Source organism: Notolabrus celidotus, chromosome 21 (genome assembly GCF_009762535.1).
Source record: "Notolabrus celidotus isolate fNotCel1 chromosome 21, fNotCel1.pri, whole genome shotgun sequence".
NCBI classification, from domain to species: domain Eukaryota; kingdom Metazoa; phylum Chordata; class Actinopteri; order Labriformes; family Labridae; genus Notolabrus; species Notolabrus celidotus.
In genome coordinates, this window is record NC_048292.1 from 16,012,948 (window position 1) to 16,135,455 (window position 122,508).

The following is a 122,508-nucleotide window of genomic DNA, read 5'->3' on the forward strand; positions in this document are numbered from 1 at the left end:
AGTGTTGTTGCCGTACCTGTACATAGAACTTCTCCATGGTTGAACACAGAGCAAACATCACTCAGATCAGGTAGTTCATTTAGTAATGGTGGTGGTAATGATGGCATCAGCAGAGAAGGATGACGCTGCTCCACTTGGACACCCATCATCACATCGTCAACCCATGTTTTTCAGCTTTTTAAAATGAAGAATGATTCGTATCATTTAAAATGCTTACTCTGTTTAACGCTCTATACAAACTTTATCACAGCCTAGACAAATTTACTATCCAACCTAAGAAAGCATGTCAAGGTATGAAGCTAACAGTGGTTTTATTCCAGATTAACATTTTAAACTCAGTTGTCTACGCTTCTAGTGACTTAGTTGCAGCTTTTATTCTATGGTTGGTTGCTCCTTTTATTGTTCCTTTTACTTTGGAGTTGCAAATCTGGAAATCTATAGCATGTCAGTTATTTTTTTTCATATTTTTCTCTAAATAAACATAACATGAAATAAATAAATGAATAAATAAACAATTTATTGACATTCTTTTCAAATTACTTTGAACAGAGGGACTTGAGATTGATAGTCATCATTTCACTGGAAGCCTTAAACGAAAGAACGGAACAGTGATTTTAGCCTGTGATTTTAAAATTATTTTATTTGTGAATTAGTTCCACCTTTTAAATGTTTGAATCGTTTTTACTTATTATCTGTAAATCTGCTTTATACAGTGTATTATTTATTTTGACGTGTTTTTGCTGACCTCTTGGCCAGGTCACCTTTGTGAAAGAGGTTTTGATCTCAATGGGGTTTCTCTGGTTGAATAAAGGTTAAATAAACATTTGAATATTTCTAGACAAGTAATAATATGAGTGTGCAACTTTCACTTGTATCTGAGTAATATTTGTTCAGGTGTATCTCTACTTTGACTTGAGTAATTAAGTTAAGTACTTAGTCAACTACTGAGAAACAGACAGTACAAATTAGTATTTTTTTTTCCACCAGCAGGGGGCAGACTGACGTCATACAAGTCCTGAGCAAACACATGACGTCAGAGAGCTATCGAGGGATAGACAATTAAAAAACACAATAAGACATAAAATCAAACAGAGTTCATGGATGAGTGAAGAGCTGGAGGAAGATTTCAGATCATTTACTGATTAATTTTATTTTCTATCATCAGATTTTTATTCCTCATGTGAAAGCAGGATTTTCCCTGTGGGAGCTCATCTGGAACTATTTTGTGTAGAAATGTGATCACTTATTTTTATTCAGGATCAGTCTGCTGAGTGTTTTTGTCACAGAGTTTCTGTGTTGATATTTAAGTTGGAAAAAAAGTTTCATTTAATTTTTAAGGTAAATTATAAAAGTGTAATGTTTTCCAAATGTGGTGAAAATCTGACTTCACCTAAATGGAGTAATTTATTTTTAGCCCTGGACTGCATCATTATTTTAATTGTTTTAATCATTATTATTTTAATCATTATTTAACATTTATTTTCTTATCTAATTATTTATTTATCTCTTTATTTCTTGTATTCTTCTGATCTTGTTAACACTACCTTATTTTTAACTTTTCTTTCCACCATTACTTTTTTAAATTAATTTTAATGTATCTATTTTATTTTTAAGTATTTTATTTATAATCATGCCTTTTATAATTTCACCATTGCTGTTTTCTGACTGTTATTCTGTGAAGCACTTTGGGCTGGATGTTTTTATGTATGAAAGATGCTATATAAATAAAGTTGAGTTGAATTGAGGTCCTGACACTTTGTTAGAGAGGGAGAGAAAACTGTGTTTTAATGAGGTTTAATGGCATGTTGCTTTCCATCAATATGCAGTGGTGGACAGTAACAAAGTCAATTTACTTTGGAGTATCTGTACTTTACTTTAGTATTATTTTTTGGGGGGAAACATTACTTTTTACTCCTCTACATTTCTCTCAATGCTCTAGTTACTCACTACTTTAGCTTTGAAGTCAGCTCATGAATTTCCTTCTCTTTTCTGAAATCTGATCCCTAAGACAGTAAAATGTGTTTGTGTAGTTCTGTTTGTCTCAGTGGTTTAGTCATACCTGTATATCATGCGTCTCCACGGTTGAAAGTGCAGCAAACAGAGCAGATTTCACTCAGATCTGGCAGTTCATTTAGAGGTGGTAATGATGGCTATAATTCTCCAAATGAGCACTCACGGCCATATCTTCAGAGTTCAGCCCGTGTTAGAGGTTTTTGAAATAAAGAATGATACCTATCGTTTGAAATGTTCTCCCTGTTTCCCACTCTGTCCAAAGATACAAACATTCACTGTCCAACCTGAGAAAGCGTGTTGAGCTATGTAACATTTGTTTCATTCCAGATTACCAAGTCAAACTAAGTTGTCTGTGCTTGGAGTATCTTAGTTTCTGTTTTTATTCCATGGTATAGTTTTTAGAGATTTCAAGTAATGGTTTCTAGACAAACATAATGTAACAGAATGTACTCCTCGGTATTCTTGACTGCATTTGTGTATTGTGAAAATACAACGTTTTGAGATTTTTTAGGAAGTACTTTGAATACTTAAGTATTTTTAAAAGCAAGTACTTCAGGACTTTAACTCAAGTAATAATCTGACAGAGCAACTTTCACTTGTATTGGAGTAATATTAGACCAGGAGGATCTATACTTTGACTTAAGTAATGAAGACGTGTACTTTGTCCACCACTGTCAATATGCGAGATGATGAGGGGGAGGATGTGGGTAAAGAAAGGGGGAGCAGAAGGGTGAGGATGAAGAAGAGGAGGAGGAGGAGGAGGAGGAGGAGAAGGAGGAGGGGGAGGACCTGTGTGTCTCCATGCAGCCTCCGGAGCGCAGGGCGGGGCGACGCCGCGCAGCAGCAGCTTCATCCCGCTGACCGACACCGACCTCCTGCTCGTCTCCAGGCCGCGGCATGGACGCCGGAGCCCGGCCTGATTCCTCTCAAACACACCGCGGGTCCGGTTCGAGCGGCGCTGTGCACTGAACAACATGAAAGCAGAGATAATGCTGATGAAGATGATGATGATGATGGTGTGCAGTTAGAGCTGCGAAGCGGAAACAAGCCGCAGACTGAATCCCTGTGTGGAGCTGGAGCAGCGCGCTCCGATGCAGCAGAAAAATCGCCATTGTTTGGATGCTCAGCAGACTGAGAGAAGAAACCCGGACTGTACAGAGACTGTTTGACAGACACACACCATGCTTTCGCCGCTGATCCCCACAGTGTGTCTGCTCTGCTTTGCCCAGGTAAGGAAGCTTTTATTCGGGTAAATACTGCGCGTTAGAGCTGATGCTGCTGCCGCCTGTCTGGATGCGATAAAGCAGCGCGCAGGCTTTGTTTGGAGAAACAGCAGATAACACGGATTGAGGTTCATGTTGAAGAAGTGTGAGTGCTGGTTAATGAGAGTGTGAGTGTGTGCCGGGTGTTGGACCGGGAGATGGACGCGTTGTGGCACCGCAGGTCGGTTTGTGCGGCAGCCAGCAGCTCGTGCGGCCCCGCGGAAAGTGGGTCAGTCGGCTGCAGCCTCAGAGAGTCCCTGCATGTCTGTCAGCATCACTGAGGATCATACACACACACTGACACACACATATACACACTTACATACACACACAGAGAGAGCAGAGAATCCTCCTCTGTCTGAGAAAAACAGGGTTCGTCATCCACAGCTGCTGCTCAAGACTCTTTACCTGCACAGGTGTGAAGCTTATGGGGTCAGCAGCATCCCCCTACTATGGATACTCTAGAGGCAGCACTTTTTTTTTTTTTTTTTTGCTTCCTTGAACTCCTCCCTTTGACTGCCAATAGCTTGGTCTAAAAATGTAAATAATCAAAGTGTCATTGTTGCGTATGATGTCACTCTCACTGTTGTCTTATTGTGTTTGTGGCTCAGATGTGTCAGAGGAAACTGCTGCCATTTAATCTGACAACTGGTTAGATCAGGGGTGTCAAACTCATTTCAGTTCAGGGTCCACATACAGCCCAATTTGATCTGAAGTGGCCCTGACCAGTAAAATCATAACATAATAACCTTTGAATAATAACAAGAACTCTACATTTTCCCTTTGTTTTAGTGCAAAAAGTACAAGTACATTCTGAAAATGTTCACATTTAATGAACTATCTTTCTACAAAACTTTGGTTGTATTTTTTTGCCATGATGAGTCTCATAGTGGGGCCGAATATTTTACTCTTTAAGCCCTGAAACCTGCTGCGAACACAGCAAACACACAAGTTACCCATTCACCTGACACACAGAGTGTAATGTTTACAGCAAAAGAACAGATTATAATAATGAAGAAGGTAAAGTTGATTATTTTGGACCCCTCAGCTCCAGCAGGAACAGTTTGCTTGCTGTACAGTGTTGTATGCAGGGGTGTAGTGCTAGTGTTAGTGGTTAGTGGATCATCTTATAGTGCTCTAAAAAGTCTTTATGAATCTCAACCAGATTATGCAAACAGCAAGTCATTTTTCACTTTTCAAAGTCGCTCCATGGGCCGGATTGGAACCTCTGGCGGGCCGGTTTTGGCCCGCGGGCCGCATGTTTGACACTCCTGCTGTAGAGGTAGTACTAGCTTTTTTTGCTTCCTTGAACTCCCCCCTTTGACTGCCAATAGCCTGTCCTAAAAAAGTAAATAATCAAAGTGTCATAATTGTTGCGTATGATGTCACTCTTACTGTTGCTTCATTGTTTTTGTGGCTCAGATGTGACAGAGGAAAATGCTGCCATTTAATCTGACAACTGGTTAGAGTCTAAACACTATCCCAACATAAAGGTTTAGACCCTTCACTGGTTTACTTGAGACCCAGAACTGAAACACTGACCACAGATCACCTTTTAAGTACGGGATAATGTATGGTTAGCAGGTAGTTATGGGAAATAGAATCCTGACAGGGTGAGACAAGACCACGATGCGAAGCAGGGGGTCTATTCCATCCTAAAGGGTTTGAGTTTTATGAATCTGTACCACCAATAAATGAGTGATTGCACAAACTGGCGAATTTGACGAAACTGAATCCCGCATTCTGGGCTGTGAAGTCATTCTTTGAACAGCTCTGCCGATTAAATATAGTGTGTATTATATTAGTTATTGTATTAAGTTCCTTTAAAGCAAGGTAACAGACATACATGGCTTAAAATGGACCTCCCCTATCCTCTGAGAGAACTAGAACATGAGACATCTGGATCTGGATGGCTTTCTTTTTTCACATTTGACACTCACAGAGCAAATATTTTTGTTCTAAGTAGTGCCATTTTTCTTTTTCTATCTCTCAGCGTCCGTCATTCACTGCACACACTCGGATTGTGACACCACGGTGTGTTCAGTTTTATCTGATGCTTTCAGTTTCCAATTTCCTCCTTTTTTTATGTCAACACAGTGATGATTCATATCAGAGTATTATTCTGCTGCCTGCTCCTCTGTGTCATTGAACACAAAACCTGAAAGAATAATGACTTCTTTTCTGCTGTTTGGGCTTCTGGATCACTGAGTCATAAAACTGTGTTAGTATTTGTAATGAGAACAAAGCCTGTTTGTTTTTTTTATCTGAATCACATCTGAATCGAGTCTTGACATTGAAAAGTGGCTTTTATGGGATATACATTAAGGAAATATTCAGGCGCTTAGATGTAAACATTGCATTTACTCTTCGCTGCTGCTGTGGAGTTATATCTTATAATCAGGCAAATATCCCATTTCTCTTCTCACTGCTGAGTGATGAAATGCTGGCCACTTTTTCATCAGCTTATAGTCACTGCACATTAACATTTTCCCATAATCCTGCTATGTTTAATGCTTGATTCTGATTGGTCCAAACCGCCTAACAACAGTATATTCTGAACAGCAAGAGAGATGCCAGAAACAACCTGATCACACACATTGTAATAAATCAATCCATGGAAAGGACCTCTGCTTGTTGACACTGTGGCAAAAATGTTAACTTATGATAGCATCAGTAGACAATATAGAGAATGTCTTTTTTGTTACTCTTAATTTATTTGGAGAGCATAAAAGTTTAGATTGGTGGTTGATGGCTGACCAGTCACCAGCAGAGAAAAGGAGAATAGAGGAAGAAGACAGCGCTGGAATTAGTGAGGGATGCTAAAACACACAAAGAGCTGAGTGAAAGTGACATGGACCAAAGTGGAAAGAAAAAAAACATGAGGCAACCACAAATCACGACGTAGCATGGGCTTTGGCTGACTAAGAGAAGAGTTAATGCCTACAGAAAAGTTACAGGGTAGAGGACCTCATACAGGGGCTTCTGTCATTTTCCACACCTGTTATGAGTAACAATAGGAAAATGCTAATATTTATACGTCACTGTGATGAAAATGTTAAGTTAATGTTAATTTGACCCACAAGTTGGCTGCTAACAATACTTTGTCACTATCAGATCTGAGGGACTAATATTTAGTCCATCCATCCATCCATCTTCTTCCGCTTATCCGGGTCCGGGTCGCGGGGGCAGCAGTCTCAGCAGGGAAGCCCAGACACTCCTCTCCCCGGCCACTTCCACCAGCTCTTCTGGGAGGATACCGAGGCGCTCCCAGGCCAGCTGAGAGACATAGTCTCGCCAGCGTGTCCTGGGCCTTCCCCGTGGCCTCCTCCCAGTCGGACATGCCCGAAACACCTCCCCAGGGAGATGCCCGGGAGGCATCCTAACCAGATGCCCGAACCACCTCATCTGGCTCCTCTCGATCCGGAGGAGCAGCGGCTCTACTTTGAGCCTCTCCCGGATGTCTGAGCTCCTGACCCTATCTCTAAGGCTGAGCCCAGCCACCCTGCGGAGAAAGCTCATTTCAGCCGCTTGTATTCCCAATCTCGGTCTTTCGGTCACTACCCACAGCTCGTGACCATAGGTGAGGGTCGGAACGTAGATTGACCGGTAAATTGAGAGCTTTGCCTTCTGGCTCAGCTCTCTCTTCACCACGACAGACCGGTACAGCGCCCGCATCACTGCAGACGCCGCCCCGATCCGTCTGTCAATCTCCCGCTCCCTTTTCCCCTCACTCGTGAACAAGACCCCGAGATACTTGAACTCCTCCGCCTGGGGCAAAGACTAATATTTAGTGGTATGATGAAATCAGATTTCTATCAATACTCTGTGTCAACTTGTTTGTATCTATAGCTGGTAGTCGGGTATTTCCATAGCATCGTCACACAGTGTATTTTAAACTCTTAACGTATTTTGTACAAACTAACCTTTCTTGTCAAGTCAGTGTTTCATTTTTTAATGTAAAGCTTGATGATGTAATGTTACATTAGCGAGAGTAAAGTAAGCTAACTTAATATTTAATTTTACAGATGCTGATGAATTGTTAGCTAAGTCACATTAGCCACACATTTACGGTCTTTTATGGCTTGATCACACAACTTTTTTTGTATTTTTGTAAAATCCCCTCTGGTTTTTAGCTAGAGTTAACTTTTCTGATGTAGTGTTTGATCATTTTATGTTAGCTAATGTAAGGAGCTCTGATCCGTCTAGCACTTTTGAACTACAGCTCCATAAAGGCTCGACCCATTTTATTGTATTTTAATCTATATGCCTCCTGGTCCAACTGGACAGTTTTTATCTGAGTTCACGGTCATTTTAACTTCTATTATTGAGCTGGACAGTTATTTTAGCTGGGGATTTTAACTTGCATATTTATGATGTCACAAATTGTGTAGCAGCTGATTTTCTTAGTATTACTGAGTCTTTTCACCTTAGGCAACATCTGCCCACGCTCATGGTCACACCTTTATTTCCCTGGGGCTAGATCTTAACCATGTCTGATGTGAAGATTTACTAATCTGCGATCACACATGTATTTTTTTATCTATGTGTTAATGCTGATCCTCCTTGTCCTAAAAGAAAAACCCAGTATGCCCACATCATTACAACAAATACAGCCAATCAATTCTCAACTCATTATGGCTGTGATCCTAACTCTTATCTTAATAATGTTGACCTTTCCCTCCAATCTTTTAATAGTCAATGCCCTCTGACTCTAGATAAAGTAGCACCTTTAAAGATTAGAGCTGAGGCTGTATGTAACACCTCCCTGTGGGTGACACGCTGTCCACAGCCTGAGACAGAAGTGTTGCAAATCTGAAGGTCTGTGGGAAGCCAGCGGTTTAGAGGTGCATCACCTCGACCTCAAAGACCTTTCACTTCCTTTAAATAAAACGGTCGCTTACTTTGTTAATGTGACAAGCGGCCTGATAACTGATTTTACCTTAGTTTGGGCTTGATCTTTTTGGGTTCAAAATTTAGTGCACGGAGGATGTAGTGAAGGGATGTTTTTTGTGTCATGGCCAGTGATTGAAGTTGTGAAATTTGTCTGCAGAATCTATCATTTTGTGATTTGAAAAGATCTGTAGATTAACTTGTGGTTGAAGACTACATTTCTTTTGTTCTTCTTACTTGAAATTCAACTTCTGTAATCTCTGATGTTCAGATTTGCTCCAAATATGAACCACCCTGTCGGAAACCTTGACTTTAAAGTGGATGGACAGCAAGAGAGTCCAACTTAGGTGAAGCTATGGTAGCGTATGCTCGTGAGTCATCATGCAGGTTTTATCAAAGCTCTGAGTAAAGAGTGTAAACTAAACCTGAAAACTAGAAAATCACCTCTGAAGATTCTGCTAATTCAGAAAAACCTTCACACTATTTATTCCTTCATTATGCAGACATTGACATGTGATGTGCAGCGGTCGTGATGCTCTGAAATCCTGGTAGAACCACAATAAATGGATTGTCCCCGTGATCCCTCATGCTGCTTGTTGTCATGGTGATAAGCGTGATAATGATCTGAAAGCCACATGTGAGCTCATTTATGTGCTCATCATGCTGCTGCGGGGTAACACACTTCTCAATGTGGAAACTAAAACATCATCCAACACCAGATATCAGATAGTGAGATAATTAGTGTTATATATCTAAACACAGTTAATGTTAGCTACAAATGTGACCTGCAGGGTTTGGGTAAACATTCAGTTATGGAGCATTTGTGACAACTTTTATAATAATGTGTTCACATTCATGACTTAAATGACCAAAAATGAGTATCAGTACCAGGTAGGAAAATCTAGCTATTTGAACCAATGCTGTATACCAGGATCAGCTTGATGCATCCCTTACTTAACCCCTAAAAGGATCTGCAAATTTTCAAAGTGGGCAGCATGTGTGAACGCAAGTGGCCTACATTTTTCTCACAGACTGTTTCCTCCCAGTCCTCTAGTGAAATTTCTGCATGAAATTGGGATGTGAGTTGATGTGAGAACAAAGCAGTTAAAAGTCAGGAAAATTCACAGTGAGCGAGCTAGCAGGGTGATGATGTTTATATCATGTGACCAGTGTGATCTTTGAGCGCCTACAGATACTGCTTCAATCTCTTTTCTGCTCCCAGTATGTTCTTTTTCCACTCATTCACTGGTACTGTGAACACGCTCAGTTTCACGTAGCATTGATAGAAAGACATAAACTTCCTCATGGCCCTGCCCTCTGAGGAACCAAGCGGCAACCTCCGACCGCCAGAATTGAAGCCAATGCGGAAGTGTTAAAAAGTGCAGTTCATCGAGTGTCTGCTTGAGGCTGGCTCTGGAAGTACCGGAAACCACATACACACCAATTCAAAAAAGCCGATCTTTACAGCCGAAATAAACATGTTTACAGTCTGGTACAAAAAACGAGTGTAGTCTGGATAGCTCATTTCTTGATCAGCACACACTGTACGGGGGTTGAATTTTTTCATAACGTGGCAATTTCAAAGATATTAAGATTACGAGTTTTCCAATCAGAGGCACAGCTGACTTGATGGACAGGACAGAGTCCTGAGGAAATGCTGAATTCAAATTCATACTAGTTTTCCATGACTACCGACCCTAGCTTTAATACGAGCATAATATCAACTTAACTGCAGGATTTTTCTGAGGAAGGTTTTTATATCTGTAGGTATAATGTCCATTTTCATGTCCACACCCTGGTTAATTTGTCATGACTTTAATAGCTCAACATAAGCTCATAACGTGTCACATGAAGTTGAAAAATGTCTTTACGTTTTTTTTTCCTCTTAATATGTGATCAGAAACAGTGTCAAAATTCTGACTGTTAAAATATTCACTGTAGTAAGTGAAAACAGTTTTTGTGAGAAGCAGAAAGGATGGATGTAATTCATAACAATTTTGTTTCACAAGATCAAAACATGCCACGATTTAACCCTTTTCATAGTTTCATACGAACGTTTTAAACCTACTGTGGAAGTACTTCAAAATGTACAAAGTTTTTAAAAGATTTTAGTTTTTAAGGCTCAAACTTTTAAATTCTTTGGAAAAGTTCAACTTTGCTTCTTCAGTTGCTCAACCAGTCTGTACAGAATCACGAAAACATTTGTTATTTCAGATGCTGCTGGTGAAAGCAGTTCTACTGTGCGTGATTGAAAAACCTACAAAAATGATAACGATATGAATGAGATTTAAAATCTTTATAAACCTTTGAATCCGGATTTCAGCTTATGTCTGAGTTCCTTGTTTCATCTGGAGCCAGAGAGCCTCACGGCTAACGATGCTAACGGAGGACGAGCAGCTGCCAACTCTGGTGTTCTGCCATGTTGGAGACCTTCAGTCCTTTCTGTGTTTGCCAGGCGGGATAATGAGCCCAAACAGGTCATTAAGCAGAAATGCATCAGTGACCAAACACTTTATGTACCACAAGACAAGAGAGGGGAGGAGAAAAAAAGAAGTAAATCCGTGTGTGAAAGCAGATCAGGATCCTCTGCTTGGAGCTTCTTCCTGTTTCTGAACCCAGAGATCAGAAAAAAAACAGTTTACACCAAAAGCTGCCAGAACCTGAAGCTGTGAGATAACAGGCTTTACACCCGAGCTGTCATAACACATTTAGAGCAGAACTTCATACCAACATGATGCTAAAACAAGCTGACTGACGAGCTGCTGAGGATTTCATCTAAAACCTTCAAATATTCAGTAACTGACCCAGAAACCGTTTAAAGGTATTTTCACAGCGTCCAAGATTCACTTGGGAGAGCTTCATTTGAAAACGAGGTGTTTTTGAAGTCTGCTTCTTCTTTTTTTGTTCCAGAAAACCAAAAGACAGAACAGTGTTTGATAGTATAATCATCACTTCGTTTCATCTTTCTTTCACAGCCGATATGAGCACTATGCTCTCGAGAGCTGTCTATGGAATTATAAGATTGAGGGAGAGTTAACAGATAGAGTTTGATTTCTTATCCAATCATCATCATGTTGAAGGTTTATGTTGATCACAGTTTAGTCTCCTCAAAAATCTTGAATATGTTGAAGTTAATACACTGGTAAATGATATGACGCTGACAGAGTTCTGTCTGATCATTTGGGAAAAAGACTTAACGTGATTCCACTGCATACATGAAATCTTTGATCCATGTTAATGGCAACACGACTATAACTAATAACTTTGTAGGTTACAGCACAACAAAGAAGACATAATTATTATGTCAATAACAGGTGGACAAACTAATACAAGGAGACATAACTACTTGTATAAGTATTTTTATTTCAGATTTAACATTGCTAAAACATACCTACACATTACCCAAGTAAATGACCTAATGGTCGTAACACTTTTAAGACCATAGACCTCTCACTCGCTCGCTCGCCCCCCTCCCCTCTCTTTGCGCAATGCACTGAGTGAGTGCTGAGCAAGACTTGTGCGAGCAATTAAAGGTCCCGACTCTTGTCCCTAATATAGGCAGGCTTCATTCAGTGATTGAAGCAAATATTATTAACATTAATTGAAGTTAAAGTTAAAAACGAAAAAGTAGTCCACTTACATTCTTGGCGCTTGTATAAAAAAAAGAGGAAAAACTTCATTTTATCCCAGTGTCACTGATTGTCGGGCTCTTCTAGTCCACTGTCAATGTAGGGTCTTAGGCCTGACAGGTTATTTGCCAAAAACACAAGACCACATGTGAAGAGACCAGTGCCGATCTCTTTTTATTCACTATATTCCCAGCGGAGGAAAAGACGCGTTCAGAGCGCACTGAGGATCCGGGGACGGAAAGATTTCTCTCTGCCATCTGCTTCACGCTGTGCATGTGTGACTCCTGTGACCTGTCCCTGACCCGTCATGCAGTGAGCCCACTCTTAAAGCAGCCGCCGATGTGTTCTTTTTCCACAGTCGAATATTAATTTTCACAATCGAATCTCCTTTTTTGTTTTTAATGTTTGAATATATATTCTAATTTAGAATATTCGTTGACAGACCTAATAACTAATAAACTAGAGATGCACCGATCCGATCCTGGTATCGGATATCAGCTAGATCGGACTCAAAAAGCTAGATCGGATATCGGCGACAAGGGCCCGATATATAGTGCCGATCAATATGGCAGATCTATTCATCTCAGTTCTATGCTTTTCTGTGTTTACAACAGCCGTGTGCGTGTCCTACGTCATCAGTGCCGGCCGGTCTGTGCATTTTTACCCGGCGGAGCATGATAGAGGATAACTACAGAGGCTCTGCAGTTTAGGTGCATGCTTCTTTTGCTAACAACTCCAACGGAAACTTGCAACGTGCAGCGGTAATGTTTCAACGGATGGCAGTCGCGCTGAAAAATATAATTGAAGCCCAAAGGAGGAAATTTATGTCAGCTGTAGCGTACTGCAAAGAAGCAAGAAACCTTCTATTAGTGGATTCAAAGTGTGAAAAAACGGACAGGTTATTGGATTTAGTTGTTCCGGATAACTTCTACAGAACATTTGATTCCTCTTATCCACTGCTGAGGTTTACAGTTGAATTGTAATATCTATTGGTTATGAAGATTAACTCACCAAACTGCTGGTACATATTTATAATCTCTTGAATAATGATACTGTCAGTTTAAAAATGTTTATTTTATTTTGGTTTTCAAAGTCAGATAAGCCTGAAGTTGCCAAAACATGATTCTATTCTCACATTAAGGAATAGGGATTGTTAAATCAATACCAGGATCGGATCGGCTAGTATCAGTATCGGCAGATACCAAAGCCCAGGTATCGATATCGGTACCTAAAAAGTAGGATCGGTGCATCCCTATACTAAACACACTTAAACCTGAGAAAAGTAACCTTTAGTTACATAACGGTCACCCATTGTTGAAGCACAAAAATCACACAATATCAAGAGTGAACAGCAAATCAACCTTGGCATTGTAACCTGTTGTTATCTGTTCTGATTAGACGATGCCTGCTGAAAGAGACTAACTCACTTTAATTTACTTTAAATCACACCAGACAATTCTGCTGATCGCTTGTTATTTTGTTAAATTCAAGAGGCTTTTCAAACAATCCAGCAATCCACAAGATTATTTTCACTGAATTTTAGTATCAGCATTTTCTTTGTCTACATGATTATGACATAATAAGGGAAAAAGCTGTTAAATAGCGGCGCCGCCAGCTGGGTTCGCGTAGCCTGGTGTTCCAACAAGCTTTGAGTAGTGAATGGGATGGTTGCAACACACAATGAATTTTCAACCTCCACTGTTTTCTTTCAGTGGGCACACACTTTCAGACACTTTTCCAGCGGGGGTGTACGTGCCTTTGCATGGACATAACTGTGGCACAGACAGAACACAGAGCTCAGGTGTGCTGTGGAATCAAGAAGCGAGGCTAAAACTAACAGGTCCCACGTGGTCATGTTCTGTGGAGGAACTGAGGATAAAGCTTTAGGAAACAAAGTCTTAATATCATGCTGAAAGACTAGGGCTTGAACTAAAAGGTTTCTGCTGATGATATTAAGGTAACGAATCCCAGGTGGTGATTTCATGCCAACACAAAGAGGCTCAAATTATTGGTCATTGTGTTTTCCTACATTCTGCACCTTTTTAAATTACTAATAAATATGAATGATTTAAATGAAATTACATGATTTTAATGCAATTAACTTTGCTTAACCCAAAACTGCAAAATGTTATGTCTCTACATTAAACTTTCTTCTGAACTTCCTTGAGAACAAATTAAAGAAAAATGTACATCCAATGTTGCTCTACTTGGCAGGTACAAGGACATCATTACCAAGCTAGGTTTAGGTCAAAGCAAATACTCTAGTTACTACTCTGGTTAATACTAATGCCAATAGGTCATAGGTTATGTTGTAAGATCAGAATGGTGTTGTAAGCAAGCGGCAACTTCCATCCACAAGAATTGAAGCCAATGTGGGAGTGTTCAAAACTGTAGTTTCTATAGTGTCCACTTGAGGCTGGCCCTGGAAGTACCTGAAACCCTATACAAACCAGTTAAAAAAAGACGATCTTTACAGCAAAAATAAACATGTTTACAGCCCACTACTAAAAAATAGTTCAGTCTGGATAGCTCATTTCTCTATTGGCACACTGTACGCAGATGAATTCTTTCTTAACGGGGCAGTTTTGATGGTATTAGGAATACAAGTTTTCCAGGAGGCTCAAAGCCCTCCTCTTTACCTCCCACTGGCTCGACAGAAGTTAGGTCGAGTTCAGCAGTGTTGCCACCTATATTTAGAGAGTTTTCAGACCCCTCTAGCGACTTATTTTTACAAAAGCGACTAGTGACAAATCTAGCGACTTTTTCTGGTGTTGAAAGGAGACTTTTGGAGCCTGACGTGAAGGCATGTATCGCTCTGACTCTATTCAACGAGCAGTGGATGCTGCTGTGAGTCCCTCCTAGCTGCATTCAGAGCAGGAGGCGTTCATCCCTCAGCATCCAGACTGCAAATGTAACACGCATGTACAAAGACACCGCTGGCTGATCCCACCTACTGTCTCTTCTTGGTCCAGTTAGATAGTTAATGTAGATTGTAAACAAGAAACATCTTGAAAATGTTCTGGTTGAAAAATGTAATGTTTTACTTTGATTTGTTGTAGGCTCCTAAGTGTAGTTGTAAACATATTTAGGTTTTTTTTCACTCTCTTTTTGTCTCTCCCTCAAGGTTACACGTCTCTTCGACAGCATCTATTACAATTTACATTACTTCTAGTGACTTCAAGGACAGCCAATAGCTACTTTCCTCACTTAAGGAACACTGGTTCAGCATTTCTAATATGGCACCCGCCAACAATAGGCTTCAAAACAGATGGGTGACGTCACAGATACTACGTTAATTTACTCCACAGTCTATGGTTGTAAGCTTATTTTTTGGTTTTAACATATGTAGCACTGATTCCCTCTCTTGTGTTTACTCAACAGGGTTTAAATCTTATCCGTCGCCCCTTAAGATAATGTCATTCCTAAAATATGCACTAACTTGGTGAACAAGCTTTTGTCTTTTAAGTTTTGTTGGTGCTAATTAGTAACTGTGATAATGGAGGTAACGTAACAACGTTAGCATGTGGGTTTTAAATGAACACTGACTCTCACTTCACTTCTGGTTTGGTGAGAATGTACTTTATGGCGGTTGTAAAGACAACATGAGTCTAATTGTTATCAGTGTGATCAGGAACTTAACTTGAAAACACATTCTGCCATGTATGTGAATCAGTGTGGAGCAGAAGTTATTCGTTAGCTTGTGGTTTCCTGTGGAGGTTGTTCTAATGGCGTTTTAAAGGTCTGTCTCCTGTCCCCTCTCTGCTGGAGCCTCAGGTCCTGGTTTAAAGGGGGGATTTAGAAGCAGCCATTGTTGCTGGCCTCATTGAGTCGGTGTGCAGGCGGGTGGGCTCCTCAGTGAAGACTTTTTGTTTTGGGTTTGAAAGGAAGGAGCTGCTGTCAACACTGAGCACAGACCGCTGCTCACTCCTCCACGTTTACTTTGATTAAAGGACAGAGGAGGAAAGGAGGGATCCTCATTGCAGCTTCTTTTCTTAAGTTGCCTTCCTGTTTTCATTCATTAGATCTGTGTGTGTGCTGAGGAGGAGTGTGTTTGTCTGAAAAGGTGACAAAATGCGGCGCCAACACATTAAAAAAAAACAACCTTTTGTGTTCTGTCTGCAGAGATATATTCAGGATTAGAACAATGCTCTAAACTCGCTGTTTAGACTTGAACCACTTCACTAGCATCAAAGTTTAATGAGGTAAACTCAATTTACCGTTTGGCTTCTTCCCTGAGATTAAGTTTGATAAGAGAATTGGACTCATTCCGGACTGATAAGATGAAATTGTATTAACTGCATCTCTTCGAGGCAGCGGTATCAGCAAGGAAGGTATGTTGGACAGAGTCTCCTGTGGGTCCACTCCGTCTACAGAGTGACTCTGATTTCAAACCCATTGACTTATCAAAACCTGTGTGCAACAGATGCTACAAAATGGTGTCATACAAGAGAGGAAACACTTAGAACCTCGCTAAGCACCTCAGTGACACATAGACCTCTACAAAGAGTAAAAAGCATAGACTGTATAAATAATGGACGTAGTATCCGTGGCGTCACCCATCTGTTCCTGAGCGCTGTTTTGAAGCCGATCAACGACGGCAGCCATATTGGAAATGCGGAACTCAACCGGACATAGTGTGACATAAAGGGTTTGAGTTTGAGCCTCCTAGCCAACAGCTTTGTGTTCCCGTCCGGGAGTCAAGTCAGTCATTTTCTTTGTTTGGGCAAAATCTTCTGAAACGCCGTGTTAGAAAAAAATTCACCCTCCGTACAGTGTGTGCCGATAGAGAAATTAGCTACGTAGAGCCAAGCCGTTTTTTGAAGCAGGCTGTAAACATGTTTATTAATGCTGTAAAGATTGTCTTTTTTGAATTGGTGTCTATGTGGTTTCCAGTGTTTCTGCAGCCAGCCTCAAGCAGATTCTCTATGAATTGCAGTTTTTAACACTTCTGCTTGGGCTTCATAGTTTGAGACCAGAGGTTGCTGCTTGGTAAAAACCTAATAGGTTAACGTATAAGCTAGCCCACTAATAGGATGTTACTGAGCTGTTTAAATGTATCATAAGTGATTCAACTCCCGAAGCACCATGCTGCTTCAGCGGAACACCGGACCACACAACAAAGGTTCCTACCTGAAATAGGAAATAAGATAAGATACTCCTTTATTCGTCCCACAACGGGGAAATTCATGGAGTTACAGCAGCAAACAAGAAGGTGTACAGTACAAGAAATTCAACAAGAATATATATAGGAGAAATGTCCATCAGAGACGACAGCTTGGCCATAATTCTCCTGTCAGCCACCACCTCCACAGGGTCCAGGACTGAGCTGGCCTTCTTCACCAGTTAGTTCAGTCTTGCTCTCCTGTATCCTGTCCGCCCACAGCAGGTTTAATCCTTCCAATGTGGTGTTCATGTCCGGTGTTAGCTCTGTTAGCATGATGCTACTCTGCCAGTGTTACTACCGCCAATAACCCTGTACGACCTTAAATACGGATACAGGTCACATACACATATTAAAATCTGCCTTTACAGTGGCTCTTTAGCATCGGAGGATGTGAACAAAGCACACGTCCATGTATATTTTGTGACCACAATAACACCCATAGTGAACATAATGTTAGGTTCACAATGCACAAAATATCTGATTGGGTTGCTTATCTTGTACAGTAGCTTAATTTGACCAGAGGAATGTAGAAGATTCGTGAGGCTACATTCTTAACCATTGAAACTGCAGTTATGTGTTAATAGTGACAAGGAAATTTTGGGCAATGCTGATTCTTCTTCTAACTTGACAAGTTTGGAACTTTCCCAGTAATTTCATAGTGTTCAAATATTAATAAACTATGAAATTCTAACTTGACCAGCCCTAATCATCCTGCTTCTGATCCATTCAGTTGAATATTGAACCAGTTTTCAGTTTCAGAAGCATCGTTTCAGTTTCAATCATCCTTTCAGTATCCAGTGTGGTGATTCTAAACTTGGTATTGGTTTCAAATCATAATTTTGGCATCCTGACAACACTAGAGCTCTCATATCATCAAACTATCTTATAACCATTTACAAGCTGATAGTTTTGTAGTCTTTATCCTGCAGTTTTAGTGCTAATCTAGTTTAAACAAATACTCCACCAGTCTCTCATAGAAAGACAGTTTGCTTGTGTAACTCTTTGTTATTCTGCTCATCTCTGAGTGAATCAGTGAGTTTGGCTGTCATCGTCTCTGTGTGCATTTCCGTTTGTTTTTCGGTGTGTGCTCTTCGTGTGTTTTGGTGAATGTGTGTGTTGGTCTCCAGGCAGCAGTTTGAATCAGGAAGAATAACCTCAGTGTTTTCCTCTGCGTGTCTAATTCACTCTGATTAAACTCTGGCTCTCATGCGAGCGTTGGACCTAATCGGAGGCTCTCTGGGACCGTCTCCTCCGTCTGTTAACTCAGCAGACCTCATTGATTATCTCCTCAGATTATTAGTGCACTTTCACATGTGGGATTAACCCTGACAGCGATGATACAAACAGCATTTAAACTGTTTGTTTACCTCTCTGAGGTATCAGATACGTTACAATGCAGCGTGTTGTTAAATCAGCTCGTCTGGACGTCTTAAACCCTCCACAGAAAAAGAAAAGCTTTTAGTCAGACAGATTTTGTACTTTTGTACCATAAAGCTGCTGAATTACAGTGAACAGTGGTGTTAAGAGGCTTAGTGAGGGATTAAGGATATTAGTGCCTTTACATTACAGATGTTTATTGTTTGGGTTCAGTCTGTGGAACAAAAGACAAAAAAACAGAACTTTAGGAGTGATGTAATTTATTGATTTCCTCACTCTGAGCACACAGAAGTTACATTTATGAGTAATTCTTCAACTGTGGTTAATTTTGGTGTGAAAACTTCTTGATCTAAAATAAAGTGAGAGAAATGGATCGATGTTTCTCCATTCTGTAAACAAATGGGGCGCTGTTGGCCTAGTGGTCTATGCGTGCACCCCATATACAGATAGGTTTGATTCCAGCCTCAACCATTCACTGCATGTCCTCCCAAACTCTCTGCCCCTACATTTCCTGTCTCTCTTCAGCTGTCCTGTCCATTAAAGGCAAAAATGTCCCAAAACCCATCCCGCCCAAAACCCCACATTTGTTTTTCAAAATACAACGCCTTTTTTTGTCAATTTATTCTGACAACTTCAAAGGAAATTGTAATTTTGTGACACAAAAAAATGTTGGATTTAAAAAAAAAAAAATTTAACAAATTGCTAGATACAGATATTCACAAATCTACAAATGAAGAGTTCATTTGCAAAAACAGTTATCTCCGTTTTTATAAATTTTCAATAAACATATTTCCTTTTAATGTACATTTTTAATAAAGTTACATTTTTAAGATACTGCTAATTAGTAATGTCATTTTGACTTAGTAAAAGCCACCCAACTTCAATTGATTGATAATACCTAAAGCTAGTAATAGAAAAAATATGTTTTTTGAAACATTTTTTAAATTTTTTAAAAGTGAGTCATAAACTTCCTTGATTTTAAGGCTTTTTTTTAGTATGAAGAATATAAATAGTTACACTCTTTTCTAAAGTCTTTCAAACTATTTCTTTCACAGTAAAATCCCAAGCTTTTAATCCTGTAATTTATTTTTAACCAAAATTGCACAACTATTTCATCATAGCTCCACAGTATCATTATTGTGATTTTACTTTGGATTATGTGTTGTGAAAGAGCTTCAACATAAATCATTGCATCAGAATGTTGTTTTTATAGTCAGCATGCTCAGCTCATTCATCCCGTCATGGCAGCTGTCAATCACCTGCAGTAAAGTCTAATGAACTCAGACCAAACCTCATTGAGAAAACCAGCTATTTAAGCTGCGGTGCTGTGTGTCTTTAAATCCCATCAGTGCGGACCCTGCAGCTCTTATTCAAAGTCTAATGAACTCCCGGCGTCCCCGTCCTCTCCATGTGGGAGCTGTCAAAGGTCCGTCCTCTCCTCGGCCCCCCCCCCGACCTCCGCCGGCCCCTTTCCTCGGAGGAAAACAAAACCCTGCAGGTTTGCATGATAATGTTGGCAGCTGCCTGAGGGCGACGCCTCCTGACCCCCCCTCGATCTGCTCTCATTCACAGGGTCAGATCCTCCATTCATTCAAAGCTCTGCAGCCTCACTGTGTGTTTGTTCGTGTGTGTGAAATGTGTGTTCGTGTAAGGAGTACGTTCTCATGAGGATGTGGTGATGTGATGTTGGTTTTTGTACTCCTTGGTGGACGCGAGGACAAAGTTGGTGGAGCAGAAGCTTTACTGAAGTTTATCCAGTTAGAGCTGGTTCAGCTCCCTTTATTCATGCAGCAGCTGGGCTTTCTTTGTGCTTTTTGCAACAGTTTCTGACTTCCAACACACACATATGATTCACTTGTGTAGCATTTTTATAGATAAGGCTCATAAACCCTCACAGGTGCTCTTAAATTTAGTTGAACCAATCAGGTTGAAGCCCTGCAGGGATTTTTGCGAGGTCATCATTTGCTCTAAAGAAGAAAATGTACAACTGAATTTTATAATCAAGTATGGATAAGATTTTAAATCTCTGCACTTTTAAGAACCTTAACTTTTAAATTCTTTAGCTACTTTTACTTTTTGTGAATGTAACACACTGTTCAAACTTTCACTCAAAGAGACGCCGTAACTCTCTCAGATTACTTAAAGTTCCTCTCACTAACGCTATGTGATCAAATATATAAATGTCAGTCTGACTTAGTTGTACATTCTCTAGTGGTCGCCACAGTTTTACAGGTCGTCTCCTAGCAACACTGGCTCTAAGCTGTCAATCATGTGTTCCCACGGGAGACGGCGGTAATGGAGGAAGTACTCAGATCTTTAACTTTTAGTCAAAGTGTCAATAAAACTCTTTAAAACACTCCAAAGGAAGTAAAAGTCACACTAAACGTCTCATTCAAGTAATTGTAACTATCAAAATGTGTTTGATAGAAGTAGCATCACAGAAAGTGAAATTATTATTTATTTCTCAGTATTTCAATGTTTTTAGTGAAGGTTTTTCTTATAATAATAATAATCATAATAATCATATATTTACGTTAAATCTGTCAGAGGTAGATACATTTTTGAGTCAATGATGGAAATGTATCAGTAGTTTGATAATGTCATCTGTTACAGACTTCCCAGAGTAGAGGTATGAATGCAAACTAAAAGCCCTAACATGAAAAGTGATATTAAACGAGAACGAAGGGGATGACTGGTTCTGAGTAAACTGGAAAAGGATCAGCTCACCTGCGCGCCGGTCCGCCGTGATATACTGGTTGGCGTGGGATCTGTGGGGCGAGCCCCAAACTTCTTCGAGGAGTTCAATAGTTATTTTTGGTTACTTGGACAAGTTTTAAAAGCGTTGATGGTTCTTCATGGGTTTTCGGACGTCTCTCTGGTTGTGTCTCGTGTTAATCTGTTGTCGTCCTCTTCGCTTCCCAGCTGCAGCTCATCACCTCAATTAGGTGACCTCATACAAACAAGACCAAGCCCCTTTCACGGGTGGCACCTCAGTTACAGGATGCGTTTAACATTGTCGAACAAAAGCAGTTACAACCAAACCCAATCCCAATTTCCCACATGAGAACCAGTCAACACAAAATACAGAAGAGAAAAGAAGAGAAGGTTTACGGTGCCTCTTTTTTGTCCATGTAAAGTTCAATATTTGAAAGTATGATTATTAAATGTAAAAATATTCCCCCGTCATTTAATATTGTTGATACTCTCTATATTTCTTCACCTGGTCCTGGTGAATCACCTGAGATCAGCTCACACAAACCTGAGGACAAACAGCCCATGAGTGTTAGACGTTAGAAGGAAGAGGAGAGCATTAGCATTAGCATTAGCATACAGACCCTGCAGCGCTGTGTCTGTGGTAATCCCGGAGTCAGACAGACATAATGAGCATCCTCTCCTTTCATCTCTGTTGCCATGGCGACTGCAGAGCTGCAATGAATTGAATGAATTGGTATGGCTCTTCTTTCTTTTCTCTTTTTTTTTCTCTCCTCTCTCCCTGAGCCGACCCCCCTCAGGACAGAGGGACGTCTCAGAGTTCCTCATGTAAAGACAACTAACAACTTGATGCAGCTTCACTGAGAGTGTTTACATTTTTATAAGATGTCCGTCCTTCACCTCCGACCCTCTCTGACTGAGAAATACTCGCTTTTATTGTTGTCTTTATGGTGATGGAGCTACCTTACAGCATACTGCTGTCATAAATACACACTATGACAAACATGCTTTACCCGCTGCTGAAAATAGCCCCCATACATAGAGTTATATACTTCAGTTTGTGTCCAGAAACCTCCAGAGAAAATGGTTTTCCCATCAGCCTTAGCTGTTTTTTTGTATTTGATGCTAATTAGCAGTTGGTTGGAAGCTTAAATATTGAACTAAGATGATGACTGAGAACACATTAGTGTTACAGAGTCCTGTATGTGTAATTATATTTCGTTGTCTTGTAGTTATTATCACACAAAGTTTACTTGTAGGGAGTTTATGTGACTGTAGGGCTCTCCAAATTTCAGAGCCCCTGTCTCTGTGTTTCTTCTTCTGTGGTAATTTCTATACTTCCCCCCACCCTGGTATGAATTCACCCCTAGGACAGAGGATCGTCCATTGTGTTGTGTATTGATCCAATTACTCCCAGAACTCTTCCGACGCATAATTCCCCAAGCATAGTAGCAAGTAGCTAGCTAATTTGTCTGTGTTTTTGCAGGTTCAAGCTTCTTCCCTCTACTATTTACATCCCTTAATATAAACAAAACATTGAATATCTAATTTTGTTAAAGGATACTTTAAGAATACTGAAATTAATAAGGTTAATCTGAAGATATAATTATATATCATCAGCAGAGAAAATAACTCATTTTGGGACCAAAATAAGAATGGTAACTCAGTAAATGTATTTTGTAGTGAGTCTGGTTCTGTTGGAAGTTTCTGCCTGTTAAAGGAAGTCTAAGGATGGATTAATGTTGGGTCTCTGTAAATGATCTATTAAAGAGTGTGCTCTAAACATGCTCTTTATGTGTACTCAGATAATTTTTTGTTGATATTAGCTGTCACAAAATACAAAATGGATTGATTGAATTAAAGAAAATAATGGGACCCAGAATTGAGCCCTGAGGTACACCATGTCTAAAGCTTTTTTGTTGATATTGGTCTATTTCTTTATTTCTTTATTGGCAATGATATGTTTTAAATATTTTCAGACTTTATTTTTGAAGTGAATGGTTTAAGATAGGGAAGTCAACAATTAATTGAGTATCAATTCATTGATTATTAACAACTTATTCAAACACATTTTTTTGTTTCGCTTTCTATCATGTGGAACAAACATCATGGTCTTATATTTCGTTCAGCTATCAGGGAGGTGTTTTAAGTTTAAAGCATGTTTTGATGTGAATCAGCTGACTAAAGGTGTTGCGCATAGCAGAGCTGCTCAGCTGGGGGCTGCGGCTGAGTGACAGGTCTCCACAAGCACTTTTTTCCTCCACCGCCGGACTGATTATGACCCGGTTGCACTCCTGGCTGACACCTGTCACCACCTACACATGCTTATTTTTCTCAATAAGAACGAGTAGACAGAAAACTGGACACTGAGTCTAAAATATGTTTCTGTTCAGTCCTCTTGTTGAAGTCTGAGGCTTCACTTTTAGGACTGTGTGTCCGTGGAGATTATGAGCCTGCTCCACATGTTTATATTCAGCGTGTTTAACATTTTGAACACCTCAATGCGATCCGTAGATATCCAATACTGTCAGTTATATACATTGTGTTGTGAAGGAAAATTTGATTCAGTGGAAAAAAATGCATTTGGCATTGTTTTTGACATGGAAAACTTTTACGTTTTTTTTAATGATTAATCGATAGTTGATCCTTAACATTTCAAAAGAGTGATCACAGAAAATACATGAAATTTACATCCCTAGTTTATGAACAACAAAGATAAGTCTAAGAGCTGAGTGCAGCGTTCTCCATACAAATAAAATGAACAGTTCAGTTCTCCAGTTAACTCTAACACTGTCATGTACTAACTTTGAGATAGTGAATCTGTCGGCACAGACTATGTTTTCCTCGTCACCGCCTCCCCTCATCTCACTTCACGTCTCAGGACCTGCTCTCTCTCTCCAAATACCAGCGCTCAGTAATTAAACCAGAGCGGCATCTCGACATTTTAAAAGGCCAACAGAGGAGAGAGAGGACTTTATGAGGGTGAATCACCCACGTTTACAGAGAGAGAGAGGAAGAGACAGACTAAGAGAGAGTGAGATTTTATTGTAAAACCCCCTCACAGGCAGAGAGAGGTTTTTCATTGCCTGGAAAGCAAACCATTTAAAATCAAATATGGAGGCATGTGGTTGAGCTAGGTGGGGCTTGCAGTGTAACATGACCTCTGATGGTACATATTATATATATACAAATACAGATATAAACAGGTAGATGACTAGGTCGCTGTTGTTCATAGGAGCAATACATCAACACAGCCGCCATATGGAGAGGGGTAGGTGTGCTTCCTAATGAATGTACGTCTATGACAGCAGGTGACAAGGTTTATCCACTGCTAAAATATGGATTCTGTAAGCTGTTTCCTCTTTTCAAAAGTGTCAGACCTGAATTTATGATCCAGGATATGTTGTTAAATTAAAAAAGCGGCTGTCTGTTTTAATAAAATCCTACTTCTGCCGTCAGCCATCTTCACTCTGACACTTAAACTACACACACACAGACTCCTGACAGTTTTCATCCAACAGGGTTTTATTTTCATCTTGACATCCTTGTTGCAACTAAATAGTGAAATCTCCCAGCATGCATCAGTGCAGCTCATGTTTAGGGACTATGTGCTTCACTTTGAGACTGTCAGATTAGAGAAGTGGGTCAGAATCTGCTGGATTATCTGCTGAGCTGCAGAGAGTTAGTGTAAACTCTGTGTTTGGTTTGTTTCCGTTATTGATATTAGAAACACTTTAATCCACTCATAAAGATCCCCGCTGAGACTAATGCTGCTGTTCATGGTCAGTACAAACCCTCGAATCACGGTGACAGAGAACAGACATGAAGCTGGATGCAGTTTTTTTGTAAATACAAAGGGATTAAATGGTTAAATAAGTCAGCTTTTCCTTCTTGTAACAATGGACGATGAACATTAAGTCACAATTTATGATTCAGGACTTTGAGAAATATCTGAAAACATGAAATTGTACGTAATATTTGATATCGTACACATATGTGATATTGTTCTCAGCTGACTCTATGTCCTCTCCTCCTCTCTCATCTTTTCGCTCGGAGACAATCGCTCCTCTTTATCTCTCCTCCAATCAGGATCCAGATTTCATGTTGTCACCTCCACCCTGTCAGAGCGGTGACGCTCGGCGAGGAGCCGGCTCTCCTGCTGACAGGTTTAATGAAACAACACCTGATACCATCTATCACCTGAACCGGCAGGAAATCAGTTCTGACACGCTCCCATCAGCTGATCCCAGAAAACTTTAATATTCATCTTCAGTAGACATCCAGAGACCAGTTTAGTGATTCTGATGTTCATTGAATATGGAGTAATTAAACTGCACATGTTATATTTAGTATTATTCATTATATCAGCACTAAGTAAGGAGCTGGAGGGGAGGAATCCCAGCACTTACACAGAGCTGCGTGATGCTTCCTGGAGTTGTGTAATCTCAACTCCTTAAATTTGTTTAGTTAATGGAGAGCAAAGGAGGTTTGGAATAGATCCTCATTTCATTACATACCCAGAGCCATTAAGCTGTTCCTGGGAAGTGATGAGTATTTCCAGTAAATACACAAAACCATTGATTGGTTCAAAATGACTATAAACATTGAGTATTTTTCATTAAATACACAGAGCCCGTGGGTACTTAAGAGAATGTAGTTTGATGACTCATGTCAGTGAATACACTGAGCCAGTCATGATTCCAGGTACAGGAAGGCTATCTTTATCTCCAGCAAATACACAGAGCCAATGGTTGGTTCAAGAAGGCTGTAAGTGGAGGAGGAGAACGATGAGGAGATGGATGAGGAACAAGTAGGAGGAACGAGGAGGAGGAGTGTGACTTTATTTCTAAGTATTAACCAGGATTGATGGATGTGACCTTTGAGGCGGTGCAGTCTATTTAAAGGATCTGAATGATTCATGAGTCAAGCTGCAGGGGGAATAAATGACAGAAATATAGTTTAGCATATTTAACATAATCATCGGCGCAGCATGATTTTAATGACTGGAATATTGATTAACATTTCTGAAATAGAAACCATTTGAAGTGTAAACAGTTGATTCACGAATTGGCGCAAAAGGAATTTGTCACATCTCGATGATTGTTTTTGTAGTTCAGCTTTTCTATTTGCAAGTTTGAACCGATTCTCGTCAGATTTTGACATTTGAGAAGTCAGATCAAGGGATGCTGTGAAGCAGAGTCTGTGAGGAAACAATTTCAAATTGGTTTGCAGAGTGTGGCTACCATTAGCAGAGGTAGCACCCCCAGCTTTCAGTCCTCCTTGCAGGTTTACATCCACATGGATACGCTGGTTACACACGGCTCCAACTTTACAACTCTATCACCAGATCTAAATACTGACAAACTGCGCCATGCTACGAGATGGATGGATGTGTCTGTTAGCTCTGCTTGTTTACATCCGGGTAGTAGAGCATTATAGCATTATGGCAGTAGACATTAACCAGAACTACAGACTGGGTAGCTGTGCTAGAGTCCAATATATCTGCCCAAATAAATGTTGTAAATCATCTGATTGTTCTTTGTTAAGTTTTAAATTTAGATTTTCAGTTAAATACATCTGTTTTTTTGTTTTTTTGACGTTTGAAGATGTATGATGGGTGTTTTAATACGCTTTCCTGACATTCTATAGGTCAGAAATATATTAAAAACAATGAGAAAATGCCTGTCAGATAAATCAACGATGAAATAAATAGCCCTATGTTGTCCACCTTAAAGCTAGGGTTGGTAGTCACTCTGAACCGGACTACAGTCCTGAGCAAAGCACCTCATCGGGTCAGAGGGGACAGGCCCAAGGTCAAGCGAGAAGGGCAGTAAATAGAGGCAGGGGAAGCAGGACGCGCAGGAGGCGGGCAGAACAGCGTGGACGGGATTTGAATGGTTTTATAAATTGGACCCTGAAGGCGGGGATTCGTTGGTGTTTTCCCAGGTTTCCTCCGGCTATAGATAGCAGCTTTTTTGGCTCTTTTTTTAAGAACACATTATGTATTGATTGCCATCAGGACATAAAGATCATTTTAACCAGTATAACAAAAAGTGTATCTAAATCTGACTACCAACCCCAGCTTTAAATAAAAGTATCTGTTTGTATCACCTGTGTGTTCTAACCTGGACTCCGTTCCTCCCTCAGAGCGTGCTGGCGTTCCAGGCGTCGGTGAACGAGGATGGCCTGATCACGGCGACCCTTGAGCCCTCGGACCTGCAGGAGAACGTGACGGCGTACGGAGCTCAGATCTCCGGAGAACCCCGACCCGTTCTGGTCCAGTTTGTGAACACGAGCGAGCCGGTTCTGTTCAACACCTCCTTCCACGGTCTCTGCTACACAGTGGGACTGCTGGTTAGACAGGGACAGACCTGGTCCAGACCCATAAAGACCCTACCTGTACTCACAAGTAAGATACTGGAATCACTCAAATCCATCTAGTTCAAGTGTTTTCATTTTAAAACATCTGATGCAAGAAAAATGTCAAAGTTCAAAGTCTGACCTCTCGTTATTTGTGTCCTTGTTGTTTTTATCTTCCTTGTGTTTGTCCTTGTTTGTGTCCTTGTCGTGTGTCCTTGTCTTGTGTCCTCAGAGCCCCTCCCAGTCCGCAGCGCACACATAGCTGACTTTAAGGAGTCTCCGGAGACGGGGGTTGTGTTTCAGATCGACCCTCCGCCTGGAAATGTCTTCAGCAGAGTCAACATCAGCTTCACAGAGGGACACGACAGACGATACATGCTTTATAAAGGTACAGATGCTGTTCACACACATATCCCAATGCTTATAATTATGTAATAGTCAGTTAATGTACATGTAATAACAGGTTTATAACACTTTTTATTACTTTTATTATTATCTTTATACAGTCTTTTCTAATAACCATTAACCTGTCTTCGCGTGTGTGTAGATTTCTACCGGGGGAAGACGGTGTTCAAACACTGGTTACCCGGAGTTTGTTACAGAAACATCACCTTCCAGCTGATCTCTGAAGTCACTGCCTACCAGAGCGCCATGATCACACACAGTGACATCACACACACACCTGTGCACCACAGGACCGGTGAGACTCACTCACACACACAGTGACATTCATTATGCTGCATTATCTTATTATAACATTAGTGTCCCCCCTCTGAGTCTCTTCATTATTAATGAAAACAGCTGATGAGGATTAACGAGTCGTGTTTCTAAAAATACTTCTCACTCTGACACCTGAACGTGACGATGGGTGTGAAATGTTGTGTTTCCTGCAGAGACTCACTGAGTCAGGTGTTCAAACTGAGAGTGAAAATTATGTCAAATATTTAATGACCTGTTGTTTCTTATGTTAGTGTGTTACAGACTGTCAACAAAGTAAATATTACAATACTGTTATGTAACAGTTGTTAGTATTGTAACAGTAACAGTATCAGTCTCATACATTATCACTGTTTATGATATAAAGTCACGTATGAAGAAAAACAGTGTGACTGTTTTTAAAATATCTATTGAACTTTTGAATGCAGAACAGTTATCCATAAGGAGATACATACAGAAACAACATAGACTTTCACATCACTTTTTTTTGCCATTTTGCTTAAGTTCTCAGCTTTCTCACCTGGACTTTTGAGATAATTTTTCTATTTATCATTTAAATGAAATATTTATTGTATTCATGTGATTATACACTGAGTTCAATATTTTAATGAATATTAAGTTCCATTTCTAAAAAGTCTGTTCTGCTCAATACTACACATTGTACCTTTAAAATGCTCAAATTGTGTTAATGAGGCTTTATTTTTAAGATGTCTCAGATCAGAAATTTCACTTGAAGGCTCAGAAAGTTTAAATTAAATAATTACATAAAAGTAATTTTGTAGGATTATATATTGTATATATTTTATCTATTTATTTATTTATTTGTTTATTTAGTTATTTATTTATTTAGTTAGTTAGTTAGTTAGTTAGTTAGTTAGTTAGGTAGTTAGTTAGTTGGTTAGTTAGTTAGTTAGTTAGTTAGTTAGTTAGTTAGTTAGTTAGTTAGTTAGTTAGTTAGTTAGTTAGTTAGTTAGTTAGTTAGGTAGTTAGTTAGTTGGTTAGTTAGTTAGTTAGGTAGTTAGTTAGTTAGTTAGTTAGTTAGTTAGTTAGTTAGTTAGGTAGTTAGTTAGTTGGTTAGTTATTATTTAAGCGTCTTTGAGTAGCCAGAAAGCACTATATAAGTTGTATCAATTATTTTTATTATTGTTATCATTAGTATTTAAAAAAGTTAAATTTTCTTGGTCCTGATAAATGTATTCCTTTATCCTCTTCTTAAATTATCCTAAAACAACTACAGCTATCTTAACATTTCTGAAACTGAAAGATTAAACTTAAAACAATTTCATGTAGACAACTTTTAAATATTGTCACTGTCAGGCTGAAACCTTGTATCTCCAAAACCACTAATTTCCAGGAAGTAAAAAATGTTAGTAAGTGATATGTTTTTCACATTACAAACACTAAATGAGATTCAACCACAAGCTATTAAAAATACTTTCATCTGTTATATTTTAGAAAGAAGATCAATAGCATTGATTTATTGAAAACAAAATGATTAAATGTGGAGATACGAGGTTTCTGTCTGACAGTGATGATACATTTTTCATTTATATTTCACTGCTTTTTTCACCTCACAGATGTTTCTATGAATAAAAACCCAGTAAGTTGACAGGTTAAGGTTTTTAATCGTCCTCCTATCCTGCTCTGTTGTCCCCCTTCAGTCCCCTTCCCTCCCCTCAACATTTCCCGGAAGATCGTCCACCTGAACCAGAGGACGGCGCCAAGTGACGCCTCCAGCATCATCCTCCCTGAAGAGGACGAGGAGAGCCCTCACACCTCCCGCCAAGCCCGTGAGGTCCCTATGCTGGAGGAGGAGCAGGAAAAGGATCAGGAGGTGAACCCGTCTGAGGAGGCAGCGAGGGCGACCACTCAGCTGCCCTTTGTCCCAACACATAACCTGACAGGGAGTAATCAGACTGTAGAGGCGGAGACTCAGAGCTACTGGCCTGACCCTCCTGATCCGTCCCCCTCTGACCGAGATGATGAGTTTGTGAACGCTGTCGTGCCCGAGTACGAGGACTCCAATGAGCCGGGGTCTGCCATGGGGCTGCCTGTTGAGACCGCCATCCTGCCCACGAAACTGCCCCCCATCCTGCTGGAGCTCCGTTGGCTGCCCCCCCGCGCCCCCACCAGCTACGACGGCTTCAACGTCTACATCTACAGAGACGGTACAACAGAGAACACGGATACTTATCTGAAAAATATAATAAACACTTCATTCGTCTGAAAAGTGTCTGACTCATACTCACCTGTCCTCTTGTGTGTTTCAGGTAACTCCACAGAAACAGCCACTGTGGATGAAAACACTCACGAGTTCTTCACAGAGTTAACAGAGCCAGGAACGTACCGAGTCCAGGTCACCACACTGAGCGGATCCGGAGAGTGTGAGGCGAGAGAGAGCGCCGCCAACACCGGCTTCACCTTCTACCTCAGTATGTACACATGGATGTGAATACTAGTGTTTAGTGCTTTTTAAAGGGATATTCCAACAAAACTGTCAACAACATGCATTTAATCCAGTTTTACTCTAATGTGGCTGTTGTGGTCTCATTATCATGACTCCCTCTCTGTGCACTCTCAGGTCCGAGTGGAGAGCTGTTGGAGGAGCTCCGTGAGCGTCCTCAGGCTGTCAGCGTCAGACTCCTGGACTCTAGCACTGCCGCCGTCTCTTGGGCGCCGGCCTCTGAGAGCCACAACGGCAGCATGGTGTCCGTGGTCTCTATGACTTGTCTGAGACCGAGTCTGAGCCAGAGGATGGAGAACACCTACTGCAGTGAGGTAACGTGATGCAGCCAGGTATTGTTTTGTGTCAAATGTTAATGAAGGAAAAGGAAACTCATTCATTCTGCAGCTCTTGATGTTGATTTATTTCTGGGTGAAGTGCAGATTTCTCCGCTGACTCTGTGATTCAGACCGAACAGGTCTTCATTGAAGTTGAAATGATTCAGACTCGCTGAATGAGTTTAATGAATGAGACTCGGCTGAACTCTGGAGATTATTCGGGCTCTGAAGTGTGATCTGACTCAGTTTTCACTCTGAAGTGTGAAAACACAAACGTGATGAGGAACACTCAGAGGCTGTGACTGTTTTCATTCACTAACTGGACTCATTTATTTAAAGAGATCTGCTGATTCACTGTATGAATCCTACAAGCTAAACAAAACACAAGTCATCGTACTCTGCTTAAGAAATCATAATATTAGGAGAAGTGCATCATATGATTACAGTTATTAACCCTATTGTCTCATCTTTTTTTTCATTCTAACTAACATTTCTCTTTTCTGAAATTTGTAAATTTAATTCTCCGAATATTTTTTGATTTTTAAAATATTATTTTTGTCATGCAATACTAAGATTTAATAGTTTTAAAGTATAGGAAGAGTTAAAACTTTATTTTTACCTAATCTTAATGTAGATTGTATTTGCTACCAACCTCATAACAACACTATTTATCTATGTATTATTATTTTTCTATTTATTATATGTTTCTTTATATATTTATTATTGTTTTTCTATGTATTTATATATTTATTATTACTTTTCTATTTATTATTTTTCTATTTATTATTATTTTTATTATTTTTTGGCCCAAATTCAAACTAGTAACTGTCTTTATTTTGTTCGTTTTTTTAAATCAAGAAATAACAACTTTATATTTTGAATATTTCAATTTCTTTGAAAATATTTGTACTTTAGTCTACAAATATGACGGCAGTCGCAGTTTAACAGAGAAGTGTTTTCAATTGAAATTATTTTATTTACTTAAATCTTTACTTTGAATACAACATTTCACAACATTGTAAAAGAAAAAGCCTAAACAGTTTACATCTTGTAGCTCTACATACTTTTTAAATTGAAATTCAAAAATGTGCAGTCTTTTTTTGAACTTCATTGGCCTGCTTGTAAAAGTAAAAAAAATTGCATAAATTTCAAATTATTATTTTTTTTTTCATCTTTCTTTAATGTTTTCATATTTTTGTCTTACTTTTTTTTCTTTAAATATTTCAGCATGAGTCTTATTATCAGGACACTTTAAACACCTGCTTTGTTTTGAGGTCCAGATCATTGAAGAAATGCCTGCTCAGGATCCCTTTTGCCTTAGATTTATAAATACTGGGGCGCTGGTGGTCTAGCAGTCTAAGCGCCACATACAGAGGCTACAGTCCTCGCCGCAGGGGTCGCCGATTCGATTCCCGGCCAGTCGACCATTTCCTGCATGTCTTTCCCCACTCTCTACTCCCCACATTTCCTGTCTCTCTTCAGCTGTCCTATAAAATAAAGGCAAAAGGGCCAAAAATATAACTTAAAAAAAAAGATTTATTAATATCAAGTTAATCTTTAAATAACGCTGATAATTTATTTCTTTACAGGAGAACTCTACGAGCGACATCGTCACTAACCTGACCCCCGGTGCTCAGTACAGAGTGGTCGTCTATCACACCAACGGACCGCTGTTCAGTCCTCCGTCTGAGCCTGTCATCATCGATATCGGTGAGAAACATGTCAACAACTACATCAGCATTGGGATTCATGATGTCATGCTGCATTTCAATGTTGCAGAGACCAACTTCTCTCTAAATGTGTGTTTGTTCCTGCATCAGAGCCCACAGGTGTGCGTGAGCTGGCCGTGTATCCTCTCAGCCCGACGGCGGTCATCCTCAGCTGGCAGCGTTCGTACCACGTGGCGTTCAGGAAGTATGTCCTCCAAACGTTCTTCTTTAACCCCGTCACCCTCGTGTCAGAGTGGACCACGTACTACGAAATCGCTGCCACCGCCTCCGTCATCGCCTCTGTGGTACGAACACACACAGCGACACACACACAGAGACACTGATGAATGTTACTGGCTGATATGAACAAAGCACAGTCACACTTGTTTTTGTTTGTTTGTGCTTGTTGACATCTGAAGAAATGTCAGATATGAGTCAAGAAATGTTTCATGGTGTTGAATTTTTTTGTTTGTTTTCTTGTAGCCAAATGTTTGTGATGGTTTTGTCCTAAAAAGTCCACCATACATTAGATGTAACTCTCCTTAAATCTAGACCCAGAGCACCGGACCATCTACAGAGCTATGACTGCCCTGTAATCCTTCAAATCTGGTCCTGATTTTGAGCTGGTGGATAAAAATAAAAATAATAAGAGCCCGAATACAAAAAAATAAATCCATATTTCCTCCCTTGTCCTCAAATTCTTGTACATCATGTGACTCAGCTCTCCCTCTCTCTCTATTTCTCCACAGAGGGTGACTGACCTGCTGCCGGCCTGGTATTATAATTTCCGTGTTTCCATGGTGACGTGGGGCGACCCGTTGCTCAGCTGTTGTGAGAGCTCCACAGTCAGCTTCGTCACAGGTACACACACACACACACACACACACACACACACACACACACACACACACACACACACACACACACACAGGACTCTCTCACACTCGGGTCCAGAGGAATCATGGTCTTTATGTGTCAGACAGTTTGATGGACCTGCTGCTGAGTCCTACCTGAAACTGAACATATATCATCTTATGTATGTTTCACTGCTGACATCAAAACCAACATCCAATCCATCTGTTATTTTAACTATACTATAAAACTGAAAGTTTCAACATCCCTCAAATTACTTCTGCTACTTAAGCTCGGCCAAAATGTTATGGTCAGGGAAATGCTTGCTGTGTAGCCTCGCACACGGGTACCATCTGGCCGCTTCATGAGCGTAACTGTAATTATACTTGACTGTACACTTATGCATGTTATTGGAGGATACCTCAAGAGGGCGCACCATAAAGCTCAGGTCGTTGGATGTGTGGGATGCAAAAAACAGTCATGGTGACACTCAAGGTTTCCTCTATGTACACGCTGAGATCAAGGTAGAAAACGAACAGCGGCAGCAACATAGGTGGTACGTATCATCATATTGAGTCTAAACAAAAAACTGTAGGTGAAGTTGGGTTTCTTTTAAAGTATACACTAACAGTCAAAAGTTTGTACACACCTTCTCATTCAATGTTTCTTTATTTATTTTAATTATTTTCAACATTGTTCAAAGTTCAAAGTCTTCTTTATTGTCAAAAACTGCAGTATGCACCAGACATACAGAGGATTTGATATTACGTTTCTCTCTCAGACCCTAACAATGACAACAACAGATAAACATAGGAAAAAGATAAGAAGTCAGCTAATAAAAATATAAAATACAATTTACAACAGTGCAAAAACTTTGCTATAGTGCAATTTAAAATCAAAGTGAGTGTGTGTGTTTCAGTCCTGAGGATGGCAGACCTCAGCGTTTATTTGGGGGGGGTCAGTGACCGGGTTAAGTCAGTGAAGGGGGCACTATGGGAAGAGGGGGCAAAACAGGGAGAGAGTTCAGCATCCTGACTGCCTGGTGGATAAAACTGTCCCTCATTCTGCTGATTGTAGATTTATACTGAAGACATCAAAACTATGAAATAATCTGGTTTTGCCATAAAAGGATTACAACAGTAGTCAAATAGGGCTATCCATGGTGTACTAACCCTACCTCTGATCAACTGATGGTCTCAAACACATTAAGAAGGCAAGTCATTCTACAAAGGAACTCTTGACAAGGCTCATGTTAATTAGAAACCATTCCAGGAGACCACTTCATGAAGCAGACTGAGAGAATACCAAGAGTGTGCAAAGCTGTCATGAAGGAAAAAGGGGGCTACTTTACAGAATCTAAAATATAAAACAGATTCTGGTTTGTTTAACACTTTTTTGTTAATTAAATAATTCCATATATGTTCTTTCATAGTTTTGATGGCTTTGATATTAATCTACAGTGTTTCAATTAATTCAAATAAATACAAACTCTTGAATGAGAAGGTGTTTCCAAACTTTTGACTAGTGTGTATATAGTCTTCCTTACATAACAGAAGAATAGAGCATTGTTATATATTTCTTTATAAGACAATAGTACATGATCTACCGTCTTATTTATGGTCTTTATTGACTCCTAAAGTCGTCAGCGTCTGTATTATTCGGTCCCATGGAGGAATTCTGTTGTTCCTTGGACTCGCTTTGTTTTTGGTAAAAGTGCTTTTAATGTTTTTGTTCCCTTTTGAGCTTCAAGGTCACCTAAAAGTGGATTATTTTATGAGATTGGAGGATTTTAAAACTAGGTTAAAGGATTATCTGATCAGCTTGTGTGCATGTTTCACTGCTACTTTATTACTTGGGGTAATAGTTATTTGTTATTGAATTTTCTTTTGTGTTTTTCTGGATGTGAAACATTTAATGCTGCTGTCTTGGACTCCCTTGTAAAAGAGATTGTGTATCTCAAAATAAAGGTAAAAAAAAATTAAAGGAAATCCAGACTGACGGAACAAAGACGAGTGTGTGTTGCTCATGCTGCCAACTCTTTTAGATTTGCTCAGCCTCCACACTGCCCCTGCTGGTTATAGACATACTGCACCTCACGTTGGTTTTGTGTCATTTTTTAAGGCCATGCACAGCTGAAGATATACCAAAGCTGGAGATGCTTGGTAGCCATCATGTCTTTGCATAGGGGAATTAAAAGCAAGAACATCCCAGGTTTAAGAGTAATTTTCAAAAACAAACACTGTGACTGTGATAGGGCTGGGTGACAATTTGATAAGGATAATTATCCCGATTTCATTTTCCTCAAAATAAATATAAAAAATGTTTGATATATCTAAACCTGTAATTACACCCGCCTACTGGAAAGGGAGGGGGCGGTGATGTGCCTTAGACGTTAGTTGCCACCTAATGTTAGACAGATTGAAAAATTAGGGGTTCAAGAAGCTTATCAGAGAACTAAATTCCAGACATAAGTTAACAAACTGTCTTCAACTTTCTGTCAGGAGCAAAAATCGGACTTTAAATTTAAACGGAATAATGATTCAATATTTATCATGGCCATGGTTACATTATGTTTTTTAATTCTGAATTAATTATTCAGAATTAAATAATTCGGAATTAAAGTATTCTCCTCCGTGTTTACATGGAAATAGTAATTCCGAATTGAGGTTTACATGGAAAACACGTTTAACCGTCTTTATTCAATGCATCTAGGGAATAAACAGGAATAAAACAGGAATTTACCAATTTGAATGTTGGCTCTTAATAAGGAACTTAAACATAGTAGGGGGAAATATATTTTGGCATAATCCTGACTAAAACAATCAGATTTCATGCAAGTACAGTTGAACATCTATGCCATTCCTCAATCACATGCACATAGCACACTGCTTACTGCAGGGCTATTGAGACCACGCCCCCTACATGCACTGTGCATTCCTCCATCACATGAAGCAGAGATGATTTCTAGAATCCTGGACCACTTTTGAGCCCAGAGCACAAGACTATTGAAGCCACACATTTGAGCCTGTGGACTATACAAAGTGAAGTATGTTTTGATGATATTATGTGGTAAAATATTCAACAAATTTGATGTATGGTACTAATGTTTAACTTACAAATATCAATGGGTTGGGTCAGGGGGATGAGTAATATTTAACTCAACATTCATGTTTTTGTTCTTCAATGAAAGAATTGATTGTTCAATAATATATTTAACACTTGGTAAAGTTCTACTTGCAAATAAATCTGTTTTAATTGTATTATTTTGGATGGATGTCTGCTTATAACAAAACATATTTATGCTTGGATATGATACATTTCCATTAAATTACCCTCAATTCCCATTAAGTCCCATAATTCCCATGGAAAGTTTCCAATTTGGAGTATTTCCCAAATTCCCCAGCTTAACTTCCCATGGAAATTTACTGGAAACTTTTTGGAAATTTGCTGGTAATTTTCCACCCATTTGCAACCCTAATATTGACTGATATGAAAAATGTTATTGTGATAACATCTTTTTCAATATCGCCCAACTCTAGACGGTGACTTTTTGTGGTGTTGAGTTAGAGTGCGACTTTGTTTTGCAGTTTTTAAACCCTCTGCACCTTCATGATGTGTGTACAACCACCCCTCCTTAACCTCAGTTTAGTGTGTAGTTACTCTTTTTAGTGACAGTAGATGTGAGAACAGATTCAGATTCACAAAAAGAAACAAAATAAAGATGCGACCTCACTAAGAAACATCCATAAAAGTAAACGTTGGAACATCACAGTGATGCACGTCCACATGTCTCACCCTCTCTGTCGATGTCTTTTTGTCTGCAGCTCCCGAGGCTCCTCACATCTCCTCTGTGGATTACTCTCACGGCGTCCTCTACGTTCGGTGGACGTACGGCGAGCTCTTCATCGACCTCTCTCACTCCAGGATGCTGCACTGGCAGGTCGTCGCTGTGGGGAAGAAAGGACCGGAGAGGAGCTACTCCGTCGATGTGAGTGTTGACTACTGCTCCTAAATTTCAATAAAGCAAAGACTGAGGGTGTTGGATCGGGATGCAGGATATGGATTCTTTTGAGCCAGTACCTATAACCAGTAATGAGCTGCTCCTGGTGGCTGATACTAATAAGATTACACATATCCATACTTATCTTTTCTAACAGATGTCACTGTTGTTAACACAAAACCCCAAACTTCTGACTCTTCAGCTGTCATTTTTTTTTCCTCACTCAACTATACCTCCCCAAAGTGATGTTACTTCACTAAAGATCTGTGTGTCCTCACACTGCCGCCTGCTGATGAAACTTTGTACACGTTTTGATCTTTTTTCTAACCTCTGCCTTCGTTAAATGCACACACACTCGTTCAAACCATCCAACCGATAATGACAAAAATGTTCAATTCCAGTCTGATCTTTGCTCCTGTTCAACTCTCTGCCATGTGTTTGGATCCATTTGAAGGATTTTATCGGCTCAGATTGTGCAGCAGCAGCTTGTTATTTCGGGGTCGGGATGAGCCGCTGTTGATTTTCTCCTCTGGGTCCATTCCACGGTCTAATTATGAGCAGAGAGACGAGCGGCTGTCTGCACCGCCTCGTCTCCAGCTCACCTTCTCCTCCATGAAGCCGATTATGATCCCGGCAGACTCAGACCTGACTCACATAATGAACTGTTGCGGAGCCGGGAGAGGGGATGTTTCAGGTTTAATTGGCCTGAATGATAGAGAGAGAGAGCTCTGACACAGACGCAGCATCGACTGAGATGGATGTCTGTTGGAAAGTGGAGGAGACGGCAGCTGAACCAATGTGACAAAATCTAATACAGAAGCTCCTAATGTGTCTAACAGTTCATAAGAGGTGCAGCTTTCGACTGATCCCTCTTTCTCATGTATGATTCAGGGACGGCTTCATGAAGAAAAAGAAGAATGAAACATGTCGATCACTAAAGTCTGAACGTTGGTTGTCTCGTTTTGCGAGCTGGTAGCTTATGGAACAGAAACAGGTGCTCTCTCAGCGTAGTACAGCTGATTTCTTTGTGGTTTATTTATTTATTCATTTTTAAAGTTAAATTTTGGGGTTTTTGGCCTTTATTGGATAGGACAGGTGAAGAGAGACAGGAAATGTGGGGAGTAGAGAGTGGGGGATGACATGCAAGAAATGGTCGACCAGCCGGGAGTTGAACCGGCGACCTCTACAACGAGGACTATAGCCTCTATTCGTGTGACACTTAGACCGCTAGGCCACCAGCGCCTCGCAGTTTATTTTCAAGGTGTTTATTCACAGATTCATATGGATGCTGCGTCACTAATAGATGGTTATTATGGCGTTTCTGACTGATCCTGACGTCTATGTACTTCCTCGAAAAATAATTCAGTGTGTGACCAACGCTGAACGAGCTAACAGTCCAGGAATTGTAGCACAGATACAAATAGCTGCTAATCAGTGCTGACATATTAATAAATAATGCTAGAAAGAGTGTAAAAACTGTGTGTGTCAGACTTATGTTAGTCCGATAAAGTGCACAGATGAGTGAGGCAGATTATTTGTTTGATGTTTAAATGAATAAATCTCTAAAAGGTTCCAACACCACAAACACAGCCCAGAGGTTCAAGTTCAGTGACTGAATTAGCTGAGGTTACACCGAGCAGACAGCTAGCAGCTCACACCTGTCACTCAGAGAGGCTACGCACCCAAATTATGCATTAATCGAGAAATGAGCTATAAAGACCAAAACATTTTTGTACCAGTCCTTAAACATGTTTATTTCTGCTGTAATAAGAATTTTACATTTTAAAATGGGGCTCTATGGGGACTGAATCACTTTTGGAGACATCCTCTAGTGTACACTCCAGGAAATGCGTTTTTTGGGACTTTCGCATTGGATCTATTTTTAATTTTTTATGTTGGTCTGGGTTACTTTTGTGTTTATAAATGGTATTAGTATAATCTGGGCTTTCCTAGTGATATTGTTTTGATCATTTTGAAGTAGTTCAAGGGGGTGAGGTCTGCCTAAAGGTTTGGTTTGTGTCATGTAGATGATATCAATTTTAACCAGGCTGTGTTAAATACTTGATTCTGAATGGCCCAAACTTTACACTGTGATACAAATTATTATGCAAGTTGCATTTCTGTGAATATTTTTAAAAACTATGTTATCGGTCGTTATCAAACTTGTTAAGAGGTAGATTTTTACACCGTCCTAAACCTCTTGGGCCTTTCTGGGTTCCGTACACTGTAAAAATGTCCTTCCATGGAGGAAAGACATGCAGCTAAAGTGAAAAAGATGCTAGTGTTCATGCATGAGCACAATGCAACATCACATGCCTCACGTTATTCCCAGGACAGGATGGCATCTCAGGGCTTTAAAGAGGATCGCCTCATGAACTGGCCTGCCTGCTCACCTGATCTTAACCTGATTGAGAACTTGTGGTTAATAATGAATAAGATAATTCACAGTGATGGCAAGAAATACAGCTCAAAGAGCATCTTTGGAAAGCCATACAAGGTACAGCATACAGAGTCAGCAGAGAAGTCATCAGAAAACTCACTAAATCTGTGGCTAAAATGTTAAAACTTACATGAGTTTATCATTCAGCTTTCTAGTGTTTATTAATTTGTGATCTGATATTTTGGAAAAAAAAACATGTAGATCTGTTGCTCTGATGCTGGTGACTCAGCAATGTCACTAACTTGATGAGGATTTAGGATTTCAGCTTCCTTTAGTTTTGTCTTTCACGTGTCATGACATGTCATTTTTATTCTAAAATCAGAATTAAAGGTACAGTGTTTTATTAGGAATATTTAGCAATATCTAGCTAGCTAGCTGTCACATTCTAGATTAAAGCACTCCCTTGCTCACCCCTCCTTTAGGTGAAGTGACGTTGGCCTTCAAGGACAAAAAGCTGGTGTGATGCATGATGACAATGATCCTCCATTTGTGAGGTTTTAACCATCAAATTTGTTTACGAACAACGACAACCACTCTCTTCTTTGTCTTCCGACTGATGCATTTTGCAGTCGCTCACTAAAAAAAATTGTACATTACTAGTTTGACCATTCTGTGCTACTTAATAATAAATACTGCATACTGTACCTTTAACTATCACACTGAACTGCAGGAAAAGCTGCAGACCCACATGTTTGTGTTTGGTAGACTGTGCCTGTGTGTGTGTGGTATGGATATTACTGTGCTAAAGAAACAAGAGAAGAAGAAGGGGTGAAATTAAAACAGTAAATTAGGATGAATTTAATTGATCCTGTGGGAAATTAGATTTTAACAGGACACACTCGGAGACGAGGCGATATTAAAGCAATAAAACCAGCTCTGCATTTCACCGCTGTGTGATGTCACCCTCTGCTGCACTGACTGTTCATGTTCTAACACTGGATGTATCAGAGTTTTTGTGAATTGACATGAAGTTTAATTCTGTGTTTATTTGTGTGTGTTTGCAGGTGACTCGTAACGTGATGCGTGCAAGTCTCCCTCTTCCTCCGGGTGACATCTACAACCTGACAGTGACAGCATGCACGGAGCGAAGCAGGAACACCTCCATGCCCAACATCATCAAACTGGGTCAGTACACACACAGACACACACTCACACAAATCTATGGGAGAATCCAACCACTAAGCATCTGCCAAACATCTGCACATATCCAGGTCAGAGGAATCAACAGGGATACTTGAAAAGCTCTGATGACATCATCACAACTAGAGGGGTTAAAAGATCCTTTAAAATGAGGCAAATTCAGGGATTCAGTCATTTTCTGATAAGAATAAAAGATAATGTTTTGTGATTTAAAATAATGTATTACCAGATTATCATGGACTAACTGAGATTTTTACTCAGAGGCAAAAAGACTTTAAGTTCACCTTATTGTGCCCCAATAATTTAATAATGGATATAATTCAGACCATTCCTTTTATAACCTCATTACCTATTATTTCATAAATTATGTTTTATTCATATATTGATTTATGTATTTTGATTTTTATATATTTTTTATTTATTTATTTATTTATTTATTTATTTATTTATTTATGTTTGTATTTATTAATTTACAAAGATAGAAAAAGACTTTAAGTTCTCCTTATGGCATAAAACCATCCTGTAAGTGTCCCGGTATTGTAATTAAGATTTAATTCAGACCATCCCTTTTTAACCTAAAGGCATATTGCTTAACTTTATTTAATTTAATTTAATTTAATTTAATTTAATTTAAAAAATATATAAAAAATAATTATTTTAATTCGATTCAAATTCAATTCAAAAAACTTTATTTGTCCCCGGGGGGGGGGGGGCAATTTAAGGTATGTATGAGCAGCATTGAATACAAGAATACAAGAAACAGACACTTAAATTATAAGGATTGTAAAAAAGAAAGAAAATAGTTTTACAAAAAACAAAAAACAAATATTTTTTATGCATTTAAAAAAAAATGTATTTATATATTTTTTATTATTATTCAATGTTTATATATATATCTTCTTTTTTTTTTTTTTTTTTTTAAATTCATTTATTATTTAACAGAAAAATATGAATACAAAAACACAGAACAATTACAGTATTTCTCAATTGCTAAAACACATTTCTGGACATCTACCACGCTTTTCTCCACACTATATGCACAAAACCCAAAACTACATTCACCAAACCTCTGACTCTTCCTGCAAAACCAAAAAATGTATAAATTAATGTAGCTCCTGTATCCAGTACAAATAAAGTAAAAACCAATATAAATAAGAGGAACATGGTCTATCAGAAGCTCAGATTTCATCAGAAGTTACTTTTCTTTGTCTTTCTCGATTTCACTCCCATCCTCTTCCTCCTCGACCACCTCTTACACTCTCCTCCTCTACCCCTCAGATTATTTCTGTCCATTGTTCAACCTTCAACAGCCAGTGCTCTCTGAACTGGCTTATACTGGTGTCCTCACATCATTAGCTACAAGTGTGATCAGTTTGAGTGGTTGTGTTTAAGCTGTGATACCTGTGCTTCAAATGTGTTGAACTTTTTCTGCCTGTGCTTACAATTATGCAACACAACTGCATCACAGTGCAAAATGTGTTGTAGTGAGTGAGAATGTGTTTGCAGGTTGCATCTAACAGGTGAAAAGTGCTTATGGTTTTGCTAAAAGAGTGACTGATTCAACACATGGGTTCATGCCGCTAAGGAATTTGGTTCAGACAGTAAGGTTTAGTGTTTTAGCTATTGAGAAATACTGTAAAGAGCTGTTGTGTGGGTAATAATCTGTAAATAGCTTCTCTAAATCACACTGATAAGATAAAATCAAGATAACACAAAACCACAAAAACAACCTAATTATCGGTTTTGAAATAAACAGGGAAAAAGTCATTTAAAGAGGATTAATACAGAATCATAATTCACCCTCAACTGCTGCGTTTCTGCCTGAAAGTGAATATGAAACTTCACGTTTCCTACTTCCTCTTCTCAATTATAAGTACTCTCACCCTCACAGTCACAGAGTGTGCCACTCGGCTCCACTCTGTTCTGATCAGCCTCTCAACAAACCAACATTTTGGGGTTTCGTTTTTACGTCTTGGGGTGTGTTTGTCACAGAGCCGGCTCCTCCTCGTTCTCTGTTCGCTGTGAACGCCACACACTCGTCTGTGACTCTGCTGTGGACCGAGGAGGGGGTGGTCGACTACTACCAGGTCCTCTGCAGACCCAACAAACCCACCAAGGAGCTCAAGGTAAAATGATGACTTGTGTATTTAATCAAGGGGAAATTTTTCTGCTGCAATTTTTAAACCTATGTTAAGTGAGTGAGTGTTTTAGAAACGTGACACTGGAAAGGGAGAACAAGACGACCTTACAAAACCTCAGCTTGTAGATTTGTCTGTTTTTTTTCCTTCTGATGAAACAGACAAAAATGAACTTTGTGTGTTTGAGCTTTAGAACCATCAGGAGTCTTTCATTGCCTACTGCAGTGGTTCAAGCTTTGGTTCAGGCCCCTCAGTGGTCACAGATCTGTATCTCTAACTGCTGAATGTTTAACACAAACTTACAAGTCATAAAATGAAACCGCTTTAGAAAGAGGAAGTTTTTCTGTCACATTTTTTCTGACTTTTTGGTGTCCGTCAGTCTGGTGGTTTTTCAGAGAATACAGTTTTTGTTACTCTGCAAGATTTCTATTTAGTTTTCACTTCTGTCTTTTGACGCTGAACACTGACTTTGCTCAGTCCTACAAAACATTCAGTAACTTTTAAAGAAAGGGACGATTGCTTTAATTTACTCAATTATAATCACATTTTATTATCAATTTGTAATTATTATGAATCATAAAATGAGTGTGAGTGTCCAGGTTTAACTTTGGTGTACTTACTACTAAACAGAACACTGGAGAGTTAAAACAGAGAAACTGTAGGACAACAGTTTTATCTACACCAGACTTATATATGCTGATTTATTTATAGATCAAAGTTAAGGTAGTTTGATGGAAATAAACATTAACAAACTTTAACATTGTTAAAAATGTGAAGTATCAAGAATTAAACTGAGAATGAACCTTTGTCCATGATGGCTCCAGTTTTTGAATGTGTTACATTTGTGTGAGTAGTGCTGAAAAAGATTTCTGAGTTAACGTAGGTTGTTGTAGTTTTAGTGGGATATGCAGGTATCTTGGAGTATGAGTAGAATTTTTTTTTTCAGGGTTTTTTAGGAGTATTAGCAGGTAATTAAAGTATAAGCAGGTTTTTCTCAAACATCAGCAGCTATTAGAGTACCAGCACCTTTTTACAGTGTCAGCAAAATTTTGAATGTGAGCAGGGTGTTACATGGGACTTCCACCAGATCCGTGTCCGGTCCATCTCCGATCCGCTGCGGTCTGGCTCCGTGCTCTCTCGTCCGTCAACACCCACTGGTTGCGTTTTCGGAACGCAGCACAGAGCAGGACCGCCGGACAGCTGGAGTCATGTGACCGAGGTTTTCCCACGGCAATCACCGAATCAAGGATTCTCCTCCTCCTCTCCTCATCCACGCTGTCTTTATGGACCTCTGAAAACCTCTGACTTGATGACTCCAGGCCTGCCTCCACTCTAAATGACATTTTGTTGTCATAGTTAAGATAAGATGATCTAACGATAACAGAGTGTTTTATTCTGAAAATTAACCGGTTGTTTTAACTTTGTTTTGGTGCCTGACTTCCTGTCCTGCTCCATCTGCTCTGTGCTGAATTGATGTGTCGTGCTCTGGCATCCGGCAAAAATAGAGCCTTTCGTATCTGATCCGTTGCATTCCGACCTGCCGGATCAGAGACAGCCAGAAGGCAACGAGGCGGATCCAGTGGGAGTTAACACATTGACTAGAACAGAAACCTATAAGATCCGGTGCCATGACGGATCGGAGACGGACTGGAGACGGATCTGGTTGAATTTGGCCTTAAGTGCTGTCAGGCTGCTGAAGCATTTGCAGATTTGTTGAGTATTAGCAGGTTTTTACAGTGTTGGCAGGTGTTTCAGAGTATCGGCAGGTATTCTGGAGTACTAGCAGGTTAGAAGTTTTTGAAGTATCAACAGTTCTTTCAAGTATGAGGAACTTTTCGAAGCATCAGTAGGTTTTTATTTCTGCAGCAGATGAAGTTAAACTTAATTTGTTATTTATTTGTTCTTTTCTTTGTCGTATCTTTCAGGCCCGGGAGCCTCAGACATCCAACTCTCACGTTCTGACAGTGTCGGGTTTGATTCCCTCATCCACCTACAATTGCACCGTCGTCAGCTTCAGCTACAGCACTCCCAGCAAGCCCGCACACATCACCATCCGCACCGTCGGTGGGTGGCGCTGTTTCACATACTGATGTATCATGTGCATTTGATGTCCTCATAATACCCTGACTACATCATTACTTTCAGTTTCATAGTGCTCCAATATGATGTCCTTTAAGATTTTTACAGGCTTTTATTGTTAAAAATTAAAGGGGGGGAGCTATAGAATAGACAATATAGGGAGAACATGTAGACATCAGGTAAGCATGGAGGAATTTCATCAAGAGCAGGTGAATTATTTATGACGTTTCTGAGTGGCATGCAATATATTGTTTAACATGAACTGCATGTGCGTGCTTCTGCGTGTGTGTGCTTCTGCCTGCCTGTGTGTGTGTGTGTGTGTGTGTGTGTGTGTGTGTGTGTGTGTGTGTGTGTTCTTTCAGCTAAAGAGATGAACCCAAGCATCGGAGCCATCTCGGCTCTGGCCGTCCTCAGCATCCTGCTCATCAGCATGCTCGTCCTGTTTCTGCTCGTCCTCCGTAAGAAACACCTTCAGATGACGAGGTAAGAAAACCTCAGAACATTACAACTAAATAACCTTTACAATAATATGACTCAAACTTGTACCATTAACAGTATTTCTTTCCCTAAGCTGAGGTTTTTACAGCTGTGTCGTTGTAGGAAATCATAACAGCTGGGCTTAGCTCTTGATCTGATATTAGCATGGGAATTAGCAGAAGTGGGTTTTTTGTTCTGCAGCTCACAGCCTCTTAACAACCTGGTTTTATGAGTGACAAAAATAATGCCACATATATTCTTAAAAGAAGGAAATCCGCAGTTTTACAGAACTTCTTCCTCTTTAAAACAAAATGTGTCAAACACAGAGACTTTAAAAGTCATGTAACGAGAGACTAAGAAAAATCTGAGACATTAAGTTGCCTTGTAGCAAGAAATCACAGTTTACATAATGTTACAATGTTACAATGTTATAATGTCATTTAGCAGATGCTTTTATCCAAAGCGACGTACATACGAGAACAAGAACAACACAAGCAAAGATCTAGACAAGAGGAAACAAGATCAGTAAGAGTAACAAAGTGCTTCAAGTCAATTTGGGTGCAGGTAATGCCAAGCAGTGTAAAGGCAATGCACAAAGTAAATAAGGATTTTTTTGTTTGTTTGTTTTTTTGTAAAATAAGAAACATCTACAATGAAGCAACCAAACAATTTAAGACCTTCCATTATCATCATCAACAATTAACTTGTCATCACCACAGTAATTACCAAAGTACCAAGTGCTGGGTCACTCCAGAGCTGAACACAGATTCCCAGAGTAGAGCAGGACAGTGCGAGTCAACTGTAGCTGGACGACATGATCTGCCCCTGGGGACAACAGTGGAGAAGAGTCTAGCTAAGTGCATAGTGCTTCCTAAAGAGCTGGGTCTTTAGCTGTCTTTTGAAAGTAGAGAGGGACTCTGCAGATCGAATGGAGTTGACCAATTCATTCCACCATTTAGGGGCAACAGAAGAGAAGAGTCGAGCTAGTGATATAAGTGTTTTCATTTAGTAGTCAACACATTTTCACTTATCTCTATTTTTTTTTTGTCTTTTTTTTCTAATTCAAATAATCTTCTTTAGATATGTTTTAACTTTTTTTTCATGTATTTAAATACATGAAAAAAAAGTTATTCCATTTTCGTGTATGATTATGATGCTTTACAAGTTTTCAATCAAGTCTTTAATTTTCTCGTATTTTTGAGGTCAGGATTTTGTCATAAGGAATACAATTTAAGTTTGGGTTTAAAAGTTGCCTTGATTTTAGTAATTAGTAGATGCTTTGATAAACATTTATTTTAAAGTCAAACATTTTTCTTTTAACTTTTTCATTTTTTACTTTCAGTTTTGTAGCGTATTAAATTGCACATCACATTTACCCACTAAATCCTTCTACAACAAAAAGTCGATCATTGAGTAAATTGCTTTTTGGGGACTCTAACAGTAAACTGTGAAATATACTAATCATATTCAGTGTTCAGTTTTTGCTATTTGATTATTTTTACCCTCACACGTTCCCGCTCACTTCCTCCTTTTACTGATTAGTCATCAAAAGTTCCTGACTTCCTCAAAGTGCTCTCATATGCTCTCATCCTTTTTTCCATACGTGTGTTTAACATGTTTGTTGTGGTTTTTTTTCTTATTTCAGAGAGTGTGGCGCAGAAACTTTCGTCAATTTCGCTTCCTTTGAAAGAGACGGGAAGCTTCCTTATAACTGGTACGATCTTTTTCACTTTCTTTTTAATCTCTTAATCACAATAAGAAAACAACATCTTTAAATCTCTTTAAAATGATAGAAGCTCTTTGCAGTCTGAGACCTGAGTGGATGATTTTTAGCAGATTTTGAGGGTAATCACACATCCTCAGTTTGGATGTCAAAGCCTCTCGCTGCTAACACCCTCAAAGACCCAATCAGAGGCAGATTATCGGCCCGGCTGGGGATTGAAGCGGCAGATTAGGGATTTGAACATGTAGCTACAGATTTTAGCTTGTCTTAGCAGCGTGAGGCGATGATGGTGAAAGCAGCCCCCCTGCCTGCTTTGTTTGGAGCAGCTGAATCCGGGTGTTTTTGGATGATGAAAGCTCAGGATTTCTCTTAATCTCAGATTAAAGGTTCTAAATGTTGGTTTCGGAGTAGAATTAAATTCTACAAAACAAGAAACGACATTTGACAGTTCTTTAAAATTTGAGTGTCTTCAAGCAAGAGGCTTAAATGTCTCTCATGTCCTGGCTGATGGATCACGTTCGGTCCAACACATGTTATTGATTTGGAGATTAGAGATTAATATAACAGCTGAAAGACGGTCAGTTAAGGCAGAACCTTGGCTTCCATCTGCTGTTGTATTTGACCTTCCATCACTAAATGCACATGTTCATCCGAGTGTGTTTCTAATGTGACGGTGGTGTTGTTTCTGCTTTGACCGTGCATGTTAGCACACCTCAACGTTTGATATGATGAAGAGGTGACGACCACGCTGATGCAGATCAATGTGTCAAAAGATCTTTAAAATAGGAAACTCGCTGCAAAGAGAAAGCTGTGTTTTAATCTGAAAATGTCAGGTATCAAAATTAAGCACAACTTCTGTGTTTGCCAGTTTATCAAACTTGTTTATGAAGCACCGTCCAATAATGGGTCCCTTTATTTATCTTCACTTAAGTAGCATGCATGTCATATCTTAAATCGTTGATAAAACAGATTGCTATGGTTTGAAAATAATTTAAAGTTTAGGATTAATTGAGAATAAGACAACATTTCAAAGATATATTATATATATCATATCAAATCCATCCATCCTTTTTCTTTCGCTTATCCGGGGGTAGCAGTCCAAGCAAATCGACCCAGACATCCCTCTCCCCAACAACACTTTCCAGCTCCTCCTGGGGAATCATGAGGCATTCCCAGACCAGGCGGGAGATATAATCCCTCCACTGTGTACGTGGTCTACCCCGGGGCCTTCTCCCACATATCAAATATTGAAACTGAATTATATTGTTTTATGACAGATATATGCTCATTTTAAGTTTCAAAGCATTAGAAACAGGGTCATATTCACGATGATATTGCATCACCTCTTCTTTTAAGAACACTGTGTAAGTGTTTGGGAACCCAGGAGGCCAGTACCTGCAGTTTGGAAAGTGAAATGTTCTCCCATTCTTACATGATATAGGATTTCTACTGCTCAACAGTCCAGGGTCTCCTTTGTCGTATTCTTTGTGTCTTGATGCTTAGACCCCTATACCATCACACATTCTGGCCTCTGAACCATGTGCTAATAACAAGCCGGAGGGTCCCTCCCCTCTTTAGAGCCGAGGATGCTGTGTCCATGATTTCCAAAAAGAATGTCAGTTTTCCACTTTGCCTCAGTCCAACTAAAACAGTGAGAATGTTTACCTCCAGACTCGGTGATCCCATGTTTAGCAATCTGAAATCAACTGTGGAACCATCAAGGACACAGAATACTATAACTTTTTTTTTTTTTCATTGTATATTGTAAAAAGTTGGAGGATTTATAAGACGATCTTTTGAAAGTCTTCACTGACAGTACCAGCAATGAGGTCTTGTATGTATCTGCATCAGCGGGGTCATGACCCAAGCAGCACATTGTTAAAGAGATCATCAGGTTCATTAAGGTGGCCGTCACACGGCTTGACGTCACCATCGACTGACAAAATGTAGGCTGTTTTATACATAATGAGGCTGAGTGTTGCATTGTGGGACGGGCTGGGAGGACTCAGTGATGTCACAGACTCGGGCTGGAGGTTGTTAAAATCAGACAGAGCGGCCATTGACGTCCGGCAGCAGACAGACTCCTGTTGTCCTCCAGAGAGACAACGGGACACTTTCTGAAGGGCTGCATGATGCATTAACTCTGTGTTCAGCACTAATGTGAAGCTCTCGACGCTCTGTGCCTCTTTACTAATGGAGCACCATGTTCTGTCCCCAAACTATCGCCCCCTGGTGTCTGTTTTTCTTTATTTTTTATTGTGTGTGTTTTTATTTGATTTTTTATTTGAACCCCCTTCAGGCGAAGAAGCCTCTTTGCCTTCCTTACCCTACTGCCATCCTGCCTTTGGACTGACTATCTTTTGGCTTTTTATATTAATCCTTGGTAAGTAAGCACTTGCAGGCAAAAATAATGCACCACAGGGGCATGTCTTAGTAGAGCCACAGCCCACAGTATTGATCCTAGACATTGTTTTACTTCCTTCTTGAGCGAACAGCGCCACCAGATTTGTTCTTGTTGTCAATGAATCCCATGAAAAGACCAAACCAACAATGCATTTACAGGTGTGGTGTACCTCAAGGCTCCATTCTGGGTCCTCTGCTCTTTTCTCTTTTCACTGCTTCTTCTTAATCAGTAGACAAACTATACGTTTTTACATTTTGCAGATGATTCACTAATACACTGCCCAGTCACTTTTAGTGATACTGGTAGTGTTATTTCCTTTAGACACTGTTTATTGAATAAAGGTCAGTGTTAAATGTCGAGTAGTTTTTTTCTCAGACAGGATGAGATGATTGTGTTAGAGCCACTATCACATTCATATTCTACTTTGCAGCTTGACTCTGGGTCATCTATATTTAAGTTTCACATTTACTTCTTGGTAAGAGAATTGGTAGTTGCAATAGATGGCTGTCTTTCTGCAGAGATGATTTGTTATTTTATCTTTCTATCAACCCCAGTAAAATTAGCGGTATGGTCACTTCCAAGTGGACATAAACTACTAATCTAACTGCTCATCTAATCCTTATTATGCTACAAGTTCGTAGTAGTTAGCTCAATTATTTTTATGCTTTTAAATAGTCACCAGAAGGTACCAAAAACAAAATAAAGTAACTAAACCCTAAATACAGTCAATGGAAAAACATGACATGAGAACTCTCTGCTATCTCGAGGTGCAAGTTTTTCTTGAGCTATCAATCAACTACTCTACAAACCTCAAAACATGAATCTGCCCTTTACCATCCCCATGGGGAAATTTGTCTTGGGCTTCATGATTCGCTAACGTCATCTGACTTCCACCTTTGCCCATGACCAGCTGCAGTAATAACTGCAGTGGTTGCTGTGCGGTTGGTAAAACAGATGTGCAACGTGCGATGTGAAATGAAAAATCTTTCAAGTTTTCAGTTTTCGTTTTTCTGTTTTGGAAGCTGGTATGGTCGACTTAAATACTACTTTAGTAGCTACATAGTTTAGTTTTAGTTTGTTAGATGGAGTTGAATGTTCCTTCAAGTTTAGTTTGCTCTCCGGCTTTCTTTGGGATGACCTATCATAGACCCAACTCAGGTCCTCTGAAAGTCCAGTTTGATCCCCAATAATGGACAGTTTTATATCTTTATAATGCAATTTATACATGTAGTCTGCAAATACTGTTTTAGATGCAATTTATAGGCATGACATTTTTTATTTTTTTAAGTTATATTTTTGGCCTTTTTGCCTTTTATTTGATAGGACAGTTGAAGAGAAACAGGAAATGTGGGGAGTAGAGAGCGGGGGAAGACTGGCAGGAGATGGTCCACCGGCCGGGAATCGTACGGGCGCCCCCTGCGACGAGGACTGTAGCCTCTGTATGTGGGGCGCTTAGATCGCTAAGCCACTAGCGCCCCATGAAATTGTTTATTGATGTAAAACAACAAAGGCCCTAAAATGGACCCTTGGGGAACACCAGGTTAAAAAAAGAAGCTTGGTTAATTTCTTGGTTTTTAACTTAAATTTAATCTAATTTAATTTAGTTTTAAGAGCATGGTATTCTGTATGATATCTGTTGGTTGAGTCTGCACATGGGATTGTTGGCTATAAATATAAAACTATAAATAATATCATCATAAATCCAGAATAAAATGTTTTAAAGTCCAGTTTGATTGACGGGGAAACAGGAAGTCAACAGCTGACTTTCTGACATGTAGAACTTTGTCTTCCAATTCTGTGTCTGTGGTTTAACTCTCAGAGTTGCACTGAGTGTGTTTTTTACTAATGTGTTGGATGTAGCATGATGCTAACTGTTGATGCTAACTACAGCTTTGCTCCATGTTTGCATGATGTGTGTCTTTCTCTTTCTGTTTACTTTAGATTTAGACTTGCTGTATGCAGTGCTGCTTGTAGGGTAGTTGTCTCTTGTGTAGTTTGTTAGTTAGAGATGTTTTAGTGCATGTTGCTGGTTAAACACTTGCTTGCCGTGTTAAAGAAAGCCCAAAATCTAAAACACGCCATCAGCCCTGAGCTGAGGGAGCATGTTTAAGAGTTTTGGGACTCTGTGACACAATCAATTTTTTTTTAAAGAAACTGATCTGACTCAAGAATGCAAAAACAGAAGCATGAAATATTAAATATACCAGAAAAAAAATCTGCATGTTTGATTATCAGGTGCGTGCATTAGACATGCAACAGTTTGTTTGAGCTCAACAGATCTCTCAGCATGATGTTGTTACTCTGATGTGAAAGGGTTAAATAATGTAAAGATCTGTTGTTAAGGTTTGACCAACTAATTAGGCTCAATACTCACATTTCATGGAAGTCTAAAGCTGCAAATAATCAATAAAATAACTGTTGATAATTTATTTAAAAGCACTTGATAGCTTACAAAACTAAAATCTTCATTAAATTCATCATTGTAGTCTTTAAAATGGGCAGCTACTCCAAAGTACAACTATACCTAACCACCATGATATTTACATAAAATTAAAATAAAAAATGAACATATGTTTAAATTTGTATGCAATTTGAATTAGCAAACACAAAAACTCATTCCTCATTAATTAAATACATTTTAAATAAATTTGTTTTATATATTTTTATTTTATATCTTCTGTCAGTTCTTTTTTTAGGTAAATTAATTCCTTTTATTCAATTTTCTTTTTTTATTGAAAATACTTAAAATGTTCTCTTTTTATTTGAAAATGTTAAACATTGGCTTAATAACAAATTAAATCACCTGCAAAAATACAGTTTATTCCGAAATTAAATCAAAATTATTTTTAATAATCTGAAGTTGAAGTTTATGAAAAATACAAACAGAACTGATATCTGACATTTCATTTTAATCAGGGTGGTCATTTTTAACATTGACAGCTGTAGACTTCCTTATTTTAAACTCATTAGAACTTGAAACCCGCAGTAAGGGTGTTGATCTTCCTTGTCTGGAAATAAACCCTTAAAATTATGTTTGTAAATTCCCATTTGACACTCTATGATTGTATAAGAACATTTTCAAAAGCTGTTTTATTAAAAAAAAATTGACGCATTTACAAATACACTTTGATTGAATCATTTTATTTCAGCATTTAGAACAACAGAACATTCAACAACCTAATTGAAAATACTTAATTTGTATTAAACCTTCAATATATCGCCATGAATAAACACTTTAAAAACCCTACATTGGTCAAACCCTAACATGCGCAGATCTGGAGAGTGTGAACAGATCAGATTAGAATAAAACCAGTGTAATGTAACCAGTTATCAATATGAGGAACTCTACATGTTTGTATTTTATAGGAGCAAGACAGCTCTAAAGAAACGGAAGCTTACAAGGTAACAAGACTAAACAACAACATGTGGCCCTCAGTCTGTGCTTTTCTCTTTTATTTTGTGTGTTTTGTGTGTATTTGTATGTGTGTGTGCTGCCATCGCACTAATAACAGCCTTCAGCCAGAAACAGAGAACATCCAAACTGTTAAATCCAGCAGATTAAAGTGAAACTGAACCAGTGGCCCAGTTTTTAACTCTGACGCAGGATGAACCTCGGCTTTAGACATAATTTTCACAGCTATCTTTCTAAGTGTGAAACTGTGATAATTTGTGGAAGTTCAAGAAAGTTTATCATGTTGTAAAAACTTCAGTTATTTCATAAAAATCTGAAAGTCCCTAGATTTTGATCTTTGTGCTTACAAGTGGCATTTCTTTGATATTGTATACCTTGTGTTGTTTAATGACAGCTTCACCTTATTGATGGTGTTATGTGTTTGGTTGAATATAAACTGTAGGAATTAATATTTATATTCTCTGACACAATGGTTTATTATTGCAGCCCCGTCCAACTGGACGACTTTGATGCATACTTCAAAGAAATGAGCAAAGACTCAGCGTACAAGTTCTCCCTACAGTTTGAGGTATGACTTCATTACATAGATGTTACGTGCATACATACCTATAGAAATACATACAAACATACATACATACATACCTATAGAAATACATACATACATACATACATACATACATACCTATAGAAATACATACATACATACATACATACATGCATACATACATACATGAATACATACATACATACATACCTATAGAAATACATACAAACATACATACATACATACCTATAGAAATACATACAAACATACATACATACATACATACATACATACATGCATACATACATGAATACATACATACATACAAAAAGCTACCATGTTCGAACACATACATACATACATACATACATACATACATACATACATACATACATACATACATACATACATACATACAGTACAAATATATACATACATACATACAGTACATATATACATATATACTGTACATACATAAATACATACATATATACAGTACATACATTCATTCCTATAAAAATACATACAAACATGTATACATACATACATACATACATACATACATACATACATACATATAAATATACATACCCATGTTAGAACATACATAAATACTTACATACATACATGCATACATACATACATACATACATACATACATACATGCATACCCATGTTAGAGCATACATACATACATACAGTACATATACACATACATACCTATAAAAATACAAACAGACATGTACGAAAATACATGCATGCATATTTACATACTGAATGTGCATACATACATACATATATGTTTTATGTATGCACATATGTACAAACAGACATACGTACACAAATACATACAAACACATACATAAGTATATATGAAAATACTGTATATACATACCTACATACAAACATGCATACATACGTACATATGAACATTCATGCATAAATACATACATATAAAAGTATAAACATACATATATACCTTCATTGATAAAATTGTACCGTTATAAATATTTTTATAAGGACTCTTTCTTACTTGCACTACATCTAATTATTCTTTACATTTTCACATAGAGACATACATAGACACATGAAAATGTGCTTATGATGTATGTAATCATGTTTCTGTTCTTCAGGAGCTGAAGAGTGTCGGTCTGGATCTTTCCCATGATGCAGCAGACATGCCCGTCAACAGACCCAAGAACAGATACACAAACATCCTGCCCTGTGAGTCCCAGACTGCAAAGCATTATGGAAAAAAATGACACACACGGATGCTCTCAAAAATAGAGACTTGTTTATAAATGAACCTTTAACGACTTTATGTTGTTGTAGACATCTTGAACAAACATCATGAGTTCCTCTCAGCTGATCAGCTGATTACACTCTGACTGATTGGACTGTTTTTATGTCTTGACCACAGACGACTTCAGTCGAGTGAAGCTGATGTCGATGCACAACGATGAAGGTTTAGACTACATCAATGCCAACTACATACCTGTGAGTTATTCCTCTTCATCATCCTCTTTAATAAATTACCTAGAAGAAAACATCAGATTCTAGAAAAACAGCTTATATTACACACGTTTGTAGAATACATTGACCACTACCTTTATGAAACCAGTGGGCTGTATTTCCTTGTTTGTTTCCTGTGGTGTACATTTCTGAAACTTCATGTAAATCAGTCTGTGTTTCATTTACAGCTGTTAATATTTATGTTTAATGTGTTTCTTTGTGATATTCAGGGCTACAAACACACTAAAGAGTACATCGCCACTCAGGGTCCGCTCCCTGAAACTCGTAATGATTTCTGGAAGATGGTTCTGCAGGAGAAGTCTCCGATCATCGTCATGCTCACACAGTGCAACGAGCGACGCAGGGTCAGTCTCATCTCTTACACGAACACATTTCATTAATAATTAATGACTTAATGGAGGTATGAAGACCCGACTGTTTAACAACTGCAGCTGAAACAATAGTGAATTGTGTGCATGTGTGTTTGTGTGTGTTTCAGGTGAAGTGCGATCACTACTGGCCGTTCACCGATGAGCCTGTGATGTACGGAGAGATCAGTGCAGAGATGCTCTCTGAAACAGAGTCTCCAGAGTGGACCATCAGAAAGATCAGACTGGGATATGTGAGAACCAGCTCCTCCCCTCCAAACATTGCTCCATGTGTGTGTATTTAAGTCCCTTAATATCACTCTCTGTCTCCCCCTGCAGGCGGATGAGTCCCTGGACGTCCTCCACCTGAATTACACCTCGTGGCCCGACCACGGAGTCCCCACTGTCAACGCCATCGAGAGCATCCTGCAGTTTGTGCACATCGTCCGCCAGCAGGCCAACAGGACCAAAGACCCCATCATCGTCCACTGCAGGTCAGGGTCACGCTCGCATGGTCTGAAACCTCTGTTTTATACAAAGAGAAGATGTTATCCTGAGGTGGTAGACTTATGAGTTTTGAGAACAAAATGGAAGATTCTTCATTTTTATTTCATTTGTTTCAGACTAAAGGAGCACAAACAGATCAACAATAAATATGAATTAAATAATGAAAGGACATTCTTCAAAAAGCCTAATATACTGATGATTTTTGGCTTTAAATTAAAATGTATTTAAAGACAGATGGGTGGTGTAAATAATACTTTGATAGGTTCCTTTCTTCATAACTCAAAATGCTTACATTCGTACATTCAAACACACTCGTCACCCAGACCATCATCACCTCCTAAAGGTGGCTCTAGAGCTCTGACCATGCTGTTTCCTTAATCTAAAAGATTAATCATCCGTACAGTGTTGTTTTAGGACGAGTCACGATCAAGCTTGGGTTCCACTTTGTAAACTTCCTCAGGGAAACTAGTCTGAAGCTAAAGCAGATCCTCTGTATTACACAGTTTTTACACAACATATAAAGATCAAGTTTCTTTAACGTCTCTCGATTTGATCTCAGACTTGGAACACTGAAAAAAATGTGAATGATTACAGGGCAGATTTTTCAGTCAGGACCACTCTCATCAAAAGAATTAAGTATTTGCATGCAATAAGTTTTATTTGGCAGTATGGTTCTGTTCTGTGAGCTCCCTGCCCTTCCATGTGCTTACGTGGAATACCAAAGCCTTTTGGGGGGGCTTTTTTCTCCCCAGGTTTGAACTTTCATTTTTCCTAATTCCCCAAATCACAAAATTCCTGTTTCCTGTCTCAACAATCTTGAAGTTTCTAAACATTAAAATTAACTTTGTAAATTAACGAAAAACACCAAAGTTCCAAATGTATCTTACATCACTCATTACTACTGACATGCTATCAGCTACCTTCAAGTGTAGATCCTGTTAGCGTTGCTGTTGTTGTTTGTCTTGTGCTGTGTGTAACTTTGGTCACTGTCTTCTTGCTTATTTGTTTGACATGCAAAAATCCCTAATTAAAAAAAAAGAAAACGGGATGCCAAAGCCCGAGGCAGGGAGAGCACACCTCCCCTCTCTTTGTGCATACATGAAAATTCAAGGCAGGGAGAGCAGCAGCAAAGACCACTGGAGTCCAGAACAGAGCAGGTATCAGTGACAATACATAAGATACCAGTGATTCAGACATAGCATAAAAGGAGGAGCTGGGGTGGAGGTGGGTTGCAAAGTGGGGGAGCAGCAAGAGAAGGCAGGGAGAGCAGTTTAAACAGAACTCACATTTTGCTGTTTGTAAATTGGATGCGTAGATGTAATCAGAGGAGCTGTCAGATTTAAGTGGACACACTTTGATCCATCAAGGTTTATGCTGCAGCCATTACAGCCTGTTTTCCCGCTGCAGGATCATTTGGATCCCAAAATATGTGAAAACAGGACCCAGCTTTAATCACACACATTTTCCTTTTCTAACTTGAAGCAGTTCTGATGTCCAGAGGTCTGATTTGTAAGATGAATGTTTAATGACTCCACTAACTCGTCTCATCTTTGTTTCATTTCACTATAAGAAACTTTAATACCCCAATCAGAGACACTGAGTCACATCCTGACAGTTAAAACCATTAAAAGGCTATTAGACGGATGATGTAATGTCCATTAAATCCTCCATTTCCTCTGATTGTGGCTGGTAACACTGTGTGGTTCTGGTGTGTGTGTGTGTGTGCGTGTGTGTGGTTTTGCAGTGCTGGAGTCGGCAGGACGGGGACCTTCATCGCTCTGGATCGCCTGATGCAGCACATCAGAGAGCACGAGTTCGTGGACATCCTGGGCATGGTGTCTGAGATGAGATCACACCGTCTGTCCATGGTGCAGACCGAGGTCAGGACGCAGGATCTGTGTCACAGGGGAGAAGTTACAAATCTTTAAAAGTTGAAGCAATCATAACCGTCTCTCTTTTTCTCTCTGTGTACAGGAGCAGTACGTGTTCATCCATCAGTGCGTCCTGCTCATGTGGCAGAAGAAGAAGCAGCAGTCCATCACCTCTGACGTCATCTACGAGAACGCCAGCAAAACATAATGACCGAGGCTCCAACACACGTGAGTCACAACACACAACAGCTCAATAAAACAACTCATAAACCATCAGAGCTGTAAATTACAATTAATATTTGGCCTTTGAAGTAGTCATGACCTCATCCCTGTTGTTTGTCTCACAGGCTGCGAACACACTGGCCTCCTGTGCTTCAGGCATCCATTCTCTGCAGAAGAAGATCCGCTTCATCATCAGTATCAAAAAACAAAACAGCCGAACATCTCGATGACTCAAGAGGAAAAAAATAACCCAGTATTTAATTTGAATTGGTGTTAAAGCATGGATGGAGATTTGCCTTAAGGAGCTGAACTGACAAACATGAACAAAAAAAACCCTGAACCCTCTGAGCCGGACTGTGGGGGGTGGGAGGAGTCAGGGGAGTGTTAACGAGCTCCGTCCTGTGATTGGATGTCTACACTGTGTCCGTCTTCGTTCAGGTGACGCGAGGCGACGAGTCAGTGGTCGAGTCAGCAGTTTTTTCATTTAGTTTCTTTTTTTATTTTAATCTCAGGAGTAGCTGAAAAACCAGCAAGCACACCGGCCTCTTCCTCCGCTTCAAACACATTCGTTTTAGTTTTAGGTTTTAGCATGGTTGAATTAATCATCCCTCCGCAGTGAGCAGCTGTCCTGGCAGGTGGAGATGTCGGAATCGAAGGGGGGGGTCCATCGCAAAGTTACACTGCCAAACCCTAAAAAAGACCCACTGCTAACATGCTAGTGAACTGCCAGGACTGCTGCACAGATTACATTCACTGAAAAACCCAGCAAGCATTCAACACGGGATGATGCTCCAGAGAATTAGCACAAATTTTACAGTTGTGGGATGTTGGAGCTGATTTTTATTCTGATCAAACACTAAATTGAGATGTTTCCGAATGTAAAGATAGTGTGCTGGTAGAAGAAGCCTTTTCTGTCAAACTTTAGGGGACAAAAAAATTCAGGGTTTTGTCAACGTGTTTAAAAAAAATGGTAAATATCTGCTGCATTTGGAGTGTTCCACATATCAGCTTCACAAAGTTTTATCAGGAAGTGTTATGGTAATGATTTCACTAAATGCTGCTCCTCAAGACACAAAACTTTTCGTATGTACGCTGAATCAACAGCTAAGCATCTGAATGTTTGCTGGGTGTGTACAAAAAACTAAAAGGCACAAAGACAGTAGAAGGGAACAGACGCCTTCCGTGGAAACACGAACGCCTCGTGCTGCCGTCGGGACGCAGATGGACGTGTTAGAGGCCAGTTTAGACGCTAGAGACTGTCATAGAGCTGTAGTTTGTATTTGCACTGAGGCCTGGGAGCTAACTGACCTGCTGACACAAGAAGGGAAGAGTTTCTGCTGCTGCTGCTGCTTCTGACTGTGGAGGACTGACTGTACAGCCGTGTTGCTCGGTGTTCGTCCGTCCTGCGCACTGTGGGCTCTTTCTCTCCCGGAGGATCTGAAGACGTAGATTAACTGTAGGGAAGTGAGACGTTTGTGATCTCATCGGCTGCAACAATCTTGTGTGAGGACAAAAGCAGAGAAATGGATCATGTATCAGAGAGTATCTGAAGAAAGAAGAGAGGCTGATACTCTGATGGATGAACTGCCAAGACCACCAAGAAAATGATATCAAGACCTGATGAGGGTTTATGTTGCTGAATTAGGGAATGGATGAAACATATCTGCTCAGCATATCCCCAGAGTCAGCCCGAGTCTGTTTGCAGTTTAGTGAGACAGATTTTAAATTCAACAATTGATAAATAATTATTCTACAAATTTCAAATGTCAAAGCATGCACAAAAAATAGTTTTCCTTCAACATGTATTACCTGCTTTTGTTTCAGTGCCCAAACAGACCAAGCACGAAATGTTAGTAAAGCCAAATTTCTATTTTTGTTTTGAAGCTAACCCTTTTAAAAAAACTCCACATTCATTTTTCTTTTTTCTCTGTAAGTGCTGGAAAGCCTGGGTTCAAATCAGATATCCCAAATTTAATTTTCCAAACTGACGTCTCATTGCCTCAATTTAAAAAAATACCAACAGTAACTCTTTGATTTATGTCGTCAAAATTTGATACTGTAGCGCCAATTGTACCTCAGCCCTAAAGTTTTATTCAGTGGCCACAAATACCAAAATGTAAAATATGATGTAGCCAGAAGCCATTATGACAGATAACTTCCTTAGTATTGGAATTATACATATTTTAAATAATAGAATTAAAAGTTAGAAAACTTTTATTGCCCGTCCCAAATTTATATAATGCCATTAAAGACTTTAAAGCTGTTGTTGGTAGGAATGGTGTAAAAAAAACTATACTTATTTTTCCTGCTGGGTTTGGAGAAAAGGTCATAATACTCATCTGTACTCATTGGTAAGTGAAGTAATTTGAAATTATGGCGAAGTCTCTGTGTTTTCCAATGCCTTTGAATCAAGCAATGTTATTATTCCCCTCATTCCCGTTATCATGGACCGATCAGAGCTACTCTCCAATCCTCTGTCTTGATTGGTCGAGTGGCGGCCCCACTACATCGCCTTGATTGGCTTGGAAGCCACTACTTCCACATAGAACGTGCACAACGATCTTTTGTGGGCGGGGTTACAACAGCAGAGAGGGGAGGGGTAGTGTTGACATTCGAAACCTCTCTCAGAACTGAAGTTTATATCACGAGTACCAACAGCAGCTTTCAGTAGAACAACCTTAAAATTTTGGTTAAAATCCCCCAATTACATACGTACCACTACATTTAGTGTCAATATTAATATTTGGTGTTGCACTTTCAATTTTGCCAACTCCAATGAAATTTAGCACCCGACAAAACCAATGTCACCCAAGGCTCCCCAGTTTTTTTTCTGTAACACTTTGTTAAAAAAGTAGTCCAATACAATTTTAACAAAAATGCCAAAATTTTAAAAAGACTATAGATACTGAAATGTTAAAATTGACATATGAATAAGGAAGATATATTTCTTTGTATCTGTTTTTTTTGTACTCTTACATTAATTTCTTATTTTTTATGCTCCTATTAAATGTTTACAAACCCAAAATTTCTGCCACAATGCCAGAATTTTTTAAAAGATTTTTTAGGTCCTAAAGAAATTTTTGTTTGAATTTCAAGAAAAGTTAGTCTAATGACTGATGATTTTTACATTTTTTTTTTCACAAAATTGTAGAACATCAAATGTGGTCGAGCACATTTTTGGTTGATAAATACAAAGATGTTTGTATTTCATGTGTGTAAACAATTCAAATTTGTTCCAATATTTGACTCAGTTATGGGGACACAATCAAAATATTTGGATGTTATTGAAAAATGTGGGCACTGCAACAAAATCATTGGGTGTTGAAATATATAACATAAATTTAAAAATGAAATAATGAAACATGGCTCGGGCTGACCACATCTCACTTGAACACGCGACTACTGTACAGGAAATAGTTAAAGCCATTTTCTGAAGCATCAGTGTCAGCTAGTTTTCAGCTCAACTCATTTACGATAAATTAGTTAGTTCATTTTACATCTTTCTACTGAACGTTTACTTGAAGGGTAAAAGAAATCTTCATATTTCTCACTTTTTTTTTGACTGTAGAGAATGTCTTCTGAACAGATGAGAGCGGGTGACCTCTTTCAAAGTTTAATTCAGGAAGTACAAGGTGTCGTCAAAATAAAAGCAAAGTATGGAGAGGCAGAAGGTAAAAGTGAGAAGTTGTTGAAATTGAAGTCATGTCCTTTCCACTTTTATAGGACTGTGAATTCGAAGAAATTAGTTCATAATCAGTTCATGATAAGCCTGAGAAGAGGTTAGGGTTAGGGTTAGGGTTAGGGGTTGTGGTTAGGGTTAGGCTGTTTTCGAAACTGCCTACTATACTAGCAGTATGTACTGATTTGGCCAAAATTCAGTATGTAGTAAGTAGTATGTGAACAAGAGCAAAATCTGCAGTATGTCAAACCCCCCCGGATGTCTACTGATTCAGGAAAATTTCACAGTATGCATCAGACCAGTCTACCTCGCGTACTGTTTCCCACAATGCACAGCTCTCGTTCCGCTTTTTGGTAGATGGTAAATGGTGAATGGACTTCTACTTATATAGTGCTATACTAGTCTATCTAACCACTCAAAGCGCTTTTACACTACTCGACACATTCACCCATTCATACCCATTCACTCACTGATGGTAGAGGCTGCTATCTAGTAAGGGACCATCAGTTTTAGCTGATCTCATTCGTTCGCATTCATACATCGCTGAACAACAGAGGGAGCAATTCGGGGTTCAGTGTCTTGCACAAGGACACTTCAGCATGTGACTGCCGGAGCTGAGATCGAACCGCCATCCTTCCGATTGATAGACGACCGACTCTACCCACTGAGTCACAGCCGCCCCAGATTTGTCTTTTCTCTATTTTTTTTGACGGGGGGAACTCAGTTTTTAGGTGCTGTGAAAATTATTAAATTCCATATAAACAACTTCCTAACTTTTTAAATCATAAGTAATCTTAAAGAAGCAGTTTCTCTATCAGCTTGGCAGTTGTTTACTTCCGCTTTCCGAAACTGGAAGTTCAGTGACGTCTGGCCCAGCGTACTGCAACACAGATCAAACAGAACAGTCTTACTACATACTAAATTCAAACGCAGTATGTAGTAGGCAGTACCTACTGTCTACTACATTAGTAGGTAGTATGTAGCAGGTCGTTTCGAAAACAGACTTCTTCTTCCTCTAATATTTTTAAAGCCACTTGGATTGGATGTATCTAAAAGCCTCCTCTGATTTCTGTTGCTTTTATTTTGACGACACCTAAAATAAAACTTAAAAAAAAAGAAAATAAATCAATGAATGTGTTTTAAAGGCCGCTGGATACTTATTTACAAAATGATTCGTCATTGTGGCCTTGTGGTTCAAACACCTTAAGTCTTTACCTGTTACCTGGTCGCCGCTCCATCTGAAATAGGTTACATTTCACTATTAGAAATCAAATGTACTGTACATACTACTACTGCTTAACTATTCTGTTTCTACTCGTCATTACTAAGTAATTCTTGTGGAAATGTTGCTTTAGAGGTTTGTTTTTTAAAAGTTGTTGTATATGTGATAAATCATCGTTACCTGAGCCAGAAGTTCTCTCATCACGAGGACGGGTTCACTTTCTGGACATTTTGGAGACTCACGTGGACTTGGGAGAACTCGTCTGTGGCCAGAGAGATGCACTTTGGTACGACTGTCAAAAAAGATTTACAAAATATAAACTGACAGAAAAACCTGCAGACAAACGTGTGAAAGCTCAGCACTGTACACTCTTCTACAATTCTTTCTCTTGCTTCATGTGTGTCCAGTCAAACTTGTACGTCATTGGTGCCATTTTGTGCATTGTGTCACTTATATTTGAGGGATGATCGCAAACTCAGATCATTGTCACAGAATTTTAATGTGTGTGTGTGCGTGTGTGCGTTGAACAAATAAACTGTTGCAATTACATTTGTCTTCTTTTTACTTGAAAGAAATTGGAATTAGGGTTAGGGTTACGATTAGGGTTAGGGTTAAGGCCTAAACCTTAATCGTAACCCTAACCCTAACCGTAACCCTGAACCTAACCCTAATTGTAACCTTAACCCTAACCCTAATTGTAACCTTAACCCTAACCCTAATCGTAACCCTAACTCTCACCATAACCCTAATCCTAACCCTAACCCTAATTGCAACCTTAACCCTATCATCACCCTAATCCTAACCCTAACCCCAACTCCAAACCCTAATCGCAACCCTACTCCTAACCCTAACCCTAATTGTAACCCTAATCGTAACCCTAACCCTAATCCTTACCCTAATCATAACCCTAACCCTAACCCTAATCCTTACCCTAACCCTACCCCTAACCCTAACCTTAATCGCAACCCTAACCGTAACCCTTATCGCAACCCTAACCCTAACCCTAATCGTAACCCTACTCCTAACCCTAACCCTAATCATAACCCTAACCCTAACCCTAATCCTAACCCTAACCCTAACCCTAATCATAACCCTAACCCTAACCCTAATCCTAACCCTAACCCTAACCCTAACCCTAATCATAACCCTAACCCTAACCCTAATCCTAACCCTAACCCTAAACCTAATCCTAACCCTAACCCTAACCCTAATCCTAACCCTAACCCTAACCCTAACCCTAACCCTAATCATAACCCTAACCCTAACCCTAATCGTAACCCTAACCCTAACCCTAACCCTAATCGTAACCCTAACCCTAATCTTAACCCTAACCCTAACCCTAACCCTAATCCTAACCCTAACCCTACCCCTAACCCTAACCCTAATCGCAACCCTAACCCTAATCCTAACCCTAACCCTAACCCTAATCATAACCCTGACCCTAACCCTAATCCTAACCCTAACCCTACCGCTAACCCTAATCACAACCCTAACCCTAATCGTAACCCTAACCCTAATCTCAACCCTAATCCTAACCCTAACCCTAATCGTAACCCTAACCCTAACCCTGATAGTAACCCTAACCCTAATCCTAACCCTAACCCTAACACTAATCGCAACCCTAACCCTAACCCTAATCGCAACCCTAACCCTAACCCTAATCGTAACCCTAACCCTAATCGTAACCCTAACCCTAATCGCAACCCTAACCCTAACCCTAATCGTAACCCTAACCCTAATAGTAACCGTAATCCTAACCCTAATCGTAACCCTAACCCTAATCTTAACCCTAACCCTAACCCTAATCGTGACCCTAACCCTACCCCTAACCCTAACCCCTAATCGCAACCCTAACCCTAACCCTAATCGTAACCCTAACCCTAATCGTAACCCTAACCCTAATCGCAACCCTAACCCTAACCCTAACCCCAACCCTAACCCTAATCGCAACCCTAACCCTAATCGTAACCCTAACCCTAATAGTAACCGTAACCCTAACCCCTAATCGCAACCCTAACCTTAACCCTAACCCCAACCCTAACCCTAATCGCAACCCTAACCCTAATCGTAACCCTAACCCTAAGCCTAACCCTAACCCTACCCCTAACCCTAACCCTAATCCTAACCCTAACCCTAATCCTAACCCTAACCCTAACCCTAACCCTAATCCTAACCCTAACCCTAACCCTAACCCTAATCAAAACCCTAACCCTAATCGCAACCCTAATCATAACCCTAACCCTAACCCTAACCCTAACCCTAACCCTAATCCTAACCCTTACCCTAACCCTAACCCTAATCCTAACCCTAACCCTAACCCTAACCCTAATCCTAACACTAACCCTAACCCTAACCCTAATCCTAACCCTAACCCTAACCCTAACCCTAATCAAAACCCTAACCCTAATCGCAACCCTAATCATAACCCTAACCCTAACCCTAACCCTAACCCTAACCCTAATCCTAACCCTAACCCTAACCCTAACCCTAATCCTAACCCTAACCCTAACCCTAATCCTAACCCTAACCCTAATCCTAACCCTAATCATCAGGGTTAAGATCAGGGTTAGGGTTATGATTAGGGTTAGGGTTAGGGTTAGGATTAGGGTTAGGGTTAGGGTTAGGGTTAGGGTTAGGATTAGGGTCAGGGTTAGGGTTATGATTAGGGTTAGGGTTAGGGTTAGGGTTAGGGTTAGGATTAGGGTTAGGGTTAGGATTACGATCAGGGTTAGGGTTTCGATTAGGGTTACGATTAGGGTTAGGTTTTGATTAGGGTTACGATCAGGGTTAGGGTTTTGATTAGGGTAAGGGTGACGACTAGGGTTAGGGTTTTGATTAGGGTAAGGGTGACTACTAGGGTTAGGGTTTCGAATAGGGTTACGATTAGGGTTAGGGTTATGATTAGGGTTAGGGTTACGATCAGGGTTAGGGTTATGATTAGGGTTAGGGTTAGGGTTAGGGTTAGGGTTAGGATTAGGGTTAGAGTTAGGATTAGGGTTAGGATTAGGGTTAGGGTTAGGATTAGGGTTAGGGTTAGGATTAGGGTTAGGGTTAGGGTTATGATTAGGGTTAGGGTTTCAATTAGGGTTAGGGTTAGGGTTAGAGTTAGGATTGGGGTTAGGGTTAGGGTTATGATTAGGGTTAGGGTTTCGATTAGGATTAGGGTTAGGGTTAGGATTAGGGTTAGGGTTATGATTAGGGTTAGGGTTAGGATTAGGGTTAGGGTTAGGGTTAGAGTTAGGATTAGGGTTAGGGTTAGGGTTAGGATTAGGGTTAGGGTTATGATTAGGGTTAGGGTTTCGATTAGGGTTACGATCAGGGTTAGGGTTACGATTAGGGTTAGGGTTATGATTAGGGTTAGGGTTTCGATTAGGGTTACGATTAGGGTTAGGTTTCGATTAGGGTTAGGGTTAGGGTTAGGGTTTTTTATTAGGGTTAGGGTTATGATTAGGGTTAGGGTTAGGGTTAGGGTTAGGATTAGGGTTAGAGTTAGGATTAGGGTTAGGGTTAGGGTTAGGGTTAGGATTAGGGTTAGGGTTAGGATTAGGGTTAGGGTTAGGATTAGGGTTAGGGTTAGGGTTATGATTAGGGTTAGGGTTTCGATTAGGGTTAGGGTTAGGGTTAGAGTTAGGATTGGGGTTAGGGTTATGATTAGGGTTAGGGTTTCGATTAGGATTAGGGTTAGGGTTAGGATTAGGGTTAGGGTTATGATTAGGGTTAGGGTTAGGATTAGGGTTAGGGTTAGGGTTAGAGTTAGGATTAGGGTTAGGGTTAGGGTTAGGATTAGGGTTAGGGTTATGATTAGGGTTAGGGTTTCGATTAGGGTTACGATCAGGGTTAGGGTTACGATTAGGGTTAGGGTTATGATTAGGGTTAGGGTTTCGATTAGGGTTACGATTAGGGTTAGGTTTCGATTAGGGTTAGGGTTAGGGTTAGGGTTTTTTATTAGGGTTAGGGTTAAGATCAGGGTTAGGGTTATGATTAGGGTTAGGGTTACGATCAGGGTTAGGGTTTCGATTAGGGTTACGATTAGGGTTAGGTTTTGATTAGGGTTACGATCAGGGTTAGGGTTTTGATTAGGGTTAGGGTGACGACTAGGGTTAGGGTTTTGATTAGGGTAAGGGTGACTACTAGGGTGAGGGTTTTGACTGGGGTTAGGGTGACGACTAGGGTTAGGATTAGGGTTTCGATTAGGGTTACGATTAGGGTTAGGGTTAGGGTTCCGATTAGGGTTAGGGTTTGATTAGGGTTAGGGTTACGGTTTGGGTTAGGGTTACGATTTGGGTTTTGATTAGGTTTAGGGTTAGGGTTTGATTAGGATTAGGGTGACGATAGGGTTAGGGTTACGATTTGGGTTAGGGTTTTGATTAGGTTTTTGATTAGGTTTAGGGTTACGGTTTGGGTTTGGGTTAGGGTAAAGATTAGGGTTAGGGTTACGATTAGGGTTAGGGTTAGGGTTATGATTAGGGTAAGGGTCAGGTTTCGATTAGGGTTAGGGTTACGATTAGGGTTAGGGTTATGATTAGGTTTAGGGTTAGGATTAGGATTAGGGTTAGGGTTAGAGTTAGGATTAGGGTTAGGGTTAGGGTTAGGGTTAGGATTAGGGTTAGGGTTATGATTAGGGTTAGGGTTTCGATTAGGGTTACGATCAGGGTTAGGGTTACGATTAGGGTTAGGGTTATGATTAGGGTTAGGGTTTCGATTAGGGTTACGATTAGGGTTAGGTTTCGATTAGGGTTAGGGTTAGGGTTAGGGTTTTTTATTAGGGTTAGGGTTATGATTAGGGTTAGGGTTAGGGTTAGGGTTAGGATTAGGGTTAGGGTTAGGGTTAGGATTAGGGTTAGGGTTAGGATTACGATCAGGGTTAGGGTTTCGATTAGGGTTACGATTAGGGTTAGGTTTTGATTAGGGTTACGATCAGGGTTAGGGTTTTGATTAGGGTTAGGGTGACGACTAGGGTTAGGGTTTTGATTAGGGTAAGGGTGACTACTAGGGTTAGGGTTTCGAATAGGGTTACGATTAGGGTTAGGGTTATGATTAGGGTTAGGGTTACGATCAGGGTTAGGGTTATGATTAGGATTAGGGTTAGGGTTAGGGTTAGGGTTAGGATTAGGGTTAGGGTTAGGATTAGGGTTAGGGTTAGGATTAGGGTTAGGGTTAGGGTTATGATTAGGGTTAGGGTTTCGATTAGGGTTAGGGTTAGGGTTAGAGTTAGGATTGGGGTTAGGGTTAGGGTTATGATTAGGGTTAGGGTTTCGATTAGGATTAGGGTTAGGGTTAGGATTAGGGTTAGGGTTATGATTAGGGTTAGGGTTAGGATTAGGGTTAGGGTTAGGGTTAGAGTTAGGATTAGGGTTAGGGTTAGGGTTAGGGTTAGGATTAGGGTTAGGGTTATGATTAGGGTTAGGGTTTCGATTAGGGTTACGATCAGGGTTAGGGTTACGATTAGGGTTAGGGTTATGATTAGGGTTAGGGTTTCGATTAGGGTTACGATTAGGGTTAGGTTTCGATTAGGGTTAGGGTTAGGGTTAGGGTTTTTTATTAGGGTTAGGGTTATGATTAGGGTTAGGGTTAGGGTTAGGATTAGGGTTAGAGTTAGGATTAGGGTTAGGGTTAGGGTTAGGGTTAGGATTAGGGTTAGGGTTAGGATTAGGGTTAGGGTTAGGATTAGGGTTAGGGTTAGGGTTATGATTAGGGTTGAGTTTCGATTAGGGTTAGGGTTAGGGTTAGAGTTAGGATTGGGGTTAGGGTTATGATTAGGGTTAGGGTTTCGATTAGGATTAGGGTTAGGGTTAGGATTAGGGTTAGGGTTATGATTAGGGTTAGGGTTAGGATTAGGGTTAGGGTTAGGGTTAGAGTTAGGATTAGGGTTAGGGTTAGGGTTAGGGTTAGGATTAGGGTTAGGGTTATGATTAGGGTTAGGGTTTCGATTAGGGTTACGATCAGGGTTAGGGTTACGATTAGGGTTAGGGTTATGATTAGGGTTAGGGTTTCGATTAGGGTTACGATTAGGGTTAGGTTTCGATTAGGGTTAGGGTTAGGGTTAGGGTTTTTTATTAGGGTTAGGGTTAAGATCAGGGTTAGGGTTATGATTAGGGTTAGGGTTACGATCAGGGTTAGGGTTTCGATTAGGGTTACGATTAGGGTTAGGTTTTGATTAGGGTTACGATCAGGGTTAGGGTTTTGATTAGGGTTAGGGTGACGACTAGGGTTAGGGTTTTGATTAGGGTAAGGGTGACTACTAGGGTGAGGGTTTTGACTGGGGTTAGGGTGACGACTAGGGTTAGGATTAGGGTTTCGATTAGGGTTAGGATTAGGGTTAGGGTTAGGGTTAGAGTTAGGATTAGGGTTAGGGTTAGGGTTAGGGTTAGGATTAGGGTTAGGGTTATGATTAGGGTTAGGGTTTCGATTAGGGTTACGATCAGGGTTAGGGTTACGATTAGGGTTAGGGTTATGATTAGGGTTAGGGTTTCGATTAGGGTTACGATTAGGGTTAGGTTTCGATTAGGGTTAGGGTTAGGGTTTTTTATTAGGGTTAGGGTTAAGATCAGGGTTAGGGTTATGATTAGGGTTAGGGTTACGATCAGGGTTAGGGTTTCGATTAGGGTTACGATTAGGGTTAGGTTTTGATTAGGGTTACGATCAGGGTTAGGGTTTTGATTAGGGTTAGGGTGACGACTAGGGTTAGGGTTTTGATTAGGGTAAGGGTGACTACTAGGGTGAGGGTTTTGACTGGGGTTAGGGTGACGACTAGGGTTAGGATTAGGGTTTCGATTAGGGTTACGATTAGGGTTAGGGTTAGGGTTCCGATTAGGGTTAGGGTTTGATTAGGGTTAGGGTTACGGTTTGGGTTAGGGTTACGATTTGGGTTTTGATTAGGTTTAGGGTTAGGGTTTGATTAGGATTAGGGTGACGATAGGGTTAGGGTTACGATTTGGGTTAGGGTTTTGATTAGGTTTTTGATTAGGTTTAGGGTTACGGTTTGGGTTTGGGTTAGGGTAAAGATTAGGGTTAGGGTTACGATTAGGGTTAGGGTTAGGGTTATGATTAGGGTAAGGGTCAGGTTTCGATTAGGGTTAGGGTTACGATTAGGGTTAGGGTTAGGGTTTCGATTGGGGTTAGGGTTAGGGTTAAGAATTTAGCACCACAAATTCTTAATCTAAATCATCATTAGCTTCAGAAGTTGACAGGTGTTTTTAATTCAAGTCAATTATCATCAAGTTTTTGTTCAAAACTAGTAGGAAAATTATATTTCAAATTTAAAAAAAAAAAATCATGCCACAACAATTCCAACATTTCATCATCCATTAGTGACACTCGATAAATACAGATCTGACACAAAGTTACTGAAGTATTTTTTAAGTCAAAAGACAGAACACTCTTCGTTGAGCGTTAATATTAAAACTAGTTTTCCTATACAAAAGTGAGGACCTAAGACTCAGTGGGCAAAATTAACAAGTTGCAGTTATACCAAAACAAAAGAATAGCGTAGTAGAAAACTTTCTGGCCCATTAGGGGCCCCCTTCCCCACTTGGGCCCTAGGTAGTCAATCCCACTTTTCCCCCCACTACGACGCCCCTGGTCACCAGCAGGGTTAGCTAATGAATTTGCTGCTAACGAAACCTTCACCTCTACTTTTTAATCAGTAAGGAAAGTATCTGTAACAGTTTCATGTTTGAGACAGAAAAAAAAGACCTTACCTGACATTTGGAGCCAAAATCAGTACTTCACAAGTTCACAGTGGTAGTGGGTCACATCTAGGATGTCTTACTGTGCACTGACTTTATGGTCATGGTAAGTTTCTGCAGACTTCAGGGTTACCTAGTAAAAAAGCTCAGAGATGACTTGACCTGATTTCTGTAAATGTTTTATTGCAGAATGAGCAGATTTAATGGAAAAAGGCACCATGAAAACTATACACATACAAATGCATTTTTGTCGTGACTTCTCGCTAGCATTTCTCTCCGATTGGCTCTTGAAGTGTTTGAGTACGAGGACAGTTCACTAAATACAGAAAATGTTCTCTCTTATACAGCAGACTACTCAGCTTTAATCATAGTGTAAATACAGTGTTTCGCTACAACTGTTTTAAATTTCCACAGTTTACATCTTTTACACTCGAACAAGAAAATGTCCCGGGACACTTAAGTGCATTAGAGGAAACATAATACAATCAATGCCACAGTGAGTAAATAATGTACTAGCTGATTTTTGTACATCTTATATCCAAGCATTTACATACATACATGTTTCTATTTGTCGTATAGCGTTTCACCAGCTAGTGGATGATCCGGTGCTTCAGGCTGATTGAAACTAGTCCAAAAAAACAGTCGTGGTGTTATTGATTTGTGCTCCTGCAGAAATTATTTTTTGCTTACTCTTATTTTAATAATACAAGTTTTACAAATGAAGAGTTTTCTGTAAATTCTGAAGTAAAGCAGATATTTGGGTAATGGTAAAGGCAGTTCGTGGCCAGCACGGACAAATAAAGGTTGGGTGAAAAACAACTCAAGTAATTTTACCTTTCTTAGTCAAATATTTGTGTTATAATGATTTAAATTATATTTATATTCAGAGTACATTGGAAAGGTCATATCACACTCAGCACTACTGCTGCTCTTGATTTACTTAATGAATATTTCCTGGTCAATTGTTCCTGCTATATCTCAACCTAAATGTCTCACTTCACTGTTATTGATTTACATAGTGACTGTAATAATTCATAAATTCAATACACATCAATTTTTTCCAGTATTAATCTAGTTGTCTCTGCATCAGGTCCATCCCTTCTTTAATTTCACAATCAAATAAAAACAAAGCTGGAAAAGTAAATAAAAAAAGAACAATTCCAGAAAAAGCTTCATTAAAGGCGGTTTTCGACCGCAGGAACTTTACCCAGGAACTAGGGACTTTGATCTGAACTTTGTGCATTTCGACCGGAGGGACCAGAGTCTAAATTTAGTTTGGGGGTAGATAATCTCCCCCCTGACAAGCTCCTGCTTGGGGGGTAGTAGTTTTCAAAGGTCCTGGGACTTTCGGTTGAACGTAACAGTGTTTGTGGAGTTAACAAAGTTGTTGAAACACAGAGGGATTTCCTGGGAATGTATACTAGTTTCGTTTTTATTAAGATTTCAAAATATTATTTAATGTCTTTTTTTTTCTCCATACGTCACTGGCCTGATTTGCACAATCTACCCGGGACTTCAGTCCACAGCCGAAACGCAGACAACAGTGGGGGCGCAGGAACCTTTTAGTTCTGGGGAAAGTAGTTCTGGGGGCTAAAAGAACCCCGAAATGCAACTTAAGTAGAGTTGTTTCGAGCAGAGTGATGAGTGTGACATGACTGCAGTTGTAACCATGCTACTTGTGCTGATAATAACAAAAATCATACATAATGTATAAAAAGGTAACTATTGGGCTTTTATGTTATATAGCTCAGAGTTGAAAATAGAATCCAAGATTCTCATTCAGTCGTATAAAGTTCTGATTAATTAAATAACCTCGTCACATTGTTAAATATGAAATAAGACCGTTAGCATGAGGACTTGTGCCGGTCTGCATGACGCCTGATTTTGTCATCATGTGTTGACTTCAGAAGAACCAACAGGACACATTTCATTCAAACACATGAGGCTACCTGTTGCTGTGCAGCCTGAATAAAATCATGTTTAAGTTGATGGTGAGTCAGCAGTCTACATTCATTTCAGTGTTTGGACAAAGTTTGACTTCTGTCTATAAAAGTCGGTACAATCAATGCTTTAAAGAAAATTCATCAGCCAACAGTCTTTCAAATCAAACAAACTCTGATTATTTTGTAGCTTTGATTCTTCACTCGTCTCCAGCACAGAAACATTTATATTGTCATTATTTGTTGTGCAAAAATGCTGATCATCAGATCTAATAACATGTTAAGAATTGTTTGTTACTGTGTAACTAACACTAAATCACATGATATACATAAATTAGACATAAGTATAAGTTACTGTGCATTTCAAGAAAAGAATCTTCACGTATGTTGCTCTTTCAGCCAATCAGCTCTATCAATAATGTAAAGTTATTTCTACTTTTGTGTAACTATAGCATAAAAAAGAGTATTTACTATCAGTATTGTATTTCTCCTGGCCAACAATCTGAACTGTACAGTTATATTCATCCGTCTCAGTGTGCTTCATTCAACAACACATTCAAGCCAACATTCAGTTTCCTTTGTTTCTTCTACATACCATCAAATAATCAGCTTCTAGCTGCAGTTTGTGCCTCACGTTTAGTTTCATTGCAAACAAGTCAGAGTTTCAAATCTGTGTTCTGAAATATCAATGTGTAATATTCCTCAAAAACCCCTGAGTGGTCCCCAAATGCTGAAAAGTATTGATTGCACAAGATACAATGAGACAGTAGGATTAAAAAACTCAGAGATGCATTTTGACATAATAACAACCAAAATAGTATAAATGTGTATACTTGTATGTGTTATTATATGATTATTATTATTGTTGTTTAATTGCTTCATTTGACTTATATACATTTTATTTTATTTTTCATTTTAACTTTCTCTTTGTTTTTGTTTAGGGGGGAAGTCGACTGTCCAGTGTTATGTCTCTATTTGTGCATTTGTACACGAAATGTTAGCTTTTTTATTGTAATTGTGAAAAAGCCAATAAACAAAGTTATAAAATAAAACAACAAAGAAAACTCAGAGATACTTATATGTTATAAGCACTTGCTGCAAAAAGTATCTTGTTCACATTAGATATCTTGAGAACAAGACACTACTTGTTACAGCAATAGCTCAAAGTATTAATTAGAGGATATTTGATTTTTTTTCTGCACCAGTTATCATGTGCAAGAAAATAATCATCAGGGAGCAAGATACAACCTACAAGAACCAGATGCTAATTCTTTCATCTCACACAACAAGATTTTCTTTTGCGTAAAATACATTATCTCAAGGAGTAAGGTATTGTCTCTTATAACTTATACTCTCAAAGAAATATCTTGTAGGAGCAAGATACTGTGTATTACAACTTGTACACTGTAGTCAATCCCTTCTCATGAAAAGTATCTTGACCAAACAAGATATAAAGTAAGACTTGTTCCAATTTTCCAAGATATTTTGCTAGCGCAGAATGATCTAAAACCTAACATGACCACATTAGATTATATCTTGTTTTTGAAAATACTATCTTGTCTGAACAGGATACATAGTTTTTTAGGAACAATATATTATCTCTTGTCCGCAAGATATAACCCAATGTTTGGGGTGCAAGACACTTTCTACACCAACTTCAAGCTTCAAGAAACTTAGTAAGAATAAGAAAGTATTTATCCTTAGCACAAGATACTTTGTGTAATATCTTGCAAAGTCTTTTCAAAACAGAGCAAGGCTAGTGGTCGGCTAGTGTCCTCTTCTATGCTGTGCTTTGCTGGGGGGGGGGGCAGCATTTGTCCATAGCTGTGAATTAGGCCTCAAATGGTGTGACTGTGTTATTTGTTTATTTTTCGTGTTTTTGTGACTACTATCTTATTGTTTGTTGATTCTGTGAACAGACCCTTGTGGCATATGAATTTCCCCAACAGGGGATCAATAAAGTTCTTTAATCTAATCTAATCTAATCTAATCTAATCTAATCTAATCTAATCATACTATCTCTAATAACTTATCCCCACAAGATAATACCCTGACAGCAAAAGATAGGTTGTATATTATCTGTATTGGTATGGATAATTCCTTACATTTAAATCATTCTGTTGTAGAAACAAGATACTGTGTAGGATATTTTGTACACATCTTATATATTTTTTTCAGGTAAACATAACATGTAATTTTTTCCTTTATTATACATATATATATATTAATTATTTGTTCAAGGTGAAATAACAGAAAATGTGCCATCCTTCAGAAAAACTGTCAGTAAGCTCAATGACTTTCGTGTAATGAAACTTTAGAAGCACAAACAGGAGCTAACGACCCACCAGCTCTTCTCCGAACATTAATACTGAGAGGTCTGATTTGGAAACTGAGCCACAGAGCAGCTTCTTCACTTTTTACAAACACCAACAAAACTCTTCCCGTAGAGAAGCAAAAACATCTCTAGATTCCCAACAGTGTTCACATCAGCTTCAGGCAAACATGGCAGAATTTTCAATCTGTGTTCATCAGTCGGTTCAAAGTCGGTCGGTCTTCTTAGGGAGGCGAGCTGAGGAGTTCCTGCCTGCGCCGCATGATCTCCACAAACTCGGCGTAGGTTGCCGCCGCCTGAGGATGAAGAGTGCGAAAAAACAGCAGGCTGCAGTTTGAAAAAAAAAAAGAAAGTAAAGGAGGAAGGAAGGGAGGAAGCTCAGTGGGTGCTGCCTTCATCAAAAGACTCCACCCCTGAGTCACAGGTGCTGGCTGCCAGTTTCTCCTGCCGCCTCCTCATGATCTCCTGGAGCTCAGAACCTGAACTCCTCTGGTGACACGAAGACAAAAAAAAGGAAAAGAGAGGCCGAAAGAGGAGAAGTGGAGATCCAGAGGAGTGAGGAGGACACAAGGGGAGACAGAGCAGAGAAGCAGACACAAACAGCAGGTTAGACCAAAAGCACAAACAGAAAATTGAAATCCTGTTTTCTCTCTGCTTGATGGTCGATTCTGCGTTTTAAGCAAAAATCTACAGAGCACCACTGCTGACTCTTTCCTCCAGGAAATCAGAAGATTTCTCGAAAGAAGAGCAGAAAATCTTCTGGTCACTTAGAGCATAGCAGATCTGGCTGTGGTTTAATGGACTGATCGAAAAGATGGACTCCATTTAAACCCAGCCAGAACAAAAAAAAACTCAGGAAGCTTTTAGTGACTGCGCTGAGCTGCAAAGAGTGCAGGGATTTAACCATCTACAGTATGAGTCAGCCGGAGGAGTCAGGGGCATGCTGGGAAACTGAGTTCTTTTGAGGCTTTCTAATTCTGGTCGCACAAAGACACAGGATGAATATGAAGGCAATGAAAAGTAATAAATACATAGGATAAGTAATTAAATACATAGAAACATACACTTAATTTAGTATATATAATATAATATATATATATAATATATATGTATATATGAGATGCTGAAATTCACACAGAGTTAAATATAAGAGTATTAACCACTGTTGAGCCTGAGGGACATTTTTTTTGCGTGTATGATTAACTAATTTTTAGATCAATAAAATCCTCTTTGAATCAAGATTGTGTCTCTGCTTGTTTATGTGTTTTAGTTGGCAGCCTGGAAATAAGCATTAATAAATAACCTTTACCCTTTCTGTTTTCACAACCTACTTTGGTTAAAGTATTAAACAGTTGTTATATTCCTTTTGACTTTAAAAAAACATGACAAAGTGGCATAAATCTTCTAAGCTTAATTCTTTAAGGTCTTACAAAAGATCTTTTTTCAAAGTCACATTTGAGGGCACTAATTAAGAAATCTACTGTCAGTCTTTTAACTCATCCCAAATTATAGATTGTAAAAGAAACCCCCCCTCTGACAAGGCAAACAGCCAATCATAGTTTAGGATTTTGGGGTGGCCCCCAGGGTGGCCAATTGGATTTCAAGGGGTGCCAGTACCACCCTTGGCCACCCCTCTGGGCACACCACTGCAAGTATGTAGGTGGATTAGAATCCCAACAGGGTGAGCAGGAGTCCTCACCTGATCAAGATTTGAATTTGCATAACCATACGTTAAGTTATATAGATATTACTTTTTTTAAATAAAAAATCGAGACGTAAGTCGAGATGCTAAAATCCAGAAATGAATAAAACTTTACTCCCTGACATTTCTTTCTTTCAAGAAGAAATAAATATGTGAATCTATGTGTTCATTTCTTTCAATTTATATCATATAATTACTTATTTTTTGCTTATTTTTTATTGTCATATTTCTTTCTTAATTTCTTATTTATGTATTTATTGTAAAAAAAAATGGATAAGTGTTAATTTTTCCTCTTTTAAGCATCAATTGTCTTTGTGCGACCACATAAACTGTTTATTTTCTTTCTCTTCAGGTGAGTTTCTGTTTGAGATCCCCAAATAACCAAATGACTTAATCTATTAGACAAATCACTGGTTTGTATTTACCAGCGTTAAGCTATATTTAGATAATAGTAAAGCAGAAAATACTGTGAAAAAACTTACCTGAGACAGGAAGTGAAGGAGAATAATGATGTTTTAAACCAGCTAGTTGTGGGAACTAGTTTTATGGTAACAGTTAAATCCTTCAACTAACTGTTTGTTAAAATAAATCTAAAGCAAAGACTTCAAACGGTAAAAAGTTGCTGATTCATTCTTTAAGTCTAACAATAGGGACAAAAATAGCAACGATAGGAAAAATTACAAAAAACAGGTTGTAATTTTTTCCATCTATAACTAATGTCCTGCTGAGCTCTCAGCCACATTAGAACAACTTGTTCATTAGCTAAGCTAGCACACAGAACACAGATTTGTCTCTCCAGATCTCATTCCAGCCAAGAGAAGGTCTACATCCTGGTCTCTACAGGTAAAGGGGCGGGGTCAAGAGGGCAACAGGGGTTCATTCAGGGAGCCTAAGGATGACTGACAAATATTGGTGCTACCTTAAGATGCTGCTACATATGAAAAGTCCGGAGCTTCGTTCTGACGGCCAGAGGCAAGAACTCATGAGTGTGTTAGAAGAAGTAATGTGCGTATTTACTGTGAGGGTTTAGTTTAATGTTCCTTGTAATCTGGCTGACAGAGCGAAGCCCGACAGAACGACACTCCTCTGTGAACACGATACCTTAATGAATGTGGGAACAGATTCAGAAGATCAAAGAAGCGTCAGAAGAAAACCTGCAGGTGGAAATAGACACCACACACCAGACCTTGCCAGAGTTTGGGGATACAGAGCTTAAAGACAGAAAAGACTAAAACAAATAGAAAACCTGCAGCTTCCAGACACAAACACGAGCTGGATCAAGGAGGCCTGGACCCTTAGCTCTTTAAGAATCCTCTGTCTCAACATCAAGTCTTTCTTAAAGCCTTTGTTTGTTTATTCCTGCAAAGAGGCTGCACCGCTGACGCTCAGTGTTCCCTTTTTATCGCAGCCTCTTCACCACCAGATGTACTTTTGCTTGCATTTGTTTACTGGAGATTTACTTCAAAAGGTTCCACCATCAAAACTCCACAAACCTCTCAGCTTGTAAAGACTTTAATAATGTGTTACCCTGTTGATGGTAATCCTCTGTGGAGCTGTTCACAGGGAGTCACTAAAGTCACACGGCGGCCACTTTCCTCTTTTGTTCACGCTGAGGAGCTCAAATGCAGTAAAACATCATCCCTTTGATGTGTGTTATTAGTGCAAAATATATAAATGTAGAGAATCCTGCAAATCATCATCATCATCATCATCATCATAATAAGGAGAAATGCCAACAGCATTAGTTGTTCCCATTCTGAGCGTCTCAAGCTGTTACAAAAGCTGAAGGTAAATTTCATAATGTAGAGAAATGGCTTTGTTTTAATTAAAATTGAAGTTAGTGTCTGTTGACTCTCAGTCAAATCAATTAAAGTGCTGAATGTTGCTGCATGTATATCTGCGCCTGCTGCTGCTCGTGTTTGTCTGATCATCGAATCAGCTGCCTGGAAGCTCTCTGATCTGTAGGACTCAACACCTCAGCTAACGTCCATATAACATCGCCCTATAATATCCAACAATAATCAACGACTAACACGCAATATTAGATAAGTTGTAACTTCTTCCTACTCCTGCCTGATTGATTTTGTTTCTTTTGTATAACTATTTCTTTTTTTTCTACTTGTATGTTTTTTTTTCTATTTTACTTTCACATGTTCGAAAATAAACACATCAAATCAAATCAAATCATTACATCACTACATTTAAAAAAACATCCTTTCTTCAGCCCCTAAACCCAGAGAAACTTTGTTATTCTAAACTTTATTTCCAATATTTAGAGGTTGGTAATATATCAAAATTTTATATCATGATCTTTATATGGCAGAATCCTGATCCTGATTTTATCACTGTTCTTTTTCATGTTTATTTGTGATTCACTTGATGTGTTAGACATGCAGTTTGATTGGCTCGAGGACTGCATGCATTAAAAACATCAACATACATCCATGTATGAGCATAGAACTGCAAATGATAAAATGTGCTCAAACCACGATCTCCGTGTATTGGCGGATCGTCAACATGTTCCTATTCTTCACAATCTTGCATCATCCTATCGCACACCCTTACATTTACAACATCGAAATGTCCTGCCTTCCCACTATAAATGACCTCTTTCAGAATCAAACAACGTCTCAAACATGATTTCATGACGTTATAAGCTTCATGTTATCAGTGACATCACGTTTGACCTTTCACCCACCTCCAGTGCGGCCTTCTGGACAGTGATCTGGCTGAAGACCCGAGCTCCGTCATCGGGACACACCGTCCTCAGCTCCTCTTTGTTGAGAGAAAACAGCTGAGCTCCGGTCAGGACGCCCAGGCTGGTGATCGTGCTGCACACAGCAGAGACATGCATCTAATTACATTTATTTAAGTGTATTTTAATGCATTGTTTTATTTCCATACAGCCTGTATCTGCAGACTTACACTGGACTGAAGCCTTTAGCCTCCAACCAAGACCTGACGTGGTCTGGTGTGGAGTCGTAGGTGATGCTGACGGCTGGCATGCTGTTGCTGCGAGAGGGAACCTGAAACTTCTTCTGAGCGCTGCGGCCTAGAGTCAGTCTGTGCATCAGCTCGTCCTGAACCTCCTCCATGTTGGATTTCCTACCTGTAGGGGCCGCAGAATGAAAAATATACCACTCAACAGGCTGTTTTTATCAATCTGAACCCTCCGAGAGTTCATAATGCAGTGCGTCACACTTCAGAATTTCAGATGAGGACAGTTTGAGTCATTCTGGACTCACGGTTGGCATTTGCAGCCCTCTGGTTGTTGTGCTCTCTCATGGCGATGCTGCCGTTGTCACTGGATGTGCTGCTGTTCTGCCGGCTGACGGCACTGTTGCTGGCGGCCATTTTTGGGGGCTCTGCCGGAGGAGGCAGAGGTGGCGTGGGGAGCCTTGCGGGGGCTGGAGGGGGCGGCGTGGGAGCTGGAGGCATTGGAGTCGGTGCAGGTTTATTGGGGATGAGGTCTGTCCTGGACGTCTGCTTCTGAGTCAGGACAACAGACATTTATTCTGGGTTCTTTCTGAGGTTGATTACCAGATCTCTAAAACAACAGAACATGTTTTATAATCCAATTTAACAGCCAAAAAGAGGTTCATTTCAACGTCTTAATCTGTTTTCTGAATGCTTTACCTCATTCAATTCTCCCAGTAATTGCTGAAATCATGAAATGAAACATTAATAAAACATGAAGGTGATGATGGAGTAAAACAAAATGTGAGATACACAGCACAACACACTCACTGCAGGGACATCTATAAAACCTACTCAGATCACTGTCAGTGCTTTATCAAAGTGTGATGAGCAACTACTGATGAGCTAAACAAAGACACCGTGTTCTAGAAAACCATGTAAAGAAACAGTCTGACATTAGGGCAAAAAAATCTGAAAAATAAACTGTTAGTGTAGCTTTAAAGCAGAAATAAAAGCTCAGTCATCATACTCTGTTTGGACTTGCCTCGTATAGACAGGACTTTTTTCCTCGCCTCTTGAACACTGAGTATTGGCTTACATTTTAACTTGTTTTACACTCTGTTTTGACTTGTTTCTGAGCCTCTTTTAGTCTCTGTTTTGACTTGTTTTTGAGCCTCTTTTAGTTTCTGTTTTGACTTGTTTCTGAGCCTCTTTTCGTCTCTGTTTTTACTTCTTTTTGAGCCTGTTTTACACTCTGGTTTCACTTGTTTTCAAACCTCTTATATTTTGTTTTACAGTGTTCAACTTGCCTTTGAGCCTTTCTCAATTTTTCACATTTTTAAGCTTTTCATAGACTCCATTTCGACCAGTTTTTGAGCCTCCTTTACACTCTGTGAAGACTTGTTTTGAAACTTTCTCAGGTTTTCTTTTGACATGTTTTAAACTCTTCTTGGACTTTGTTTTGACATGTTAGTGGACCGTTTTAACACTTGTTTTATAGCCTTTTTAGATTTATTGCTAACTTGTTTTTAAGCCTATTTTAGGCTCTGTTAAGACACTATCTGACTCTGTTGTTTGTAATTAAGTCAAGGTAGCACAAGGACAAGCAGAGAGACACTGGTATTATATTTATCTGTAAAAGTATAAGAAGTATAAGCTGTGTCAAAGTGAAAGAAATCCCTAAATGAAAGATTGTAGAAACATAAATTTGATTTACTCAGCAACTGAGTTATTTGCTGACTGAAAACCTTAAGATAACCCTAAATGTGAGACTGTTCCTTTAAAAAAAATCACAGCAAAGCACTCAGGAGTCTTACAAAAAAAAAACACTACTGAGGAAACTTCTGGAAACTGCAAACACTCGTCACATCTCACCGTACCTTAAACAACTCAAACTCTTTCTTTGGCATCATAAGCTTAGATAATTCAAGATGACACATAAAAGAAAATGAGACACGAGAAATGAAACTAATGAAGTGATTGAGGATGAATTCAGTGATCAGGTATCCAGCTCCTCAGGCGTGCTACCTGGATGGTGTGGCTGTAGATTGGCTCTCCTCTTCCTGCGATGTCCACGGCTTTGGTGATCTCCAGGATGTTGTTTGGCACGTAGCCCGACGCCCCGCAGCCGTTACGAACCTTCCACCACTGTTTCCTGTCATCGACGACCTGACAGACGAGAGTGAGGGGTCAGAGAACACACTCAAGTCTACAAGTAACTAAGAAGTAATTGTTGATGCATCAGGTAGACAAGTCAATATATGGTGACATCTTTTTTAAATGTTTGGCGGTATCTTGTTATTTAATATTAAATTGAATTATAGTAATACATGTTTTAAATAATATCTCTGGAAAATTTGAGAAGTAATTTACACTACCGTTCAAAAGTTTGGGGTCACCCAGACAATTTTGTGTTTTTCATGAAAACTCACTTTTATTTATCAAATGAGTTACAAAATGATGAGAAAATATAGTCAAGACATTGAGAATGTTAGAAATAATGATTTTTAGTTGAAATAATAATTTTGTCCTTCAAACTTTTCTTTCATCATAGAATGCTCCCTTTGCAGCAATTACAACATTGCAGACCTTTGGCATTCTAGCTGTTAAGTTGTTGAGGGAATCTGAAGAAATTTCACCCCACGCTTCCTGAAGCACCTCCCACAAGTTGGATTGGCTTGATGGACACTTCTTGCGTACCATAGGGTCAAGCTGCTCCCACAACACCTCAATGGGGTTGAGATCTGGTGACTGCGCTGTCCACTCCATTACAGACAGACTAACAGCTGCCTGCTTCTTCCCTAAATAGTTCTTGCATAATCTGGAAGTGTGCTTTGGGTCATTGTCCTGTTGTAGGAGGAAATTGGCTCCAATCAAGCACTGTCCACAGGTTGGACAGTGCTTATGGCATGGCGTTGCAAAATTGAGTGATAGCCTTCATTATTCAAAATCCCTTTTATTTTTTACAAATCTCCCACTTTACCTGCACCAAAGCAGCCCCAGACCATCACATTACCTCCACCATGCTTAACAGATGGCATCAGGCACTCTTCCAGCATCTTTTCACTTGTTCTGTATCTCACTAATCTTCTTCTGTGTGATCCAAACACCTGAAACTTCGATTTGTCCGTCCGTACTTTTTTCCAATCTTCCTCTGTCCAATGTCTGTGTTCTTTTGCACATATTAATCTTTCCCTTTTATTGGCCAGTCTCAGATATGGCTTTTCCTTTGCCACTCTGCCTAGAAGGCCAGCATCCAGGAGTCGCCTCTTCACTGTACAGTAGACGTTCACACTGGCGTTTTGCGGGTACCATTTAATGAAGCTGCCAGTTCAGGAACTGTGAGGCGTCTATTTCTCAAACTAGAGACTCTACTGTACGTGTCTTCTTGCTCAGTTGTGCACCGGGGCCTCCCACTTCTCTTTCTACTCTGGTTAGAGCCTGTTTGTGCTGTTCTCTGAAGGGAGTAGTACACATCGTTGTAGGAAATGTTCAGTTTCTTGAAAATTTCTTGCATGGAATAGCCTTCATTTCTAAGAACAAGAATAGACTGTGGAGTTTCATATGAAAGTTCTCTTTTTCTGGCCATTTTGAGAGTATAATCGAACCCACAAATGTGATGTTCCAGATACTCAACTAGCTCAAAGAAAGGCCAGTTTTATAGCTTCTTTAACCAGCAATACCGTTTTCAGCTGTGCTAACGTAACTGCAGAAGGGTTTTCAAGATGTTTCTAATCATCCATTAGCTTTCTAAAGCGGTTAGCAAACACAATGTACCATTAGAACACTGGAGTGATGGTTGCTGGAAATGAGCCTCTATACACCTATGTAGATATTCCATTAAAAACCAGACGTTTGCAGCTAGAATAGTCATTTACCGCATTAACAATGTATAGAGTGTATTTCTGATTAATTTAATGTTATCTTCATTGAAAAAAACAGTGCTTTTCTTTCAAAAATAAGGACATTTCTAAGTGACCCCAAACTTTTGAACGGTAGTGTACATGCGAAGGATTTCTAGTAAGTGTTATGTGATGTGTTTTTTCCTGAGCAGACTGACAAAATCGGAAGTATTTAAAGATTAAACTTAACATATAGTGAAATTACCGTTAACGGAAATACAATTTAAATGTGAAACCGATAAATAAAATGCTCTGTGATTCATTTTTGTAAAAATTAAGCAGATTAAGAAGAGCTTGGTTGTTGTTTCAGTTGGTTTTGCATCAATTTGGACCCAACAAAAAAAATATTTAATTCAACTTTTTTCTTGATGAACACTAACTTTTGAAAAAAAACACGCTATCTTGATCTTGAAGACATACTTTGAAAAATTATTTAAAAAATAAATGAAGCAACTCTTTTCATGTTTTACTCCTCAAAAAACAAACTTTTCACATTTTTTGTGATTTATATGGGTTAAGTACAATTTTCAATTTTTTCTTGTTCTTTGCTTGGGAAGAAAAACTTTTCCCTGTTCTTCATGTCAGAAGCAAAAATGTCCCCTTTTCAGGATTTTCGTCTTTGAAAGAAAATCTTGACTATAATGTTTTTCACGTCAAATTCAAAATTTTAACTTTTTTCATTTTTTCTGTGCCAGCAGAAAAAAACCCATTTTTTTTTCCTTTTCTGAGGGTCAGAATCAAAATTTTCAATTATTAATTTTCTTTCTCGATGAACACTAACCTTTGAAAAAAAACATGCGATAAGGATTTTGATCTTAAAGACATGCATTAAAAATGATAAAAGGAATGAAGAAAAAAAATTCACTTTTTGCATGTTTTTTGTGTCAAAAAACAAAATGTTCACTTTTTTCATGTTTTTTCTCAATGTACACTTACTTCTGAAAATAAAACATGCTATAATAATCTTGATGTTGAAGGCATACATTGATAGAATGATTAAAAAAAAAAAAAAAACAGGTATTACCTCGACCACCTCATCTTTGAGCACCGACAGCTCCGTGTTGTTTCTCGCCACAAAGTCATATTTAGATTTGGCAAACAGAGTTTGTTGGCTTCTTTGACTGCTTTCAGCGTCAAAACTCCTGAAATACAATCAACCAATCACAGCATAAGACGTTATAAATAATTCAGTAATAACATAACAATCAGAGGAAAATATAAAACAAATATATCCTACAAAGAGTGGATCTGAAATATCTCTACCTTCACAAATAAGTAAACAGTGGTCGTCACAGCACAAACAAACACACAATGAAAAAATGATGTACATATATTAAAATGATGAAAACAAAATAACTAAATAACTAAATAATGAAGAGTTTGGAGCATCCAAACATTTATATATCTTTGACGCTAAAAGCCGAGGAGAAGTGTCCCAACTTTGCATCCAGTTCAAGAAAATCAGAAATGATAGATTTCACTCGGTGAGAATTTTTCAGATTTCAGAGTTTGAGATATGAAATAGACCGAATGAGAAAAGTTCAACCAGTAAAGGAAGGAAACATTTGAAGAAAGTAAGTTTGTCCAGTTAGGATTCATTTCTTCAGATTTTTAGTTTGGACAGGAGAATATTAAATCAGTCAGAATGAAGAGATCTTCATGAATTAATATCAGATTTAGAAAGAAGAATGAAAGGAGTGAAACCAGATCAGAGCAGGAATAAAGCAGAGTAAGAAGCAAGACTTTTTCATTAAATCATCAATACATGAATAAAAACTGTAACGAATTTAAGCCAATAAACTTTGATTTAACATTACGGCTCCTTTGTGTTTCTTTTTCCTGTATGTTTATTGTCTTGTTTATTGTTCATGTATTGATGATTTTATTCCTGAATAAGTCTCATCTCCTCCTCCATAGATTAATTCTTAGTAAAGCTCAGAGCAGTGGGATCAGTTCTCCAGGGCATCATGTGACCTCAGGGTTACCGGTCTACGCGGCGGCTGACGGCGTGTTTAAAAGCAGCCACAGCGGTGTCCTGATCCAGGATGTGTAAGCGTTTGTTGGATGAGTTGAAGGCATACCCGTCTGCAGGCGGGAACGTCTGCACCACCGTCTGATGAAACACACAGAAGGTAAAACATCAGAGAGGTGATGGTGTTTTTTAAAAGTTAAGTGAATGTATAGAGGCGTTAGATTCAGACCTCCTGGTTCAGTCGGGCCCTCAGCTCCTCGTGTCTCTGGATCTCGGCGTTGGCAAGACTCTCTGCAAGATGGTTCAGCTCCTCTCTGGACGGACCGGCCGTTGGGAGCAGCGGAGGCTCCCAGCCGTCACGAAACCTCAGCACACAGGGGGGGAAGTAATGATCCTTTGGCCACTCCAACCTACAGAGAGACATGAGAACAATCAATGACTGCAGACTGAGAGAATGATGATGCTGCTGCTTCTCTGGTTTACTGTGCAGAAATCTCAGGACCAGTAGAGAAGCAGAGAAACAGCTGGCAGTTACAGTCACAGCAGTTCGATGCTCATTAAAACATTTTAATGCAGATAGGCCAGAGTTCTAAGAGGGATGGTGATGGTTGCATGCACACAGTCACAAGCACAGAAGAAAAAGGTTTTCTTTCTTTTCTTTTGCTGCAAGAATAAATTGCATTAATATTTGACAGTTTGTGACAAACATGACACAAACCAGAAATATATATGCAGACAAGAGAAAAAAAAAAAAAAAAAAAAAAAAAAAAAACATTTTAATGCAAGCATTTATTTTTGATTCGTCGCACAACGAAAACTATTCAGGCTTTTGATTCTACTTTAGAAACTCTGTTCTCTTTATCTTAAAACACTGAGCAGCTGCTTCATTTCAAATCACATTTCACATATTTTCAAGGTAAACATCTGCTTTGTGTGTATGACTCTTACATTTTGCAATACTTAATCTTACATTTCTACCTTTTCTTAATCACCATTATGTAGTACAATAAAAAGTAAACATCATGGGCCCAATGGTTAAGTTGCTTACCCATGTAGCGGGTGCTTCAACCATGTATCTCTTTTCTACATAGCTTATTTTGTCTTCTGTACATACTTTTATTATCATTACTTTCATTGTATTTGTATTTATATCTTATAAATTGCTTTCTTCTATTAATATTATTTGATATTGTGTATAGGAGAAACTGTAATGACTGAATTTCCCCCCCGGGATAAATAAAGTATTTCTGATTCTGATTCTGAACCCAGCCTGCGGGCCTCTTTCTCGCATGTCATTCCCCCACTCTCTCCCAGTTTCCTACACTATCCACTGTCCTCTCCTCTATAAATAAAGGTGTAAAAGCCAAAAAAATAAAACTTTAAAAAAGTAAACATCAAACATGATGGCATGTTGATATTACAGCTGTCAAACGCTTTATTTTTAGCCGCGATCAATCGCACAATTGTCCAGTTAACTCCTGATTAATTGCAAATTAATGGCATATTTTTTTAATTCTTATAAATTTACCTTGAAGGTATATTTACAAAAATTGAAATACTCTTAACAACATAGGAGTGGAAAATTATGCTTACTGTTTTTATTCAATTTGAATTTTGCTTTGAAAACATGCTGGTCATCAGTTTGTTGCAAAACCTTCTCAAAATTCAAGCTGAATAAAATGTGTTGTTGCTTTAAGATGACATCATGTTCACATGTCAGCAGAGTGTTTGCATCAAAAGCTCAGTTCAGGTATTTTTCTTCTAACCAGGGAACTTGTGAGCGAGACGTTCTGTGTCTTCTCACCTGCACTTGGTCCATCCGTCTCCCAGGGCGACCCACAGGTGTCTCTCCTCGGCTGTCCCCGCGCCGTGCAGGAAGTCGATGGCCTCTCTGGTGAGCAGAGGAACCAAGATGCTCCGAGCTAGATCCACGCTGCCCGACGCCTGGATCACCTGCAGAGGGGGGACAGGTGGGGGGTCAGAATGGAGGTGCAGTACTCTGAGGAAACTTTGAACATTTAACTTAGTAAATAATGATCGTTCTCTTTACCATCTTGAGAGGAGTGAACAGGAAGTGAAGCAGATCCACTGCGCTCGGGTTCTGGATGTGGTCCTTCAGTTTCCCCTGCAGGTCAGAGTCCAGATTTAGTATTTGTATATAAAATAAAATATATTTGATTCAATGCAAAAGATGATGATGAAGGTGCTCTTACCAGCTGGTTGAAGGCGTGTTTAAACTTCTGGAGACAGTCAACAAACTCTTCCTCAGTGGGAGGTTTGGAGCGCAGAGTCAGGACGCCCTCTGGTGGACAAAAATCATCCTCTTCAGATGGACGGACAGAGACTTTTTATTTCACTTTAATGTGTTAACAAACAGAAGCTCCAGCATGAAATCAAACATTTCTATTTTTTCAGTCAGTAGGTGTCGCTCGGGTGTCACAGCTCACCTCCCGGCCCTCTCTTCTTCCCCTTCTTGTTCTTCTTCCTCTTGCTGAGCTCCGTAAACGCCTCGGCTGCTTTCTGAAGTTTGGTGACGAAAAACTCAATATCGTCCAGGATGTGGTTCAGGATTTGCTGCCAAAATAAAAGCCTATTTTAGTGTACATTCAAGGGTTTTTATTGGTTTGAGTAACGTTTAAAAAGACTCCCTGACTTTAATGATTAAACTTGAACAAACAGATCAGAGGTCAGTATTCCCACGGCGCTCATATCTGAACTTTTTTTTATTCATGATGTAACAGGATTTTTTCCTTAAAGCTTCCCGGCTCTGATTACATCCAAATAAAAACCTGCATTCTTCAATCAGCTTAAGTCTTGTTTCTATTGTCCCATGAACTTAAGTGACCTCAGATTTAAACTCAGCAGCTCCACCAGCTGCTCTCAGATCAGTCTAAACGTGCAGGCTCACCACATCTCGGTCCACTCTGGCTGCTGTCATCTCACTTGGCCCATCCTCTAGGGACAACTGTCTCTGCTTCTCATCTGGGGACAGAAAGAAATATTAATAATCAAGGACTATGACTAATAACATCTGTAGTTTAACAACAGATGATCATCTCTCATTACAGCTATGTACGTGACTTGAAAGCTTCTCGTTTTGTCTTGTGCCGGTTAGTTTTCAGAGACTGCAGACTCTTTCAAATAAATTGTTGTGTTCCTTCCCTGTGTGACATCACTCACAGTCTTGCTGCTCATTGGTCCAGGCTGACCAGGCAGCTGCTCGACTCCTCACGTCCACCTGATTGGACGACATCGGTGGTTCAGGGGCGGGAGCGGCAGGAGGAGGGGGGATGACCCCGTCGCTCTTTAGAATCATCCTGAACAGAGAGATGGAGAAAGACATCAGCCAATCAGCCAATCAGCTCTCAGCGTGATAATAAAACCTCCAGATGTGGTTCTTACTTGAGTGCTTCAGGTCGTTTCTTCGCTTTGCCTCCTTTGGCATCGGTGATGGCACTTTCTATGTCAGCCTGGATCAGATTGGCCTGGAAGAAAACAACAAAAAAAGAAACTGAGTACAGTTTTTCCAACAACACAGAAAGAGGACACTCTCTACTGAGTCTCAGTTTCACTGTAACTAGCAAGTCACACTATAAACCCTTCAGACATTACATCTTATCGACAGTATTTTAAGATTGTATACAGGTTTCTGTTCAGGCAATCTTCTAAAGTGTTGTGTTCAGTGTGTTGTATTAGGTGTATCACAGGGATCCTTTCTCGGCCCACTAGAATTTAAACTAAGTCTCATTATTTTCTTTTATTTTCTTTTAAATAACAGACGGCTTTCAAACAAGACTCTTTCATCCCTATTTTTCTTCAATGACAGTATTCCTTTGACTCTATGTGACCTCAGTACTGTCGGGCCCAATCAGAGGCGGCTTACCTTGATGTCATCACACTGGAACAGGTGGAGGTCTGGTTTGGCCTGACCCGAGTCTTTACACACCAGAGCCAGGATGGAGTCGTAGCTGCAGGCGTTCATCACGGCCTGACAGTGCTGAATCGTCCCAATTGGGAAATTCTCCAACTCGTTCTAAAAAGATGAGAATACAAAAAAAAAACATCCTTCAGATGAAACTGAAGGTTGACACTCACACACAGTGTGATAACTGAAAAAAGTACACACTGTAGCTTTAATAAACTCTGAAAATATTACAGTTTGACTTGAGATTACTGTCTTTGCCGCTTCATAAAGAGAAAGAAGAAGACGACATCGATGAAGGATGAAAAAGAGAAGATAGGGAAGAAGAGCAAGAAGCTGACCTTTGTCTCCTGATCGATGAGGCTGACCGTCTTCTCCTCCACCTGCAGCAACATCTCCTGAGTCCAAACTTTCCCTTTAGCGTCCAGCAGACGGAGGCGACGGATTCCATCGTCCACCGTGATCATCCCATCTTTACGGTCCAACACGAACGTGGTCAGGTGCTGAACATCACACAGGAGATAACAAAGATCAACATGAAACACTGCAGCTGCTCTGTTAGCTCATCTCTCAGGTACAGATGACAGTCAGTGCAAGACAGATGAAATGAAATACTTAAAACATCTATTTGTATTTCATAGGAACACAACATTAGCAGGATTTGAAAGAACTTCAGAGTTTGACCCAGAAAATGATCATCAAGGTTTCTCACCTCCACATGATACTGTGACGTGTCCGTCAGGCTGTTGATGCTGGTTTTGGTGAAATTTCTTCTTTGTTCTAAAGGAAGCAGAAAGTCAGAAAGTTAATTCATATAAAACACAAAATTCCAGTTTTATTACTACAAATCATCCAATCAGGAAGTTTTTATTTGTGTTTCTTTGATCACTGAATCTGAAGCGGCTTCTCTGACATTTAAATCATAATAATAATCTGCAGATCACTATGAGGTATGTCCTGTTAAATCATATTTTTTTTCTAAGACTGAGTTATAAAGATGGAAAATCTGCAGTTTTAACTAAAGATAGATCCTGATTTTTAAATCTCAGACTTTCTACGAAATAATTTCATTTTTGGATTAAGAACGAGAAGTCAAAACTTCCTGGCAGGACTGAAATCAATCATGAAAACTTTACACTTCACACAGAGAGAAGTGGAGAAGTGTCAAAGGATAAAGAAAACACTCACATGACACTGAAAAAATAAATCAAAGTTAACTGAAAAAATATTCTGTTGAACTTAAATTCCAGTTTAAATAAATCCTGTTTTTTTTAGGTCCAACTGAAACCATCAAACTCAAAGTCTTCAAAGCTCAGCTCTTTAAAGCTCCTGTGAGGAACTGAATGTTTGCGTTGCTTTTGGCGCCCCCTGTTGACAAAACAGTACCTCAAAGTTCTTTGCTAACCTTCTTATTGTCTTTTAAACAGTCAGATTTCTCTCTCGTCAAGGTTATTTATTTTGGAGAATCGTATTAAAGCTAGTGTCAGCAGGTTGCTGTTAATTACTTTTTCTGACACCTACCCCTGGCAGCAGTTTCAGGTGCTAAAAATAACTATACAAAAATGATACATCCTGTTGCTGATGATCTTGGTCATAAAGAGGAACTATTTAAGATTTTGGTCTGTTTCATAACCCGTGAAAAACTCCTCACAGTAGCTTTAAAAAAGATTTGAACTTTTTTTTTTACAGAGCAGATCTGAACAATGTACCCACATGTACAACTTCATGTTTCAGTTGAACTTGAAGTAAGACTTCAGGGGGTTTAATGGACAGTCTTTCTATGAGAGGTTGCATGTCATGAGGATAAGGAGGGGTTTGAGGTGTTGGGATTTGGGATGTACAATTCAACAGCTCCAAACTTACTGAAACTGTGTGTAAAGATGCTGCAACTGCATTTGTCCAAGGAGACATTAATGTGACCTACTTGGCCAGAGTGACCCATTACTGTATAGTGTAAATCATTAATGTTCAGAATCACATGTTGAATAACAAACAATTCAATTTAGTTTTCTAAAACTTCAAAGTGCACAAGGTCACCATGTTGGAAATGCTGACTCCAAATAACTCCCTGTTCATCTAGAAGCAGGCAGAGAGGTAGAGCTGAGGACATAGCCTACAACACACCCACCTGTCACTCAAAAAGCCCCCTTTTATACATTATTATTATAAGCCTTAATAAAATGTTTACAGGCGAGTTACATAAAATGAAATTGTCATGAAGAGAGAAATCAGCTATTAAGACCAAACCTACAAGACTGTAAAAAGGTCTATTTCTGGGATAAAGTTTACCATTTTAATATGAGACTCTATGGAGATTTCTTCACGTGGGGAGGCCTCTGGTGGACACTTGAGGAACTGCCCTTTTTTCCATTTGCACACTAGCTGCACATTTCAATACCAGAAGTTTCCACTTGGTTCTGCTTTTTATCATGAGCTTGGATTGCTTTCATTTAACCCCATAGATAGTTTTTGGGAGCCTCAGATTTTCTTTCTTTGCAGATGATGTGATTCTATTAATTGGTCTGGGACCTCCAGAAATCATACAGTTAACCCAAATATATTTATATATATTTTTAAAGTCATATTTTTGGCCTTTTTGCCTTTATTTGATAGGACAGCTGAAGAGAGACAGGAAATGTGGGGGCCCTCTTTTTTTTAACTAAATAACATTGGGGTCCCACATGTAGGTCCAAACCCGAAAAGGAAAAATAGGATTTGCTTAACATGGCTCTTAGATTTGTGAGATTTCAATATGAGGTGTTTGTAAAGACTTTTATTTTCCAAGATGTTTTCTTTAGTTTGAAATAGTCACTAAACTGCCCCTTAAGAATTAACATTTCGTGACCTTTTTAATATTCTAATTGGCTGTTTATTGTAAAACTGGGATTTTTTTTAAGTAAGATGGGAACCAAATCAAACTAGAACAATTAAATTGAAGCTATATAAAGCTCTTTATTAAGATCCAGTAATTTAAAAGGTGAGTTTTTGCCCCGAGGAGCAGAGTTTTACAGCAGATTAAATTCACAGCTTTAAAGTACAAAAATAAGAGCCAGGTTACTAAGAAAGAAACTACAACCACACACTGCACTCAGAATTCACTCATCTCACTTTGACTTTTCTTTTTGTGTTTGGCAGACGAGCGCAGGAAATAGATTTCATCTGACCCTGCTCATGTGGATTAAAAAACAGATATGACACGATACAACAACGATAATCAGGAACGTGTCCTCATGTTCCTCTAACAGATGGATGTCCTGCCATCTCTCTGCATCCATCAACAGGAACACATTCACAGCACTCTGACAAGCTTGTCTCTGATTGGTGCAGAGGGATGACGGAGCAGCCAATCAGATGTGAGAAGCTGACTGTACTGGGTGTGAATCATGACATTGATGAAACAGGGTCTCATGTCACATTGACACAGGTCAGAGCTGCTGATTGATCTACAACAAATCTACCACAGGACATGTTCGGCAGAGATCAATAGTTTTAATATTAATACTCTACTAAAAAGCACGATGTCACGGTACAAACTGAGGTTCTGTTTCTATTATCTATCTATATACTGCTTTACTAATCCACAGAAACATGCATCACAAACATCTTTTAAGCTGTAGCAAATAATCAAACCTATTTAATGACCAGATGAGAGCTGTTTTCAGTCTAAAAGCAGAGACTGTCTCTACTGGGTCTCAGTTTCACTGTAACAAGCAAGTCACAGCCTAAATCTATCTTATCACAGCACTATGAAACCAAAATAAACAAATTTTCCTGTGATTTAATGACAATAAACAAGCTGACAGGATGCTGAAATAAGAACATTAGTATGCAGATTTATAAAAAGTCTAAACTTAGTATTTGTCAAGTCTCTTTGCAAGATGACAAGAGAACAGTTCTTAAATTGATCGTTTTTTGAATGGAGTTTGGTTCACACAGTTAGTACAGTAAAACATGGACTCACCATAGAGAGCTTTGGCACTAGACTTGGCTTTATGGTTGGAGGGCTCAGGAGACTGAGAGCCATGGCCACTGAGAGGGAGAGAGGGAGAGAGGGAGAGAGGGAGAGAGAGAGAGAGAGAGAGAGAGAGAGAGAGAGAGAGAGAGAGAGAGAGAGAGAGAGAGAGAGAGTCAGAGTCATACATCCTTAATAAACTGATCTCAGGTCTGTGTAAATAAACTTCACACAGATGATCTGGTTTTTTTCTTCTCTTATCAGATCTGTATTATGACCCCTGTACACTTGTACCTGCTGTATCCTGAGCTATATGTTATATTTTTGTTATTTTATCCACTTCCAATCCAATCCACTTTATTTATATAGCACATTTAAAAAAAATCAAGTTTAGCAAAGTGATGCACAATGAGGTTAAATAAGTTAAAACACACAGAACATGTCAGAAAATAAAATAGAATAAAGTGAAAGAATCATGATAAAACAAATAAAACTCTTTAAAAAACACTATATGATAAAAAAAAAAAATAGAATAAAAACTTTAAGAACAAATAGAAACCCAATAAATGAACAGACAGAGACAGAGACCACACAACTCTCATGCTGGATTAAATATGTTTAAGATGGGATTTAAAAGTTGGTAATGTTCGGGACAATCTAACATGGGGGTTCCACAGCTTGGGGGCCACTGCTGAGAAGGCACGTCCACCCCTGGTTTTCAGCCTGCTCTTAGAGACCACAAGAAGCTGCTGTCCTGTAGACCTCAAAGACCTCGCGGGAGTGTAGCTTTGCAAGAGGTCAGTGATGTACTGTGCAGCTCCTCCATTTAAAGAATTAAAAACAAACAATAAAATCTTAAAACGAATCCTAAAATGAACAGGGAGCCAGTGAAGGGAGGCAAGGATGGGGGTTATGTTTATATCATCAATTTATTAATCTATAATATTAAAATCCAGAAACAGTGTTTAATGTTTCATTTAGTATGCTGTTTTCCACTTTCATTTGGTATCTCTAAGTTAAACTACATACCTCTTTTTCTCACACCTGTACACTACCCTGTTTACTGTTTTGCGTGTATCATCATGTTGATGCTTTTGTTAATCCCATTGAAATAATCCAGTTTTCATGAATATTTCTGTCACTTTTTTGCCCTTTCTCCTCGGCCAACCTCAGATTACACTCTCTTTTTAATAATTTTTAACATTGAGGACTCTGTTTTTTATTTCTTAGAGGACTCTGTTGTTCTATTTTACATTATGGACTCCGTTTTTGTGCGAGTGTGTGAGATGACAGCAGGCGTCTGAACTTGATGTCTGCTGTGTGATCGAGTGTCACGCTGAAACAGGATATTTTCACACATTCACACTTTATTCTGGAGGATCAATAATTAACGCGGGTGATTCACACTGACGACAGAGTGAGCAGCAGGACGAGTGCGGCTCAGATCTTACTGTAAATACATCAAAGTGACAGAATGACGGTCTTTACTCAGGGTTATTTTAATCTGCAGAAGAAGAAATTATCATTTCATCAGTGTCTGCAGTCCTGGTCCAAACATTAACTCTTTACTGATTCATGTTAGAAGGTTTCTGCATTCTTGTTTATATCCATTTCAGCACTAACAGGATAAAGCTTAATCTAAAGCTTTGCAGAAACTCAGCCTTATTAATTTATTATGTTTTATAAACTCACAACTTTAGAAGGTTTAACTTTAACTTCAGAAGGTTTATTGGATTTACATTTAGTGTCATTTCAGTGTTTTCAAAGGTAAAGAGTAATTCCCTGAACTAGTATTTTTGAACCTGAGCTTACCTTAACATAGTTTTTGATCTAAATAGTTGTTTTTGTCCCTGCAGGCTCATCTGACAACATCACAGAAAGGATCCCTGCAGAGAGAGACCTTTTTGTTCAAGAGGAAGATGATTTTCAAACCACAAACAGGTGTTACATCACTCTCTTCAAACACACCAGACTACATAAAAAAAAATGGACTTTGTCTTTTACTTTCTTTGACACAGACGCCGTAATCTATCTTTTTTTGTGTGTTACTGTTAGTTAAACCAAAATATTCTGGATCCAAACTGACTATTTGAAACACAAAAGTCTGACAAAAACAAAAACTAATCAAGATATAGTAAAAGAGAAGTTTCATAATGTTCTGTGCAGCAAAAATAATCATAGTTTTTTATATGGAGTCTTGTGGGATTACAAAAACCTCGTGGCAATTCCAGAAATTTTTGTACCTCTAAGTCATAAAGATCCCAAAACATAAGAGGTAAAAAGTGACTTTTATTCCCTCGAAACATTGTATTAATTAATTTTTTTATTTTGTTTGTGCTGAAAATAAACTCAAGATCTTAGTTTCTGCTCTGTGGCACCACCTGTGGTGACATGTTGTAACTGCAGGAGTGATTTTGGACTTCAGAAGAGATACTGTCTCTGACCATTTGACTATTTTCACTTTAGGATCAGATTTCTTTCTTTTACATAAGTTTTTCACTTATTCATTTCATCTTTTTCCAATTATTAACTCCTTTTTTAACATTTTAAACCTTTCATAACAACTCAACAGAGAGTGAAGAACACTTTGGTTTAATACCCTCTCAGAGAGTCCGATCACAGTATTCATTGAAAGAGGAACAGTTAATTTATTTCTCCTGTGTTGATCATTGACTGGTCCTGGATCAGGTCCTGGATCAGGTCCTGTTTTGTGCTCTGGTTCACTGACCTCGTTGTGTGCAGCCTGCAGCCACATTAGCTTTGTGAAATTAGCACGGCTGATTAAATAAGTGGATCAAAGAACCTGAGAGGGGGCGGAGCTCAGGTTTCACTGTCAGTCTGAAGCTCTGCACACACACTGAATTATATTTGCTGTCTATATACTTTGCGAGTGAACAAGTATCAGAAACATGTTCTGCTCCCTCCCTTTTGAGATGTTTAATTTTAGTTTAATCTGCTCTTCTTAGACTGACTCAGAGTGTTCAGTGTGAAGCTGTAAATGAAAACCTGTGAGCGTTAACATGAGTAACAGTTTTCATTAAATATTAATTTAAAGCATATAGGAAGGGACAGAGCTGCAACACATTTATCAATCTGTAACCGACACCTTAAACACAACAAATATCTTTAATTTAAATAAAACAGAAGGGTAGACAAGGATCCTTAAATTTGGACTACACATGGAGGCTTAAACTTCAGTCTAAAAAATCTCAAATTACATTTCCTCTTCATTTTTTTACTGACTCAGCCATTATGGTTACTTATTAAAGTAAAAGGTTTTTATTATGGATGACTTTGAGCTTTATTTTAAAAAGTTTTTAAGTTTTTCCACCCCTTTAGAAAACCTTAACCTGATGTATATACTACACTGAATTATAACATTTTAAATACAATTTAATATCTGATTTACATAACTAAAGATATGACAAAGAATTAATATTTTAAAAACAGAAAATTAAGTGAAAAACTGAAGGATGCAGTTAGCTCATTTTTACTGACGTTAGCATCCCATCATAACACAAGCCCCATCAACAGACATGTTAGCTGTTAGCTGTAAACTCTCTTACATCCTGCATGTGACTTTTAGTGTGTCAGAATGCTAATGTTATATTATATTATATAATTATCTTGCTATATTATATTATAATATATTATGTTATACTACATTATTTTTGTTTACTACAACTTATGGTCATATTATATACCCATATTTATTTATTATAGTGCTTATTCTGTCATTACCAACCATAATCACACCATGTCAACCTGTTACTGCTGAAACATTTTTAATACTGATTTTAATTACCTTTATTTAATCCATGACATTTGTATTTATGTAAATTCCATTTGTAACATTGTATATATCTAAATTGTATTCTATGTTTATCTATCCATTTTTATTTTACTAATTGGAACTTCTTCTTGATTGTACTTATGTCTGGGTTGATGCAACAACTGAATTTCCCCCTCAGGGATCAATAAAGTAATATCTTATCTGATCTGATCTTATCTAAATGTCCCACTGTCCTTCCAGAAAGCTGTGTGTGAAAAATGATAAAGTTTAAATTCATAGTCAGAGATTCCTAAAAGTTAAAATCAGGCAACTTTCAGGGAAGAACACTTCGCCTAACTTTCACTGTTCTGACTCTGTAACTTTATCAGAAGCTAACCAACATGCTAAAATGGCTGAGAAATGTTAAGATGGGTTCATCACTGACTTGATCTGTGTGCTGTAGTTGCTGAAGATGCCCGATGCGAGAGCTGGAGGATCATATCCGTTCATCCTGACTCAAAGTGGACAATCACCTGGAATAAAATCACACAACACCATCAATATCATACTAATAATAATCAATATCATTATCATTATATAGTTTAACCATTTTTTTCTACACAGAAGGAAGAAAAACTGTGAACACCTGGTGTTCACAGAGAATCACTTAGACAGAGAACGTTCCTCTGAGTCTGCAAACATGAGCAGTTTCTCATAAAACATCTCATCGGGAGCGACAGAGTTGTCTTAAACAGGAACAAAGGTCACACACACACACACACACACACACACACACACACACACACACACACACACACACATATACAGTATATATATACACACAGCCCCCCCCAACCACCCATCTCATTAACACATCATTAAAACCTTCCTGCAGCAAAATGTCACATCAGGCTGAAATTAAAAGACCTGCACACAAAGAGTCCCCGGGGTGATTTATGAGCATGCTCAGTGTGTGTCTGTGCGTGTGTGTGTGTGTGTGTGTGTCCTGTATGTACAGTGCAGACACGTGTGATTACTTTTCCCAGGACTCCATGTTTTATTCAGCCGGGACACAGACTCCATTTTGGACTCTGTAACCATAACAACGACAGGCAGGAGGACTGTAAACCTGTGAGACGGCTCTCGGGGAGAAATGAGCTCGGGCTGATCCTGAGAAACAGAGAGCGACATCAGAGCTACTGTCCCTGGGAATATCTATTTAGTTATTTTTTGATGTATGATATTGATGTTATACTTCATTATCAGTGTTAACACAAATTGACACACCTGTGACATTAATCCAAAAGATTATATATGAAAAACTGTGAACATTTTAAGCTGCATATATAGAAGACATATGAAAAATCACAAAATAATTGCAAATGAAAAAAGTTTGTCACTACAACTGAGATGAGTGGTGCATTCAGGTACATCAGGAGATTAAAAACTTCACCTGTGGCTCTGACTCTTAGAATAAATAAAATATTTGATTGTTTGTTGTGTTCGTAGTGATTTAGAGCTACTGATGTTTCCTCCCTGATGACCTTTCAAAATAAAAACACCCCTCGGAGAGTTATCAGCCCTCAAACAGCTGCTGATTGTTTATTATCTCTCTGTGTCAATCAGCTGCCTTTTGTCCTCCAATCACATCCATTATAAAAACGCTGACATACACAAAGCCCCGCCCCCTCCTTGATGATGTCACTGCCATCAAACTCAGCGTATAAGACTTCTAAAATTTAAATATGCTGACTCATCCTGATAATCATGAACAAACACACTCTGAACATACACAGAGATACTCTGGAGCCTACAGAGGTCAAAGGTCACAGTATAGACAGATGTTTCTGTTAAAGTAAAGATCAGCTCTTTTATCTGTGTTTGCTTTGGAGGCAGTAAACTGGACTCATCTTCTGTTTCTGTGGAGCTGCAGAGCGTTTATCTGTACAATGAAATAAAACCAGTCAAACTTCTATTTAAATAAGAGAAGGGAGGTGACAAAACTGTTGCATTTGAGCTTCTTGCTGTTCAGGTTGTTTCACTTTTAAGTGGTGGAGACAAAAAATAAAGGAATGGATGAAATATGAAATAAATCAAAGGTACATGTGTTCCAATGAAAATAGAAAAGCGATCAGTGAAGGAACCCATCCCTTCACCCTGGTCCCTATACATATGCTCTTCTGAGAAGTTGCATAACCTCATACGGCCCCTAATGTCCCCCACTACCCAGACATAAAGATAGATGGGCAGCAAAAGCCAACACATCACCGGTGTTTCATTATGTTAGGACCCCAACATCTCCGGGAGGCTCAACAGTTAGCTCCAGAGTCCCGGAACCAGCCTCCTTCATGCTAGCTCTTACTTTCCGCCAAATAGCAAGGGCTAGAGCTCAATTCTGTCCAAGATAGACTGTACACTCTACCTCCCCCTAGTCCCCTTCCTTAATTAGGGAAAGAGAGAAGAAAAGAGAGAGGGTAAACAGAGAAAAGTCTATAGAGAGATGCTATTTAAAGAGCAGGGGAGGCAGGGTGAGTGTGAGTAACCAGTTTGGACTAGAATTACTTTCACTGGGTCAGGCTGTACGCTCTACCTCCCCCGTTCCATAAAGAATGGGAGGAGAGGGGATAAAGGAAACAAAGAGTCTGGAGAGAGATGATAGAAAGAAGGTGGGTAAGGCTGAACCATGGCGAGAAGCCTGGTTAGACTGTACGCTCTACCTCCCCTTTACTACCACATTTTCATGAAGTAATAGAGAGAAACCAGAGAAAACTAGAGAATAGTATCTAAAGAGATGTTAGAAAGAAGGTAAGGAATGTAGAGCCAGAGGAAGAAGCCTGTTTTTAGCTCAGCCCAGCCAAGTTAGGCTGTACACTCTACCTCTCCCTACTCTCCCCCTTAATTAGGAAAAAGAGGAGAGAGCAAAACGGAGAGAAAACTCTGCAGGGAGATGTTAAAGAGTTAAGTGGAAGCACATCCAGTGGGAGGACTGGGAAGGGGAGAAGCCTGATTTGGTTACAGCATAACCTGCCCTTGAGTTAGGCTGTATGCTCTACCTCCCCCATTTAATGAGGGAAGAGAGGAGAGATGAGAATGAAACAAAAGAGACTATGGAGAGATGCTGAAAGAAGGAAGGAAAGGCTGGGCAAAGGTGGGAAGCCTGTTTGGACTAGACCTCACGTCTACTTGTTTAGGCTGTATGCTCTACCTTCCCCTTACTACCAAATGTTCATGAGGTAATAGAAGAGAGAAAACAGAGAGAATAATATCTAAAGAGATGTTAGAAAGAAGGCAGGGGATGCAAGAAGAAGCCTGTTTTTAGCTCAGCCCAGCCAAGTGAGGCTTTACACTCTACCTCTCCCTTAATTAAGAAAGAGAGTACAGAGCAAAACGGGGAGAAAACTGCAGGGAGATGTTAGAAAGAGGACACGGGAGGCAGGGCCAGCTCAATTAGTCTATTTGGGCTAGAACTCATATCCACTGGGTTCAGTTTTATGCTCTACCTCCCCCATTGTATAAGGGAAGAGATGGGAGAAGAAGAGAAGAGAAGAGAAGAGAAGAGAAGAGAAGAGAAGAGAAGAGAAGAAAAGAGAAGAGAAGAGAGAGAAAACAGAAGAGTGTGTAGAGATGTTAGACAGAAGGCAGGGAAGGCAGAGCCCGACCAAAAACCTGTTTGGCTGAGCCCAGCCAAGTTTGGCTGTACGCTCTACCTCCCCTTACCCCCCTCCTTTAATTAGAGATGTTTACTAGTTATCTGTAATTGTCATTGAAGTGGGGAATATTTTCAGCCTCCAAGGTGATGTCTTTAAACATCTCTTTTTTTAATCAGATCAACATTTGAAACCCGAGGATGTCGAGTTTACTAAGAAAACACACAAGAAACATGCAAACTCCACAGTCCAGAAGCTGATTAACAGCTTTTCTGCTTTGTTTGTGCATAAAACCACTCAAGGATTAAGAGATTATTGGAAATATTTGTGATCATTATTCAGTGGATGGAGTTTTTGTGTCCGCTCTAATCAGTGTGCAAACTTCACTCAACCTATGAGTTTGTTAATTAGTGTGTGGGTCACTGCCAAGTTCTCAACAAGGAATTATCCACCACTGCAAAACAGCAAACACTGAGGGTTTAAGATAAAGAGGCATTTGTTGTTTGAATGTTATATAATAATATGTGTGTCTTTTATAGTTTTTGGTTTAATTTCAGTACATTATGGCTCTCTTTTATCGTTTATTATGTCTTTTCAGAATATAAAACGCAATAAAAACAGTAATAACTCTAAAATCAAAGCACTGCAGTAAGAGAAAAACTGGAGCTGAAACAAATAAAAGAAAGTTAAAAAAATCTCTATAAAATAGTAAATCTTTCTAAGAGCCTCTAACACTGGCTGCCTCTTTCCTAAACTTTAAATTAAATGCATTTCATGATTTTTTGTGTCACTTTTTTGTTTCCTTTAAAATCTGACAAATCTAAAATCTTGGTCTGAATGAATTCACTACGACGCCATCACATTCCTCCTCGGTTCGTTATCCAGACATCAGTTGCCATGACAGCACTAACCAGCTGTGGTGCTGAGTCTGTGTTTGCGAGTGTGTGACAACCTCGAGTACACACCGAGTTGGGCTGTGTGTGGTTACCAGGGAAACACAGGCCTCCTCCATCTGCAGCGAGGACAGAGAGCAGAGCGACTTCACACGCTGATCTGGACGCTGTGTTTACTGAGCGAGGAGGGTTTAATATCTAACCCGATAACACACAGAGGGTGGTGAGTCATGTGAGCTGTGATGTCACTCAGAGCAAACACAGCCGACTCTTACACAACACAGACCGATGATGTTGACCTAATGTCACTTTTCACGAAGCCATGTAACAGCTCACACAGGTGGCTTAAACCTGCAGTGTTTCTAACGTCCAGAAGGGGGCGACTCCAAATCAGTCTATGTGGAAATGGTCCTACTTCTCAAATGATTTATTCCCTCAGTAAACATTTTCCTAACGAGTTTATGGTCTCAATCTCTAGATTCAAGTCTTCCTAAATAAAGCATGATTTTCATTTAATAAATAATGGTCCCGTTTAGAGTCAAATACACCAGAGAGCAGGGGAGGATTTAAAGCAGCGGATGTCTGGGATTTACTTCACACTACTTAAAGCATTTTATCAGACAACAAGACACTCTGGGGAGTCTGCTGTTTATTTTGTAAGTACTTTTCTTAAATCCAAAATTAGCATCTGGATTAACATGTTAGATTCTGTGAAAAAACAGATGAATTCAGCTGCTGGTGTAAGTTCTTCTCTCTCCTCTACTGCTCCACTCTTTTACTCAAATATGTCTCATCTGGCCAAGCAGCAACCTCCGGCCGCGAGAATTGAGTCCAATGCAGAAGTGTTAAAACTGCAGTTCATCAAGTGTCCACTTGAGGCTGGCTCTTGAATTACCGGAAACCACATACACACCAATTCAAAAAAAGCCGATCTTTACAGTAGAAATAAACAAGTTTACAGCCTGGTACAAAAAACGAGTGTAGTCTGGATAGCTCTTTTTCATAACGCGTCAATTTCAAAGATATTAAGATTACGAGTTTTTCATTATGAGAGGCACAGCTGACTTGATTGACAGGCGAGAACACTGTAGCTGTTGTTGAGGAGGCTCAAAGCCCACCTCTTTACCTTGACAGAAGTTAGGTTGAATTCAGCATATCCAATATGGCTCCTGCTGACGATTGGCGTCAAAACAGCGCTTCAGAAACAGATGGGTGACGTCACGGATACTACGTTCATTATTTATACAGTCTAATATTCCGACCCGACAATCCTGACTTCAGACTTTTTACAAATCAGGTCATCACAGGTCATCCACATCATCGGTCATTACAGAGGTCTTATTAACAGTATGTAAGAAAGTCAAAATATGAATAGAAGAAGGAATAAAAATAAGATATAAAAATGAATTCTGACTTCAGCAGCTGGAAGCACAAGGAATTAAGTTTTCAGAGTCGATATATCAACATGGAAATAGTGAAATATACCAAGCTCCAATTATGAACTCAAATAAAGGTTGATCCAAGGAACAAAGGAACAATGAACCATTTAATGAAGATCATAATCATCACTTCTCAATAATCACAGGTAACTATTTGCTGATTATTCAAAAGTTCCCTGGCCCCTCCTTGCAGTTTAATTGACCTGCTCTGTTTGTGAAGCTTCTTGAGATAATGTTTGCTGTGATTTGCCACTGTGCAAGTAGACTGATAGAAAATTGCATACTTTATCTGTTGAAAAAAATCTATAAAAAAATGTAAATGTAAAATGTCAGCAATTTTCTTCTCTATTTTGTTGTTACATGACCCCTAGAGAAATGAATGCGCCTACTAGCCTTTTTTAAATCAAAAATTTACATTTCAATTTGTAGGTTTTTGGATTGGCCTGCTATTTCTTGCATGCAGTTTTGAGCCACATTTGATCACCTCAGGTCAACAGGGGTCTCAAGAATCTGGCACTAGTGTAATGCGGGTCACAGACTTAAAAGTTTGGGAACTTTTTTTCCTTCTTTTGTTTTTAATTTCATTGGTACTCATATTTTGAATGCACATAAACCACATAACCTGTTTGTTGATATTGTTAGAATTAGAATTAGAATCAGAATCAGAATCAAAAATACTTTATTTACCCAGGAGAAGGACATTCGGTCATTACAGAGGTCTTATAAACAGTATGTAAGAAAGTCAAAATATTAATAGAAGGAATAAAATAAGATATAAATACAAATGAAATAAAATATAACAAGATAAACAAATAAAAGTGCTGTGACTGAAGGTGATAAAAGGGCTGTATAAGAGATGTTGAGATTATATAAATGTAAAACTATTTTCAGAGAAGACATGAACAAGTGTTGGTGGAAACTAATGTTTTGTATAATTTATAATTTTGGAATAATTAAAAATAATTCTGTAATACCTTAAATATTATTCTATATTTTGCAATCACCCACACACATTTGTGTTGTTTTCTTTTCTGTGAAGCAGTCGAGTGTTCCAAGAAAAAATCCATATCATTATAAGGTTATTTCCTGGTTAGTTAATAATTTTATCTTCAAAGACAGAACAAACCTCTCACAAAAAAAAACAGCTTACCTCAGATCAACTCCATGCAAAGCTACATGACGCTCATTATTGACTCCATTGTGTTTCTTATCGTGGCGTCGACTTCAGATCACAGACAAAGTTTAATCAAACAGGTCAGAATAAAGTCACCTGTTAAAGAATAACTCCTGTTCAAACACACGTCTAGAGAGTCAACGAAGAGGAAGTGCTGCGTCGAGCTGATCTTTCAAACACACCTAGATGTTTTACTTCCTGCTTCTTCTTCTTCTACTGTCTGATTAATCATTCATATCCTGCTAGATTTTACTGTCACAGACCTCTAATATTTCAGAACACACACACACACACAAAAAGGGACATAAAGTTGGGGTTAAAAACACTACTGCTTCGATATCAGTGTATCAGAGAGTGAACATGTTCCTGCGCCACAGAAAGTAGTCCCATGAAAAAACACATAAAAATAATAAAAACCATGACAGTTATGGCAGGTAATTCATGTTTTTTAAAGTGGGTCAATCACTATAATGTTTGTTTTAAAAGAAATGTGATAAGAGCTTAAATACTGTGAAATATAATCCTCAAGGATTGTGTAACACGCTAGCAGCGAGGATTTTCTGACATACCAACATGTAAGGCTTTCTGCTGAACAGAGGACTTCTCACCTTCTGATAGCTAGACTTTTCACAACAAAACTGAGGAGACTTTTCATCACACAGAGAGAATTTGTAGATTTCAGAAGAGCTGTCACTGTATGAACTCAGATGACTTTTTACCACACCAACAAAGAAGACGTCACTGCAGACACTCAGGAGGACTTTTCACCGGACCCACTAAGAAACATTTCTTGCTGCTTTAACATGAAGCAGAACTCGACAGAACACCGGTTGCATGAGGAAAGGTTTGTTGTTTTCTCACATGAGCTCAACCTGACTTTATCCTGAAACTATCCAAAGTTAGGCTGGAAATTTCAGCTGTTTGTATTCATGCAGCTCAATTTGATAACTTCAGGAAGTTGGTGTGAAAGAGGGATAGGGTTTCTAACTGAAGTGAAAAGTTTGATCGTCTTCAGGTGTTCAGGAATAATCCTCTAATAATAGTGTTCAGACGCTCAGAAAACAAAGACGCAGAGTCTGAGAGAGTCCAACAGAGGAAAGTAAAGAGGATTGGTAAGAAGATTTACACCATGTGGACAACCCAAACACACACACACACACACAGGCTACACATACACACATTAACACGCAGGAAAAACCTAATCCCTGCCTTCCTCTTAAATAAAGGATCCTGAAATAAATCCACAAAAACTGAAAAACTGAAGAATACATGTTTAGATTTCATTTAATTGAATTTTATTTTATTGTAACTTCTTTATTGTTCTCTGGTTTATTCTAAGAATATTCTCTGAAGAAAAAGTCATAATTCTACTTTACATAAACCCACAATACATCTGTCATTGTGTTAAGTCTATGGTTTATACATTTAATTTCAAGGTTAAATCAAATTTATGGTTTTAATTCAGATAAGTGAATATCGTTAATGTTCTGATTTTTTTTTCCTTTTTTTAAGTTATTCTGAAAAACACATTTTTAATCCTTTGAGGCTTTGAATCCTTCTATAGAACGACACCTATATTCAAAGAAGAACGTGTTCTGTTGTTCTCGATGTAGACTATCACATGTGGTGTTTTTTTTTATTTTATTTCTCAGTTTGTTTTTGGTATTACAATTATTTTTATTGATATTACTTTCTTACATTTTCCCCTTATCTATTTTTTTAATATTCACCTATTTATCTTATTGTAGTTGAACAATTATTTATTTTACTTTTTATTAATTCATCTTTTATTTTAAATTATTATCATTTATTATTATTGGTTGCTTTTTCGTTCATTCACTTATTGTGTTTCTTATACAAAAATATCACTTGCTTTAATTGTTTACATTGATCTTTTGTATGTAATGTGTAAAAATTTCAAATAAACAGATTTTGAAAAATAAAAAAAACCCCACATTTTTATTTTTTCTCTTGAAATTAAAATTTTGAATTTTGTTTCAATTGTAAAATTTCACTTGTTTCTATATGCATTCATTCACTAACATATCCCAGATTTTTTTATTTTTTTTAATATAATTTTAATTTGACAATTTAATTTTCTTTACATATTAAATGTGTTATTCATACACAAATACAGTTAGAAAAAAAATACGTTTGGACTTTTCTTTTTTTAATTCAATATTTCCTTCTTTAAATTCAGATTAATTGAAGGACTTTGAGTCAAAGTTTTATTTTCAGGTATTTCTCATCTTTGTTTCTATTGAATGAATAAATCAGACTTACATGTCAAAATGTTTTAATCTAATCTAATGCGAAGTCTTGTTTTAGTCTCAGATTTTTTTCTTGTTGTCCTTCATACATTCACTCTCTCATTACCACATGACAAAAGCCTTTAATTAAAGCAGAAACATGGTTAGCTGTTCACATCAGAGTTATATTTCCTGCAGCAGACCTCTGCTCTGATCTGAGGTAATGATCGTATCAATCACGTGATCTGCGTGATAATGAGAGCAGCTTCTCTGTGACGATTGATTAATTGTCCTCTGATTCACCGACAGGATCGAGGCCACAGAGCTCTGCAGGGAGCAAAGACTCATTTATCTCACTGTAACCTACATCCTGTACAGCAGACAGAGAGAGTGACAGAGGGCAGCGTACTGTACCATCACACAGAGAGGATACTTTACTGTAGCAAAAGAAAGGGGGCTGAACTGTAAAAACACAGTTTACTGTAAGTCTCTGGGTCGACACAGACGAGCATGAACTGAAGAAATAATGAGATCAGCCTCAAATAAACTTGAGTCAGTTACCATCACATACAGACCTTCATTCTGCAGGAAAAAAAATATGGCTAACTTGCTTAAAAACAGCAAGTGAATCAGGAACGAGCAAAGGATCTTTAGATTTGATAACTTAGAGTCTGCTAACCCCTCGCTCCACTCCAGCTGCACCTTCTTTTTAAAATACAGAACATTCTGTCTCCAGAAAGCCAACATGTTGACGCCACAACGGCTCAAATACAGCTCCAAAGATATCTGACATTACCACAGTGACCTCACACAACCATCACCTCTGGCTGTGTTTAATCTATCATCACTGACTCTGTGATCGACTTTAATCCTGCAGCTGTGACTCCAGATTCACCCGCACACGTTCACCATCTCTTCTCATGCAAAAAAAAACTACAGTCAGACACATTTCCCATGATCCTTCACTCTGTCTTTAAGAGTAGAGGTCTCAGAGGGACTTTCACTGCATGTTTAAGCAGGTTAATATTAATCCAGAATAATCCGGAACCTGCTGATGGCTTCATTCCTGCTCAGGGTCTCCGGACCTCTTTACGACCATGGATATCAGAGGAGTAAAGAAGGGCTTCAGCTATGATATTCAATTAACAATGACGATGTGCAAAAATAAGAATGGGTAAAAACTATGTGCAAAATAAAGTTGTGCAAATGCGTAATAACAAATGTGCAAAATATTAATGCATGCAGAATGGGTGTGCACATTTTAGAATGTGAAATACTCAGTGTGGATTTTAATGTGCAGTAATGATGCAAAATTTTCATGTGCAATAACACATGTACATTTTTCATGTGCAAAAAAAAATCATGCTAAAATAATAGTTGTACAATTTTTGTTGTACAATAAAAGATGTGTGATATTTTATGTAAAGTAATAAATGTGCAAAATATTCATGTGCAATACTACCCAATGCAATTTTTCAGGAGGAATAATAGATGAGCAAAATATTTATAAGTAATAATAAATACATTTGCAATTTTTTCCTGCAAAATAAAAGCTTTGTCAATATCAGATGTGCAAACTTTTTTGTGCTGTACATGTGCAAAACTGTCCAATTGTGAATGTGTATGTGCAAAAATTTTATCTGCAGTAATAGATTAGTGAAATTGCAATGTGCCATGATAGATGTGCAAAACTGCCATGTGCACTGACAGATGTGCAATATTTTTCTGTGCAATAATACTTTTGCTGAATTTTCATGTGCAATAATAAATGTGCAAAATTCAGGGGACAACTGTTCCTGTATTTTTGTGTACAGTCTTCTTTTAAAAGAAATAAAAAGTTTGTATTTTAAAAAATAGCTGGTAGTTCTTGTATTTTTTGTGATAACAAGATAAATATCAAAAGTTTCACTGTTTTTTCAAAGTCTGAAATCAGGATTAGGATAGGCCGGGAATCAGTTTTGTACAACCCGACAGATTAAGTGTTTAACCACAGAGACAATAATTAGAGAAGTTGAATTAGGACATATACTGGACTTTAATGTGATGTTTTAAAGAGGGAACAGAACAGATAAATAGAGTGAGGCTGCACATCATTGATCGACACAGTTCATGAGTCAGTATGAGAGCTGGCAAGAAGCCAAACTTCAGATCAGAGAGTTTACAACCGACTGATTCACATCCAGAGTGAGAACCGTAAAACTAAAAATAACTAAGAGAGGTTTAGAGTCGAGCTGAGACGTCACAGGGAGGTCAACATGAACTCTGTCCTGAGTACAGTGTTCATTCTCTGTGAACACCTACTCACAAACCCTGTTTTATTTTATCATCGAAAATAGGACACATGTGGAGCACAATTCTCACAAAACAGAACAAAGTGTTCAACATGTTCTCAGCTTTGGATGGCTGAAAAATACACTTCTGGGAGATATTAAGATTAAACTGCCTTCTACTTGATGCTATAGGTGTGTTCAGACCAGAAATAAAGGATTTAATAAACTCATCAGTCAATGCAAACATGCAAATTTGTGCCAGCAACCAGATCAATGCATGGGCTACATAGATGCAGATTGAATTTGGTGGAAAACTTAAGAGTTGTCATTGCTGGAGCTGAAATCCAAGAACAGAAGCAGAGGAATGCTCAAGCTCAACATTTCTGCTTTTGAGGATGGAATTACCCAATCAGCTGTTACGGATTAAAATTTAGGAGATGCCAAATATCCCCAAAAAACACTTGGAAATGTTAGTGGCTTAAACTCATATCATGTTCTCCTGCTCTGTTATTTTTCACAATACATCAAATTTATGGATACAATACAATATGGAATAACTTCCTTTGTTTATGAGTGTGATGGGAGTGTGTGAGTGGTCGCGATGCACTGAGCTCAGTGCTTTCCCTGTGAGAAATTAGTTTTGTTGTTTTTTTTATTTTATTTTATTTTATTTAGTTTTTTGTTTTTATTACTGTTTGTTTGGTATTGCTTTCTTTCTTTTGTCATTGGCCTTATTACTACTTTTTATGTAAATTGTATTTGTTTTCTGTATTGTTTTATTTCTTCCTGAATTTTGCACTTTCTTGAAAACAATAAAAAAAAGTGAATTGTAAAAAAACTATTCATCAAATATCCAAATTTTCTGAAACAAATTTAAAAGATGAAAGGGTGAAAAAAATAACAAGTGCAGTCTGGTTTCCCAGATTAAATCTCATCTGGAAACAATGGGAACAATGGCCACTATGTAAGTATTTCCTGATGTATCTAACACATAGCGATAAATGACTTCCAGCCGCGCTTCCTTTTTCTGTGCGCTACATTGTTTACAACCCAATCAGCAACTTCAGAAGTGATTGAATGTTAAAAGTTAAATTAAATTAACCCTTCTTGATATATCTGCATACAATAAACACTGTAATTTATTTGTTACGAGTCTCAGTTTCACTGTAAATAGTAAGTTACACAGATATCTCACTCTGGCTTACTTCAGCAGTTTTTAAAAGTAAACTTAAGTATTACCTTTTTAATTTGGAATAGCTTATTTTTAGGACTGCATTATTATTTTTATTATTTTTATTTTAATCATTATTATTTTAATCATTTCTTTAATATTTATTTATCTTATTTATAAAAATATTTATTTAGAAAATTTAATTATTTATTTATTTATCTATTTATTTCTTGTGTTCGTCTGATCTTGTTAACGCTACCTTATTCTTAACTTTTCTTTCCTCTCTTACTTATTTTATTAATTTTACTGTGTCTATTTTATTTTATTTTTAAGTATTTTATTTGTAATCGTGCCTTTTATAATTTAACCATTGCTGTTGTTTTGTGTCTCTGTTATTCTGTGAAGCACTTTGGGCTGCATGTTTTTATATATGAAAGGTGCTGTATAAATAAAGTTGAGTTGAGTTAAGAACCAGAAAAAGAAACATTTTTTGTGTTTTTCTTGTGAAAAACAAGTTTTTAAAAAGTTTGTCGAATAGAAGTCTGAGCCATTATTTCTGATGCATTCAGGGAAGTCAGGAAATCAAAACGCTTGCTAGCTTTAGTGCTCTTTCATGCACATATCTGTTTACAGAGAGAAATAAATTGTCTTCAGATTAACGAGCCAGGATGTCATTACGGTCGATTGTGTTCCTCCTGCTTTTGCTCTCCGTACACGCTGTTTTTCATGCATACAAATAGGTTGATACTTGATTCATCAAAACTACTCCAACTTAAAAACAGAAACCCAAACACTCCTTAAACCAAAGTCCATCTCAAACCTTTTAAGATTCAGGTTGAATTTCTTCTCAGGGCTGAAAAATGCTCTCCCACCTCCCACTCGCTCACCAAACAGACCCAAATGTTTTTGAGTCGACTTGTTTTATTGAAGACGAACAGCATACCTCCTCTCCTCTCTGTGAAAACTAAACTCCATTAAAGCAAACAGCGACAGCATTTATAGAAACCTTTCGGATAAAACATTCTGCACCAGGTCTCCTAAAAGCTCTATATCTGGACTCTCTCCCAGTGGGGGGTCCTGACCGCCTGATTCAGGATCTGCTGAAACATCCTGACCCACTTTCTTAACGCACACACATACACACACCCAGAGACACCTGAACACACCTGAGAGAACACCAACTGAGATTTTTGGCTGCCTAAACTGTCGACCTTTGTCAAAGATAAAAGGAAGGTTTTTGTTTTTTCACTAAATGTTTCTTACATTTGCATCGTCTGTCAAATGTACATTTACAACCATAATTATTTGCTGTCAAATACTTAACAAATGTTCTGTTTATTTCAACTTGTTGCACTCGTTTTTACCAATAAAGGTGATTTAACATTTAACCCTGATTTTATAACTTCTGATTTCTCTTTAACATTTGCAGGAAACTGAACTCAAAGCCAAAAGAAGTGCTGCTCAACATCACTACTTTTATATTTTGCAACATAAGAATAATCAAAACTCCCCTGCTCTTTCATTCCTCGCCCCACATTCACAGACAGCCCCACAGACGCAGCTCCTACCTGTCTGAGTCGTCCACGGTGAGAAGCGCGTCGGTGAATCTCACACGGACCCGACTCTCAGGTGGACTCTCTGTGCCTCATGTGTGGAGGATTACTGGGGATCCTGAGACTCTGCAGGTCTGCAGATTTGCTACAGCAGCTTGTTGTCAAGGAGTTTAAGCCTCTAATTAATGACTCGTTACTGACAGGTGGGGGGAGGGGCAGGAGGCGGGGCTTAAAGAGCAGCTGATGGGGAGTTAAAGCTGCTTTATATGGCAGAGATCAGAACCATGCAGACCAAACAGACAGATGACGGATTGGACGAATTACCTTTTAACTTTTTAAAACTTTTTAACTGTCTTGATTTTGCAAGTACAGGATTTGCTGCTGTTTTGTACCACACTTAAGGTGGTATACAACAGATCTGTAGTCTCAGTGATGTCACCCATCACATTATAAAGCCAAAACATGGAGGTCGCCATATTGGAAATGCTGACCCATTCTAACTTTTGATCAATCTAGAAACAGGCAAAGAGGTGGAGCTGAAGCGGGATTTATCATCCAACACGCCAATACGCAACACGCCCTCCTGTCAGTACACATAGCCACGCCCCAAATAATGCAAATGTATTTACTGCTTTTAGCCTTTCTGAGCTATAAAGACCAGAACTGGGGTTTTTTTGTATTAGGGTCTAAACCATAGACTGTATAAAATATGGACGTAGTATACGTGACGTCACCAATCTGTTCCTGAGCACTGTTTTGAAGCCAATCGGCGGCGGCAGCCATATTGGAAATGCGGAACTCAACCAGGCAGAGTGTGACGTAAAGGGGAGGAGTTTGAGCCTCCTATGTGTTCCCAACTGGGAGTCAAGTCAGTCATGTCCTTATTTGGGCAAAAACTCGTAATCTCAATATCTTCTGAGCCGTCGTGTTGGAAAAAAATTCACCCCCCTCACAGTATGTGCCGATAGAGAAATTAGCTACGTAGAGCCAAGCCGTTTTTGAACCAGGCTGTAAACATGTTTATTAATGCTGCACAGATCCTTTTTTGAATTGGTGTCTATGTGGTTTCTGGTGTTTCTGCAGCCAGCCTCAAGTGGATTCTCAATGAACTGCAGTTTATAACACTTCCGCATGGGCTTCATAGTTTGAGACCAGAGGTTGCCGCTTGGTGTGAACATGTTTATTTCAAAGTTACTGTTAAAGATTGCAAACTCTACACGGGGAAAACCAGAGCTCCACAGTTGCACAGAAACTGCACTTCTCTCTCTGAGAGATTCCGAACACAGACTAATAAAATAAAATAATAAAACTGATCTGACTTATTTTCCAGACTTTGCAGTAGCTGCTGCAACAAGCTGCAGAATTTTGCAGCTTTCTCTACAATCACTCTATTATTCCTGCTCTCCAGAGGATGAACATTTCCTCCATCAGCAGGACAGACTTTTTGGAGTGTGTTTTTTAATTTCTTGTTTTGGTATTTTTGTTATTGCAGAAAGCGTTTACGTCACCCTCAGGGATCAATAAAGTTTTTTATATCTAAATGACAGCAGTAAAGTGTCCCACTTTATGACTTTATGACTCTCCCTCTGACGATGCAGCGACAGTTTCAGGGTTATAAAAAAAGTTAAAAATAACCTGGGTGTATTTTTAAAAAGGTAACACACATGTAGCTTCATCTTCGTATTACTCCAGGTTTAATCACACTCATCCTTCACTCCTTCAGCTCATTTATAAAGAAATAAGTTTTTACGAGCTGATTGTAATCAGCTGTTGGTTCTCTCTGTCCTCCACTCTTCACTCTGCTCATCTTTAAGCTCCTGGTACAGACACACCTGCTAATAAAACTTTGTTTACATGACAAGCTAAAGTACCTGACACACAGAGCAGTGATAGAATCTTTGCAGAGAGCTCAGGATGATTTTAAAGGAGGTAAAAACAGCTGTACCAACCTTCAGTCTGATGGAAACTCAGGTAGAGGTGTGAAACAGGTGTGCTTCAGGTGTTCAGCAGGAAGTCAAATAACGAGTTCAGGTGCGCTCCAATCGGACTGAATCTAAACAGACTGTTCATAATGGGTCTTTAGTATGAAAAGGAAGTATTGAGTTTTATAGACGGACACGAGAACAATGGACCATCAACCAATGAGGAAACTTAAAAATCCAAACAAGATTGAGTCATAGAGCGGAAATAAAGGTGTGACTCTAACAAGAAGTGACAGATGACGTAGATGTAGATCACAAATTCCTCTGTCCTGTGAGCTTAAATTCATGTTTTATCAATGTGGTCTGGTGAGTCTGTAAATAATTATCTTCCTCCTCAAAAAAAAGCTCTCACTCTATCTTCTGTAATGTTGTCAGACACTTAGAGGAACAAACTGAGCCTGTCAGGGACAAAAATATGAACTTTGAGTGGACATGCTTTAGGTACTTTTCAACTGCAGGAACTTTCCCCAGGAACCTTTTGAGAAACTATGTGCATTTCGACAGCAGGAACAGGGGTCTAAATTTAGTTCCAGGGTAGTAAATCTCCCCTGAAAAGGTCCTGCTGAGTGGGTAGTATTTTCCAAAGATCCAGGAACTTTGAGGGGCGGGCCTGCAATGTTGAACGTTTCTGAATGGTAGAGTAACTGCAGTGTTTTTACTTCACCCGGCGTCCACACTAACATCACACACACCTGTGATTCACTTGGGTTTAACAGGAGTTTAACATTTGTCCTCTCTGAACATACCATGAATGCGTCACTGTCATCTCCCGGTGTTACAGTTTGAGGAGTAACCCTGTAAAATGGCGACCTCCAGATGAACGTATCAGTGTTTGTTGAGTTTACAACAGCTTTTGAAACGCAGGAGTCCTCAGGAAAGCATCCTAGTTTAGTTTTTTATTCAAATGTCAAAATATCCTCATCAGATAATGATCTAAGGATAATATAAAGACATTTATGAGGGATGCATCCAGCTGAAAGTCGTCAACAGGGTTGCCCTTTAAACTGAAACACCAGTCCATTATTGCCATGTCTTTTAAAATTAAAGTCCAGTGTTTTGGGATTGTCGAAACGGCTTTGCTACTCACGCTTGTCTCCTTCTACGCATTGATTCAGTGAATCCATTTGAAATGCAATAAAGCACGATAAAAAAAACGGCACTTGAGGAATCTCCTCTATGCTAACTGTGGAGCTACTCATTAGAATGCCGGCCTGTCTGTCTCCTTCTATGGTGTTATCTTTGTTGTACGATCTTCGTCTCTTTCTTACTGCCCTTGACTACAACTCATTTCTTCTCTAAATGTTGCTGGTCTGATTTGCATAATCTTCACGGGACTTCAGGCCTCGATGAAAACACAGACAACAATTGGCCTCAGGAACCATTTAGTTCCTTGAAAAGTAGTTCCTGGAACTTCTGATCCAAGTTTATGTTGCATCAATTACAGCCTGTTTACCTGCTGCAGGATCAACTCATCTACTGGAGACTTCCAAAAACTTTTAATGTCATGAAGACCCTAAAATATGTTCAGATTTAAAACATACAGCCAGTTGTCAAAAGCTTGTAAACTCTGTCCAACATTTCAGCTAAAACCTTCTGTGTGAGTCGTGTTCGGCTGCTTCTGTCTGTTCCTAAAGAGCAGCAGGAAAAATCTAAAGTCAGCGTGAAGATTAGAAAACAGCAGAGAGCTGCAGAGTGATAACAGTCAGCCTGACCTCCTGAATAAAACAACACACAGAGGATTAACAGTCTGCTAGGCCGCACTGTAAACCAGAGGGAGAGCGATCATGTGATCAAATATCACAGACGATCACTGAACACAGCACAAAACACGTCTGGGTTTCAATGTGTCTTTCATTGGCGGTGTGACGGTGTTTCTACGATGATGGATTATCTGCTGCTTTTGTTGTGTTTTCTTTGGCATGTGGTGCAAACAATAATCCCAATTTAGAAAGAATTAGACCCAATAATAATACAGATATTTCTCAGGTGACAATATCACAACATGGTGGATTGAATCAGAGACAACACTTCTGATTAAAACAGGTCTCTACAGCCTGCCAACTCCAGAACAACCAGCCAATCAGGGCTCTTCTTTTCACCCAGGTGTAAACAGGACTGTGTGTAACAGTGTCTCTAACTGACCAGGTGTGAGTCCGCCTGTAACGCATCATTAAACTACGCTTCGGCCTGAAACTCGACTCGTCAATCTCCTTAAAAGAAAAAAAAAAACAATTGATGATGAGCTCCAGTTTCAAGATTCCAATCCCAGAATCCTCCTTGGCTCCTCAGACATGTCAAAGAGCACCTGGCAGGTACGGTTACATCACCCCGTCATCATGGCAACCAGTGACACACACACACTCGTATACTTAGGACCGACTCCCAGGACACACGGCAACAGTCACACATCAACAACAGACTGTGACGGACAATTTCTACCACTTTTCTGTCATTTACTGTAAAATTAGACTTCAATAACAACATCGATATAAAGACATTTAGGATTAGATAATAATAAGTAGTTATATTATTGGCAGGATAATGTATTAGCATGAAGAAATGAAGCTATAATTGCTTGTTGTTGTCTTCTTGCACGAAATGATAGATTATTTGAGCTGTAATGCTTTATTTTTCCTCCAGATATTTTTATTTCCTCCATCTTTGTTTACTCAGAAACCAAAACAGCCCCGTCAGGGACCTGGAGTCCTGGGAAACATCCAGAAATAGTCCCTTCACAGCCCCCCAGGAGGACGGCAGCTGGAGGATGTTTCCCACAGATCGAGGAGCAGCTGGACTTTAATCTTCACTATCTGAAGGGAAGCTTTAAACCGACGGAAAGCTCCAGAAAACAGCTCAGATTACACAACGCACAGCTCAAAGGTCCAACAAGTGTTCAGAATCAGCACATGAGCCTGAGGACCTTTGACCTCCAGAGACAAACAACCAACATCAAGTCAACAAGGAGCCAAATGCACAGTGGCAAAGGAGTAAAACACCTGACAGCTTCGGCAGAAAATCAGAGGAACGTGAAGAAAATGTTGAAAAGTCAAACTATTTATTTTCATTTAGACTTCAAGGGAGGAAGTCTCTGCTATTCTTTGAACCAAACAAAGATGGCTCCGAACTCTGCGAGGTTATCAAAAATGTAAAATGTTCAACCATCTCGGAAGTTTAAGTCAAACAAATAGGCATCTCTACTATTTAAACTATTGGCTGAAATGTCATTGACATTTAGAAGCAGTATTTTAATGTCAAATAAGGCCTTTAAATTTCACCATTGCTTCATATTCCAATCATTTTCTCAATTGAAAAATAAAGCATTTGCTCCAATTTGCATCCAATGGTAGCAAAAGACACTCATCAAAAAGGTCTCGGAGCTCAAAATAATGGACCATATTTGGTCTTTACATGCTAATTATTGTTCCAAAAGGAGAAAACAATACTTCAGTTACCATACATTACCATATATGGCTAATACAAGAGGGAAATCCTCTCATTTGAGAAGCTGGGAGAAGAAAAATACATCTTCCTGCTTGAGAATTTGTTCTGGAAATGGATGAGGATTATTTAGAGAGGTTTACAATAAACAGTTGATGATACTTTGTAATAAAAGGAGGATATGTTGTGGGGGAGCTTCCTGCCGCTATCTTTGTTTGGGTCTGACACGTTAAGAGAGTATCTTTAAAAAGACCGACTAGGTTTTTCAAAGTTTTAAAACATAAAAAAACATTCAAAACAGTGGTGGACAGTAACAAAGTAAATTTACTTGAGTACTGTACTTAAGTACATTTTTGGAGTATCTGTACTTTACTTGAGTATTGTTTTTTTGGGATACTTATAACTTTTACTCCTCTACATTTCTATCAATGCTCTAGTTACTCACTACTTTTGCTTTGAAGTCAGCTCATGAATTTCCTTCTCTTTTCTGAAATCTGATCCCTAAGACAGTAAACTGTGTTTGTATAGTTCTGTTTGTCTCAGTGGTTTAGTCATACCTGTCACCACGGTTGAACGTGGAGCAAACACAGAGTTGATTTCACTCAGATCAGACAGTTCATGTAGAGGTGGTAATGATGGCTATAATTCTCCACCTGAGCACCCCTGGACATATCTTCAGTCTGTGTTAGAGGTTTATGAAATGAAGAATGATACGTGTCATTTGAAATGTTCTCCCTGTTTCCCACTCTGTCCAAACATACAAACATTCACTGTCCAACCTGAGAAGCATTTGTTTCATTCCAGATGAACATTTCAAACTAAGTTGTCTGTGCTTGGAGTAACTTAGTTTCTGTTTTTATTCCATGGTTTAGTTTTTTGAGATTTCTATTATTGGTATCTAAATAAATATAATGTAACAGAATGTATTGACTGCACTGATGTATTGTGAAAATACAACATTTTGAGATATTTTTTAAAGTACTTTGAATACTTAAGTATTTTTAAAAGGAAGTACTTCAGTACTTTAACTCAAGTAATAATTTGACGGAACAACTTTCGCTTGTATTGGAGTAATATTTGACCTGGAGTATCTATACTTTGACTTAAGTAATGAAGCTGTGTACTTGGTCCACCACTGCCTATAGCCAATGTTAATATATAGCCTGACCTCACCTGAGACCTGCTCCTCTCATAACACCAATTACCTGCTCAGGTCACAGGGGGGACATAATGAGCTGCTGCAGCACGTTAACATCTGTTCACACCTGCCTCTCAGGAGCACAAATACCATATTTGTTTTATTTAAAGCTAAATAATATTCATTAAAGGGGCTGGGCTGAGAGGAACACACCAGACTGCATGTTTCATTTACCACTAAAATATCAGAATTGACAGCTGAAGTCAAAGACAACAGGATCCGTTTGTTTTACAAAGACAAAAGGAGATAAAACGCTGCCGGTGGAGACCTTCCGGTAACCCTGCTGGAACAATACCGAGCCGTGATATCTCTGTCATCCCTGGCAACCGGGCTCCTTTCAGGCCAAGCCAAACAAAAGGCTCCGACACACACCGGGCAGCCCCGGACACACAGCCGGGGACAGACTGCCTGTTGCCCGGGCTGCCTCGCACACACCTGAGGGGTTACAACCGTGGACCTTTTTTTTTTTTTTTTTTTCCTTCTTTCATTCGAGGTGATTGTTTTTTTCCAGTGACAACTCTGCAAAACGTGGAGCTGTGCCGTCACCTTCATTTGCCTCACAAACACACTTTACCGAACTCCATTTAAAAACCCTCTACTTTAACATAAACATGAGTAAAATAATGTGTAAATGTTCATTTTATCATCAATAAGCATCTGAAGAGCTTCATTAATATCTACTTGTCTATACGGCATACTTGTGATCTATAATAAGTCTCTACATTTTAATATATATTGAAGATATGCTTAGCTCTGGTTCACAAAACACGCTCGCCTCCCGCTGTGTTGTATGCAAGAAGCTGCGAGAAATAACAGGAGGGATAGTGATAAAAGTTGGATTTCAGTTTATAAAAGGCACTTTAGTGTTTTAATTTGTAAGCCGAATGAAAGATGTGAGTCTGATACTTGATTACCGCATCTTATTACGCTTGTGTTACCCTGTGAATATCCACAAAATCATTAAATGTGTATTTTCTAATGGGGTTTGGTGCGCACACAGAAGGGCCACCTTTCCTGCACAGAGCAGCAGGGCAGATCAAGTTGCCTCGGTTTGCATTTACATGTTCAGTTCAGGGAGACTGTCAGCATAGGAAAATATGTGTTAAATATATTCATGCATCCGGGTTTGAGCTGATACCTAAAAAAAAATGTGTTTAAAACGTGCAAGTTTTTGGAAATGTTTTTCTCTGGGTGGAGTTGGTGCAGGAATGTGAAGTGCCCTGTTGAGAATCATTAAAAGAAGCTTACCTGCAGGTGAGGGCTTCATCCACTAATCCGTGTAACGTTAGAAAAACATGGCACAAATACACACGCTGATCTCCCCGCTCCACGCTGGATTTCACCGGCTCCCCTGGGGATTTTGTATCCGACAAATTGAGCTTCTGTTCGGGGTCAGAAGTTTGTGTTTAGACGCCCTGTTCACCGGAGATGTGACTCGTGAAAAACTACACTTGACTTTGAATTAAGAGAAAACCAGCAGCAGCAGTCAACCTGACCAGAGAGCACAGGGCAGCTTAATCCCTTAGTGTTGACTGTCAGGCATTACAGCTGTCTGCAGTGGGCACGCCCCATCCGGTATCCAAGGTACAGACCAGGAAAATAAAAAAGACATTTACATTTTACTTATTAATTTACTGAATCAGGCGTCGAAAAAATGTATTGATCAAAATGTTCACATATTATTTTAGGGGAAAAGCCAGATTCTTTGCATGGTAAATATGAGCATTTTCTGATTTTGAGATATAACCGATAAGTAAATATTGGGTGTGTAAAGCCCTTCACAGGTTTCTGCAGGGTAGAATTACTGTGATGATTAACTTTCTCAAAGTTAATCATAAAACAGTATAAAAGCACTGTGTTAAAAGTTAATCCCCTGTATATTAAAGCTGCTGTTGGCAGGAATGGTGTCAAAAACTGTACTTTTTTCCTGTTGGGTTTGGAGAAAAGGTCATATTACCCATCGGTACTCATCTGTAAATGGAGTAATTCGAGATTATGGCGAGATCTCTGTGTTTTCCTATGCCTTTGTATCAAGCAATGTTATTATTCCCCTCGTTCCCGCTATGACTGACCAATCAGAGCTAATCTCCAATCCTCTGTCCTGATTGGTTAAGGGGCCGCCCCTACTACATCCTCCGATTGGTTATGAGTCCGGCACTATCATGACGGCACACACCGATCTTTGTTGGGGGGCTAAGAGGAAATCTGGTTGGGAGGGATAGTGTTGACATTTGAAGTCCCTCTCTCTGAACAGATGTTTACTCTGTGACTACCAACAGCAGCTTTACATATGTTATAAATAAATAAAAATCAACTGCAAAAGGTACATAAAGTTCCATGGAAATATTATTTTTGAGGTAAAGCTAAAGCTTGTTAACTATACTTCTGGTTCAGATATACTTCTCCATATTGATATTGTTACTATATCATCATGTTTGTGATGATACATTTTATTAGAATATCTGAAAATAACATAAATTGCCAGATAGATGTGGATTTAAAGTTTGAAAGCAGCAGAAAAGGAAACGGTTAACGAAAGTACAAGTGCCTCCAAACTGTTCTGCAGCACAGTGTTCAAGAATATATACTTGAGTTACTTATCACCAATGTTTTATACCTTTTTTAAAAAAAACAAAAGTGCTTCCAATTTCCTCTGTAGTGAATCACATTCACTCCAACATTTTATCTGAGAAAGAGAATTCAGAGTGTAAAATTTTAGAAAGAAGACAGTATTTTTTTATGTCATAAACACACCTTTGTGATATAAAAATGGCCCCATGTGAGAGAGATGACTCTTGTAACTGTGTTAGTAGTTAAGAGAATCAAACAGTTGAATAAAACTCCTGATTTCAGGAGCTCAGAGCCTTTCAGTCAGAACTCAGGGCAAAGTGTATCATACAGACTCCCTGTGTGAGCGCTCGGTGTAAAGGTGAGGACGCCCCCTGCTGCTTGTTGGCGGACAGGCACATTCACCCAAGGATTATTCTGAAGTACATATTCAGGGTAGCAGTATTTTACTGGATCACTTCCATGAAGCCTCACTTTGTAGATCTAATCTGCAAAGTTTTAGAAATAATATATGTTGAATTAAAAAACAAGACTCACTGTGAGAGTTTCAACAACTGAAACGTAACTTAACTTTCATAGTGAGTCTATTTAAATCTTTAATAATGAACTAAAAATAAAAATAAATATAATTCTAAATTGATTATTAATTATTATTTTTTGATTAATTTTCAATGTTTACAGTCTGTCTGAAGATGTTATAATAATAAATTTACAGTCAGAATAATAATAAATATTCTCATTTAAATGTTACCCAGCTGTGTTAAATACTTGCTTCTGATTGGTCTAAACCCCAAAGAAACACTGATTAATTCTAAATAGCAAAGGTGAAGTCAGGCACAACCTGACCACACACGTCATATCAAATCAATCTGCAGAAAGGGGTCCAGTACATTTAACCTCTGCCTGTTGACACTATGGCAAAAAAGAAAAACGTTAGTGTCGTCTCAGGCTGGTCTTGAGAGTGGGGAAGTAATGACAGTAATGTGAGCAGCCTGAGGATCTACTGGACCCCAACCCCCTGCAGCTGATCTCTACAAAATAACTTAAACCTTAAAACTTAATTAAAACAGCAACAATGTTAAAACCTTGAGAAGTAGAGCCGAATGAGGAAAGAAGTGTCAACATAAATATTCCTGCAGAAGTCCTGTTCACGTCATCTGATGTTACCTTTAATAGAAATGTTACTGTAATGTGAATTAGAATGAATAATCAGGATCATGTTTTAACTTGACCCTGCATTGAAATGTTCAGTTAAATATGGTTTTAAAGCAATACAATAATCTTTAAATCCATATTTTGTATCAACATGCTTGTAGCTTTAGTTGGTAGCTTGGTAACTAGCAGTGTCATGTATAATAAGTGGGTTGTAATGGAATAAACATCCCTTCAAGGGAGTGTTGAAAATGTGTTCATCTTCTGTTGACAGGTGTGTTTTTACAGCTTATGTCCACCAGAGGGAGCTGTGTAATCAGCTGTTTAGCAGCAGCCCTTTAAAGGATCATTCCACTCAGTTTATTCTCACGCGAAGTTCAGGTTTCAACTCCTAGACTCTGATCCAAAACTTTAAAACTATTTCACATGCATGAAAATACATTAAGCCACCTCTTTATCATGTGTTGTAAAT

General features: G+C 38.9%; 2 protein-coding genes and 1 long non-coding RNA gene across 12 annotated transcripts; 1 reads left to right on the forward strand and 2 right to left on the reverse strand.

Annotated features, from left to right (window-relative positions):
* The first annotated feature begins 2,701 nt into the window (after positions 1-2,701).
* Positions 2,702-63,753, forward strand: ptpro (protein tyrosine phosphatase receptor type O). Of its 3 annotated transcripts, XM_034674170.1 has the most exons (27): positions 2,702-3,242; positions 27,195-27,456; positions 27,640-27,795; positions 27,955-28,107; positions 29,786-30,292; positions 30,395-30,556; positions 30,706-30,902; positions 32,495-32,615; positions 32,726-32,919; positions 33,364-33,475; positions 37,291-37,454; positions 40,911-41,031; positions 43,039-43,172; positions 45,110-45,248; positions 45,626-45,746; positions 47,386-47,454; positions 49,763-49,846; positions 53,234-53,269; positions 53,766-53,847; positions 54,957-55,047; positions 55,244-55,320; positions 55,566-55,700; positions 55,835-55,957; positions 56,043-56,197; positions 57,955-58,090; positions 58,185-58,309; positions 58,429-63,753. In XM_034674170.1, exons 1-26 carry the CDS (start codon positions 3,195-3,197, stop codon positions 58,287-58,289), a joined length of 3,684 nt encoding a protein of 1,227 aa, XP_034530061.1. In that variant the 5' UTR covers positions 2,702-3,194; the 3' UTR covers positions 58,290-58,309; positions 58,429-63,753. The 3 variants fall into 3 exon arrangements, with proteins under 3 accessions (XP_034530061.1, XP_034530063.1, XP_034530062.1); XM_034674171.1 differs by lacking the exon at positions 53,234-53,269 and having other exon boundaries at positions 2,833-3,242; XM_034674172.1 differs by lacking the exons at positions 49,763-49,846; positions 53,234-53,269 and having other exon boundaries at positions 2,830-3,242.
* LOC117805440 lies at positions 55,137-63,710 on the reverse strand. Its single transcript, XR_004629427.1, has 4 exons — positions 63,385-63,710; positions 59,612-59,801; positions 57,979-58,105; positions 55,137-56,228 (listed from the first exon to the last, which is right to left on the reverse strand). It is a non-coding gene; the product is annotated as an uncharacterized LOC117805440 (long non-coding RNA).
* A 9,064-nt stretch (positions 63,754-72,817) lies between the features above and the next one.
* eps8a (epidermal growth factor receptor pathway substrate 8a) lies at positions 72,818-119,848 on the reverse strand. Of its 8 annotated transcripts, none has more exons than XM_034673807.1 (22): positions 119,565-119,848; positions 97,748-97,835; positions 93,540-93,607; positions 90,291-90,358; positions 89,920-90,081; positions 89,540-89,689; positions 89,059-89,141; positions 88,837-88,973; positions 88,565-88,638; positions 88,104-88,230; positions 87,870-87,958; positions 87,707-87,781; positions 87,461-87,609; positions 85,886-86,066; positions 85,670-85,797; positions 84,709-84,826; positions 81,811-81,951; positions 80,503-80,526; positions 80,112-80,352; positions 79,792-79,975; positions 79,565-79,697; positions 72,818-75,653 (listed from the first exon to the last, which is right to left on the reverse strand). In XM_034673807.1, exons 2-22 carry the CDS (start codon positions 97,810-97,812, stop codon positions 75,543-75,545), a joined length of 2,508 nt encoding a protein of 835 aa, XP_034529698.1. In that variant the 5' UTR covers positions 97,813-97,835; positions 119,565-119,848; the 3' UTR covers positions 72,818-75,542. The 8 variants fall into 8 exon arrangements, with proteins under 8 accessions (XP_034529698.1, XP_034529696.1, XP_034529701.1 ...); XM_034673805.1 differs by having other exon boundaries at positions 80,112-80,355; XM_034673810.1 differs by having other exon boundaries at positions 80,112-80,355; positions 85,766-85,797; positions 87,870-87,979; positions 119,565-119,847.
* Between the last annotated feature and the right edge of the window lie 2,660 nt (positions 119,849-122,508).

What these genes read in the sequence shown, in the direction of transcription:
- ptpro (XM_034674170.1), top strand. Translation starts at nt 3,195, where the DNA reads ATGCTTTCGCCGCTGATCCCCACAGTGTGTCTGCTCTGCTTTGCCCAG. An exon ending in ACGATACATGCTTTATAAAG is followed by an intron (nt 27,796 to 27,954) that starts GTACAGATGCTG and finishes GCGTGTGTGTAG; the next exon opens with ATTTCTACCGGGGGAAGACG. An exon ending in AGAGGAGCTACTCCGTCGAT is followed by an intron (nt 37,455 to 40,910) that starts GTGAGTGTTGAC and finishes GTGTGTTTGCAG; the next exon opens with GTGACTCGTAACGTGATGCG.
- eps8a (XM_034673805.1), bottom strand. Translation starts at nt 97,812, where the DNA reads ATGAACGGATATGATCCTCCAGCTCTCGCATCGGGCATCTTCAGCAAC. An exon ending in TCATCGATCAGGAGACAAAG is followed by an intron (nt 89,690 to 89,919) that starts GTCAGCTTCTTG and finishes TCATCTTTTTAG; the next exon opens with AACGAGTTGGAGAATTTCCC. An exon ending in TCCAGTGTGATGACATCAAG is followed by an intron (nt 89,142 to 89,539) that starts GTAAGCCGCCTC and finishes GTTTTCTTCCAG; the next exon opens with GCCAATCTGATCCAGGCTGA.